The sequence below is a fragment of the Notamacropus eugenii genome, chromosome 1 (genome assembly GCF_028372415.1).
Source record: "Notamacropus eugenii isolate mMacEug1 chromosome 1, mMacEug1.pri_v2, whole genome shotgun sequence".
Lineage (NCBI taxonomy): Eukaryota > Metazoa > Chordata > Mammalia > Diprotodontia > Macropodidae > Notamacropus > Notamacropus eugenii.
The window spans coordinates 721,319,903-721,464,081 of record NC_092872.1 but is presented as its reverse complement, the minus strand read 5'-3'; the positions used below and the strand labels follow the sequence as shown (position 1 = coordinate 721,464,081).

General features: G+C 41.5%; 2 protein-coding genes, 1 long non-coding RNA gene and 1 pseudogene across 3 annotated transcripts; 3 read left to right on the top strand and 1 right to left on the bottom strand.

The window, feature by feature from the left end:
- Positions 1-24,376: 24,376 nt before the first annotated feature.
- Positions 24,377-42,915, bottom strand: LOC140521528 (uncharacterized). The gene is given in 6 exon segments (XM_072636640.1): positions 24,377-27,248; positions 27,251-29,986; positions 33,938-34,033; positions 35,385-35,511; positions 41,838-41,924; positions 42,808-42,915. Coding segments are annotated over 5 exon segments (3,090 nt in total). The 5' UTR covers positions 41,871-41,924; positions 42,808-42,915; the 3' UTR covers positions 24,377-27,150.
- An 8,481-nt stretch (positions 42,916-51,396) lies between these two features.
- On the top strand, positions 51,397-99,158 carry LOC140522079 (uncharacterized). The gene is given in 7 exon segments (XM_072637119.1): positions 51,397-51,816; positions 52,709-52,797; positions 59,063-59,189; positions 60,537-60,632; positions 64,497-66,040; positions 66,042-66,073; positions 90,129-99,158. Coding segments are annotated over 6 exon segments (3,747 nt in total). The 5' UTR covers positions 51,397-51,816; positions 52,709-52,764; the 3' UTR covers positions 92,044-99,158.
- LOC140522164 (uncharacterized) lies at positions 86,178-89,012 on the top strand. The gene is made up of 3 exons (XR_011973238.1): positions 86,178-86,617; positions 87,792-87,856; positions 87,934-89,012. It is a non-coding gene; the product is annotated as an uncharacterized lncRNA (long non-coding RNA).
- A 37,602-nt stretch (positions 99,159-136,760) lies between the features above and the next one.
- Positions 136,761-137,224, top strand: LOC140520135 (RNA guanine-N7 methyltransferase-activating subunit-like protein; annotated as a pseudogene).
- Positions 137,225-144,179: the final 6,955 nt, after the last annotated feature.

Here is a 144,179-nt window from a genome sequence, read left to right as displayed (position 1 = left end):
AGGCCAATTGGCATGTGCTGCAGGCTCAGAAGTGCTAAAGGTGGATGCCTGGGAAGGTTTTGAAGATGACTTAGGACACAGCCTGGGTAGGATCTTCCTAACTCTCTTTCCCAAATGTGCTATCTCCTTTCTGAAAAAGGAAATTTCCCCATTTGATTACTCCTAAGTCTTGCTTTCAGCACCTAGTGACCACAAAATTAGCTCTCAGATAATGCCTCATTCCTGGAATCCAACAGAGCTAAGGAAGTCCTTTCCTTCTGTTAAGACATATGTCACTGTCCCTCTTTTTCTTTTATAACAAACGTCTATAATCAAGAAGTTCTGTAAGTTCAAGGGTAAATATTTTAAATAAAAGATGGATACTGGAACATCTCTGATTTACTACAATGCGATGCAGAAATGAACTGACACAATTTTAACCTATATTCATGGCCAAATAAATACAACATAGAGTTAAACATCCTCCAGAGGAGGAAATGATTACACAAGATGTAATGTGATAGATGTCTAAATAAAAAGGATAGCAAATTTTGAAGAAAAGCAACAGGATCACACTGAGTCCTCTAAGAATTATACACAGATGTACATGCCTGGCTTCTAAGATATATCATGTTTTTGACAATAAGATCTCAAATTTGGATTTTTGCACAAAAATTTTATAAGACAGTAGTAAAAGTAAGTGAAATTAACTCTTCTTTGTGAAAATATCTGTCCAATAATTTTAAAGGGCAGATGAATTCATTTTATGGTTGAACCCTCACATTTTAAAAGATTCTTATTCCAGGTACAGGATTTAGATAAAGAAAGGACAAATAATAAAATTGAAATTCTATGAAGTTTCAAAAGTGGAGAACCAACCCAACGACCTCAACTTCAAGAAAAATTGCTGGGAAAACTGGATAACAGTGTGGCAGAAGGTAGGCATAGACCAAGGCCTGACACCATACACAAGAATAAAGTCCATATTGGTACATGATCTAGGCATAAAGACTGATACTATGGACAAATTTGTGCAGCAAGAAATAGTGTATTTATCAGATTTATGGAGAAGGGAAGAATTTTTGACTAAAGAAGAGACAGAAAGCATTATGAAGTACAAGATGGATAATTTTGATTGCATTAAACTGAAAAGTTTTTGCACAATCAAACCCAACCAACTAAAATTTGGAAGGATGCAAAAATCTGGGAAAGAATTTTTGCAGCTAGTGTCTGTGATAAAGGCCTCATTTCTAGAATATATAGAGAATTGAGTCAAATGTACAAAAATACAAGTCATTCCCCAATTGGTAAATGGTCAAAGGATATGAACACGCAGTTTTCAGAGGAAAAAATTACCGATATCTATAGTCATATGAAAAAATCCTCTAAATCACTATTGATTAGAGAGATGTAAATCAAAACAAGTCTGAGGTACCACATCACACCTATCAGATTGACTAACATGACAAAACAGGAAGATGATAAATGTTGGAGAGGATGTGGGAGAGTTGGAGCTCTAATTCCATGCTGGTGGAGCTGTAAGCTGATCCAACTATTCTGAAGGGTAGTTTGGAACTATGTTCAAAGAGCTACAAAAATATGCATACCCTTTGATCTAGCAATATCACTTCCAGGCCTGTATCTCAAAGAGATCATAAACATGGGAAAAGGTCCCATGTATACAAAAATATTTATAGCAAGACTCTGTGGTGGCCAAAAACTGGAAATCAAGGGGATGCCCTTCAATTGGGGAATGGCTGAAGAAATCATGGTATATGAATGTAATGGAATACTATTGCATTTTAAGGAATGATGAACAGGAAGACTTCAGAGAGGCCTGGAAAGACTTATGTGATCTGAAGCTGAGTGAAAGGAGCAGAACCAGAACTTTGTGCACAGCAATGACCACAGTGTGCCAGTTTTTTCTGGTAGACTTGGATCTTCCTTGCAATGCAAGGACTTAAAAAAATTCCCAATGGTCTTTTTTTTAAAATTTATTTAAATTTTAACATTCATTTTCACAAAATTTTGGGTTCCAAATTTTCTCCCCATTTCTCCCCTCCCCCCACCCTAAAACGCCAAGTATTTTAATTGCCCCTCTCACCAATCTGCCCTCTCTTCTAACATCCTTCCCTTCCCTTGTCCCCATCTTCTCTTTTGTCCTGTATGGCCAGATAACTTTCTATACCCCATTACCTGTATTTCTTATTTCCTAGTAGCAAGAACAATACTTGACAGTTCCTAAAACTTTGACTTCCAACTTCTTCTCATCCCGCCCTCCCCACCCATTCCCTTTGGGAAGGCAAGCAATTCAATATAGGCCATACATGTGTAGTTTTGAAAATGACTTCCATAATAATCATGTTGTGTAAGACTAACTATATTTCCCTCCATCCTATCCTGCCCCCCATTGCTTCTATTCTCTCTTTTGATCCTGTCCCTCCCCAAGAGTGTTGACTTCAAATTGCTCCCTCCTTCCACTGCCCTCCCTTCCATCATCCCCCACACCCTGCTTATCCCCTTCTTCCCCACTTTCCTATATTGTAAGATAGGTTTTCATACCAAAATGAGTGTGCATTTTATTCCTCCCTTTAGTCAAATGTGATGAGAGTAAGCTTCATGTTTTTCTCTCACCTCCCCTCTTTTTCCCTCCACTGAAAAGTCTTTTGCTTGCTCTATTATGAGTAATAATTTGCCCCATTCCATTTCTCCCTTTCTCCTCCCAATATATTTCTCTCTCACTGCTTAATTTCATTTTTTAAAGATGTGATCCCATCCTTTTCAGTTCACTCTGTGTTCTGTGTGTGTGTGTGTGTGTGTGTGTGTGTGTAATCCCACCAACTACCCAGATAATGAAAATTTTCAAGAGTTACAAATATTGTCTTTCCATGTAGAAATGTAAACAGTTCAACTTTAGTAAGTCCCTTATGACTTCTCTTTGCTCTTTACCTTTTCATGCTTCTCTTCATTCTTGTGTTTGAAAGTCAAATTTTCTTTTCAGCTCTGGTCTTTTCCTCAAGAATGCTTGAAAGTCCTCTATTTCATTGAAAGACCATTTTCTTTCTCCTGAAGTATTATACGCAGTTTTGCTGGGTAGGTGATTCTTAGTTTTAGTCCTAGTTCCTTTGACTTCTGGAATATAATATTCCAGATCCTTCGATCCCTTAATGTAGAAGCTGCTAGATCTTGTGTTATCCTGATTGTATTTCCACAATACTTGAATTGCTTCTTTTCAGCTGCTTCCAATATTTTCTCTTTGACCTGGGAACTCTGGAATTTGGCTAAAATGTTCTAGGAGTTTCTCTCTTTGGGTCTCTTTCAGGAGGTGATTGGTGGATTCTTTCAATATTTATTTTGCCCCCTGGTTCTAGAATATCAGGGCAGTTTTCCTTGATAATTTCATGAAAGATGATGTCTAGCCTCTTTTTTTGGTTATGGCTTTCAAGTAGTCCTATAATTTTTAAATTGTCTCTCCTGGATCTATTTTCCAGGTCAGTTGTTTTTCCCATGAGATATTTCACATTATTTTCCATTTTTTTCATTCTTTTGGTTTTGTTTTGTGATTTCTTGGTTTCTCAAAAAGTCACTAGTCTCCATCTGTTCCATTCTAATTTTTAAAGAACTATTTTTTCAGTGAGCTTTTGAACCTCCTTTTCCATTTGGCTAATTCTGCTTTTTAAAGCATTCTTCCCCTCCTGGCTTTTTGAACCTCTTTTGCCAATTGAATTAGCCTATTTTTCAAGGTGTTATTTTCTTCAGCATATTTGGGGGTCTCGTTTAGCAAGGTGTTGACCTGCTTTTCATGCTTTTCTTGCATCTCTCTTATTTCTCTTCCCAGTTTTTCCTCCACCTCTCTTACTTGATTTTCAAAATCCTTTTTGAGCTCTTCAATGGCCTGAGACCATTGAATATTTATTTTGGATGTTTGGGATACAGAAGCCTTGACTTTTATGCCTTTCCTTGATGGTAAGCATTGTTCTTCCTCATCTGAAAGGACGGGAGAAGATATCTGTTCACCAAGAAAGTAACCTTCTATAGTCCTATTTTTTTTCCCCTTTTTTGAGCATTTTCCAAACCACTTATTGACTTTTGGGTCCTTTGTCAAGACTAGGGTATACTCTGGGAATCTGTAATAGCACAGTTCCTCCAAGGTGGCACAATCCAGCGTGTACACTGATCTGGAAGCAGGGAGATATTTTTGTGTCCAGAACCTTAGCACTTACTTCTCCACAGCCACCTGGCCTCCAGTTCCACCAAGTCAGGGCTGGGGGCTGATTTTCAGATAAGCTGGAGGGGCAGGGCCTCCATTCAGTGTGAGACAAAGACCAGGTCCTCCACACAGGGCTGAGGCAAGACTCAGCTCCTCAGTGCCCCCAGGGGTTTTATGATCCAACAATGTATGCGGGCTGATGTAGGGGCTGCCTCTGAGAACTGCTGCTGCCTGCCAGATGTGGCCTCTGCAGGTTGCTGCCTGAGGTTGGAGCTATGGGAAGGCACTTCTCCCTTCCTGGCCAGCTGAGAAAACCCCGTCACTGACCTTTGGCACCTGTGGATTGAGGGATCTGAGGACCTGCTGCTGGGACTGGAGATTCTGCCTCCAAGGTGTCCTCCTCCCAGAGTGTCCTCGAGCTGTGCCACGGGGCCAATGCTGGGCTGGGCTCTGTGCTCTGGTACGCGTCAGGTGCAACTGACGTTTCCCGTGGGCCTTTCAATTCACCCTGGGCTGGAAATCTCCTCCATTTGTTGTTGTCCACTTCTGCTGCTCCAAAATTTGTTGAGAGTCCCTCTCTACAGGTATTTTATGGGCTGTGTGGTGAGACCCTGCGTATGTGTGTCTTTCTACTCCGCCATCTTCTGTGCATACCCTTTGACCCAGCAGTACAACTACTACGTCGGTATCCAATGGTGGCAAAACTTGGAAATTGAAGAGAAGTTCATTAACTGGGGAATGCTTTTACAAGTTGTGGTATATGACTGCAATGGAAAACTACTGTGTTATAGGAAATGACAAGCAAGATGATTTCAGAAATACCTAGAGAGACTTACACGAACAGATGCAGAGCGATGTAAGTATCAGAAAAGCATTGTACAACGTAACGGGAACATTGTATGATGAACAAGAGCAAATAACTTAGCTATTGTCAGTGATACCATTATCTAAGACAATCTCAAAGGACTCATGATGAAAAATGCTCTCCCCTTCCGTAGAAAGAATTGAGTCAGAAGACAGACCTAAAGCAAACCATTTTTCACTTTCTTTCCTTTTGCTTCAAGTTTTCTTTCACAAAATGACCAATATGGAAATGCTTTACATGACTACATATGTATAACCTCTGTCTGATTGCTTACCTTATGCAGGAGGTATAAGAGCAAAGAGACAGGTAGAGAATTGTGACTTCAAAATTTAGGAACAAAAAATATTTTCATATGTACTTGGAGGTAAAATGAAATATCAATTGAAAACACACTTGTAGCCAATGAGAGTTAGGTGTAGACAGAGCACCAAACCTGGAGTCAGGAGGATCTGAGTTCCAATGTACCCTCAGACACTTACTAGCAATGTGACCCTAGGCAAGTCACTTCCCCTTGTTTGCCTCAGTTCCTCCCCTGTAAGATGCACTGGAGAAAGAAATGGTGAAACTCTCCAGTATCTCTGCCAAGAAAACCCCATTAAATCACAAGGGGACAGATACTACTAAAACAACAAATAGAAGTTCCCCAATAAATGGTCAAAGGATATGAACAAAAAATTTTCAGAAAAACTGCCAAGTGCTCCCAACCGTATGAACAAAATGTCCCAAAGGACTAATAAGAGAAAAGTAAACCAGAACAACACTGAGGTTTTATCTCATACTCTGCAAAATAGACAAAAATGACAAAAAAATAGTACCAGTCAATGTTGGAGGAGTTGTGGGAAGATGGGCAGACTAATATAAGGTGGATGGAGCTATGAAATGATAGAAGACCATGAAGATCTGAGTTCAAATCCAGCCTCAGACACTGACTACTTATGTGACCCAGGATGGTGACTCATTGAATGTGTTGGCTTCAATTTCCTGAACTATGAAATAATGATAATAAGTACACCTGCCATATAGGGCTGTTGGAAACAGGGTCATAAGTGGATTTTGGGGAGAAAGCAAGTCACTCCACTGGGTCTTTGCCTTTTATCCTGATGTCTCTTTGACAAGACCTGAGTGTCTCCTTCAGTACCACCTCCTTTCCAACAAATGAAAAGAAAATTCCCAGAACTTTGAATAGTTTCCCAAACTCAGCACTTTCCCCATATCCTCCCAAATGAAGTACTGGGCCCTTAACAAATACTCATTAGTTAACAGCTAAAGAAAGTATTGTTTTATTTGTTCCAGTCCAAACAGCTTTGGTAAGGGCCTTTGGACAGGTGAATGTGACCCAGAAGCCAACTAAACCTGTGTTCTTGAACTGCCATATTTTCCAGAAACACAGGACCAGAGTGTGCAGGAGGCCAGGAACACCCCCAGCCCTTGCTCATTGTATTTGATCCTTTCACCCCTCACTGCCCCCTCAGTGTGCCCTTGAGGGTCAAACCAGCTACATGACAGGGGCCCAGGCAGTGTGAACCAGAAAGATTAACCACTTATGCAGATCAGATCATGGTAGATAAGCAGAAAATCCTGTCTTCCAGGTGTGGCAGGGAGAGCTTGGGCAAAACAATAAAAGAAGAAGGGGAGAGCACTTCCATGGATATGTGGGGGAGGGTTGTTAGGTATGGATAAAAGAGCAAAGACAAGACCCCTACAGAACAGAAAAGAATGAGTGAAGAGGAATTTCTTGTGACAGAGATCATGAAGGAAAACTCTAAAAAAATACACATAGGAGGGCTGCAATTGGGGGTGAGGGGTAATTAGTGGTTGTGATGCATGCCAATGTGCCAAGAAGTAATTCAAAAAACAGAGAACAGGATGCTGTCGTTACTACTGTTTTCAATTTCCTGCCTATTTTTGTAAAGAAACAATTCAAAGGCAGGGGATTGCCAGTCTTGTAGATGATGCTCTTTGTTTATTAGAAATGGCTTCTTTTGTTGATGTTGATCAAGTCTGCTAGAAAAGAGTTCACTCACCTGGGGTGGGGGTCTACAGCTCCCAGGGGCCATTTCCTCTAGCTCCATACTCCCTGTTCTGGGCCAGACCTTGGTCTTCTGCAGAATGAGTTCGGGAGGGAAAAGGATCCCAGGACAGGAGGTTGGCCTACAGGGATATGTAGGGGGTGAGGCCCTGACCTCAGGGCAGAGAATGAAAACTAGAGGTAGGTTCCTGCTGGGAAAAGAACTTTCACCTTCCATCTCACCATCCTCTTTAAGAGAACCCAGAGGCAGAAGAGGCTTGGGATCCCAGATGGGATGAGATCAGTCAGAGCCTCAATGGTTCCTGAAACACAGATCTTCCTCTGACTGTCTGTGGGACCTGGACCCCAAAAGAGCAACTCAGCTCCTGAACAATCCCCCACCTAGATGCTCAATAATCTTTTTAAATGTCTTTCATTGTGGTCCTTTACCCTTACATTTCAAGGTTCATTCAGGCTTCTCACTTGTCTTTCACTCAAGACAGAAATTCTGGGTGCCTGGGGGACCATGGAAAAAGATGACACAATCTTAAATCTGCAGGTGTGAACCAGGACTTTTGGGAAGTAATTGGGAGTCTGGAAAAGAGTTAGCAGCAAGTTTGTCCAGTAACCAGGGTAGGGACGGAGGATTGCTACAGGTGAACCTGGAGCTGGACTCACCACAGGGTCAGAAGAGGAGGATGAGATGCAATTATAGGAACAGTCCACAGAGGCCAGCAGGTCTATGAGGGATGGCTCAGACTTACCTGGGACCTGCACCCACAAAGCTGGCATCCTGGAGATAGAGATCTAAGGTCCAAGTGAAGACAATGTGATCTCAGCTTCTGGGAAAAAGGCAGAGAGAGCTCAACTCCAGGGAGGACACAAAAAATTCAGTTGCAAGAGGAGAAGGTAGAGCAATCTCAGCAGAACTTCCAGTTTTCAGCCAGCCCACTCTGAGAGAGTCCTCCCAGCCTCTGAGCCACCAAGAAGGGCTGTTTTCTCCAATCACACCAGGGTCAGGCACTCAGGACCCTTTTTCCTCTCCTCCCCAGCCCTACCCTCCATCACTTGGACAGCCTTGACCATTGGGATGGCCCCTCTTCTGCCCTAGGACTCTTTTAAGGTCTCCAAACTCTACCCCAGAGCACCTATTCCACCTGGGCCACCCTCCACCAGGCTGGTCATCTCTGAGAGCTCCTCCTCCCCATCATCCAGTATATCACCTAATTTCTTACTGGAGGAAAGATGCAGGACTTTAGGAGTTAGGAGGGGAGAACTAGAAAGAGGCAAGCTGAAGATTTCCAGGCAAGCTGGGGATTCACAGCCAAACAGAGCTTAGTTAGTGAATGGAGTTGCTCACCAAATGTTAGCAGTTTGATGAGCACATTTCTCCTTGTTTGAATTAGAATGTGGCTCATTTCAAGTCAGATCCCAGCAGGATAACTGGAATGTTTGAACAGCTAAGGGAAGATTAATCCTTAATGGAAAGTATGGTTAAAATTTAGCCATTAAGGGCATATGTACAGGAGCTGAAAGAATAAGAATTCAATGTTACTGGATCAGAATTATTCTTTGCTCCTCCCTGAATGCAATCAGCCTCGAGGGTCAAGAACATAAACGGATAAAATGGTTTTTATAGCTAAAATAATACTAACTCAGAAAATGAACAGAATTGATGTTATTTGATAGACAATTTTGTTCCATATGTTAACACTGTAACAATGTTTATGTTATTATGCTCCAAATTTGTCTCATTGGGTAAGTGGGGGAACCATTGTCTCTCTCTCTCTCTCTCTTTCTCTCTCTCTCTGCTTTTAATTTTAATAAAATATAATGATTTCTAAAAGGATATGCAATTGTACCCTTAGAAAATGAACTTTTCTTTTGATGTGAATGCTGTGAGGTTATGAATTAAATTGCAAGATGGTGGTTACAATCTTTCCAAACTGTTTTATGTTCAATTGTGTATATTTTCTTTAAAATGAATAATAATCATATATTCTTTGAGAAAAGTACAAAGGACCTGATAAATTCTCCATTCAAGCTTTTACCTTGATTAAAAAGTCAAAATTCAGAAAAAGAAGAATTAAAAGAAATCTATTATACCATATCAAGGTAGAAACACATTTAGGGGTTGATCACCTTAGATCATCAAGGAATTCAAGATGGAAACAGCTTTTTTTGAGAGTTCTTGTAATGAGATAAAGACAATCTGGCTAGGTCCATGGTAGTAAAATGCAGTAGGACATCACATCTCAGCACCTCCCCTATTGCCAGGACATGAGGGCCACCAGGTGAAAACAGGCAGGTGGTGAATGAACAGGTGATGATTTCGTTGAAGAGAGAGAGATGGGAGAGGTGGTTCAAATTTCAAAGAATTCTCTTAGACCTTCTCTTTAGCCAAAGGGAGCTTTATTGACACAAAAGCAGACAAAGGACTTGTAATTTACAGAGGGACAGGAGCTCATTTTTATAAGGACATTATAAGGGAGACAGGAGAATCTTATGACCCAGGATGGGGGAGGGGAGACAAGGAATTCCATGGATCAGGGTAAGGGGGAGGTTTTATGATATTCTAAGATAAGGGGAGATTTTAAGGCACCAGGAAAAGAACAATTCAACCCTTAAGGTACCTTCGTATCAAGAGACTTTAGGGAGCTTTAAGAGAATGACACAGGGAAAGGGCAGCTCAACTTCTAAGGCACCCTTGTATATGATGGGGTGCTTGGGTGCATATGCTTGGACCCCAATTCTAAAATCCCATTTCTTCTTAAAAATCCCATTTCTCTCTAGCCTCAAAATACTATCTCAGGCAGACACCCTCCAGATCAAGGACAGCCTGCCCCAGCAGGAACCATTATCTCCCTTTCTGCCACAGTAGCCAGCTGCACCTATAGAATTTATCACTCAAAGCCAGCTGCATACTGAGTGAACTGGCTGTGCATGAGGTCATAATGACATATACTACTCACTGATCCACAGTCACTTGTATCTTATACTGCTATCTATGGTTCCTCACTTTTTTCCTGGTTTGCATCCCTTTGATAATTCTATCTAGGATCCACAACCAGCACAGTTGTAGCTCCCAGAGGGTACCTGGTGGGTGTGGATACAGTCAGATTGTTCCCCAAACCTCTGAGCTAAATCTCAGATCCTCTTTTCTCCCCAGTGGTGCATCAAGTGGAGAGAATTATATTCACGTTTTCCCATGAAAATTCAACTTGGAGATGGATGGCTCTAAAGCTCTCTACAAACTTAGGAGGCTTTTCTGAGAAATGGCAAAGTTTTTCCTTAACCTGGGTGAGGTCAGCTACTGAAAAGGGAACATGCATCGCAATCATTCCTCCAGGGGAATCTGCTACTTCCCTTAATGGGAGTAGCTTGGGAGGGAACTGAGGAGTCAGGAGCTTGGGACAGGGCAAGGTAAGGTGTTCTGCCCCTTGTAAGAGAGGGACTAGGGAGTGAGTGATTCTGGGAAACCAAGTCTGGCTGCAGAGGCCCAGAAGACAAATGAGCACACAGATCTGGTAGTGTCAGGGGCTGCTAGCAAATGTAGTTTGAGAGTGATGCCCATGGTGAATGCCCTGAAAGTAAAGGTTTAGGGGACCAATGGGTAGACAGCCAGCACGTAAAGAGGAGGGATTTGTTGCAGGAGTCTGTTAGCTTCCTCATATAGTTTGGACCATCAGGAAGAGGGAGAAGGGGCTAATGGAGAGGCAAGTGGGGTGTGAGATTGTGTAGGTGCTCCAGGAAATGAGGCTTAGGAGCCTGAAAGAAGGGCATCGTCATGTATGTCAAGTTCATTCTGATTCCCCTTAGCTGGAGTAAATTTATTTAGGCACATCCAAACTGGCTTCTGCGGTTCTGGATTCTGGGACAGAGTCCTAAAAGCCTGAATGTGGGGACTTCTATAAATTTCCCTTCCCTGCGGCAAAATACATCTAGCTGTAAAATGGGGTTAAAATTTAGGGTTCCACCACCAGGCCATTTCTCCTGGTCTTCCAGAATGTACTGAGGCCAGGCAGTGTTGCAAAAGAAAACAAGATGCTTTTTATTGAGGTCTTGAAGACCAAATTTTTTCCACTTGTTCAAGAAATATTCTAGAATCAAATCTCTAGATACAGAAGGAGATTGGTCCAGCTTTTCTGCCTATAACATTTAGGGATTAGTCAAAAGGGGGAAAGGGCACCAGCAGAGCACCTATAGTTTACCACTTGCCTCAAGGCATCAGGAGAGGGAGCAAACACAGGTGGATTCCCACAAGGCATCCCTTGTCTCAGGGGATTGTGCCAGAGCCTGTAGAAGGCTCCACCCAAACCCCAGTAAGGCTTCCTAGGTTCTTAAGGGATGAACCTCAGCTACATGGCTAGGAGAGGAGAAAACTTAGAAAGTTTAAGGGAAAAGAAAGCATACCTTGACTTGGGGAAGGCTTGAGACCTCACACTGTAGGGAAAAGAAAGCTTACCGTGACTTGGAGAAGGCTTGAGACCTCAGACTGTTGCCCCACGTTGGGCACCAAAATATGATGAGGGTCAGGAGAGGTGCAGGAACTTCTGGAGATCCCTGGCAACTTAGTCTGGAAAGAATTCATTACACTCAAGCAATCTTAAGTCAATTAGGCAAAAAAGTTTATTATTACACCTTTCAGTGGGCAAGAGTTTTAGAGAGCCTTCAATTTAAATGAGCTATGGATAAAGTTTACATAGATTATTGCATAGTAAAATGTGTGCCAAGTATGCTAAATAGATGATTTGGGGTGGGATTAAGGAGTGGTCAGTTGTCAAAGGAACATGAACTTTTGGTATGTACTGCATAGGCATTTTACCCAAAATTCATCAGTAAATAGCCCAAGGAGGAGCTACATGGAGGTGTGGTTTTAGTCCTGAAACATCACTGAGTCATCCAATAGTCAGGGCTGACCTGGGAAAATCAGGCTTCTCTCATCAATATCTTAGTAGACAAGATTAATGCAAAGGGAATACACATAGATCTAAGTACAGGATACATATGATTGGTCAGTGAGTGGTCAATGTCATTATGACCCCATGCACAGACAGTTCACTCAGTATGCAGCTGGCTTTGAGTGATAAATTCTATAGGTGCAGCTGGCTACTGTGGCAGGAAGGAAGATAATGGTTCCAGCTGGGGCAAGCTGTCCTTGATCTGGAGGGAGACTGCCTGAGATAGTGTTTTGAGGCTAGAGAGAAATGGGATTTTTAAAGAGAAATGGGATTTTAGAATTGGGGTCCAAGCACATGCACCCAAGAACTCCATCGGTACCTTGAATGGTAAGAATTAATGAAAAAGATAGGTTTTCTCTAGAGAGAAGAATGAAAAGCCAGTGGATTCAGGGTCAGGGTGGATTGACAAGAAAAGAGTTGTTTGATGCTCTTTTGAGAGCAAGGGTAGATTTTGGAAGAATAGATGGCATTCCAACTAATGAACTATATAAAATGAATTGAGGAAAGAGGTTTGATTTTAGACTGAGCAAGGAGGTGGAAGCTGCCCCTGCAGATCCATCTGAAACATTGCATTCAGGTTCATCACACCTGCAGGGAGAATGGGGGGTTGTCCAGGCCCCAGCTCAGCTTAAAGAGGATATACCTCTTTCTAGAATGATAACCCCAGGACTGCAAATTGTAAAACAGCAAATAAAAGTGAATGAGGCTATGATAATGAGTTTATAGACTCCAGAAGTATGGCTGACCCTATATCTACCCTGCTTTTGGTGATTGTCTCCTTATTTCTTTTTGGCTTTTTGTCTGTTCACATTGTTTGTCAGATTTGTTTTCTTCAGGCTTAATACCCTCCACCTGTGGATGTCTGATGACTTAAGATGGATGTCACCCCTTGTCCATGACAGTCCTGTGCCATCTCTTGACTTGAAATCGACCAAACTCCAGAGGCCAGCTACAGAACTGATCTCCCAAATGGGAGCCCTTGGGTCAGGCCAATCTCAGCAGGAAGTAGCTATGGAAAAAGAACTTTGCCCCTTACCCCAAGATTTTGGGCCGTATTTGCTCCAGGGGGAATGATAGTATGCTTGTGCTCAAACCCCATCCTAAGATACTATTTCATATGATCACTTTGCGTGATCCCTGTTGTTGTAAAGCTCTATTGACACCAGTTGCCCCACTGACCTATGTAATGAATATGAAAGATCTTGAAGCCCAGTGTAATGGCAACTTGAATTGGAAAATCTTTCCTGTTCATTAATAGGCCCATTAAATCAGCTGGAAGCCTAAGTCACATGTGGTAGGAGGAGATTGCTGAACAGGCAGAATGGGAAGGGTGGAGCAGAACCAGGAGAGAGTGAGCTCAGTAGGGTCAGAGGGGAGAGGATTCAGACAGGTACAGGCAGCAAGGCTCAGCCATGTCAGTGCTTGCTTATGAGAAGTCTCAGACTGAGGTGAGGGGGGAGGCTTGGAAATGGCTTTGTCCCCATGGTTATCATGTTTATTAACTTCTTGGTCATTATGACAGATTCGGCTTTATGGTTCTGGGATTTGGGTTTCTGGTGTGTAAACAAATATTTTTCTTCTGCTTTCTATATGGAGAGTCTTTTATATTTGGCATATTCATAGTCATCATCAGTGTTGTGAATATTGCCTTGGTGATACATCATGTTGGCAAAGTACATTGAAATTGTATCTCCTTTTATCCTTAGAATTGCACTAAGAGAGAGGTGCTATTAAAAAATAGCACCAATGTGGGGTGCGGGCAGGAATAACCATTTTACAGAGGAGGAAACTGAGACAGTCAGAGTTGAAGTGACACAGTCAGGGTTTAACATCAAGTAAATATCTAAGGCAAGAATTGAACTTATTCTTCCTGAATCCAGGCCCTACTTTCCATGCACTGTACCACCTTGGTGTCTGCACTGTATCTACAGAGACATTGATATATCCAGATGTGATTCAGCATGAGAAGTCCCCATACACAAACATCACCCTGTGCGTCTTGCGGTCTTATCTACAAAGGAGAGTCCTGGGGAATTGTCTTTAGCACTCAGAGGTTAAGTAGGTGCTGAGGAGCACAGCCAGCATGGGTGAGAATCAGGACTGGATCTTGACTTTCCTGTCATCTCCCTGCCCATCAGTCCCTGTGGCCTCATGTTAGTGCTTGTGCTTATATCGTTAATATCTATACCTGTGTCATCTGTCTATATCACCTATCTGTCATCTCTACCTTCCATGTCTGTATCTGCCTATTCTGGGAGAGGAAATGAGGACAGAGAGAGAAGAGTGAGGGCTGAGGATCCTTCCAGCTATTTTGGGAAACACAGGCCTGAGACCACCAAGGATATTTGGGGAAAGAGTGTAAGCCTTAGGATGTGACCTTGCTAAGTGCCAGCTCTCCAACTGAGTAGCTGTGTGACTTTGATGAGATTCCTAAACCTCTCTGAGTTGGCAAAAGGATGGGAGAAAAAAGCCTTTGTAAGAGTCAAGGAATCTCCGAGCATGAAGGGTTTGTTGAAGTCACCTTGACTTGTGAAATCACATTACTCTCTCTAATGTATGAGTGATCACATGGGATTTCAGCAAAGAATAAATATACAGAACAGGAACTAAAGAATGACAGTTCAGCCTAGACAGAAAGGGAAGAGAAAAAAAACAAGGTTAAGGAATCTTTCTTAGAAGAAAAAAGGTAGAAAAAGAAAAGAAGCAAGTTGGAGAGGAGAAGGGATTGTGAATGAAAGACTTTAGATATAAAGCTAACACTATAAGCAAATTAGCAGAGCAAGGAATAATTTACCTGTCAGATTTGTGTAGAAGGGAGGAATTTATGACCAAACAAGAGATAGAGGACATTATAAAATGCAAAGTGGATAATTTTGATCATATTAAATGGAAAAGTTTTTGCACAAAGAAAGGCAATGCAACCAAGAATAGGAGGGAAGCAGGAAATTGGGAATTTTTATTTGTGTCTCTCACAAAGGCCTCATTTCTAAAATATATATAGAATTGAGTCAAATTTATAAGAACACAAGTCATTCCCCAATTAATGAATGGTCAGAGGATATGAATAGGCACTTTTCAGATGAAAAAATTAAAGCTATCTATAGTCATGTGAAAAAAATCACTATTCATTAGAGAAACGAAAATCTAAACAACTCTTACATACCACATAACACCTATCAGATTGGCTAACATGACAAAACAGAATATAAATGATGGAGAAGGTGTGGGATAAGTGGAACACTAATCCAGAGTTTGTGGACTTGTGAACTGATCCAATCATTTTGGAGAGTAATTAGTAATTATGCCCAAAGTGCCACAATAATGTGCATACCCCTTGACCCAGCAATACCACTTCAAGGGCTGTATAGCAAAGACATCATCAAAACAGGAAAAGGATCCATACGTACAAAATTATGTATAGCAGCTCTTTTTGTAGTGGCTGACAACTGGACATTGAGGGCATGTCCATCAATTGAGAAATGGCTGAACAAGGTGTGGCGTAAGACTGTAATGGAGTACTATTGTGCTATAAGAAATGATGAGCAGGCCATCTTCAGAAAAATTTGGAAAGATTTCTATGACCTGATGCTGAGTGAAATGAGCAGAACCAGGAGAACACTGTACACAGTAATAACCACATTGTGTGATGACTGAGTTTGGTACAGTTGGCTCTTGTCAGCAATGCAAGGACCTAAAAGAACTCCAAAAGACTGATAATGGAAGCTGTTTTCCTCATCCAAAGAAAGGAATATGGAGTCTGAAGGCACATTGAAGCATACTACTTGCTCCTTTTTTTGTTTTCTTTGCTTTTTCTTGTTCACGGAATATTGATGTGGTGTAAGAAACAACGAGCTAGCTGATTTAGAAAAACATGGAAGATGCTATTCACCCTCAGAGAAACAGATGATAGGAGGAAATGAGCATAATATGACCTTACATATATGGGTACGAGAATATATGTGAATATATATGTATATATATGTATGTTTATATACATCTAAGTACATACATATGTATATGTTATATCTACATATAGATATAGTTACATATCCACGTTCAAGTGCAGCATTGCAGCCTTCTTTGCAGTGTTGGGAGAGGGAAGGGGGAACACAAAGTAAAAAGTACACAGCACATAACAAAAGTATAGCAAGGAAGCAAAGCTGGGTAGCTTCAAAAAATTGTGTAGTATTTATCAACTAGGTTTTCTTGAAATGGAAATTTATTGTTTTATATTGAATCTTCTCTTATGGTCTACTGTGTACATGGCAATTCTCTTTCTTTTCTCATTTTCTATTTAAGTTTAAAATTAGAAAAAAAATAACCTACCCTAAAATAGAATAGGGACCACAGAAGTCAACTAAAAGGGTAAAGGTCTAGGCATTCATGGTCATGGTGGATGTCAGCGAGCCAGCTAGGGTGAGCAAAGTAGTAGAGCAAGGCCTCATAACTATACAGAAAAAGTATAATTTGCCAAATGCTCTGCATTAGGTCTTTTGACCCTCACAACAGCCCTGGAGATGTAGGGGCTCCTATTAGCCCCTCTTGGTGGTGGAGGAAACGTAGGCTCAGAAAACTTCTGGGGTTATTAAGGTTCAGGGGAAAGGTGGATTCAAATTCACTTCCTTGTGAACTGAAGCAAAGCATTCTATTAGTATCTTAGCAGATAAATATTAGAACTGATTCTGGAAAGGAACATCCCTGGGCTACACAGACTCTCCAGATCCATGCACTGTTAGCTCATAATCATAGGAGCACTCTTTTAAGACGTCTATATCATTCTTCTTCCCAATGCTTGCTTGAGAGGGACAAGATTCTAGCCACTCAGACACACACACAAACACATATGAACGCACACTTATGTGCACACACATGGCTTTACCTTTCTTCTCTGGGCCTGGGAGTGGGCTTTCCCCCAGTCCTTGTACTGTTCCCATACCTAACACACACATCTCAGGATCCAGGACTTTCTTTAAGATTCAACTCAAGTAGGGCTTCATCTGGATCCTTCACTCAGTTGCCCACAGCAATAAAATCCTCCATCATGAAAAAAGGAGGGATCATTGAAATTTAACAGCTATGTGCTGCTCACCAGCTCCCATTAATTGGTCATCCAAACAGCAGAGATGTGGAGGAACTATACCAACAGGGTTATTTCACGAGCCATCTTCAACCATCACTGAGTAAACTACGGAATGACTGCCTACCAATGTCTTCCCATCTCACAATGACTCCTGCAACCTGGACCATGTTTTACCCTTCTATAAAACAAGGGATCACTGTCAGTTCTGGTCACAGGTTCAGGCTCATGAGATCCTGACCCCCTCAGTAACAGAAATAGGCTCTTTCTTCTTTCTCTGGTTCAACACCACCACCCCCTTCCCCCCCCCCCCCCCCCACCACAGTCCCAGGGAAATCTACTTAAAACGTAGGTTACACTCATATCTTGGGTCTTCCCAATAGAGAATGTGGAAAGCTAGTCAAGGTACCAGGTAAATTAGTCCAAAGACCACAATCGAATTCCTTTACCTAAAAGACACACCCATTGCAAAAGGATCCCAAGTGTCCATTGAAAAAAGCCTTGAAGAAGGAACAGCAGTAACACATTTTGCACTATTGCACTCTCTGAAGGTGGGGGGAATTAAACATCAGAAAGTGAAGCAATTTGTAGGAAGAAGAAATGGACATTTCCTGTCAGCTTTGCACTGTGGAAACATATATCTAAATTTTGGGGCAAGCCTGATGGGGAATTGTGCTGGCTCTCCCACATATTGGCTATCTTCTCCAAGTGTAGACTTACAGAACTCTCCTCCTACCAGTCAGCACTGTGTGAGGTACCCAGTGACCCTGAACTTCTAAAATCCCAAGCAGGCCCTTAAGGTGCAGAAATCAACCTCAGGATCACATCTCAGTTTTCTAAGGAAAGAAAAAAACCCAGACTAAGACCCACCTAGGCATGATGTAGGTTTTCTGTACAAATACATAGATGCCATGGTGCCAGGGTGGGAGAAAGGCCTCCATTTTACCTCTGCTTCCCCCAAAGGAGGGCTCCATTAGGAACTCGTAGGCAGGTGACGAGCAGAGAGTGATCATCAGGAGAACAGCTATTTCATTACAAATTCCAGCATCTCTTCATCTCATTTTCATAGATTCCTCAATCAAATCTCAAGGAGCTTATTAAATGGTTCCCCTAGATCACAGAGCTACCATGTGACTCAGATGAGAATTTTCTGGATTCAATATGAGTAGCTTCTTGCTACCAAAACACAACTTTCTAAATGCTACAATCTCCCAGACATGCCAAGTGGCCATGGGTCATGGAACACAGTGGTCTCAAAAGAAGTCCAGTTGTACTTTACCCAAAGAGAAGGAAATATACCTCAGGAATCTGAGATTAGCAGACTTTAGTGGCCAACGGGTAAGGCTCCACTGAATTTGCAAAGTTACATTTACAAAATATCCCTCCTTGTCTACTGTCTGCTCCCATGTACTCCAACATAACTCACCTCAGTTCACAATATGCTGCCAAACTTGCAGACGGGAAGACTCATGGGAGTCAGGGATGGTCATTCTCAATTGGTTTTTTGTTTTGAGGGGACAAAATGAAGTTCCATCAAGAACGATAGACAGGAATGCAGTTTTATTGGAAGGCAGTGGGGGAGTCTCCAGAGAGGGTAACTGCTAGATGAGCCTTGAAGAATATGCTGTCCTGCTCTGTCGAGGCACTGGCTCCTTTTACACATGGCTGGGAGAGAAGGATATTAAACTGGGAAGCAGCATCCAGTGGTGTGAGCCCTGCCTGTTTGCCTTAAATTCTTAAAATCCTCATTCTTTTTTTTTTTTTAATTTTTTTAATGGTTTACAATCGCTTCCACAAAATTTAGATTTTATCCCCCCCACATCTACCCCCCACTACTCCCCTCCCTCCCCACGGCCGCATACAATTCTGTATAGGTTCTACATATGCTTTCCTATTGAGTACATTTTCACTATAGTCATGCTATGTAGTCGAACTAAAATAAATGGAAGAAATCATATAACAAATCAAACCATGATACACAAAAACATACACATACACACAAACATGATCTGCTACATTCTGCGAATGACTTCCATATTTCTTTCTCTGAGTGTGGAAGGCATTTTGCCTTAGGATTTTTTTTTCTTTAATAAGTTCTTGCATTATTTCGGAATTCCAAGTCTACCAGAAAAAACTCTCGCACACTGTGGTCGTTGCTGTGCACAAAGTTCTCCTGGTTCTGCTCCTTTCACTCAGTATCAGATCATAAAAGTCCTTCCAGGCCTCTCTGAAGTCTTCTTGTTCATCATTTCTTATGGCACAATAGTACTCCATTACATTCATATACCATAATTTATTCAGCCATTCCCCAATTGATGGGCATCCCCTTGACTTCCAGTTTTTGGCAACTACAAAGAGTGCTGCTATAAATATCTTTGTCCATGTGGGACCCTTTCCCATTTTTATGATCTCTTGGGGATACAGTCCTAGTAGTGATATTGCCAGGTCAAAGGGTATGCACATTTTTGTAGCCCTTTGGGCATAGTTCCAAATTGCTCTCCAGAATGGTTGGATGAGCTCACTGTTCCACCAACAATGAATTAGTGTTCCAACTCTCCCACATCCTCTCCAGCATTTATCATTTTCTTGTTCTGTCATGTTTGCCAGTCTTATAGGTGTGATGTGGTACTTCAGAGGTGTTTTGATTTGCATCTCTCTAATCAAAAGTGATTTAGAGCATTTTTTCATATGATTATAGATACCTTTATTTCTTCTTCCGAAAATTGCCTGTTCATATCCTTTGACCATTTATCAATTGGGGAATGACTTGTATAAAATCCTCATTCTTAAACCACTCCTTGGGGGTCTGTCATTGGGTCAACCCCACAGGAAGAGGATGCAGATGGGGAGACTTGTCAATGGAGCCAGGTTTACTGATGAGCATGTCCCGCAGGTTTATCATCTGAGGTTGGAATGAAAGTTCCAAAAAATTCCCCTTCTTTTTATTTTACAAATTCACTATCTGTCTGTCCCCCTAGAAATGTCATACAGTTGGCTAATACTAGATGAATAAGGCCCAACATCCTCTAAGAATATGGAATGTCTGAGGCTGTGGCCTGGGGAGAATCACCTCCTCCCTAGAGGTAAGGCACTGAGCAGGCTGGGGAAGCTTTTGTTTGTGGCTGCAGGATTGTGGGAAACAGGAATCATTGTATTTCCAAGAGTAGTTACTGGCAGCAAACACTGCCTCCACAGGACTGGGGGTGAAAGTGAAATCTGTCCCAGACCCACTGCCAGTGACCTGGGCCAGAACTCTGGAATACAGCTAAGAAGCTTCACAGATCAGCAGTTTGGGTGACCTTCCTGACTCCTGCTTGTACCAGGTCATCCACTTGCCAGTGCTGGAACCGGCCCTGTCACACGTTGTCACTCTGTCTCCTGGAGCCACAGACAGGGAGGATGGACAATTTTGTGGAAAACAATGAATCCCCAAATTTCTGGCAATATATTGGGTTTTTTTGTTTTTTTAAATCAGTTTTTGACATGAGCCATGTTTTCCCACAGATCTCTCAAGCATCTTTATATTTAGTTTTTATTGGATGGCCTGGTCCTGCTTGTCAGCCCATCTGCCTTCTGTACACAAGCTTCCTCACCCGCTGGATCCAGGGAACCTTAAGTTTCATTTTATTTGGTTTTCCAGTGATAACCTTTACACCAGAGGCTCATTCTCTGATCTGCTGTGTCTTACCCTGAGCCCAGAGCAACAACAGCCAGAGGAGCTGACAGGGGGAAGTCATCCTGTCCCTTGGAGATCTTAGACAGAGCACCCTAAGGCCTAAGACAGGCAGGATGAGGGGACTTTATATCCTGAGCAGAGCCTGTGAGAGCTCCCTTGGGTATGTAAAAGAGCCTCAGGTCGAGTATAAGCCTCATCTCAGGGCCCTGTCAGTCAGAGTAGGTCACATCCCCTGAGGTTGTTCCTGGGGGACATGGCTTCCTCTTTTATGTCCTTGAATTTATAAACTCAAGAACATAGAGAAGTTCATGTTTTGTGTGTGACACGACTAGTTGCTGATACTTGTGGATAAATGAAAGAAGCCTCCGTCTGTGCCTGTAACCAGGACAGAACTCCAAGCCCTGGACAGGTGGTAGAGACGGCAGGAGCTCAAGGTCCCTCCTCTCACTCTCCTCCTGCCCCTGTCCCTATACCTCTCCCAGCTAGAGAAGCTAGGAAGTCAAAGAAACAGTAAGGTAGGTCTAGCCAAGGCTGGACAGGCCTTGAGCCAGGGTGCCTGAGAAAAACCTGGATTAAGGGACCCAGACAGTACTGATATAACTATGTCTTAAACCCAAATCACTCTGACTCCCACTGACTGCCCTAGAATCAGTCCCAGTCCAAGCCTCAGGGGCCCTTGTTTGGGTTGTGATGGCTCAGAGTGAGTGTAAATGGCAATCATTTCTGCTCTGGTAAGAAACCCTGAGAGTCCTTCCCTCCCAGACTGATTTTTTTTTTTTTTTGAATAACAAACGACAGCATATTTTGCTTCATTTCTTACCAGAACTTAAATCACTAGATAGCCTTTACTCTGGACAAACTGTGACCTGGGCAAGCCCTTTATTTAAAGAGGACAAGGTATCCCACTGCTTCTGGAGCAATTCCAGTCATTCTGATCTGTATCTTGCCACTGGACCAGATGGCTCTGGAGGACAGAGTGAGGCTGGTGACTGTGCAGGGCCCTGCTCACTGAAATCCAATTCATTTTCAAGTCAAGACATCACCCTTATGATGTCACTGGTACTCCAGGAGAATGAAGGACAACCTGTCACTAGAAGAGCAATAGTGCCCTCTCCTGATTAGAGGGAGAAGGGACAGGAGGCCTTCTTCATGTTCCTCATCCTTTATCCAAGATCCTGCAACAAGCATTGTTAGAGATACAATGAGTAGATGTTTTCACTGCTGTCCTTAGGGCAACCCTTGTCATGGGAAAAGAGAGAGAGTAGACTCAGCACCTCAGTTACATACGTGCACGTTTTTTCTGAGGCCTGAAGCCCACGTTTTTAATGCATAAGCTCTGCATTGTGGGAAAGTGACAGCAGGAACCCACCACATGAACTCAGAGAAGAGCTATTTTTCTCCCATGTTGACTGAAACTTTGGTTGATGGAGAGGCAACAGGCCAAATGCATACATTTATTAATTCATTCCCCTTAAAGTAACGGTTACATAGTACTAAGGAGCCAGATATTATCTGACTGCTCATACAAAAACTGGCCAGGCTTAAATCTGTTTTAGGACAAAGAAGGTGGAATATGTCCTTCAGATTTATGGTCTCCATGAGTGACTAACTAGACCATTAGAATTTCTTAATTGCATAGGTTGTAAAAACAATAAGATAATAGAATTTGACAAAGTTTCCATTGAAATTATGAACCAGGATATGTTTTCTTTACCACTAACATGGCATAACATATTACATGTCCACAAAATATTAAGATAAGGAAACTATCCCATTATTCAGAAAACGTGTCTTAGGTTAAAGGTCTCTTAAGAGGTGTTAAGTGAGCCCTATCTGGCTTTTGGTGACATAGGAAGAGGCATTCTCTGAGTTTGCTTCAGAGAGAACAAAGAGATTATTGGAAAATTTATATTAAATATTATAACCTAACACTAGTTTTTTAGTTAGCACACACCTTTCTGGTCTCCATGTACTAAGGATCAGTGACATCAGCCTCCATGTTATTTGTCACACATGAATCTCCATCTCCTGATGCTGCATATTCACTAGCTTCCACCACTGCCCCACCCCCAACCCCCACCCATTCCTTGAGTGCTGTCTCTCCTTGTCTCAAAGTTTCCTGATTTCACCATATTCCTTCAAGAAGCCTTGCTTGGTCCATTTTCTGTTTATTTCTTCCAATTACCTTGTATATAGATTTTATGTAGGAAACAAGGAATCAAATGGCTTTTTAAGAGTCTGCTTAGTGCCAGGCACAAGAACTTTACAAATATTATCTCATCAGATCCTAACAACCCTGCTAGGTCCTCATGATGGGGAAAATTTGAAACCCTAAAAGGACAGATCCTTGAACTTCCTCACATATTTCAGGAACCCAGCATCTGGCCCACTCTAGCCTACCAGGATTACTGAAAACTCCTTCATCCCATCTAGGCTCCTTTCCCTAATTCCAGATCACCTCAGGATACTTGTCACTGCCAGAGCCCATCCACATCATCTCCTAGTCTTTCTGTATAAAAATATCAATCTCAAACTTATCAAATGCAAATTCTTCAAATCTCGCCCACTTGTGTTGGTGTCACAAATAGTGCAGACTCACCAGGCACCTGACTGGCTTCTATTGGTGACACAATAAACTTGCTGCTTGGACTGAAAGGTCTGAGTGGTTGAATTCTTTTGAGGACCACCCCCACCTGTGCCCTTGAATTTCAGGATTACTAGAACACCTAGACTGCAAGACTGTCAACTCCATTTTACAGTGGAGAAAAATGAGGCAAACTACTCAGTGGCTGAGGCAAGATTTGAATGATTCAAGGCCAATCAATCTATCCCAATATTTCCTAATGATTGTGCCTTCTCTGGTTGTGGGGGTCACTTGTTTGCAAATTGTCTATTTTCTTTCTCCATTCTGGGAATCATGAGAGCCTACCTCTTGCCTAGAAAAGATATGGTGTTTAACAAAAACTTGGTGACTTAAATACTTGACCAAATCCTTTAGAATGTGAGCTCCCTGTGGGGAGGGGTACCTTGATTGGTAACCCCAAATCCTAACACAGACCCTGGCATGCAATCTGGTCTTGTTGAATTGACATGATGGAGTACCTGGACAAGAAGGACTGGAGTCATTTTCTCATTTTCTGCATTCCAAGATCTGACTATCAATTGTATTCAAGGAAGGGGACCAAATTTGAACTTGTTGGAGTCTATTCAGACTGAATTTGTTCAAAGGTGTAGGAACTGTCATACATATTACTCTAGGGGGAAATTTCATAATTTTCACAATCAGTTGCCAAATTCTCATAAAACTTGGATATTATAAACAAACTTGCAAGATCCCCCTCCCCAAACCTTTCTTGACCTGTTAACAACTTAATTACTCAGTAAAACACTTCACTACTTTAGAATTAGAAAACCTCTACTTTAAGCAACTTCTGTCCCAGGGCTGATAACATCTTGTAACCTAAAGCATTCGGTCAGGCCCCAAAAAACTCCCTAGAAAAGGAGAATCTCTGTCTTCTCTGCTTTTCCCAAAAGCTAAGTTATTACTTTATCTTTTAAAATATATTCAATTAAATACTTAGCAGTTTGTGAACATTGTAATCACATTCTCCAGCAGTTTAATTCATCATATCACAGCATCTGGATCAAAAGAGAAGCTGATTTCCTAAGAATACAAGGGCATCACACGCTAGGTATGATTTTTAAAGTTAATATTACTTATCAAATATTTCCCAAAGCTACAATAAAATTTTGAAGCATAACAAAAGTTACATTACAGATTTAAAACAAATTTCACTGTTTTGGCAAGAATACCTTAAAAAAAGACTTGGTGACACTAAAATGACATCAATTTCATTGAATATATTTTCCAAATTATCACCTTACATAGAAAGCATTTGTCCAGATACGATTTTAACACTCTAGATGGACTGTTGTCTTTTAACAAAATATTTATAAGAGAACATTTTGTTCCAGCAAAGAACAACCTGAGTACCCATCAACTGGAGAATGGCAAATGAAATCATAGCATATGAATTCAAAGGATTATTATGGAAGAATAATGACAAACATCAGGATTTCACTAGAAACAGCTGTATTTTTAGGGAATTCATCACAGTAAGTAATTTTGGATGTTTAATGAGGTCTCTTAAACTGCAAAATCTAATTAGATCTTGGGCAAGAGACTTAACCTTGTTAATTAGATCGCTAAGTTTTATCTCCAGCAAGATTTTTCCAATGTATACGTAAGTACGGCTAAAATCCAAGGAAAACATTTTAATATCACAGTAACAATTCTGTCTTCCAACCACTGCCTCCAAAGAGGCCAAAGTTGCTCAGTTTTATGAAAGCAATAACTCCAAAATATTCTTATAGGGAAAAGATGTGGGAGGGTGACATTCTATACAATCAGTCCAAACATGATCTGGAGCTAACTGAGGCTCAGATCCTAAATTTCTTACAGCAAAATTCAGACTCAAATTTAAGAAATCAGGGAAAACCATTAGACCCTAAAGATATGATCAAAATAGCATGGCTTATGGATAGGAACTGGAAGTGATGCACACATTTAGGGGATTAGATGTGGTAGACAGAGTGCCTGAAGAGCCACTGGCAGTGATTCTTAATATTGCACAGGAGGCAACAACTAAATACATTTCAAAGTAAAAGAGCAACAAAACAAAATGTCTGTCTGACGAGGCCTTGCAAATAGCTGAGGAAAGAAGGGGAAAGCAAAGGGGAGATTTCCCCAAATGAATTCATAATTTATGAGAATAGCAAGGAGAGATAAGGTTTTCTTAACTGGGCATTGCAAAGAAATAGAAGAAAACAACTGAATGGGAAAGACAAGAGACCTTTGCAAGAAAATTTGAGCTATCATGGGAGTATTTCCTGAATATATGGGCATGGGGACTTCTATGGACAAGGTCAGGCACTCACTTGCTTGGCACCTCCAGATTCTCTTGAAAACAACCTTGAAATAAGGACTCAGAACGAATTTTGGAGCAGTGAACCACATTACCTGTCTAGGACAGCTTGAAAGGTAAACAGGAAAGGTGTCTCACTACAGTGGGAGAGTGCAGTTAAGTGAGGAAGCCAGTGACAGGTTTCACCCTAGGATGCCATAACACATGTTAGGGAAGACATGAGAAACCTTGCGGTTGCTGAGATAAATTCAATCTCTTTTTTGGGCTTCATGCACTATATGAAATATACTATGTCTAGTGAGGTCTGTGCTACAGGGAGAAAACATTACTCATTAATTAGATCCATATATTTTATGTCCAGCAAGATTTCTTCAACGTACACATTGGAATACACAAAAAATCATCAGATGATCACCATCCTACCATTATTGCTTTTATAAGACTTCCTTGCATTGTGAATATTGTGCAGTCTACTGACCTGCCTCTTCCAGGAAAAGGCTGGTCCTCATTGAACACATTCATAAGTCTTTTCTCCACTAGCAATCCTTGATGTAAAGGAAGAGATGATCTCTGGTTGCAGACCTTTCCAGAGTCCAGACAGGGCTAGATCATAAGGTGAAACTTCTGATGTCTACAAGCTCTGTAGTGCTTGTAGAATGTCTTTCCACATTCATTATGGAAATACTTTCTATCCCATGTGAATTCTGATAGGAAATATCAGAATAACATCAATAATGACTTTAGCTTGAACACTTTTCATATTGATTGACAAATTACATGTCTTCTAGAATGGATTCTCTCATGTGAGAGAAAAGAATGTTTCTCCCATAGAAATAAACAAGTATTCAATTAGGACAAAGCTTTTTTCCCCCATCTCCTCATTCAGAAATCGGCCAGTGTAGGTGATTCAGTCAGTCTTTGAAGGGCAGGGCTGATGATCAGATGAAATCTTTGGCAAGACCTGGGAAAATTTAGATCTGACCAAAATGTAAAAGGATTTTATTATAGGTGAATTCTGGCCCATTGTGTTTTAGTGAAACAGTTCTGAGGGGAATTGGAACCCTCTGGTCCACACTGCACTAAGTAATGGTGATCAGGCTAGAAATAAGTCTCTTTGTCCAAAACTGAGTCAAGATTCAGGCCCCTCCCCCTCATCCCTCATTAGAATAAGCCCAAATCTCATAATACTCATTCTCATTAAAATTTAATTAATCAGCATTGATTTATGCCTATAGGTAACTCCCACTTAGCTAAGGGAATATAAGTTTTGAGAGGTCTCCATGATTCCTATTTGGTTGGTAAGAGATAGCTAAATGACCATTGTTTTATAAATTATAAACAAGCCATAATTAAATAATTACCTAGAAACGATGTCTCCTCAAATTTGCTTTCATCAGATTTGTATAATAAGGTGAGAATGTATATAAAAGCATCAATCATATTATATATCTATCCAGTGTGAATTCTATTATGTGCAGCAAGTAGGAAGTCTGGTTCTGAGAGCCTTTCCACACTGATCACATTCAGGGTTTCTTTCCAGTGTGGATACTCTGATGTGCAGCAAGACTGGAGCTAGAACTGAAAGCCTTTCCACATTGATTACATTCATAAGGTTTCTCTCCAGTGTGGATTCTCTGGTGTAAAGTAAGGTGGGAGTTTCGTCTGAAACCTTTTCCACACTGATTACATTGATAAGGTTTCACATCAGTGTGGATTCTCTGATGTAGACTAAGTTTGGTGCTCTCTCTGAAAGTCTTTCCACATTCATTACATTTATAAGGTTTCTCTCCAGTGTGGATTCTCTGATGTGCACCAAGTAGACAGTTTAGTCTGAAAGCCTTTCCACATTGATCACATTCATATGGTTTCTCTCCAGTGTGGATTCTCTGATGCACAGTAAGTTTGGACCTCCTATTGAAAGCCTTTCCACATTCATTGCATTCATGAGGTTTCTCTCCAGTGTGGATTCTCCGATGCACAGCAAGACTGGGGCTAGAACTGAAAACCTTTCCACATTGATTACACTCATATGATTTTTCCCCAGTGTGAATTTTCTGATGTGCAGCAAGTAGGGAGTTTAGTCTGAAAGCCTTTCCACATTGATTACATTTATGTGGCTTCTCACCATTGTGGATTCTCTGATGTACATCAAGACTGGAGCTAGAACGGAAAGCTTTTGCACACTCATTACATTCAAAAAGTTTCTTTCCAGTGTGGATACTCTGATGTACAGTAAGTTGGTAGTTTTCTCTGAAAGCCTTTCCACATTGATCACATTCATAGGGTTTTTTTCCAGTGTGGATTGTCTGATGTGCACGAAGCACAGAGTTTAGTCTGAAAGCCTTTCCACATTGATTACATTGATAAGGTTTCTCTCCAGTGTGGATTCTCTGATGTACAGTAAGTTGGTAGTTTTCTCTGAAAGCCTTTCCACATTGATTACATTCATATGGTTTCTCTCCAGTGTGGACTCTCTGATGTACAGTAAGTTGGTAGTTTTGTCTGAAAGCCTTTCCACATTGATTACATTGATAAGGTGTCTCTCCAGTGTGGATTCTCTGGTGTACAGCAAGATGGTACTTTCTTCTGAAAGCCTTTCCACATTGATTACATTCATATGGTTTCTCTCCAGTGTGGATTCTCTCATGCACAATAAGTTTGGACCTCCTACTGAAAGCTTTTCCACATTGATTACATTCATAAGGTTTCTTTCCAGCGTGGATACTCTGATGTGCACCAAGACTGGAGCTAGAACTGAAAGCCTTTCCACATTGATTACATTTATGTGGCTTCTCACCATTGTGGATTCTCTGATGTACATCAAGTAGATCTTTTAGTCTGAAAGCCTTTCCACATTGATCACATTCATAGGGTTTCTTTCCAGTGTGGATACTCTGATGTACAGCAAGATTTGAGCTGTCTCTGAAAGCCTTTCCACATTGATTACATTGATAAGGTTTCTCTCCAGTGTGGATTCTCTGATGCAGAATAAGTTTGGACCTCCTTCTGAAAGCCTTTCCACATTCATTGCATTCATGAGGTTTCTCTCCGGTGTGGATTCTCTGATGTACAGTAAGTTGGAAGTTTTGTCTGAAGGCCTTTCCACATTCATTGCATTCATGAGGTTTCTCTCCAGTGTGGATTCTCTGATGTAGGATAAGATGGCAGCTGTATCTGAAAGTCTTTCCACATTCATTGCATTCATGAGGTTTCTCTCCAGTGTGGATTCTCTGATGGGCTGCAAGACTGGAGCTAGATCTGTAAGTCTTTCCACAATGATTACACTCATACGGTTTTTCCCCAGTGTGAATTCTCTGATGTGCAGCAAGTAGGGAGTTTAGTCTGAAAGCCTTTCCACATTGATTACATTTATGTGGCTTCTCACCATTGTGGATTCTCTGATGTACATCAAGACTGGAGCTAGAACGGAAAGCTTTTGCACACTCACTACATTCAAAAAGTTTCTTTCTATTGTGGATTCTCTGATGTGAAACAAGTAGATAGTTTTGTCTGAAAGCCTTTCCACACTGATTACATTCATAAGCTCTCGCTGCAGTGTGGATTCTCTGATGTACAGCAAGATTTGAGCTGTCTCTGAAAGCCTTTCCACATTGATTACATTGATAAGGTTTCTCTCCAGTGTGGATTCTCTGATGTGCAGCAAGATTGGAGCCGCTTGTGAATGCCTTTCCACATTGATTACATTCATAAAGTTTCTCCATATGGGTTTCCTGATGTAGAGTAACATGGCCTTTAAATCTGAATGCATTTCCACAAGGATTACATTCATAAGGTTTCGCACCATTGTGGATTTTCTGATGTTGAGTAAGATTGGAGCTCTGTAGCAATGCCTTTCCATGTTTATCATATTTATAAAGTTCCTCTCTAGTCTCCATGCTCTGATGTACAGCAAGACTACAGGTGCAGCTCCCATCCTTTCCACACTGACTGCATTCAGGAGACTGCCTCTCACTATCAATCATGTGATGAATACGGAAGGAGGAGAGTTCACTAAAATGTACATCACATTCATGAAGATCATGTGGGTTCTCTCCAGTATGAATTTTTTGACAGTAAATCGGGGAGGACTGTTGACTCATGCTTTTCCCACAGTGATGACAACCATAAAGTTTATCTCCAGGGTGAACTTTCTGAAATGCAGCACAGATTTGGCTCCTAATGAAGTCACAGTGACCAGCACTCATGAGGTTTTCTTGCTGTGCTTCTTCCACAGAAATACTTAGCTTTTCAGTAGTCTCTCTCTTTCCAGGTCCAATCATTCCTTCTGCAAAAAAACAAATCGTGAAACATATTTACAGAGACACAGGTACACACACACACAATTATAAACACTTCCCTCCACTGGAAGAAAGTAAACTGATCTATATGACACTTCTTCAGGTAAAGATAAAAGTATTCCAAGTTAAATTGACACAATCAAAATGTTTGAAAATGCCACTACTTCAGATCTGCAGAATAACTTGACTTGGAAAGACCTTCACAGACAATCACATTGGATCCTCAGAAACACCTGTGAAACTGGCAGACCCAGCATTCATGCTACAACCTCAAGTCAGGCCATGAACTCTGAATGGCTGAGTTACCAGAAAAGTGTCCCTGCAGATATCATTAGATCACCCACCCTGCAATTGGGCATGTTCTGTCCACAGAACTTGATGGCCCTTTTCCATGGCACTTTTGTTCAAATTTTTTTTTTAAGAAAAAATGTTTTCTTTTTGCATGCTTGACTTTTTTCTCCCTCTCTTTGGGTCTTCCTATTACCTGAGACACAGAAATATTGAAATTAGGCCAAATCACGAGCGTACTTTAAACTCCAGGGAAAAGAAGAGTCAGTCAATGGAGGTGGCAAACTTAACTGTTTCCTTATTTTAAGAAACTGCCATGGCAACTGCCAACCTTGAGCAATCACAACTCTGATGAGTCAAGCCAGCAACACTGGACCAGAGACCCCACCAGAAAGAAGATTAGGACTCACTGAAGGCTCAGGCATAGGTAGTTTTATTACCAACAAAATATTGTTAATTAAAATATGTACTTTGAAAAAACAAAATAGTATTGTGCATGTCATAGAAAACAGTATTTATAAACATAAATTTCATATGCACTGAAAAACCAAAAATTAAAGTGACTGACTTGATTTCAATATATGCTTTACTGCAGAGCTCTGGAACTGATTCTGCAATATCTCTGAGGTGGACCTGGATTTGTTCTCATTCTTGTCTTGATTTTTAAGTTTTTTTCCCCTAATTCTACTCTCCTTAATCTATTTTTATATTCACTCCTTGAGTTCCCCTTTATTCCACGGTATCCCAATGAACTAGATGTCTTTACACTCCCAAACACTCTCCTTTCCCTGGATTAGTTAAGACCAAGGTTCCTGATCTGCTGTTTCTTCTCCACCATTTCCATGTTCCTCTGGCAGACTGACAGCTCCTTGACCTCAGGGACTGCCTTTTCCCTTCCTAAAACTTGGTGAGTTGCCTAGAAAACTGAAGGTGTTTAATCCATACTTGTTCACTGACAGGACCCATGGTTGATACCAGGCCCCAGCTTCTGCCTCAATCCCTACATTCTGTTCTCTGCCTTACTTGGAAAATGCAGACCTGTTTCTCACTCTTTCATTTTATCTCCTTTTTGTGTGAACTTTGTCTGCTTCTAAACCTGATGGGACCTGAGCAAGCCCAGAGAGAACACTGCAGAAACTCTTTTTAGGCTCCTGAAGCATCCCATACTAAGGGACACCTAGGAATTTCTAATTAGCACTTGGCCAAACTGAGAGTGGCTATCAGCTCAATGAATGTGGCCAACAATTCTCCAAGAAGGGGCCAAAGACTGGGCCTTAGAGATCAAGTGAGGGACACAAGTTGATAATTTAGGTAAAGCATATCCTTGGATTAATTCTAAATGAGGCAACAACCTTTGCTTGTACTCACATGCTACTGAATGGAAAGAGAAAATCATAAAACCTGCTGCCTCAGTCAACTACAATTTTAGGGTATTTAAATTCAGGGTGGACCTCATGGTGCCAAGGGTATCCTTTGAGTCCCTTTCGGTAGTTAAGTGGTGCAGTAGCTACTGATTAGGGAGACTGATGTTCAAATCCAGCCTCAGACACACTTACTAGCTTTGCAACCCTTCCCAAGTCACTTAGGGCTCTTGCCCTTGATTTCCTTGTCTATAAAATGAGCCTGAAACACAAATGGGAAATCACTCCAGCATCTTAGCCAAGAAAACCCCAAAAGAGGTCATAGTGAAACAGAAATGACTGGAAAGACTGAAAACCACAACCTGACTCCCTATCTCCTTCACCACAGCATCTTTCCCAATTCTTTTAATTCTTTCCCAAATGTCCCTGATTACCTGCTCCCACTGTCCACCCCACTAATCACCTTCTCAGTGAAGAAATGTGCTTTCTATTTTTTCTTTGAAAAAACTGGATGCTTATCAAGAGCTATCTTATCCTCCTCATTTTCCATCCATGAAGTGACTTTTTCTCTTTGACGTCACTGTCAGATGAAATGATCCCCCTGCTAGCTAAAGCAAACTCCTTTCCATGAATAAATCATCCCATTCCAGGACATCATCTTCCTCAGTATGATGCCCCTCCAGCATTCCTTTTAATCACTACTTTCCAGTCTCTCCCACACTAATGACTATTTCCCTACTGCCAGAAACCATTTCTTGCTAATGCTCAAAACATGATCACTTGATCCATTCAATCCAAGAGATATGTTTCCATGATCTTTCTTCTATTTCTTGGCTAAACAGCTGGAAGTGCCCACTTACAAGTGGAGTCACCAAAGCTCTTCTCTATTCTCAGCAGTCTAGCGCCCAGTTTCATTGTTCAACTGAAATTCCTCTCTCCACAATTACCAAGAACATCCACGTTGTGAAATCCACTGGTCACTTCTTCATCCTCATCTTTCTTTCCTTCTCTACAGCTTTTCACAATCAATCACCCTTCTTTTTTTCTCTCACTCTATTAGCGACACTAATATCATTGTTGTCCAAAACAAACTTATTCTCTTTCTTCCGGCCCTCCCATCTTCCTACTTTCCTAATGCTGTCCAAGGAATCCTCCCATTAGAGCACATTCATAAATGAGGTATCATGCCTTCTTCATGGAGTTTCACAAACACTTCTGTCTCACATAGTCAATCTGCTCCTATGTCCTCTGATTCCACCCAGATAACATTTCTCCCATAACACCCCCTTCTCTCCCAACACTTCTATTGTCTTGCTTCAGGTCCTGAACACCACACAACAGAGCTATTTCAAGAACCTGATACTTGTTCCAGGTGCTCCAAGTCTCCCTCCACTCCAGTCATTCCACCACTCCCTTACAAAGATCATCTTCCTAAAGTTCTTGACTGACCATATCACCATATCCTCAACAATCTCCTGGGGCTCCCTAGGAAAAGGATCAAATACAAAATCTCTTCTAAGGCTATTAATCACCTACCCTCTCTCTTTACATACCCCTCCCTTATTCTTCTAAATTTTCTTTCCCTTCACATCCCCACCAAACTTGCTATAATCCACTGGTATGAGCCTCACTTTTATTTTGTGAAGGGGACACTCTGCCTTCCAAATGTTTTGGCTTTCCAAGCCATGTCCAGACATGGAATGCCATCCCTGAAGCCCCAGCTAGGGCCCACCTTCCACAATAGGCTTTCCAGTTCTCCTTCACTGTAGTACATTTCCTCTCTCAATGAGATCCAATCTGTCTTGTCCATAATAGATTTCTACATGGTTGTTAGCATGTCATCTGCCCACCCAGTCTGAGAACACCACTAAAGCAAGGAATGTTCCTTGCATCTCTTTATGTTGATTAAGAGCGGGTATGGAACTTAGCAGCAACTTTCTAAGTCTTCACTGATGAGAACAATGCCTAAGAAAGAAACCATATTTAAAAGCCTAACCCCCTTTTGCACTTTCAGGGAAGTTCCATGCCCCCAAATTCTAAACAATGCATTTTTTTTAGGATCATAGATTTATCAGTAGGGGATAGCTTAATTGCACGGTGTCTAACTTCCTAATTTTACAGAAGAGTCAACTGAAAATCAGTGGGGTTCAGTGACTTGTGCACAGACTCACTGCTAAAAGTCTCTGAAAAAGAATCCCAATTCAGGTGTTCCTGCCCCCACATCTAACACTTGCTTTGCTACAATACCAAGAGACACAGCTCTCATGTGCCTGCTTTTTCCTCACTCACCTGGACAGCAGGTCCTCAGGCCTTCTTGTTCCAGCATCATTGGCACCTCCCTTTCCTCCAAATAAAAAACCAAATATTCTCTGGGAACTGGAAGCCCTGATAATGTGGAAAAAGGAATGAACATGGAGACATACTTAGAATTTAGTTCTCTTTCAGGAAAACAGAGTACATACAAAGCCACTCCATTTTGAGAATCGCTCCTTCATGTTCGCAAACCTCTGGCTTCTTCTTCCATTAATGGTTGTAATGCAAGTAACCAAAAAAGGATATGCCAGATCAGCATTGAGCTCCAGCAGATTAGAGCTTGATGGATCAGCTCTGGATCTGCCTCCTCCTCAACTCCTCACCCCATGAAACCTATAAAAACCTGGTTACTGTTCATTCAGTGAGTCATTGCTCTTCTGGTGAGATTCTCCTTTTGGGGAACTGAATGAACCTTAGGTACTCAAATTTTAACACTTGGCCAGTCTCTGATTCCTGCCATTGACAGGGGCATGCAATCAAGGAGGAAAAGATGGTGGCCAAAAGTGTTTAAACATGATTTCCATAGCATTCATTTTTAAGAACTTTGGGGAAAGGTGGGGGAGAAGATCATGGAGCCAATGGAGAATCAGAAAATTTGATCATGGTGCACCTTCCTCAAAGGAGGCACTCATTGCAGAATTTCATTATCTAGAAATTAGAGGTGACTGGTAGTGAAGTAGGGCAAGGTCTGGGAATAGACTGAGAAATGCCAAAGATTAAATCCCCCCTCAGACAGTTTTTAACTGTGTGTCTGGAAAAGACACTTAACCTGTGTTTGCTTCAGTTTTCTTAAATGCCATTTGGGGATAATAGTATCAGCTAATAACATTATATTGTAAAGAAAGGACATAACACAACAGTTGATGAACAGCAGGTGAATGGAAAGGATTATTTCCTTCTGTCCTTTCCCACCATCTGTACAACATAGTGGAGGCAAATGAAAGAAAGATTAAGGACAAATTTGTGACACTTGACACAATCAGAAACTGAGAGTTACAAAGTGATGCTTCTCAGAAAGAAGGATATCCTAAATACTTGGCCCATCCCAAAGAGGAAGAGGTTACAGAGAAAAGCAGGCTGAGCACTTCTCAGGTACTTGGCAGACAAAATTAATATCCAGGGAGAGGTTGGGTTAAATAATCCATAGGATTAGTTCTACATCTGAGATACTTCAACACTGACCTACCTCAGGCTACCTAGAATTGCCATGAGACAGCTGCAGTAGCAACAACAGAACATACATGTTATCTTCATACCATGTACTGACCTTCTAGAGGAAAACCAGGCAGCAGAAGGACCCTGTCTCTTGGATACTGGAGACCAGCACATTTCCCTTTCTAGTAATAGATAAATGCTCCAAAGTCAGCACACAAGATATTGCTTTTGGTAGCAGACTCAGAGTGGCCAGGGAAAATGTCCTTACCCAAGGAGAGTAGGTTGTGGGCATTCTCCAGCATGACTGCCTTGAAAAACTTCTTCTGAGGATGGTCTAAGAGGTCCCATTCCTCTGGGGTGAAGTCCACAGACACATCCTGAAATGTCACCAGCTCCTAAAGCATCAAGAGCCACAAGATTTAGACCTGAAAAAGACTCCAGAATTCAGGCAGTCTAACCTCACCAAGTGAGAAGAGGAAACTGAAGCACAAAAAGGGGACTGAACTAAAAGTCTTAACCTAGTTCAGTGAGAATCAACATTCAAAACCATAGTCATTCAGCTCAATGAAAACTTGAGAAAAGTATTTCATGTGTCTTTTTTCTGTGAGATAGAAACACCAAAGGAGGGGAGAAAAGTGAAATGTCTTCCTTATCAGAACTGATAAAAATAATATTTTATCAACAATATTCTGTCAGGTTTGTGAGAAGTTGGCAAGTAGAATATATTCTGGGGTGTCAGGCGGAGAATGTTTGCTATAGAAAAGAGAGGGAAGAGAAAGAAAAAAATCTGGTTAATTTCCTGAGAGCCTGGAATAAAGTCTTCTCTAGATAAAAGATGAAAAGGATTCATAAGATATACTAATTACAATCGAGACTGAAGTGAAGGAGATGAGACTTTCCAGCCAAGTGAAGGAGAATTCTCTGTTATTACAGTGTGTCTGGGGCTGCCCTTTTTATAATCCGTCATGGCTAAAACATCTTATGCCTTTTATTTATGATAGCTTTCATTTGTCAATAAGTTATTATTTCCTTATTAAAGTATTTAGTTTTATAGTTCTTCATTTTTGTTGTTCTTTGTGTTCACAGCAGACCAAAACTGCATCACTATGTAAGGGTTCAAGTACAATGTGTCTGACCATGGATGATCAGACTAATAGAGGCCAGAAGGCTCTACCATAGGTTGGGAACAAATAGTCCACAGGAACATTTGGGGTGGAGATGCCTCTCAATTTGCACATCTCACTATTCTTTTGAAATACTGCAATTCTGCTTTGCTAGCATAGCACAGCATGCATGTTCTTTGATGTTCATAACCTATGCTGGGTGGTCCTTTCACAGTCTCCCATGTCTCACCACTGATTTCAAAATTCTTCAGAAAGACCTTGGAAATATGGCCTTGTACTATGTCTTCTGACCACACTGAGTGCCTTCTTTGCATGTGTTCTCCATGAAACAGTCCTTTAGGGAAACATCCTTTTGGCATTTGAACAACATGGCCAGTCCATCAGAGTTGTGCTCCCTGTTGTAGAATGTGAAGGACTGGCAATCTAACTGGAGAAAGGATCTCAGAGTTCAGTACTATGGCAGGAGACCTTCAGATTCTCCCTAAGACAATTTAAATGGGATTCAAAGATGATTCACAATTTCTCCACTTGCTGCAGTCAGTGGATGGCTCCATGCTGAATGGTGGACAATCTGTATTTTCTTTTTCTACATTTTCTGAAATATTATTTCCCTCTACTACATGTTATGTTTTTAATATTTGTTGTTTTTAAAATTTTAGAGTTCCAAATTCTGTCTCTCTTTCCCTCTATTCCTTCCCCCCCTAATTTAGATAATAAGCAATAAGATATAAGTTATACATATGCAATCATGTAAAACATTTCTGTATTAGTAATTTTGTACAAAAAGACTTGGAAAAAATAGAAAAAGAATGTAAGAAAAAAGGTGAAAAAATAGCATGCTCCAGTCTGTATGGCAAACAGTATCAGTCCTTTCTCTGGAGACAGACTTTGCCATTAGTCCTTTGGGCATTTTCTTGGATCACTGTATTGCTGAGAAGAGCTAAGTCACTCACAGTTCTTCACTGAACCACACACACTGCTGTTACTGTATACAATGTTCTCCTCGTTCTGTTCACTTCATGTTGCATCAGTTCAAGTAAGTCTTTCTAGGTTTTTCTGAAATCATCCTCCTGGTCATTTCTTATAGCATAATACTATCCCATTACAATCACATACTAGAGATTGTTTAGCCATTCTCAAACTGATGGGCATCTCTTCACTTTCCCACTCCTAAGCAATGCAAAAAAGAGCTACTGAAAATATTTTTGTACAAACAGGTCCTTTCCTCATTATTTTGATGGCTTTGGGCTATAAACATAACAGTGGTATGGTATTTATTGGATCAAAGATTATGCACACTTTCTTAATTCTTTAGGCACAGTTCCAAACTGCTCTCCACAATAGTTGGACCAATTCATAACTCCATCAACAGAACATTAGGGTCCCAGTTTTTCTACATCTCTTCAACCTCCATCATTTTCCATGTTTATCATATTAGCTGATCTGGTAAGTATGAGTTGGTGCCTCAGAGTTGTTTTAACATAGCACGTGTCTAATACAAGTTTAGAAGGTTTTTTTCATGAGCATAGATAGGTTTCATTGAATATTCCCAAAACTGCCTGTTCATATCCTTTAATTATTTATCAGTTGGAGAATGAAGTATATTTTTACAAATTAGAATCAGTTCTCTATTATTCATGAAATGAAGCCTTTATCAGAGATACTTACTGAAAAAAATTCCCCAATTCTCTCCTTTCCTTATAATTTTCATAGTATTGACTTCCTTTGTGCTAAAATTTTTTAATTTTATTTGGATTTAATTTAATTAAATTTTCTGTGAATTATGGATTGTACAGTTGCATTATTCTCTAGAACTTGTTTGGTCATAAATTCTTCCCTTATCCATGCACCCATGGAATTTTTGCAAAAAGTAACTGTGGACTAGGGCAGGAAGATATTACAAACGTGTAAAAAGGCAGAAACTATCAATATAGCCTTTCATTCTGTAATAAAATAAGAATGGAAATTGCCTCAAAGACAACAAAAGTGTCAAACCAAATGGAGACTTAACAACAATATTTATACATTGAATTCTATAGTAATGAAATGATGGGGACAACTGAGGGCGGTGTGGATAGAATGTTGGAACTGGAGTCAGGAAAAAGAGTTCAAATTCAGCTTCAGTCTCTTACTAGCTACGTGATCCTGGCCAGGGCTTTTCATTCTGTTTGGCTCAGTTCCCTCATCGGAAATATGAATTGGAGAAGTAAAAACCACTCCAACATCACTGCGAAGAAAACCGCAAATGGGGTCACAAGGACTGGGACACAGCTGAATAACATCAATAATAACAACAAAACTGTGGAGGTCACGTTTCACAGCAGAAGAAAATAACAAAATTCATTTGGAAAAAATAAAAGAACTACAATAATATCATGGGGGATGATGGAAACAAGTAAGAATAGGGGAGGAAGAGACATCGAACTATAGTAAACAGCACTGGTCATCAACACTGTGTAGTACTGGGGGAGAGAGGGAGTGAGAGAGAGAGAGAGAGAGAGAGAGAGAGAGAGAGAGAGAGAGAGAGAGAGAGGGAGGGAGAAATGAATGGAACAGATTAAACAAGGGAGACTCAGAATCATTAGAACTCAGTAACTCCGTGTTTGGTAAAGTGGACAAAAGCCTGATTAAGGAAAAAATCCATATTTGGCTAAAAAAAAACCACTGCTGAGAAAAGCAGAAAGCTGTCAGGAAGGAAATTAGGAATAGACCCGCACCTCATACAATACTCTACAATACATTCCAAATGGATGTTTTATTACTGTTCAGTTGCTTCAGTCTTATCTCACCCTCCATGGCCACATTTGACGTTTTCTTGGTACAGACCTGATACACTAAAAGGGTAAAATACAAATTGAAAGAATCCACCAATCATCTCCTAAAAGAGATCTAAAATTTAAACTGCCAGGAATATTAAACTCCAGTGCTCCCAGTTCAAGGAAAAAAAGAGTACAATCAGCCAGAAAGAAGTAATTCATATGTCAGGGAACTACAGTCAAGCTAACTCACAGGTGAGGAACTTATACATTAAAAATAATCGGAAGGTGTGGAATAGAATATTCACCAAGACAAAGGAACTAGGATGGTGACAGAGAATCATATACCCAGAAAAACTGAATATAATCCTTCAGGGGAAAAAAATGTTCATTCAATAAATAGAGGACATTCAAGCATTCCTAATGAAAAGACCAGACCTCAATAAAACTTGGGTCTTGAAATACAAGACCCAAGAGAAACATCAAAAGGTAACAGAGCAAACAAAAGAGATTCAATAAGGTTAAAATGTTTTTATTCCTACATTGGAAGATGATGCCTGTAACTCTGAAGACCTTTAGGACGATTAGGGCAATTAAGAGCATTAGAGTATTTGAAATTTTACTAAACTATATTTGGAATTACACTATAAAAGGGGTACAAAAATAGGGATGCCTTTGATCCAGGAATAACAATATGAAGCTGCTATCCACAAAAGGTTTTTTTCAAAAGATACAAAAGGACCTACTCAGACTCTTTCTGTGGGGGCAAAGTACGGGAGATTGAGGAGATGCCCACTGATTGCCTTTACAAGTTGTAGTATATGACTGCAGTGGAATACTACTGTGTTACAGAACATGACAAGCAGGATTTCAGAAAAACCTAGAAATGCTGAAATGAACTCATGCAGAAGGAACTTAGCAGAAAGTAATAGCAATGTTGTATGATGAATAGCAGTGAACAACTTAGCTCTTCTCAGCTATATAATAACCTAAGACAATCTGAAAGGATTCATGATGAAAAATGCTCTCCCTCCTCCATAGAAAGAATTGATTCAGAATATAGACCTAAGCACACTAGTTTTCACTTGCTTTCTTTTCAGCACAATTTTTTTCCCATGAACTAATATGAAAATGCTTTACATGACTGCATATGTAGAACCTATTTCTGATTACTTACCACATGGAGGAGGGGTAAGAAGAAGGAAGCAGGTAGAGAACTGTGACCTCAGAATTTTGGAATAAAAATGTTTTTACATGTAATTGAGGGAAAAGGAAGTATTGTTTTAAAAAAGACTAATAGCCAGTGGCAGCTGGGTGACACAGTAGACAGAGTACCAGACCTAGAGACAGGAGGATCTGAATTCAAATTTAGCCTCAGACACTTACTAGCAATGTGACCCTGGGCAAGTCACTTCCCCCTGTTTTCTCAGTTCCTCCTATGTAAAATGTGCTGGAGAAAAAAATGGAGAAACACTCCAGTATCTCTGCCAAGAAAACTCCAATGTGTCAAAAAGATTTAGACAAGACTCAAACAACTGAAAAACAACCAATAGCCATTCCCCAATAGATAAATGGTTAAAGGATCTGAACAAAATGTTATCAGTAACAACTGCCAAGAATTCCTACCCATATGAAAAAATGTCCCAAAATACTAAGAAAAGTAAACCATACCACAGAGAACTGATCTCACACTCGACAAAACTGACAATAGCACCAGTCAATGATGCAAGCGTTGTGAGAAGGTGGGCACACAAATATATTGTGGATGGAGCTATGGAAGTGGAGAAGATCATGCAGATCTGAGTTCAAATGCTATCTCAGACAATGACATATGTGACCCCGGTTGATAACTCATTGAATCTGTTGGCCTCAGTTTCCTGTGAAAAAAAGGTAAGAGCAACTACACTATAGGGTTGTTGTGAAGATGGTCAAAAGTAGATTTGGGGGAGAAAGGAAGACACTCCACTGGGTCTTTGCCTTTGAGCCCTACGCCTCTTTGATAAGAACTGAGTGTCTCCTTTAGGACCTCCTTTTTTCCCAGTATAAAAGAAAACTCCCAGAATTTTAAATAGTTCCCCAAACTCAGTCCCTTCTTATATCCTCTCTGACAAAAGAAGTACCAGGCCTTTCATAAATGCAAATAAAGTAATAGCTAAAGAAGGTATTCTTTTCTTTGCCCTGGTCCACACAGCTTGGGGAAGGGCCTTTGATCATGGGAATGTGACCCAAAAGACAACTTAACCGGTCTACTTGACTCTGCCAGATTTTCCAGAAACACAGGACCAGAGCATGCAGGAGGCCAGGAACACCTCAGCCCCTCCTCATGGTATTTACTCCTGTCACCCCTCACTGGCCCCTCAGTATATCCTTCATGATGCCCAGCTACAAGACAGTGTGCACCAGACAGATGAACCATTTGTGCACATCAGACCATGGGGAGTAAGCAGAGCATCCTGTCCTCCAGGTCTGCCAGGGAGAGCTTGGCCAAAGAGGCAAAGGGGGTGGAGGGTGGGGCAGTTCTAGGGACACATGGGTAGGGGTGGTAGCCATGCACACAGGAGCAAAGACAAGATCCCTACAGAACAGAGAGGAAGGAGTGAAGAGGTCTTAGGAAGGGAACAATTGGGGGTGAGGGATAGTTAGTGATTTTGATGCCAGTATGCCATGGATTAATTCAAAAGACACAGAACAGGATGGTGGTGTTAGTACGGTTTTCAATTTCCTGCCTATTTTTGTAAAGGAACAATCCACAGGGAGGGGACTGCCAGCCTTACAGACAATCATCTTTGTCTACAGAAATGTCCTCTGTGGGGGTCAAGTCTGTAGAGAGAGTGCACTCACCTGGGGTGGGGGTCTGCAGCTGCCAAGAGCCATTCCTTCTGGCTCCACACTCTCAGCTTGGGCCAGGCTTTGGTCTTCTACAGACAGCTGGGGAGAGAGAAGGATCCTGAAGCCTAGAAGTAGGGTCAGGTAGGACAAAGATAGTCCCACCTTGTCCTACTACTATTCTTTCCCCTTCCTTTCCCCCATTCTTATTCAGATAACAAGGGGCAGAAGGTACTTGGGATCCCACGTGGAACAAGAGCAGTCAGAGCCTCAAAGGCTCTGGCATCAGAGATTTCCCTCTGACTGGGTCCAGGACATGAGCACAAAAGAGCAGTCCAGCTCCTGACCTTTCCCCCACCCCCACCTAGACACTGAACAATCCTCTCAAATATCCTGTATTTGTGGCCCCCACCCAGAGCAACCCTTCTTAGTGGGTTACCCTGGAATCATCCCAGGCCCCTTCTCCTTCACCTCAGGATCACCACAGGCAGCCTGCCACCCCTCAAGCCCATCCCAAATCTTCCCACTGTCCTTTCTTTTTCTCTATAAAAGTCAATTTTAACCCAACCAAAGGGGCAGATTAAAAAACAATTTCACCCTCTAGTACTGGCAACACAATCAGCCTTGTGTCTGAATGAAAAATGGCCTGAGGGGCCCAGTTCTTGGAGGCAGATCCAGGCCTTCACGCGGGCGTTTCAGGGTCACTCAAGCCTTCCCCTTTTATTTCACTCAAGGCAGGATTCCTGGGTCCCTGACGGTGAGGTGTGAATTCTGTGAGAAGGTGACAGAGTCTTAAATCCGGGGGTTGAGGGGGCAGCCCCAGACTCTAAAGAAGTGGTCGGGAGTCGGCAAAAGAGAAGCTTGTCCAGGGACCAGGCTGGGGGGAGAGGACTGGTCCAGGGGGACCTGGAGCTAGACTCAGCACAGGGTCAGAGGGGGAGGATGAGACCCAATGCAGGTCTGTGAGGGGCTGGCTCACACCTACCTGGCACCTGCACCCACAGAGATGGCCTCCACAAGGCAGAGATCTCGGGTCCAAGAGAAGACACCGTGATCCGGGATCTGAGGAAAGAAGGCTGAGGGAAGCTCCAGTCCTAGGGTGGAAGGCAGAGAAATCTGAGCACAAGTTCCGGTTTTCAGCCAGCCCACTCTGGGAGGCTCCTCCCAGCCTCTGACGCCCCCTTTTCTCCAATCCCAACCAGGGTCTGGCACTCAGGACCCTTTCTCCCTCTCCTCCCCAAGTCCTGCCCTCCATCACCTGGGCAGCCGTGTCCACTGGGATGACCCCTCTTCCACCCTAGCCTCTCCCCAGGCCTCCAAACTCCACCCCAGAGCTCCTGTTCCACCTGGACCACCCCCCACCAGGCTGGTCATCTCTGAGGGCTCCTCCTCCCCCATCACCCTCCCACGTGTTTCTTATTGGAGGAAAGATTCAGGACTTTAGGAGCTGGGAGGGGGAGAACCAGGCAGAGGCGAGCTGGAGATTTCCAGGGAGCAAGGGATTCCCCGGCTACGGAGCTTAGTTTGAGGGTGGGGGTTGTTTACAAAATGCAGGCAGTCTGATGAGCACATTCTCCTAGTCTGAATTAGAATGGGGTTCATTTCAAGTCAGATCCCAGCAGGATAATTGGGATGTCCGACCAGCTCAGGACAGATCCACCCTTAAGGTGAAGTAGACTTAAAATTCAGCATTTAAGGTGCTGACCTGAACTATTTTCCCATTTGCTTTTCTGCCTCCTTTCACAGATGAGGAAATCAAAGCCAAGAGCCCTAAGTCACTTGCCCAGGGTTCCAAAGCTAGTAAGGGTCCGAGGCTGGGTTTGAACTTGAGTTTTCCTGACCAGTACTCTATCCCGTGCACCACCTGGCTACCCCAAGGGAGTCAGTTAGCTTAATGTCAAAGGATACCCTTGCCACTGTGAGGTCCACTCTGAAAATACATACCCTAAGTTTGTAGTGTACCCAGGCAGCCTAGTTTTATTATTTTCTCTCTTTCCATTCAGCAGCATCTAAGTACTAGTAAAGACTGTTGCCTCACTTAGAATTGTTTGAAATGTATGCTTTACATAACTCATCTACCTGTGTCCCTTCTTTGATCTCCAAGGCTCAACTTTGGCCCCTTCTTGGAGAATTGTTATGCAGATGTGTTGAATTTGACAGCCACTCTCAGTTTGTTGAAGTGGGAAGTAGAAATTTCCTGGTGTCCCATAGGATAAGATGCTTCAGGAGCCTTAAAAGAAGTCTCTGCAATCTTCAATATGGACCTGGTCTGGTCCCATCAGGGTGAGAACCAGACAAAGTTCACTCAAATAGGAGAAAAGGTGAAAGAGAGTAAAAGGGCTGACAGGGCTGAGGCCAGAACCTGCATTTGCCAAATAAGACAAAGACCAGGATACAGGAATTGAGGTCGAATCTGGGGCCTAGTGTCAGGAACAGGCCTGTTAGTCAGTTAACATGGATTAAGCACCTCCAATTTTCTAGGCACCTCACCCCGTTTTAGGAAAGGAAAAGGTGCAGTCCCTGCTGTCAAGGAGCTGCCAGTCTGTCATAGAAACATGGAAATGGTGGAGAAGAAGCAAGAGATCAGGAACCTTGGTCTTAGGTGATCCAGGGAAAGGAGAGTGTTTGGGAGTGGAAAGGCATCTAGTCCAATGGGATACAATGCAACAAAGGAGAATTCAAGGAGTGAAATTAATAATAGTATAAGGAGGGTAGAATTAGGGGAAGAAGATTCAAATCAGGACAAGAATGAGAAAAACTCCAGGCACACCTCAGAGATTTCAGAATCAGTTGCAGAGCTTGGCAGTAAAGCAAATATTCCAATCCAATGAGTCACCTGTACTTTTGTTTCTTCAGTACATATAAAAGTTATGTTTATAAATACTGGTGTCTGTTACACGCATAATACTATTTTGCTTTTTAAGAGTGCATATTTTAATTTGGAAATATTTTATTGGCAAAAAAAGCTGACTATACCTGAGCCTTCAGTGGGGCCCAAACTTCTTTCTGGTGGTGTCTCTGATCCAGTGCTGCTGGCTGCTGATTCACCAGCGTTGTGATTGCTCAGTTGCCATGGCAGTTTCTTCAAGTAAGACAACAGAGGTTACCATATTGATATTGGCTGACTCTTCTTTTCCCTAAAACCCCACTGTAGGCTTATACATTGGCCTAATTTCAGTATTTTTGTGTCTCAGAGAATAGGAAGACACAAAGGGAGAGAGAAAACAGTCAAGGATACAAAAAAAAAAACCCAAAACATTGTTTCTTAAAAAAAGGTAGAACAAAAGTAAGTGCCATGGAGAAGGGCCCTCTAGTGCCATGGACAGAACATGCCCACTTGCAGGGTTGGTGGTCTAGTCTCAGCTGCAGGGATACTTTTCAGGTCACTGAGCCGTTCTGAGCTCATGGCCTGACTTTATGTTGTAGTAAGAACGTTGAATCTGCCGTTTTCCCAGGTGTTCCTGAGGATCCAGTATGATTGTCTGTGAAGCTCTTTGTAAGTCAAGTTACCCTACAAATTTGAGCTAATGGCATTTTCACACAATTATGATTGTGTCTTTGTAGACTTTTATGTGCACCTGGGGAAGGATCATGTAGATGAGTTTATTTTCTTGCGATGCAGGGAAAGGTTTATAATTATATGTGTGTGTACATGTGTCTGTGTATACATATTTTACTATCTGTTTTTTTTTGCAGAAGGAAAGATTAGACCTAAAAGGAAAGACACTACTGAAAAGCTAAGGATTTCTGTGAAGGAAACATACCAAAAAAACCTCAGGAGTGATAGTTCCTGTGCCTTCACTGGGAGACAAATCTGTGCTATAAATGAGGGAATCTGCACAGGAGAGAAACCTCATGGTTGTCATCATTATGGGAAAACCATGAGTCAACAGCCAGCCCTGACTGACTGTCAAAAAATTCATACTGTAGAGAAACCACGAGTCTCAAGAATGTGCTGTATCTTTCAGTGAACACTCATCCCCCCTTTTTCATCACGGTATTGACAGTGAGAGGAAACCTCATAAATGTAATCAGTGTGGAAAGGCTGGGAGTTTGCAGCTGACGTCTTGCTGTACATCAGAGCATGGAGACCAGAGAGCAAACTTATGAATATGAGAAATTTGGAAAGGCATTCCCATAGAGCTCTAATCTTACTCAACATCAGAGAATCCACAATGGTGAGAAACCTTATGAATATAATGACTGTGGAAATGCATTCAGATTAAAATGCCATCTTACTGTACACCAGATAACCCACACTGGGGAGAAACCTTTTGAATGTAATCAATGTGGAAAAGCTTTCAAAGAGACATCCAGTCTTGCTGCACATCAGAGAATCCACACTGGAGAGAAACATTATGAATTGAATCAGTGCAGAAAGGCTTTCAACACTTACATGCTCTTAGATAAGTGGGAGTTACCTAGAGGCATAAATCAATTCTGATTTGTTAAAAATTAATGAGAATGGGTATTATAATGAGATCTGGACTTTTTCCAGTGAGGGACTGGGGTGGGGGGCCATGAATCTTGACTCATTTTTGGACAAAGAGACTTATTTCTATCCAGATCACTCTTACGTAGGGCAGTCTAGACCAGAGGAGTCCACTACCCCTCAGACCTGTTTAACTAAAACACAATGGGCCAGAATTCACCTAGAATGAAATCTCTTTAAATTTTGGTCAGATCTAAATTTTCACAGTTGTACAAGTCTTGCCCAAGATTTCATCCGATCATCAACCCTGCCCTTCAAAGACTGGATAAATCACTTACAGTGTCCAGTCTCTGAATGAGGAAATGGGGAAGAAGCTTAGTCCTAATTCAAAAATTGTTTATTTATACGGGAGAAATATTCATTCCTCTCACATCAGAGAATCTATTGTAGAGGACATATCTCATTAATGTAATAATGAAAAGTGTTCAAGCTAATGTTGTCTTTTGTTTCCTATCAGAATTCATATTAGATAACAACCATATTCCCCAAATAAATGTGCAACGGCATTCAGATGGACTCTGGAGCATATTACACACATTATGGTCCAGCCCTGTCTGGAGTCAGGGAAGGTCTGCAGTCAGAGATCATCTCTTCCTTTACATCAAGGATTCCTAGTGGAGAAAAGACTTAGGAATGTGCTTAATGAGGACCTGCCCTTTCCTGGAAGAGGCAGGTCATGAGACAGCATAATATTCACACTAGAAGGAAGCTTTGTAAAAGCCACAATTGTGGGAAGGTTGTCACCTGAATGTCATAAATTTTTATTTGTGTGCTCCAAACGTACATTGGAGAAATCTTCCTACAGATAAAACTTATGGATCTAATGAATGAGCTATGGTCTCTCCTTGTAACACACACCTCACTAGACATTGTATATTTCATATAATGCATGAAACCCTAAAAAGGGATTCAATGTATCTCAGAAACCCCAAGGTTTCTCAAGACTTCCCTAAAATATGCCATGGCCCCCTAGGGGGAAGCCTGCCACTGGCTTCTTCACTTTACTCTCCCACTGTAGTGAGACACCATTCCTGCTCACCCTTGAAGCTGTCCTAGGCTGGCAATCTGGTTCACTCCTCTACAAGTGATTCTAAGTCATTATTGCAAGGTCGTTTTCAAGGGAATCTGGAAGAGCCTAGACGAGTGAGTGCCTCATCTTACCGTCTTGGCTCCAGTAGTGCTTATGCCCACGTTTTCAAGCAATACTCCCTTGATAGGTCAAATTTTCTTGAAAAGGTCTTTTGTCTTTCCCATTCACTTGTTTTCTTCTATTCCTTTGCAATGCCCATTTAAGAAAACCTCAGGTCTCCTTGTTATTCCCACAAACTATGAATTCATATGGGGAAATCTCCCCTTTTATTTTCCCTTTCCTTCTTTCCTTAGCTATTTGTAAGGCCTCATCAAACAGGAATTTTTCTTTGTTGATCTTTTGCTTAGGAATATATTTAGTTGTTGCCTCCTGTGCAATGTTAGGAACCTCTGGTAATGGCTCCTCAGCCACTCTGTCTCCCAGATCTAGTCCCCTCAGTCTATGCATCACTGTCATTTCCTATCCATAAGCCATGCTATTTTATCATATCTTTAGGGTCTAATGGTTTTCCCTGTTTTCTTCCATTTGAGTCTGAATTTTGCAGTTAGAACCCCAGGACTTGGGCCTCAGTCAGCTGCTGATTCACATTTTGACTCATTGTATGGAATGCCTCCCCACTCTGCCTTTGCCCTAGAACATTTTTTTGCAGTTTTATGCTTTCATGTAACATATGCCTCTTTGGAGTCAGTGGTGGGAAGATAGAATTGTTGCTGTGGTAGTGAATGGTTTTCCTTGGATTGGAACAGTACTTAAGTATATGTTGGGAAAATCTTGCTGGAGATAAAAGTTAGGGATCTAATTAACAAGATTAAGTCTCTTGCTCAAGACCTCATTAGATTTCCCAGTGTAAGAGACCTCATTAAACATCCACATTTACTCACTCTGATTAAATCCCTAAAAATACAGCTTTTCCCCTTGAAATCCTGATGTTTCTCATTATTCTTCAATAATATTCCTTTGAATTAATACACTGTAATTTCTTTAGCTGTTCAACAGTTGATGGATACTCATTTTGTTCTTGGCTGGAACAAAATTTTCTGGAACAAATATTTTTATAATGGACAACAATCCATCTAGAGTGTTCAAATCATAGCTGGACAAAATGTTTTTCTATGTAAGTCAACAATTTGGAGAATATATTCAACTGAATTGATGTTTAAATGGCAACAAGTTTTTAAGTTTTTCTCATTAGAACAGTAAAATTTGTTTTCAATCTGTAATGTTACTTTTGTTATGCTTCAAACTTTTATTGTGTTTTTTGGGAAATTATTTGGTAAGTAATATTTAATTTAAAAAGCATGCCTAGAGGGTGATGGAATTATATTCTTCAGAAATTCAATTCTGTTTTGCTCTGGAGGCTGTGAAATGGTGAATTAAACTGTTAGAGAATGTAATTACAGTGTTGAATAACTGCTTGGTATGTGATTGGATGAATTGAATTTAAAAAAGAAAAATACTAACAGCTTTTGGGAAAAGTAGAGTAGACAGATTCTCCTTCTCTGGGGAGTTCTTTGGAGACTGACCAAATGCTTTGGGTTACCAAATCTAAGCCCTGGGGCAGAAGTTGCTTAAAATAGTTGATGAAATAGAAGCCCAAGTCAAGACCTTTTTCCCTTGGATCAGGAGGGCTTTTGCCCCATCTCTCCCAAGGGCCTGGGATAGTCTGGCCTTTGTGGGGGTGCGTGGTGGGGGCAGTGGCTCCTTGGATTCCCCTTCCATTTCTCTCAGCCCAGATACTCCCTATCTGATCACCATTTAGCATTCTCTTCCTTTAATCCTAGCTTCCTTCTCATTTTCCCCACTACTTATGTGTGTGTTGGTCCTTCCTTGCTGAAGAAGACCATACCATCAGAGAAACGATGACATGACTTGCACTTGACTTTGTTTTGAGTGAGGGAGGGCTGTGCAGGTCACCAGCCTTATTTCTCCTCCAGAGCCATCTGAATCCAGTGACCAGATATATTCATCAGGATGACTGGAGATGACCCAGGATGAGGCAATTGGGGTTAACTGACTAGCCCAAGGCCACACAGCTAGTGAGTGTCAAGTGCCTGAGGTGATATTTGAACTCAGGTCCTCCTGACTCCTGCACTGGTTCTCTATCCACTGCACCACCTAGCTGCCCCATTCCCAACTACTTAGCATTCTCTTGAAGTCCAAGTTGCCCAGTCTGGTTTGTGGTTTGTCTGGACTACCAGCTGCTCCCATCAGGATTCTCCCTGAGATTGATCTATGAAGACCATGTCTAGGACCCTGGGACTACCTGGAGACACCTGGATGCTTTTTCTGTATTTAAGGTCCATCTTGTCTCCATGAAGTCCTTCAGACTGTCTAGTAGAGATTCTCTCTGGCCTGCTTGTGAATACAAGCCTTACAAATGCTTAGGCTCCTTTAAGAGTCAACTCAGTATGGTGAATTTTTAATAAACTTTGTTGTTCTTTGGTTTAAGAGGGCTTGTGTTGAATTCATTCGAGCAGGACCCGGCATGTTGGTATTTTGGGGTCCCCAGAACCCCTAAACCTCATCAGTTCCATCTTGAATTCCTTGCTGACCCAAGGGGATCCACTGCTGAATGTGTTTCTACACTGACATAACAAACTCCTTTTAATTCTCCTTGTCCTGAGTTTTGCCTTTTTTATCCAGGTGAAAGCCTGAGTGGAGAATTTACCAGGTCCTCAGTACTTTTCTCAAAGAGTAAATAATCAGACATTTTAAAGCAAAATATACCCAATTAAATATAGAACAGTGTGGAAACATTACAACCACTCTCTTACAGCTTAAGTCATAAATTGATAGCATTCAGATCAAAAGAAAATTACGTTTTCTAATGGTACAAGTGCATGTCTCTTAAAAAAAAATTTCTTTTCAAATTAAAAACATACCACGGTTCTGGCAAATCCTCATTTGAGAAAATTTTGGAGCATAATAACAACATAAAAGATGTTACAGTGTTAATACATGGAACAAAATTGCCAGTCCAATAACATCAATTCAGCGGATTATCTAAATTAGAATTACCTTAGAAAAAGCACTTTGTCCATTTATGCCTCTGACCCTCTAGGCTGACTGCATTCAGGGAGGAGCAAAGGGTAATTCTGACCCAGTGACACCGAATTCTTATTCTTTCAGCTCCTAAACCCGTGTCCTTAAGTGCCAGATTTTAAGTCTGTTTCACAGTAAGGGTGGATCTGTCCTTAGCGGGTCAAACATCCCAATTATCCTGCTGGGATCGGACTTGAAATGAGCCACATTCTAATTCAAACTAGGAGAATGTGCTAATCACACTGCCTGCATTTGGTGAGCAACCCCCATCCTCAAACTAAGCTCCGTAGCCAGGGAATCCCTTGCTCCTTGGAAATCTCCAGCTGGCCTCTGCCTTCTCCCCCCCCCAACTCCTAAAGTCCTGAATCTTTCCTCCAATAAGAAACACGTGGGAGGGTGATGGAGGAGGAGGAGCTCTCAGAGATGACCAGCCTGGTGGGGGGTGTCCCAGGTGGAACAAGAGCTCTGGGGTGCAGTTTGGAGGCCTGCGGAGAGGCTAGGGTGAAAGAGGGGCCATCCCAGTGGCCAAGGCTGTGCAGGTGATGGAGGGCAGGGCTTGGGGAGGAGAGGGAGAAAGGGTCCTGAGTGCTTGACCCTGGGTGTGATTAGGGGAAAGGGCCCTTAAAGGGGCCTCAGAGGCTGGGAGGAGCCTCCCAGCGTAGGCAGGTTGAAAACTGGAACTGGTGAGATCTCTGCCTTCTTCCCTGGAGCTGAGATCTCTCTGCCTTCTGCCCTTGGACTGGAGCTCCCTCTGCCTTCTTTCCTCAGATCTCGGATCACGTAGTCTTTGAGTGGAATAGGTTTAGTGAAGACTTCTCAGATTGTAATTCTTCTCCCAGGGGTGAGGTCAGACCGAGAGGCTCAAGATTACAATATTTTTAATAATTCCATATAAGGGTATAAAACTGTAGCACATTAGGGTCTCGATGATTGGATAAAGCTTACATGACTCTTCGATGTCTTCATTTCAAAAGGGATTCGTTAGATTTCGCGTCTAGAATGTAAGATCGTATTCTCAGCTAATGAGGATAAGGGTCAGCGGGGGAGGGAGGGACTTGCGTTAGGGTCTGAATGTATCACTGCCTTTTCTTTGTCTTCGGCTTTTGCTGCTCCAGGTGAACTGGTACAGGAATTGCCCTGCTTCTCGAGAATCGAATAAATCAACTTTCTGTTATCACTTTGAGAGGCCTCTGAGTAATTAATTTAAGTAGGGATCTGAGCCATCCCACTCATCTTCCCTTGGACCTGAGATCTCTGCCTTCTGGAGGCCTTCTCTGTGGGTGCAGGTGCCAGGTGGGTCGGAGCCAGCCCCTCACAGACCTGCTGGCTGTTCATCCCATTGGGTCTCGTCCTACCCTTCTGACCCTGTGGTAAGTCTACCTTCAGGTGCCCCTGGAGCAATCCTCCCTCTCCTGCCTGGCTCCTGGACAAGCTTCCTCCTGCTAACTCTTTTCCAGACTCCAGATCACTTCTCAAAGGTCTGGGGTTACCCCTCCCTTAGATTTACGATTGAATTTTTGAATTTTCACAAAATTCAAACCTTCCCGGCAGGGACCCAGGAATCCTGTATTGAGTGAAATAAAAATGAAAGGCTCTAGTCACCCTGTAAATGCCTAAGTGAAGGCCTGGATCTGCCTCCAAGGAAATGGGCCCCTCAGGCCTTTGTTTTCATTCAGAGCCTAGGCCCATTGTGTTGCTTATAGAGGAGGGTGAGATGTTTTTTTTTAATCGGCCTCTTTGGTCTGGTCAAGACTGACTTTTATGGGGAAAAAGTAAAGATGGTATGAAGATTAGGGATGGGCTTGAGGGGTGGCAGGCTGCCTGTGGTGATCCTGAGGTAAAGAAGAAGGGGCCTGGGGTGATTCCAGGATAACCCACTCCGAAGGGTTGGGCTGGGTGGGGGCCACCACGACAGAGGATTGAAAGCATTATTCAGTATCTAGGTGTGGGGGGAAGTTCAGGCGGTGGGTGGCCCTTTAGGGGTCCTGGTCCCACACTCAGTCAGAGGGAAATCTCTGATTCAGGAGTCACTGAGGCTCTTATTGCTCTTATCCCATGTAGGATCCCAAGCACCTTCTGCCCCTTGTTATCTGAATAACAGGAGAAAGGAAGGGGAAAGAAGAGTGGTAGGAGATGGTGGGACCATCTTTTTCAAGCAGGACCCCTACCTCTAGGCTTCATTCTCTGTCCTGAGGGCAGGGCCTCACCCCCTGTAACTTCCGTAGGCCAGCCTCCGTTCTCATTATCCTTCTCTCTCCCAAGCTCAGTTTGTAGAAGACCAAAGCCTGGCCCAGGTTGGGAGTGTGGAGCCTGAAGGAATGGCCCTTGGCAGCTGCAGACCCCCACCCCAGGTGAGTGCACTCTGTCCACAGACTTGACCCCCAAAGAAGCTATTTCCATAAACAAAGAGGATTGTCTGTAGGCTGGTGATCCCCAACCTATGCATTGTTTCTTTACAAAAATAGGCAGGAAATTGGAAACAGTAGCAACAACACCATCCTGTTCTCTGTCCTTTGAATTAATCCATGGCATATTGGCATCACAATCACTAACTACTCATCCCCAGTGGCTGCCCTCCTAAGACCTCTTCACTCATTCCTCTCTGTTCTGTAGAGATCTTGTCTTTGTTCCTGTATCCATGACTACCACCCCTACCCCACATGTCCTTAGGACTGCTCCCCCTTCCCCTTTACCTCTTTGGCCAAGCTCTCCCAGTAGACCTGGAAAACAGGATGCTCTGCTTATCCTCCATGGTCTGATCTGCATAAATAGTTAATCTGTCAGTTGCACACTGTCTTGTAGTTGGGCATCATGAAGGGCACAGTCAGGGGGCAGTGAGGGGTGAAAGGAGTTAGTATCATGAGCCAGGGCTGAGGTGTTCCTGACCTCCTGCTTACTCTGGTCCTGTGTTTCTGGAAAATCTGGAAGCTCCAGAAGACAGGTTAAATTGACTTTGGGCTCACATGCCCACCATGTTCAAAGGCCATTAACAGAGCTGTTTGGACTAGGCCAAAGAAAAGAATGCCATCTTTAGCTGTTACTTAATTAGCATTCGTTAAGGGCCTAGTACGTCCCTTGTTAGAGAGGATATAGGAAAGAACTGAGTTTGGGGAACTACTCAAAATTCTGGGAGTTTTCTTTTCCTGTAGGGGAAAGGGCTGTCTTAAAGGAGATGCTCAGTTCTTATCAAAGAGGTATAGTGCTCGAAGGCAAAGACCCAGCACAGTGAATTACTTTCTTCCCCTAATCTACTTTTGACCATCTTCACAACCCCATACATAGCACAGGTCCTCTTCTTATCTTTATTTCACAGTTCAGGAAACTGAGGCCAATAGATTTCAAAGGCTTACCAGCCAGGGTCACATAACTAGTCAGTATCTGAGGCGGCATTTGAACTCCGATCTCCCTGATCTTCTCCCATTCCATAGCTCCATCCACAGTGTGTTTGTGTGCCCATCTTCCCACAGCTCCTCCAACATTGACTGGTGCTATTGTCCTTGCTGTCAGTTTTGCAGAGTGTGAGATGAATTCTCAGAGGTTTGGTTTGCTTTTCTCTTCTATGTGGGTTTGGAGCATTTTTTCATATGACTAGGAATACCTGGCAGTTGCTTCTGATAATTTTTTGTTCAGATCCTTTAACCATATATCTATTGGGAAATGCCTATTTGTTGTTTTTCAGTTGTTTTAGTCTTGTCTGGCTCTTTGTGACACACTGGGGTTTTCTTGGCAAAGATACTGGAGTGTTTCTCCATTTCTTTTTCCAGCACATTTTACATAGGAGGAACTGAAGCACACAGCGGGACATGATTTGCCCAGGATTACATTGCTGGTTAGTGTCTGAAGCTAAATTTGAACTCAGATCCTCCTGACTCCAGGCCTGGCACTCTGTCTACTGTGTCACCTAGTTGCCATTGACTACTAGTCTTTTTTAAAACAATACTTCATTTTTCCCCAATTACATGCAAAAACATTTTTATTTCTAAATGTTGAGGTTATAGTTCTCTACCTGCCTCCTTCCTCTTATCTCTCCTGCATGTGGTAAGCAATCAGAAATAGGTTCACATATGCAGTCATGTAAAACATTTCCATATTAGTTTATGGGAAAGAAATTGTACTAAAAAGAAAGCAAGTGAAAACTGGTATGCTTTAGGTGTATATTCTGAATCAGTTCTTTCTATGGAGGGGGGAAAAGGGCATTTTTCATCAAGAATCCTTTCAGATTGTCTTACTTTTTTATATAAGCTGTGAATAGCTAAGTTATTCACCATTGCTCCTCAAACAATATTGCCTCTGCTTTCTACAACGTTCCTCCTGCATCAGTTCATTTCAGCGTTTCTAGGTTTTTCTGAAATCCTGCTTGTCATGTTCTGTAACACACTAGTATTCCACTGCAATCATATACTACAACTTGTAAGGGTATTATGCAATCAATGGGCATCTCCTCAATTTCCCATAATTTGCCACCCCAGAAAGAGTGTGAGTAGGTCCTTTTGAAACAAACCTTTTGTGGATAGCAATTTCATATGGTTATTCCTGGGTCAAGGGGCATCCACATTTTTGTACCCCTTTTCTTATAGTTTCAAAAACTCTCATCATGGTTGAATCAGTTCACAAATCTAGCAACAGTGCATTATTCTCCCTGTTTTCCTACTTCCTTCCAATATTTATCATTTCCCTTTTCTGTTTTATTTGTCAATTTAATAGGTATGAGGTTTGTTTTAATTTGAGAGTTGTTTCAAGTTGCATTTTTCTAGTTAATAGTCATTTGGAGAATTTTTATATGACTCTAAATAGCTTTGATTTCCTTGTTTCAAAGCTGCCTATTCATATCTTTTGACCATTGATCAACTGGGTTGTGACTTGTAGTCGTATAAATTTGACTCGGTACTCCATACGTCTGAGAAATGAGATCTTTATGAGAGATACTTGGTGTAAAATTTTCCCAGGTGTCAGTTTTCCTTGTAATCTTGATTTTATTGATTTGGTTTCTGTAAAAAACAACTTTTGAATTTAGTACAATCAAAATTATCCATTTTGCATCTATTAATTCAATATAAGGGTGAGTTAATTCCATTCATATTTACAGTTTTGATACCTGTGTATATCCCTCCATCCTATTTCCCCTTCTCACTCTCTCTTTCTTCCACCTTTTACCCTCTTTCCTCAGCAGTGTTTTCCTTCTGATCAATGCCTCCCCCAATCTACCCTTCCTTCTATCAGTCTCTCCCCTCCCCCATTATCCAAGTCCCTTTTGACTGCCCTGTAGGATGAGTTAGATATCTGTACCCATCCAAGCATGGATAGTATTCCCTCTTTGTGCCAATTTGTTCAGAGTAAGGCTCAAGGCCTCCATTCCCACCTCCCCCATGTTCCCCTTCACTGTAATACCTCTTCTTTGTCTCTTTTATGTGAGATAATTCATCCACTTCTGCCTTTCCCTTCCTTCTTGTTGGAATGCAATTCTCTTTTTCAACCCTTAGTTTTGTTTTCTTGAATACCACCCCATCACAGTTAATGTATACTATCAGTGTATACTCCTTCTCATTGCCCTAATAGTCTTAAAGGTCTTTAGTTACAGGTATCATCTTCCAATGTAGGAATATAAGCAATTTAACCTTATTGAATCTCTTTTGTTTACTCTGTTTACCTTTTGATGTTTCTCTAGGTTCTTGTATTTCAAGATCCAATTTCTGTTCAGGTCTGGTCTTTTCATTAGGAATCTTTGAATGTCCTCTATTTATTGAATGAACATTTTTTTTCCCCTGAGGGATATATTCAGTTTTTCTGAGTATGTGATTTTTGTTCACCATCCTACTTCCTTTTTCTTGGTGAATATTCTATTCCACACCCTCCGATTGCTTTTAATGTATCCGTTCCTCACTTGTTGTGTTAGCCTGACTATAGTTCCATGCCATTTGAATTACTTCTTTCTGGCTGATTGTACTCTTTTTATGTCCTTGAACTGGGAGCACTGGAGTTTAGCTATAATATTCCTGGGAGTTTTCATTTTGGTTCTTTTTTAGGAGATGATTGGTAGAATCTTTCAATTTCCATTTTACCCTCTTAGTATATCAGGTCTGTACCAAGGAAACGTCAAATGTGACCATGGAGGGTCAGACATGACTGAAGCAACTGAACAGCAACAAAATATCCATTTAGAATGTGTTGTAGAGTATTGTATGAGATGTTGGTCTAATCTTAATTTCCTTCCTGACTGCTTTCTACTTTTCTCAGTAGTGTTTGGTTTTTTTTAGCCAAATATTGATTTTTTCCTAAATCAGTCTTTTGTCCACTTTACCAAACATGGAGTTACTGAGTTGTAATGATTCTGAAATTCCCTTCTTTCATCTGTTCCATTCATTTCTCTCTCTCCCTCCCCCCACTACCACACAGTGCTGATGACCAGCGCTGTTTGATATAGTTGCTCCCCTATTCTTACTTATTTCCATCATTCCCCATGATATTATTGTATTTCTGTTATTTTTCCAAATGAATTTGGTTATTTTCTTCTGCTGTGAAACGTCACCTCCATAATGTTGTTGTTGTTATCGACATTATTCAGCCGTGTCCAAGTCCTTGTGACCCCGTTTGGGGTTTTCTTGGCAACGATGCTGGAGTGGTTTTTATTTCTCCAGCTCATTTTTCAGATGAGGAAACTGAGTCAAACAGAGTTAAATTCCCTGCCTGGGATCACATAGCTAGTAAGAGTCTGAAGCTGGATTTGAACTCACATTTTCCTGACTCCAGTTCCAACATTATATCCCCTCTACACCCAGTTGTCCCCATCATTTCATTACTATAGAATTAAATGTATAAATATTGTTGTTAAGTCTCCATTTGGTTTGAATCTTTTGTTGTCTTTAAACCAATTTCCTTACTTATTTTATTACAGAATGAAAGGCTCTATTGACAATTTTTGCCTTCTTACATGTGTTTGCAGTTTCCTTCCGGCCTTAGTCCGCAGTTATTTTTTGCAAAATTTCCATGGGGTGCATGGATAAGGGAAGAATTGATGACCAAACAAGTTCTAGAGAATAATACAAAATGTACAATCCATAATTTTGATCATATAAAATTTAAATGTGTTAGCATAATCAAAACCAATGAAATGAAAATTATAAGAAATGGAGAGAATTGGAGAATTTTTTTCAACAAGTATCTCTGATAAAGGCTTCATTTCATAAATAATAGACAACTGATTCTAATTTGTAAATTATACATTTGTAAATTTGTAAAGTATACATCTTTCTCCAACTGATAAATAATGAAAGGATTTGAACAGGCAGTTTTGCAAACATTCAATGAAACCTGTCTATAATCATGAAAAAATGGTCTAAATTTGTATCATACATGTGCTAAGTTAAAACACCTCCAAGGCACCAACTCATACTTATCAGATCAGCTAATATGATGAACATGGAAAATGATGGAGGTTGAAGAGATGTGGAAAAACTGGAACCCTAACATTCTGTGGGTGTAGTTATGAACTGATCCAACTCTTGTGGAGAACAATTTGGAAGTCCTCAAAGAAGGCACTCAGTGTGGTCAGAAGACATAGTAGAAGGCCATATTCCCAAGGTCTCTCTGAAGAATTTTGGAATCAATGGTTAGACATGGGAGACAGTGGCTAAGGACCACCCACCATAGCTTATCAACATCAAAGAACATGGTGTGTTGTGCTAGAGAGGTAGCATTGCAGTATTTCAAAGAATAGTGAGATGAGCAAATTGAGAGGCATGTCCACCCCAAATGTTCATGTGCACTATTTGTTCCCAAACTGTGGTAGAGCCTTCTGGCCTCTATGAGTCTGATCATCCATGGTCACACACATTGTACTTGAAGCCTTACATAGCGATGCCCTTTTGGTCTGCTTTGAACACAAAGAACAACAAAAATGAACAACTGCATAAGTAAATACTTTAATAAGGAAGTAATAACTATTGACAAATGAAAGCTATCATAAATAAAAGGCATAAGATGTTTTGGCCATGACAGATTATACAAAGGGTAGCCCCAAGACACAGTGTAATAACAAAGAATTCTCCTTCACTTCACTGGAAAGTCTCATCTCCTTCAGTTCAGTCTAGGTTGTAATTAGTATATCTTATGAATCCTTTTCATCTTTTATCTAGAGAAGATTTTGTTTCAGGCTCTCAGGAAATTAACTAGATTTTTTTCTTCCCTCTCTTTTCTATAATCAAACATTCTCCCCCTTGAACCCCACAGTTGACTCTACTGGCCATCTTCTCCCAAACCTGACAGAATATTGTTGATAAAATTTTATTTTTATCCGTTGTGATAAGGAAGGAATTTCACTTTTCTCTCTCTTCCTTTGGTCTTTCTATCTCACAGACAAAACGTACATTTTTTCCCAGATTCCATAGTAAGATGTTCCTCCACTTTATTCCAATTGATCATGTCAAATACATCTCTCAAGTTTTCATTGAGGTCTTAATGATTGTGGTTTTAAAGATTGATTCTCAGTAAAGTAGGATAAGAATTTTAGGTAAATCCCCTTTTTGTGCTTCAGTTTCCTCTTCTCCCTTGATGAGAGTTAGACTGCTTGAATTCTGGAGTCTTTTCCAGGTCTAAATCTTGTGACTCTTGATGGTTTAGGAGCTGGTGACATTCCAGGATGTGTCTGTGGACTTCACCCCAGAGGAATGGGACCTCTTAGACCATCCTCAGAAGCAGTTATACAAGGCAGTCATGCTGGAAAATGCCCACAACCTACTCTCCCTGGGTAAGGACATTTCCCCCGGCCACTCTTACTTAGTGTGCTACCAAAGGCAATATCTTCATTCCTCAGTATGCTGACTTTGGAGCACTTATCTATTACCAGAATGGGAAATGTGCGGGTCTCCAGTGTCCAAGCGATACAGTCCTTCTGCTGCCTGGTGTGAAGATAATCTGTATGTTCTGTTGTTGCTACTGCAGCTGTCTAGTACCAATTTTAGGTAGCTTGAGGCCTAAGGTAATGTCAGTGTTGAAGCATCTCAGATGTAGAACTAATCCCATGGATTTTTTAGTCCAACCTCTGCCTGGACACGAATTTTCTCTGCCAAATATATGAAAAGTGCTCAGCCTGCTTTTCTCTGTTTCCTCTTCCTTTTTGTGATGGGCCAAGTATTTAGGATATCCTACTTTCTGAGAAGCATCAATTTGTAACTCACAATTTCTAGTTGTGCCTAGTGTTACACAATTGTCCTTAATCTTCCTTTACAGCGCCTCCACTACCCACTACAGGTGGTGGCAATGCAGAGGGGGCAATAAACCTTTCTCTTCACCTGCTGTTCATCAGCTGTTGTGTTATGTCCTTTCTTTACAATATTATCTTATTAGCTGATATTATTGTTCCCATCTGGTGTTTGAGAAAACTGAAGCAAACAGGGGCTAAGTGACTTTTGCAGACACACAGTTAATAACTGTCTGAGGGTGGATTTAATCCTTGGCATTCCTCAGTCTATTTCCAGGCCTCACCCCACTGCACTACCAGTCACCTCAAATTTCTAGATAATGGGAACTCTGCAATGAGTGCCTCCTTTGAGGAAGGTGCACCATGATCAAATTTTCTGATTCTCCATTGGCTCCATGGTCTTTTCCCCCACCTTTCCCCAAAGTTATCAAAAATTAAAGCTATGGAAATCATGCTTAAGCACTTCTGGCCGCCATCTTTTCCTCCTTCATTGCATGCCCCTGTCAATGGCAGGAATTAGAGACTGGCCAAGAGTTAAAATTTGAGTAACTAAGGTTCATTCAGTTCCCCAAAAGGAGAATCTCACCAGAAGAGCAATGACTCACTGAATGAACAGTAACCAGGTTTTTATAGGTTTCATGGAGTGAGGAGTTGAGGAGGAGGCAGAGCCAGAGCTGATCCATCAAGCTCTAATCTGCTGGAGTTCAATGCTGATCTGGCCCATCCTTTTTGGGTTACTTGCATTACAGTCATTAGTGGAAGAATAAGCCAGAGGTTTGTGAACATAAAGGAATGATTCTCAAAATGGAGTAGCTTTGTATGTACACTGTTTTCCCTAAAAAGGACTAAATTCTAAGTATTTCTCCATGTTCATTCCTTTTTCCATATTATCAGGGCTTCCAGTTCCCAGAGAATATTTGGTGTTTTATCTGGAGGAGAGGGAGGTGCCACTGATGCTGGAACAAGAAGGCCTGAGGAGCTGCTGTCCAGGTGAGTGAGGTAAAAGCAGGCACATGAGAGCTGTGTCTCCTGGTATTGTAGGAAAGCAAGTGTTAGATTTGGGGGCAGGAACACTTGAATTATGATTCTTTTTCAGAGACTTTTAGCAGTGAATCTGTGCACAAGTCACTGAACCCTACTGATTCTCAGTTTCCCCTTCTGTAAAATTAGGAGGTTAGATACCATACAATTAAGCTGTCTCCTACTGATAATCTATGATCCTAAAAAAAATGCATTGTTTAGAATTTGGGGGCATGGAACTTCCCTGAAAGTGCAAAACGGTGTTAGGCTTTTAAATATCGTTTCTTTCTTAGGCATTTTTCTCATCAGTGAAGACTTAGAAAGTTGCTGCTATGTGCCATACCATCTGTTAAGCAACATAAAGAGATGCAAGGAACATCCCTTGCTCTCCTGGTGTTCACTGACTGGATGGGCAGATGACATGCCAACAGTCATGTAGAAACCTGTTATGGACAAGACAGATTAGATCTCATTGAGAGAGGAAATGTACTACAGTGAAGGAGAACTGAAAAGCCTATTGTGGAACATGGGCCCTAGCTGGGGCTTCAGGGAAGCCAGGATGGCATTCTCTGTTTGGAGATAGCTTGGAAAGCCCAAACATTTGGAAGACAGTGTCCTCTTCACAGAATAGATGTGAAGCCCATACCACTGGATTATAACATGTTTGGTTAGGATGTGAAGGGAAAGAAAATTTAGAAGAACAGGAGAGCGGTATGTGAAGAGAGATGGTAGGTGATTAGCAGCCTTAGAAGAGATTTTATATTTGATCCTTTTCCTCGGGAGCCACAGGAGATTGTTGAGGATGTGATGATATGGTCAGTCAAGAACTTTAGGAAGATGATCTTTGTAAGAGAGGAGTGGAATGACTGGAGTGGAGGGAGACTTGGAGCAACTGGAACAAGTATCAGGTTCTTGAAATAGCTCTGTTGTGTGGTGTTTGGGACCTAAAGCAAGACAGCTGAAGTGTTGGGAGAGAAGGAAGTGTTATGGGAGAGATGTTATCTGGGTGCTATCAGAGGACTGAGGAGCAGATTGAGTATGTGGGACAGAAGTCTTTGTGAAAGTCAGTGAGCAAGACATGACACCTCATTTATGAAAGTTCTCTAATGGGAGAATGCCTTGGAGAACATTAGCAAAGTAGGAAGATAGGAGGGTTGGAGGAAAGAGAATGAGTTTGGTTTGGGGAACAATGAAATTAGTGTCACTAAATTGCAGAGAGAGTAGAGAGTGAGAGAGAAAAAGAAGGGTGATTGATTGTGAAAAGCTGTAGAGAAGGAAAGAAAGATGAAGATGAAGATATGAATAGTGGATTTAACAGAGTGGATGTTTTTGGTAATTTTGGAGAGGGGAATTTCAGTTGAACAATGATACTGGGAGCTAGACTGCTGAGAATTTCAGAGAAAAGAGTCAGCGACTCCACTTGTAAGTGGGCACTTCCAGCTGTTTAGGCAAGAAATGGAATAAAGATCATGAAAAAATATCTCTGGGTTTGAATGGATCAAGTGATCATGTTTTGAGCATTAGCAAGAAATGGTTTGTAGCAGTAGGGAAAGGAGTTTGCTTTAGCTAGCAGGGGGATCATTTCATCTGATAGTGACATCAAAGAGAAAAAAAAGTCACTTCATGGATGGCAAATGAGGAGGATAAAATAGCTCTTGATAAGTATCCAATTTTTTCAAAGCAAAAATGGAAGGCACATTTCTTCACTGAGCAGGTGAATACGGAGGTGGACAGTGGGAACAGGCAATCAGGGACATTCGGGAAAGAATTAAAAGAATTGGGAAAGATGCTGTGATGAAGGAGATAGGGAGTCAGGTTGTGGTTTTCAGTCCTTCCAGTCATTTCTGTTTCACTATGAGCTCATCTGGGGTTTTCTTGGCTAAGATGCTGGAATGATTTCCCATTTGCATTTCAGGCTCGTTTTATAGACAAGAAATCAAGGGTAAGAGCCCTAAGTGACTTGGGAAGGGTTCCAAAGCTAGTAAGTGTCTCTGAGGCTGGATTTGAACTTCAGTCCTCCTAATCAGTACCTACTGCACATTTAACTACCTAAAGGAACTCAAAAGATACCCTTGGCACCATGAGGTCCACCCTGAATTTAAATACCCTTAAATTGTAGTTGACCCAGGCAGCAGGTTTTATGATTTTCTCTTTCCATTCAGTAGCATGTGAGTACAAGCAAAGGTTGTTGCCTCATTTAGAATTAATCCAAGGATATGCTTTACCTAAATTATCAACTTGTGTCCCTCCCTTGATCTCTAAGGCCCAATCTTTGGCCCCTTCTTGGAGAATTGTTGGCCACATTCATTGAACTGACAGTCACTCTGAGTTTGGCCAAGTGCTAATTAGAAATTCCTAGGTGTCCCTTAGTATGGGATGCTTCAGGAGCCTAAAAAGAGTCTCTGCAGTGTTCTCTCTGGGCATGCTCAGGTCCCATCAGGTTTAGAAGCAGACAAAGTTCACACAAATAGGAGATAAAGTGAAAGAGTGAGAAACAGGTCTGCATTTGCCAAATAAGGCAGAGAACAGAATATAGGGATTGAGGCAGAAGCTGGGGCCTGGTGTCAGTCATGGGTCCTGTCAGTCAAAAAGCATGGATCAAGCACCTCCAGTTTTCTAGGTATCTCACCAAGTTTTAGGAAGAGAAAAGGCAGTCCCTGCGTTCAAGGAGCTGTCAGTCTGCCAGAGGAACATGGAAATGGTGGAGAAGAAACAGCAGATCAGGAACCTTGGTCTTAACTAATCCAGGGAAAGGAGAGTGTTTGGGAGTGTAAAGACATCTAGTTCATTGGGATACCGTGGAATAAAGGGGAACTCAAGGAGTGAATATAAAAATAGATTAAGGAGAGTAGAATTAGGGGAAAAAAACTTAAAAATCAAGACAAGAATGAGAACAAATCCAGGTCCACCTCAGAGATATTGCAGAATCAGTTCCAGAGCTCTGCAGTAAAGCACAATCAAGTGAGTCGCCTCAGTTTTTGGTTTTTCAGTGCATACGAAATTTATGTTTATAAATATTGTTTTCTGTGACATGCACAATACTATTTCGTTTTTTCAAAGTACATATTTTAATGAAAAATATTTTGTTGGTAATAAAAGCTGCCTGTGTCTGAGCCTTCAGTGAGTCCTAATCTCCTTTCTGGTGGGGTTTCTGGTCCAATGTTGCTGGCTTTTGACTCATCAGAGTTGTGATTGCTCAAGGCTGGCAGTTGCCATGGCAGTTTCTTACAATAAGGCAACAGTTAAGTGTGCCACCTGCATTGATTGACTCTTCTTTTCCCTTGAGTTTAAAGCCCCGTTGTACACTTATGACTTGGTCTAATTTCAATATTTCTGTGTCTCAGGTAATAGGAAGACCCAAAGAGAGGGAGAAAAAAGTGCAAAAATAAAACATATTTTCTTAAGAAAAAGTTAACAAAAGTAAGTGCCATGGAAAAGGGCCATCAAGTTCTGTGGACAGAACATGCCCAGTTGCAGGGTTGGTGATCCAATCTCACCTACAGGGATACTTTTCAGGTAACTCAGCCATTCAGAGTTCATGGGCTGACTTCAGATTGAGGCATGAATGCTGGGTCTGCCAGTTTCAGAGGTGTTTCTGAGGATCCAATGTGATTGTCTGTGAAGGTCTTTCCAAGTCAAGTTATTCTGCAGATCTGAAGTAGTGGCATTTTCAAACATTGTGATTGTGTCAATTTAACTTGGAAGACTTTTATCTTTACCTGAAGAAGTGTCATATAGATCAGTTTACTTTCTTCCAGTGGAGGGAAGTGTTTATAATTGTGTGTGTGTGTACATGTGTCTCTGTAAATATTTTCACCATTTGTTTTTTTGCAGAAGGAATGATTAGACCTGGAATGAAAGGGCCTACTGAAAAGCTAAGTATTTCTGTGAAAGAAACACACCAAGAAAACCTCATGAGTGATGGTCCCTGTGACTTCACTAGGAGACAAATCTGTGCTGTATTTCAGAAAGTTCACCCTGGAGGTAAACTTTATGGTTGTCATCATTGTGGGAAAAACATGAGTCAACAGTCCTCCCTGATTTACTGTCAAAAAATTTGTACTGCAGAGAACCCACATGAGATTCATGAATGTGGTGTACATTTTAGTGAACACTCATCCTTTCTTAATCATGATATGATTGATAGTGAGAAGCAATCTCCTGAATGCAGTCAGTGTGGAAAGGTTGGCAGTTGCAGCTGCAATCTTGCTGTACATCAGAGCATCGAGACTAGAGAGCAACTTTATGAATATGATAAACATGGAAAGGTATTCCTACAGGTCTCCAATCTTACTCAACATCAGAAAATCCACAATGGTGAGAATGCTTATGAATGTAATCCTTGTGGAAATGCATTCAGATTTAAAGGCCATCTTACTCTACATCAGAAAATCCATACAAAGAAACTTTATGAATGTAATCAATGTGGAAAGGCATTCGCAAAGGGCTACACTCTTGCTGTACATCAGAGAATCCACACTGGAGAGAAACCTTATGAATGTAATCAATGTGGAAAGACTTTCAGAGAGAGCTCCAAACTTAGTGTACATCACAGAATCCACACTGGAGAGAAACCTTATGAATGTAATCAATGTGGAAGGTCTTTCATTTCTAGCTCCAGTCTTGGAGAACATCAGATTATCCACAGTGGAAAGAAACGTTATGAATGTAATCAATGTGGAAAGACTTTCACACGAAACTACCTACTTGCTGTGCATCAGAGAATCCACACTGGGGAGAAACCATATGAGTGTAATCAATGTGGAAAGACTTTCAGGTCTAGCTCCAGTCTTGCAGCCCATCAGAAAATCCACACTGGAGAGAAACCTCATGAATGCAATGAATGTGGAAAGGCTTTCAGAGAGAACTCCAAACTTATTCTACATCAGAGAATCCACACTGGAGAGAAACCTTATGAATGTAATCAATGTGGAAAGGCCTTCAGAGACAGCTCAAATCTTGCTGTGCATCAGAGAATCCACAGTGGAGAGAGACCTTATGAATGCAATGAATGTGGAAAGGCTTTCATTAAGAGCTCCAAACTTATCCAACATCAGAGAATCCACACTGGAGAGAAACCTTATGAATGTAATCAATGTGGAAGGTCTTTCATTTCTAGCTCCAGTCTTGGAGAACATCAGATTATCCACACTGGAAAGAAACGTTATGAATGTAATCAATGTGGAAAGGCTTTCAGACTAAGCTCTCTACTTTGTGCACATCAGAGAATCCACATTGGAGAGAAGCCTTATGAATGTAATGAATGTGAGTCGGTCTTCAGTTCTAGCTCCTCTCTTGCTCTATATCAGAGAATCCACACTGGAGAGAAACCTTATGAATGTAATCAATGTGGAAAGGCTTTCGGAACTAGACTTTCTAGTTGCTGCACATAATAGAATTCACACTGGAGAGTACTATAATATAATTGAACCTTTTATACACACTCTCACCTTATACAAACCTGATGAAAGCAAATTTGAGGAGAGATCGTTTCTGGGTAATTATTTAATGATGGCTCCTTTATAATTTATAAAACAATGGTCATTTAGCTATCTCTTACCAACCAAATAGGAATCATGGAGACCTCTCAAAACTTATATTCCCTTAGCTAAGTGGGAGTTACCTATAGGCATAAATCAATGCTGATTAATTAAATTTTAATGAGAATGAGTATTATGAGATTTGGGCTTATTCTAATGAGGGATGAGGGGGAAGGGCCTGAATCTTGACTCAGTTTTGGACAAAGAGACTTATTTCTAGCCTGATCACCATTACTTAGTGCAGTGTGGACCAGAGGGGTCCAATTCCCCTCAGAACGGTTTCACTAAAACACAATGGGCCAGAATTTACCTGTAATAAAATCCCTTTACACTTTGGTCTGATCTAAATTTTCCCAGGTCTTGCCCAAGATTTCATCTGATCATCAGCCCTTCCCTTCAAGGACTGACTGAGTCACCTACACTGGCCAATTTCTGAATGAGGAGATGGGGAAAAAGCTTCGTCCTAGTTGAATAATTGTTTATTTATATGGGACAAACATTCTTTTCTCTCATATCAGAATCCATTCTAGAAGACATGTAATTAGTCAATCAATATGAAAAGTGTTCAAGCTAAAGTCATTATTTATGTTATTCTGATATTTCCTATCAGAATTCCCATGGGTAGAAACTATTCCCATAATGAATGTGGAAAGACATTCAGATGCACTATAGAGCTTGGAGACATCAGAAGTTTCACCTTATGATCTAGCCCTGTGTGGACTCTGGACAGGTCTGCAAGCAGAGATCATCTCTTCCTTTACATCAAGGATTCCTCGTGGAGAAAAGAGTTATGAATGTGCTCAATGAGGACCAGCCTTTTCCTGAAAGAGGCAGGTCAGTAGACTGCACAGTATTCACAATGCAAGGAATTCTTATAAAAGCTGTAATGGTAGGAAGGTCATCACCTGAATCTCAATTTTTTGTGTATTCCAATGTGTACTTTGAAGAAATCTTGCTGGAGATAAAACTTATGGATCTAATTAATGAGTAATGCTTTCTCCCTGCAGCACAGACCTCAGTAGACATAGTATATTTCATATAGTGCATGAAGCCCAAAAAAGAGATTGAATTTATCTCAGGAACCCCAAGGTTTATCATGAATTCCCTAACATGTGCTGTGGCATCCTAGGGTGAAACCTGTCTCTGGCTTCCTCACTTAACTGCACTCTCCCACTGTAGTGAGACACCTTTCCTGCTCACCTTGCAAGCCGTCCTAGACGGTTCACTGCTCCAGAACTGGTTCTGAGCCATTTTTGCAAGGTTGTTTTCAAGGGAATCTAGAAGAGCCTAGACAAGTGAGTGCCTCACTTTGGCCCCAGAAGTCCCCATGCCCACATATTCAGGAAATACTCCCTTGATAGCTCAAATTTTCTTGCAAAGGGCTTTTGTCTTTTCCATTCAATTGTTCTATTTTGTTGCAATGCTCATTCAAGAAAACCTCATCTCCCCTTGCTAATCTCATAAATTATGAATTCATTGGGGGGAAATCTCCCCTTTTCTTTTCCCTTTCCTTCTTTCCTTAGCTATTTGTAAGGCCTCATCAAACAGCCATTTTGATTTGTTGCTCTATTTCTTTGGAATATATTTAGTTGTTGCCTCCTGTGCAATGTTAGGAACCTCTGCTAAGGGCTCTTCAGCCACTCTGTCTCCCAGACCTAATCCCCTCACTCTGTGCATCACTGTCATTTCCTATCCATAAGTCATCCTATTTTATCATATCTTTAGGGTCTAATGGTTTTCCCTGTTTTCTTCCATTTGAGTCTGAAGTTTGCAGGTAGAAGCTCAGGACTTGGGCCTCAGTCATCTGCAGATTCACATTTTGACTGATTGTGTGGAATGTCTCCCCTCTCTGCCTTTTCCCTAGAGTATTTTTCTGCAGTTTTATGGTTTCATATAACATTGGCCTCTTTTGGAGTCAGTGGTTGGAAGATATGACTGTTGCTGTGGTATTGAATGGTTTTCCTTGGATTTTAACAGTACTTAAGTGTATGTGGGAAAAATCTTGCTGGAGATAAAAGGAATCTAATTAAGAGGATTACGGCTCTTGCTCAAGACCTCAATAGATTTCCCTACATAAGAAACCTCATTAAACATCTAAATTTACTTACTCTGATTAAATCTCTAAAAATACAGCTTTTCTCCTTGAAATCCTGATGTTTCTCATTATTCTTCAATAATATTCCTTTGAACGAATGCATTGTAATTTCTTTACCTATTCAACAGTTGATGGGAACTCATTTTGATCTTTGGTAGAATAAAACTTTTTGGTACAAAATTTTTATAAAGCACAACAATCGATGTAGAGTGTTCGCATCATAGCTGGACAAAAGGTTTTTCTGCGTAAGTCGACAATTTGGAGAATGTATTCAACTGAATTGATGTCATTTAAATGGCAACAAGTCTTGTTTTCAGTTTTCTGGTCAGAACAGTAAAATTGGTTTTCAATCTGTAATGTTACTTTTATTAAGCTTCAAAATTTCATTGTGGTTTCAGGAAATTATTTGGTAAGTAATGTGAACTTTAAAAATCATAGCTACAGGGTGATGCAATTATGTTCTTCGGAAATTCAATTCTCTTTTGATCTGGATGCTGTGAAATGGTGAGTTAAAATGTAGGAGAATTTGATTACAATGTTGAAAAACTGCTAAGTATTGAATTGGATGTATTTAATCTAAAGAAGAATAGCTTTTAGGAAACGTAGAACAGATGTAGATTCTCATTCTTTGGAGACTGACCAAATGCTTTGGGTTACCACATCTAAGCCCTGGGACAGAAGTTGCTTAAAGTAGTTGATGAGGTAGAAGCCCAAGCCCAGACCTTTTTCCCTTGGATCAGAAGGGCTTTTGTCCCATTTGTCTGAAGGGCCCCTCAGGTTGATAAAGTGGTGGAGCTGCCCTCAGTACCCTGTCCTCCAGTCTTCTGAGGATTTGGAACAATGGGAAAGCCTGGGTGGTGGCAGTGCTCACACTTTCTCCACCTCTCTCACCAAGCCCTGGGCAAAAACAAAGACTGAAGGTAAGGTTACCCACCTTAAGATGGTTAAGTTCTCTGCTTTAGCCAGTTACTCTGGCCCTAACCACCCCTTGACCCCCTGGGTCATAGACATTGAAGGGGAAACTCAAGAATGTCTCCAGACATACCCCCTCCCCAGCCTACTTGAGGATCTGTTGTTTAAACATTCCTTCCTTATGTCCTCCTGTTGCTCTGTCCCCTTGCTGGAAAGGAGGCTAATGGTGAAGTTGGGGGAGCCAATTTTCTCTAGTTAATCCTCCCATCTCCTTTTTCCCTCTGTTCACTAAATCTCCCCATGTTCTCTTGAGAGGGTGGGAGACAGTGGGCGACAGTGCTCCCAATTGCTTGGGATCTGGGAACTCCAGAGGGAGCTACTTCTTCCACCCCACCTGTTGTTAGCCTCTCAGACCCTAAAGTGCTCCTCCATCTCAGCCAGTATCTGATTAAACCTGAGGCCTGGGAAGAACTACAACCTTTCGTTGAAAAATTCCTTAAGTATAAAATCCTTGTCTCTTGTTCATCTCCATGCAACACTGCAATCCTTCCTGCAAAAAAGCCTCATGGACAATACTCACAATTTATTTTTGCCTTTCCATGTAACCCTCCTTTATTTGGCCAGGTTTCAGTAAGGGACGTAAAGGACCTGAAACTAACAGGTAGTAGCTTAATTCAGTGTGTGGGGGATATTCTTATCTGTAGCCCCACCCAGGCGGGTTCTTTGGCTGCTGCCACTGAAGCCCTTAATTTCTTGGGCATTGAAGGTTATAGGGTGTCTTTGAACAAAGTCCAGATAGCATGCCAGTCCATAAAGTATCTAGGCCCTGAACTCAGGCCCACCTCTCACTCCCCAACCTCTGAGCTAAAAAGGACCATCCTGTCTATCCCTGTTCCAGCCACTAAGAAACAAGTGTCAGTGTTTTTAGGCATGGCTGGATTTTGGAGACTCTGGATTGCTACTTTCAGTTTTTTGCTCAACCCCTTTATGACCCTCCTCAAGGCACTGAGTGGGATAGGTTTCGTGAAGACTTCTCAGATTGTAATTCTTCTCCCAGGGGTGAGGTAAGACTGAGAGGCTCAAGGTTACTATATTTTTAGAACAGAATAGTTCGATATAAGGATATAAAACTGTGTAGCACATTAGGGTCTCAATGATTGGATAAAGTTTACCTAATTCTTCAGTGTCTTCATTTCAAAAGGGATTGGTTAGATTTCGATCGTATTCTCAGCTAATGAGAATAATGGTCAGTGGGGGGGGAGGGCCTTGCATTAGGGTCTATATAAATCACTGCCTTTTCTTTGTCTTCTGCTTTCCTACTCCAGGTGAACTGGTGTAGGATTGTCCTGATTCTTGAGAATCTAGTAAATAAACTTTCTGTCATCACTTTGAGAGGCCTCTGAGTAATTGATTTAAGTAGGGATCTGAGCCAATCCACCGACTCAGACCAGGTTAAAGCTTTTGAGACTCTGAAAACTAATTTGACCACCACTTCAGCACTGGTTCTACCCAAGCTAGAAAAGCCTTTCACTCTGTATGTTGATGAAAGGAGAGGACAGGCTTTGGCAGTCTTAACCCATTCCTTAGGACCTGACCCCAGGCCAGCTGTTGTTTTTATTTACTCAAAATATGCTTTCCTTGTTCTCTATACCCATGGAGCAATCTGGAAAGAGAGGGGATATCTGCCAGCAAAAACCTCCCCTATCAAATATGCCCTTCTATGTTTTAGCCTTGCCATAGTCATCTTTAATTTTCTCCACAGACGTTATCTTTTGTGCCAGGGAGATTGTCTTTTCTTTATACTCCTTGTGTGCCTGTTTGGTCTAACCTCCTTGCGAGATTCGTCTTTTCCAGAGTGCAAGCCATCAACTTGCAGATGACAACCCAGGCTATATACCAACCTCTGACTGAATCCTAGGTCTCCAGCCCACTGGACCTGGCACTGCCCAGGTTCTGAAATCTGACCCCTTGAACAGGACCCATTGAGGCAGGGACAGTTCTACATCCCTTGCCAGCAGGAAGCAGTTTTAGAAGCTGAGACTTTCGCCCCTTACCACAAAAGAATTTGGGTCTAATCTGTTGGAGGGGGGAATGATGAGGTAGAAGCCGAAGGTAAGACTTTTTTCCCTTGGATCGGGAGGGCTTTTGTCCCTTTAGTCAGAAAGGCCCCCAGAAAATCTGGGCTTTGGGGGCTGGCTCCTTGGATTCCCCTTCCATTTGTGCCAGTGATGGTGTTCAGACTCTAGAAACCTCCCTGAACTCCCTTTGAAGCTCCCCACCTGGCCTTTGCAGATAGGTTCCCTGCTAATCTTGCCACTTAACCCGGCCTTTCATAGTCAAATTTGTAGCCAGTTCCTCCTGAACCTTTCATATTCAAATTGATTTCCCTTGGCCTAGCCAAGACTTCCTTTGTCTGTTACCTCTGGATTGCCCCACCTACATCCCACCCAACCACATCACTAGTCACCCCAATCTCCTCAAGACCCTCCCTAAAGCCCTCCTCCCATCACCCGAGACTACCAGACCACCCCCCCCAGATCCCTCCTACACTCTTTTCTGTATTTAAGGTCCATCTTGCCTCCATGAAGGCCCTCAGATTCAATCTATCTGGCCCCCTTGTGGAATACAAGCGTTCCAACTGCTTAGGTTCCTTAAGAGTCAACCTAAGGTGGCGAATCCTTAATAAACTTTGTTTTCTTTGGCTTTAATAAAGCTTGTGTGGAATTCATTTGAGGAAGACCCAGCATGTCGGTATTCTAGGGTCCCCAGCACCCCTCAACCTCATCACTAAACACGTGCCCTGAAGGAATATTTCATATCCCTTGAATAAAGTGGGTTCACTCTGTCCTTTTGGTGACCTCTCAAGGAACGTAACCTGCGTGAGGTGGCCATGTACCAATGTTCCGGGAACTAGCCACTCCCGGAACACATAGATAATACTTGGAAGATTTGGCTAATCCCCCCAGTAGATGATTCATTAACTTCTATCTTGTGGCCCCCGTATGGTATGTCCTTGATGGGTAAACATCTGCATTCCCATGGCCATGTGCCGGACCAGCTTGGAACAGCATACAGAGCCGTTGGCCAAAAGCCTTCTTTGTCTGGATCCCTAGAAATTCCCCTCTCTCAGGGTAAGTCCTCGGAATCTCACCCATGGAGAGGATGCTCTGCCTGGGACCTCCTGTTCCCAATGCAGACCCTGCAAGCTGTATCCCGGGATTCCCAGCTAAGAAAATTCAGGAGTTGGTGCTGCCCTGGATTCAGGTTCTCTCTTCCTTGTAACGCTTATTTGATTATCGTTCTGGTTATAGTAGTGTGATTAGTGTTTATTGCACGTTGCTGGATATGTTATTGTAAGAAGCCTTTATCCTGCTGTCTTGGAATATTAAAATCTATTTTTTCCCTGTTATTGTGACTGCACGCGTAGTTTGTGGGAGAGAATCGGAACCGAAAGTAAAATTCACCACACATGCCCTTAAATGCCGAATTAAGAACATCTGATTTTCAATGAGCCACATTCTCATTCAAACTAGGAGAATGCTAATCAAACTGCTTGCGTTTGGTGAATAACCTCCGTTCTCAAACTAAGCTCCCTTTGGCTGTGAAGCCCAGGCTTGCCTGGAAATCTCCAGCTGGCCTCTGCCTTGTTCTCCACCTCCCAACTCCTAAAGTCCTGAATCTTTCCTCCAATAAGAAATCAGGTGGAGGGTGATGGGGGAGGAGGAGCCCTCAGAGCTGACCAGCCTGGTGGGGGTGGTCCAGGTGGAACAGGAGCTCTGGGGTGGAGTTTGGAGGTCTGGGTGGAGTCTAGGGCAGAAGAGGGGTCATCCCAGTAGTCAAGGCTGTATCCAGTTGATGGAGGGCAGGTCTTGGGAAGGAGAGGGAAATAGGGTCCTGAGTGCCTGAATCTGGGTGTAATTGGAGGAAAGGGGGCCTCAGAGGCTGGGAGCAGCCTCTCAGAGTGTACTGGCTGAAAACTGGAACTTGTGCTGAGATCTCTCTGCATTCAACCCTTGGACTGGAGTTCCCTCTGCCTTCTTTCCTCAGATCTCGGATCACGCTGTCTTCTCTTGGACCTGAGATCTCTGCCTTCTGGAGGCCATCTCTGGGTTCAGGTGCCAGGTAGGTGTGAGCCAGCCCCTCACAGACCCGCTGGCTGTTCATCCCATTGGGTCTCGTCCTTCCCTTCTGACCATGTGGTGAGTCTAGCTCCAGGTCCCCCTGGAGCAATCCTTCCCCCACAACCTGGTTCCTGGAGAGGCTTCCTACTGCTATCTCTTTTCCAGACTCCCATTCACTTCTCAAGAATCTGGGGCTACCCCCATTTAAGATTTTGTCAGCTTTTCACAAAATTCCCCTCAGGGATCCAGGAATCCTCTCTTGAGTAAAACACAAGTGAAAGGCTTGAGTGACCCTGGAATTGCCCGTGTGAAGGCCTGGATCTGCCTCCAAGGAATTGGGCCCCTCAAGCCTTTTTTCATTCAGAGACTAGGCTAATTGTGTTGCCAGTAAATAAAGGAGGGTGAGATGGTTTTGTTTTTTTAATCTGCCCTTTTGGTCTGGTCAAGACTGACTTTTATAGGGAAAACGTAAAGATAGTATGAAGTTTAGGGATGGATTTGAGGGGTGGCAATTTGCCTATGGTGATCCTGAGGTAAAGGAGAAGGGGTCTGGATGAAGATTAATATCCTGGGGTGTTTCCAAGGTAACCCACAATGGAGGGCTGGGCTGAACGAGGGCCACCTCGAGATGCAATTGAACGGATTATTCAGTACGTAGGTGGCTGTGTGGGAGAAAGTTCTGGAGCTGGGTTGCCCTTTCGGGTTCCTGGTCCCCTACCCAATCAGAGGGAAATCTCTGATTCAGGAGCCACTGAGCCTCTGACTGCTGTTTTCACATGTGGGATTCCAAGCCCCTTCTGCTTCTTGGTGATCTGAGTGAAAACTGGGGAGGGGAAGAGGAAAGAAGAGGAATGGGAGAGAGTGGGACCATCTCTTTCCATCTTGACCTTGCCTCTGGGCTTCATTCTCTCTGCTGAGGGCAGGGCCTCACTCCCTGTAAATCCCCATAGCCCAGCCTCCTGCCCAGCAATCCTTCTGTCTCCCCAGCTCAGCCTGCAGAAGACCAAAGCCTGGCCCAGTCTGGGAGTGTGGAGCCAGAAGGAATGGCCCTGGACAGCTGCCGACCCCCACCCCAGGTGAGTGCACTCCATCTACAGATTTGACCCCCCCAAAGAGGCCATTTCCATAGACAAAGAGGATTGTCTGCAAGTCTGGCAATCCTCTATCGATTGTTTCTTTATGAAAGTAGGCAGGACGTTGAAAATGGTAGTAACAACACCGCTCTGTTCTCTGTCCTTTGAATTAATCCATGGCATATTGGTGTCACAATCACGAACTACTCCTCATCCCCAGTGGCTGCCCTCCTAAGACCTCTCCACTCTTTCCTCTGCTCTGTAGTGGTCTTGTCTTTGGTTCTGTATCCATGCCTGACACCCCTCCCCCACATATCCATAGGACTGCTTTCCCCCTTCCCCTTTGCCTCTTTGTCCAAGCTCTCCCTGGCAGACCTGGAAGACAGGATGCTCTGTTATGCTCCATGGTGTAATCTACACAAATAGTTAATCTGTCAGTTGCACCCTGTCTTGTAGTTGGGCATCATCAAGGGCACACTGAGGGGGCAGTGAGGGGTGACAGGAGTAAATGCTATGAGCAGATGCTGAGGTGCTCCTGGCCTCTTGCATACTGTGCTCCTGTGTTTTTGGAAAATATGGCAACTCTAGAGAACAGGTTAAGTTGGCTTCTGGTTCACATTCCCATGTTCAAAGTCCCTTCGCAGAGCTGTTTGGACCAGGCCAAAGAAAAGAATGCCTTCTTTAGCTGTTACTTAGTTAGCATTTGTTAAGGGCTTAGTACTTCCCTTGTTAAAGAGGATACTGGAAAGGACTGAGTTGGGGAACTATTCAAAATTCTGGGAGTTTTCTTTTCCAGTGGGGGAAAGAAAGGGCTGTCCTAAAGGAGACACTCAGTTCTTATCAAACAGGTATAGGGGTCAAAGGCAGAGACCCAGGAGAGTGAATTACTTTCTCCCTCCAATCTACTTTTAACCATCTTCACAACAGCCCTATAGAGTAGTTGCTCTTCTTATCTTTATTTCACAGTTCAGGAAACTGAGGCCAACAGATTCAGTGAGTTACCAACCAAGGTCACATAACTAGTCAGTGTCTGAGGCCTCATTTGAACTTAGATCTCCATGATCTTCTCCCATTCCATAGCTGCATCCACAGTGTGTTTGTGTGCCCAGCTTCCCACAGCTCCTCCAGCATTGGCTGGTGCTATTGTCATTGCTGTCCGTTTTGCAGAGTGTGAGATGAATTCTCAGTGCTGTGGTTTTCTTTTCTCTTCTTAGTGTTTTGGGGCATTTTTTCATATGGCTGGGGATTCTTGGCAGTTGCTTCTGAAAATGTTTTTGTTCAGATCTTTTAACCATTTATCTATTGGGGAATGGGTATTTGTTGTTTTCCAGTTGTTTTAGTCTTGTCTGACTCTTTGTGACACATTGGGGTTTTCTTGGCAGAGTTATTGGAGGGTTTCCCCATTTCTTTCTCCAGCACATTTTACATAGGCGAAACTGAGAAAACTGGGGGAAGTGACTTGCCCTAGGTCACATTGCTAGAAAAACGTCTGAGGCTAAATTTGAACTCAGATCCTCCTGACTCCAGGCCTGGCACAATCTACTATGTCTCCTAGCTGCCATTGGCTTTTAGTCTTTTTTGAAACAATGTTTCATTTTTCCCCAATTACATATAAAAATATTTTTATTCCTAAATTTTGAGGTCACAGTGTTGTACCTGTCTCCTTCCTCTTACCCCTCCTACATACAGTAAGCAATCCAAAACAGGTTCTACATATGCAATTACGTAAAGTATTTTCATATTTGTCATTTTCTTGAGGGAAAAGTGAACGAAAAAGAAAGCAAGCGAAAACTCGTGTGCTTTGGGTCTAGTATTCTGAAACAGTTCCTTCTATGGAGGGAGAGAGCATTTTTCATCATGAATCCTTCAGATAGTCTTAATTTATTATATAGCTGAGAATAGCTAAGTTGTCACTGTTGTTCATCATGCAATATCGCTGTTACTTTGTAAAATGTCATCCTGCATCAGTTTATGCTGCATCAGTTCATTTCAACGTTTCTAGGTTTTTCTGAAATCATCCTCCTTGTCATTTTCTGTAACACAATAGTATTCCATCGCCATCATATGCTACAACTTGTAAAGGCATTCCCCAATTCATGGGCATCTCCTCAATTTCAAATACTTTGCTACCACAGAAAGAGTTATTATAAATACTGTCGTATGAGTAGGTCTTTTCTACCTGTTTAAAAAAAGTATTTTGTGGATAGCGAGTTCATAATGTTATTGCTGGGTCAAAGGGCATCCACCTTATATAGCATTTTGAGTACAGTTCCACATTATTTTCCATGATGAGTGAATCAATTCACAAATCCAGCAACAATGCATTAGTGCCTCAATTTTCCTATTTCCCTGAAATATTTATCATTTCCCTTTTCTGTTGTATTAGTCAGTTTAATAGGTATGAGTTTGGTTTTAATTTGAGAGTTGTTTTAAGCTGCTTTTTTCTAATCAGTACTCCTTCAGAAAATTTTAATATGATTATAAATAGCTTTGATTTCTTTGTTTGTAAACTGCCTATTCATATCCTTTGACCATTTATCAATTGGTTTGTGACTTGCATTCTTGTAAATTTTGACTCAGTACTTTATCTAAATATTTGATATGTTTATCAATTTTTTCCCAGTTGTCAACTTTCCCTGTAATCTTCGTTGAATTGATTTTATTTCTGAACAAAAAAACCAACTCAAATTTAGTACAACCAAAATGACCTGTTTCACATATATTAATGCATTTTGTGATTGAGTCAACTGCATTCATATTGGCAGTTATGATACCTGTATATATCCCTCCATCCTATGTCCCCTTCTCACTCTCTCTTTCTTTGACCTTTTACCCTCCGCGTCAGTGTTTTGCCTCTGACCAGTACGTCCTCCAGTTTACCCTTCTATCAGTCTCTCCCCTCCCCCCTTATCCAAGTCCCTTTCTACTTCCCTGTTGGATGAGGTAGATATCTGTACCCATCTCAGCATGTATATTATTCCCTCTTTTTGATAAGAGAAAGACTCAAGCCCTCCATTCCCAGCTCCCCTGTGTTCCCCTTCACTGTAATAGCTCTTCTTTGCTTCTTTTCTGTGAGATAATTCACCCCCATGTACCTTTCCCTTCCTTCTTCTTGCAGTGTCATTCTCTTTCTCACTCCTTAGTTTTGTTTTCTTCAATATCACCCTATCACAATTAACGTATACTGTCAATGTATACTCTGTCTATTTGCCCTAATAGTCATAAAGTTCTTCAGAGTTCCAAGTATCCTCTTCCAATGTAAGAATATAAACAATTTAACCTCATGGGACCTTTTGTTTTCTCTTTCCTATTTACCTTTGGATGTTTCTCTTGGGTCTTGTATTTACAGACCCATTTGTTGTTCAGCTCTGGTCATTTCCTTAGGAATGCTTAAATATCCTCTATTTATTGAATGTTCATTTTTTCTTTCCCCTGAAGGATTTTATTCACTTTTTCTGGGTATGTGGTTCTTGGTCACCATCTTAGTTCCTCTGTCCTGCTGAATATCATATTCCATTCTCTCTGATTTTTTTTTTTTATGTAAAAGTTCCTAATTTTTTGTGTTAGCCTGACTGTGGCTCCATGACATGTGAATTGCTTCTTTCTGGCTGATTATGCTCTTTTTTTTTCCTTGACCTGGGAGCTCTGGAATTTGTCTATAATATTCCTGGGAGTTCTCATTTCACGTCTTTTTTAGGAGGTGATTGGTGGGTTCTTTCAATTTGTGTTTTGCCCTTTGGTTCTTAAGATATCAGGTCTGTGACAAGAAAATACCACATGGGGTCATGGAGGGTCAGACATGACTGAAGCAACTGACAGCAACAGTGACATCCATATAGAAGGTGTTGTAGAGTATTGTATGAGATGTTGGTCTAATGCTAATTTCCTTCCAGACTCCACAGTGTTTACTTTAACCAATAAGGAGTATTGCCTCAATCAGTCTATTTTCCATTTTACCAAACATGGTGTTTCTGAGTTCTAATGATTCTGAGTCTCCCTTGTTTGATCTGTTCCATTCATTTCTCTCTCTCTTTCTCTCTTCTCTCTCCCCTGCTCCCCATCCCACATAGTGCTGACCAATGCTGTCTACTTTAGTCTGATGTCTCTTCCTCCTACATTCTTACTTCTTTTCATCATTCCCCTTGATAATATTGTAGTGATTTTATTTTTCCCAATAATTGTTGTTATTTTCTTCAGCTGTGAAATATGTCAGTCATCATTTTGTTATTATTACTGATGTTTTTCAGCCATGTCCAAGTCTTTGCGACCCCATTTGGGGTTTTCTTGGCAATGAGGTTGGAGTGGTTGTTATTTCTCCAGTTCATTTTTCAGATGAGGAAACTGAAGCAGACAGAGTTAAATGCCCTGCCCAGGATCACATAGCTAGTAAGAGTCTGAAGCTGAATTTGAACTCAGATTTTCCTAACTCCAGGCCCAACATTCTATCCACTCTGCCCCCATTATTTCATGACTATAGAATTAAATGTCTATATATTGTCGTTAAGTCTTCATTTGAGTTTGAATCTTTTATCTTTGAACCAATATCCATTTTTATTTTATTGCAGAATAAAAGGCTTTATTCATAATTTCTGCCTTTTTATGTATGTTTGAGTATCTTTCTGCCCCAGACCACAATTACTTTTTTCAAAAATTCCATGGGGTACAAAGCAACAAACACTGTCTTCAATTCTGATTTGATTTCTAAAGACATTTGACTTTTTTAATCCTTGAACATCCCTTTTTATCCCTCATTGCTATATATATATTTTCAGGATAAATCTCCCTGTGCTGCATACTGAGCTTCACTGCTCTCTGGAACACATTGTTTCATTCTCTCCTCATATCTAGTAGGTTTGGAATAGTCTTAAATATTTCAGTTTCCTTTTCATTGCATTTGAAAGTTTTTCTCTTACTGGCTTTTAGAAACCTCTTAGCCTCAAGGACCTGACAGTCTAAAAGAAGAGGAAAACACACAAATGATAAACAGTTTGGAGTAAGCCCCTGTTCAGGGGCTCAGAGCTAAGCCCCAGAGGTGTTGAGCCATCTGAGAAATGAAATGTCTGAAATGGGCTTTCTACTTAAATGAAGGTTGGAGTTCATAACCCCATCCTGTAGGGAGGAGAGATGAACATGGAAGGCCTGCATAGGACAGAGGTCTTAAAGATCTTTTGTTGGGTGTTAGGCATTCATGGATCAGTTATTGATAAATAAGAGGGCTGTCTTCCTGAAGTCAAAGCCCCTGTGATGAATACTCCGCAATAAAGAAGAGTAACTCTAGAGACCCTAGTGAAAAACAAGGATTATAAACTCTTGGGAATCTCAATGTCCAATAAACACCTTAATTGTTTCAAAGAAAAATAACAAAGGAAGTGAAAATTTATATCTAGGTTAAAAAATAGACCATGTGTGAGGTATTTTTAAAGAAGAAATTACTATGATCAAATATAAAGTATAATGTGGATGGAGAATTATTCCCAAATGTCAGAATCTCTGATAACTTGAATCATATCCTTATATGGAAATTGAAGACCAACAAATTCGAGGCATATTGACCAAATATTCATTGTGCATGTAACAGATTGGAAATATCAACAACTGTTCCCAAGTGTCCAGGCATTATCAGATTTGGCTTGTCTTGCTTGTATATGACCTCTTCTTTTGACGTTTGTCCTCCCAAATTTCCAGAGTTCTAGAGGTATGTTTAGAGCCTTTACTTCTCTTGAGGAAACTGTCAATATCTTTCTGATGCATTAGTTGAAATACAACCTATAATAATTAAATGTTGCTCTTTTTTTAACATAAGAAAGAACCTTCCACCATTACTCTTATTTCTATGTAACCAAGGAACTGCATATGGCTCCATTCTCTGATGCGTGTGGTCATTTTGACCTGGTAGTAACAACAGGAAAATACAGGTTTACTAAATGGATGAGGTAATCAAAGGAATGAACAAAAAATATCATGGCAGATTTCAAACTGTGTTATAAAGCCATAATTATCAAAACATTGTGGTCCTGACTAAGAATTGAAGTGATGGATCAATGGAGTAGATTGATATAAAGTACCTTATATTAAATGACTGCAGTGATCTGGTATATGATTAACCCAAACCCAAGGGCCTTTCAGGAACTCTTAGTGTGTTGGCTAGAAATGGGAAATTGAATAGTTGCTCATCAGTGGGAGAATGGCTAAACAATCTCTGGTCTATAATTGTAATGGGATATTATTGTGTTATAAGAAATGACTAGGAGGACGATTTCAGAAAAAACCTAGAAAGACTTACTTGAATTGATGCAAAAGAAGTGAACAGAAGCAGCTGAACATTATATACAGTAACAGCAGTATGGATCAATGAAGAACTGTGAATAACTTCACTATTCTTTCTAATATAGTGACCCAAGAAAATGCTCAAAGGACCAATGCCAAAGTCTATTATCTGCCTCCAGAAAAAGGACTGATACTGTTTGCATACAGCCTGGAGCATGTTATTTTCCACCTTGTATCTTATATTCTTTTTCTCTTTTTTCCCCAAGTTTTTCTGTGCAAAGTTACTACTACAGAAATGTTTTACATTATTGCACATGTGTAACCCATGTCTTACTGTTTAGTTGGTTGTTGTCCGTTGTAGTCAAAGAGGACCAAAATGACATCACCATGATCAAGTGAAATTTCAGTGTGTCCAGCTGTGGCTGATCAAACCAATACCAGTTCAGAATGTTCTATCACAGGTTGGGGACAGGTTGTCTGTGTGAAGATTTGGGGTGGATATCCCAGATTTGTGCATCCTGCTTTACTTTGTGCTGTCTCAATTCTGCTTTGCTCAAAGAGCACAGCATCCTCTCTGATGTGGGCACACATGCTGAGCGGTCCTGCACCACTGTCTCCCATGTGGCATAGTCAAATCCAAAGTTCTTCAGAGACACCTTGAGAGTATCCTTCTATTGCTTCTTACCACCATGCGATCCCATACCCCATGCAACTTCTCAATAAAATAGTCTTTTTGACAAGCGTACATTTTGCTTTTGTTCAATGTGGCCAACCCATTGCAGTTGCACTCTCTAAAGCACAGTTTGAATACTTGAGTGTTCAGCTCCAACAAGGACTTCAGTTTCTGGTACCTAATCCTGCCAGGTGGTCATCAGAATCTTCCTAAGAGTTCAAATGGAAGCAATTCAGTTACTTTGCACAGAACTGGTAGGTTCTCCATGTTTCACAAGCATGTAACAATAAGGCTAGTACAAAGGCTCTGTAGACCTTCATTATGATACTCTAATACCTCTTCTCTCCCAAACTATTCTTTGGGGTCTCCCAAACATTGAGCTGGCTCTGGCAACGCATGCATCAACCTCATTGTCAGTGTGTACATCCCTGGAAAGTACATTGGTAAGGTAAGTGAACTTATCAATGGAATTCAAAATTTCTCCATTTGTTGTGACTGATGCTTCCACACATGGATGGTGTGATGGTGGCTGATGGAGCACCTGTCTTTTCTTGGTGTTAATTATGAGTCCAAAATTAGCACAGGAAGCAGAGAATTGATCCTTATGTTGTTGCATCTCAGCTTCAGAGGCTGCATTGAGTGCACAGTCTTGTGTAAAGAGAAAATCATGCACCAACACTCCCTCCACTTTGGTCTTCACTTGTAACCTTTTCAGATTGAAGAACTTGCCATCGGTACAGTCATTGACCTTGATGCTATGTTCATCCTCGTTGAAAGCATTTGTCAACATAGCTGTAAACCTCATGCTAAAAAACATAGGGGCAAGCTTCACAGCCCTGTTTCACTCCACTGCTGACTGGGAAGGCACGAGAGTATTGTCCATTATCCCGAACCTGGGCAAACATGCCATCATGAAATTGATGGACAATGTTGATGAACTTCTCTGGGCAACCAAATTTTGATGTAATTGTCCATTCACTATTAATAGTGTCAAAAGCCTTGATCAGATCTGCAAACATTGTGTACAGACCACTTTTCTGCTCCTGGCATTTCTCCTGGAATTGTGGGGCAGCAATCACCATATCAACTGTTCTTAACCCTAAATGCCCTTTCTGAAACCTCACTGGCTCTCAGATGTATGCCTGTCTTCCAGGTGAAGGATCAGTCCATTAAGGAGTACTCTTTCAAGAATTTTACCTGCAATGACTAAGAGAGAGTTCCCCCAGTGTTTGTCACAGGACAATCTATTCCCTTTACCCTTATAGAGATGGACAGTGGAGGCATCCTTGAACTCTAGAGGATAACCTCCTCTTGCCATATAACTTGAAAAATTTCAGTCAGCTTTTGTATGAGCAATGGTCACCCTACCTTTCAAATCTCAGCTGGAATAGACTCAGCACCAGGTGCTTTGCCACGTGAAATAAGCCTAATGGCCCTCTAAACTTGTTCTTCAGCTGGAAGTTCAGCTAAGGAGGGATTGACTTCAACCTGAGGTAAATGGTCAATGGCCTCAGCATTGATTGATGATGGTCTGTTGTTCCTAATCAATGTGGCTCCATCAGCACTGAGTAGTTGTGATGCACCATAGGTTTTCGGTCCATAAATATCTTTCAGGGAATCACAAAAGCACTTTAGATTGTTACTATCAGCACAAAACTGAATTTCATCTGCCTTCTCACTGAGCCAGGAATCCTGCATCTCTCTAAGCTTTGCTTATACTTTCCTTGTGATGGAATTAAATGCTGCTTTCTTAGAGGTGAATGAGCTATCCTGCTGGTACATCTTGTGGAATACTTCTTTTTCATTTAGCAGCTTCCAAGTTTCCTCATCATTTTCATCAAACCAGTCTTGGTGTTTGTGAGTGTTCTGACCCAGATGAGCAAATGCAGGGCTGTGCATCAAATCTCTGAAAGCTGCCCACCCTTTTTCTGCTCCACTGTTGCCAACTGTGTGTTGGCTCAACTTTCCCTCCAAGTCAGTAATAAACTGTTTATGTTCAGAGATGAGCTCTAGTTTGTTGAGATTAATTCTTCTGGTATTCATTTTGCCTTGGGGATGGTGCTTTTGATGAATGCACATATTTAGCTTGGAAAGGATAATTCTCCAATAAGTGCAACACTGCACCACACATTGCCTCTGTCACTCTCACATCTTGTCTGTCTCTTCTCCTTGCATTCACCTAGTCTATTAGATGCCAATGTTTGCTGCAAGGGTGCATCCATGAAGTTTCATTGCACTGAGGTAAACAGAAGACAGCGTTGGTGATGAGAAGGTCATACAATACACAAGTCTTCAGCAGGAAATGACCACCACTGTTGCTCTTTCCACCTCCATTCCTCCCTAGGACTCCCTGTCAAGTCTGCTTTGTGAGCCTACTCTAGCATTAAAGTCACCCAGAATTATAAGCTTGTCCTCTTTTGGCACAGTGATGATAAGGGTCTCTAGGTCTTCATAAAATTTCTCTTTGACTTCATCAGGGTTTGTCATGGTGGGAACATAGGCCCTGATGGTGGTTGCTTGGCATTTTCCTGCAAATGGCAATCACATTGTCATGAGCCTGCCATTCACTGTTTTTGGCAGGCATAGCAGCTTGTTGATTAGATTAGTTTTGATTGCAAAACGCCCGCCAGTTTCACGGCACTCCCCCTAACTGATCCCACTCCAGAAGAAGGTGTATCTAATTTCAGTAAGGCTGCCTTCTTTTGCCAACCTTGTTTCACTCAGGGCTGCTCTGTGGATGAGATACCTGTTCAGTTCTCTTGCAACAAGAGCAGTTCTTCCAGGTCTACTGGATTTTGTGTTATCTATTAGTGTGCACACATTCCATGTGCCCATGGTGAGTAAATGTTTTGTTGTTTGCAGATTTTCCATACATTTTATAATTTTTGTGTGTTTTGACTGCATAGTGGGATTCCTCAACTGCTACGGTAATCAGGATAGGGTGTTGGGTAAACAGACAGTGTTTAGGGCACTTTTTCTAGCCCCTGTCCTCACACCAGGAGTTGAGCAATGCAATCCTTAAAGGCTGCTCAGACACCCAGGGGGCTGAATTGTCCCACTGCTGCTTCCACTGAGAAACAATGCTGGGCCACCTGTGTGCAGGGTCATGACTATAGCTCCCAGTGTATCCACACCTGCTGCTTCATCACTTGCCTACTGCCAGAAGACTTTGAGGTATAATAGTCAAATGGTGTGGGTGATGTCTTTTGATTCATGTGTGAATTGGATTTAAGTGAGGCAGAGTTGTATGAAGTCATCAGCCTCACTCCCTCCAGAATCATCATAGTTCAGTGGCAGGACCAAGTGAAGATGGCGGGCACTGTCTCAGGAAGCAGTGATGTCTTGTCTAACTAAGCTCTAAGTACTCCATATCACCTGCTCCATCTGCCTTCATGGCCACTGCAAAAAATTATTCTCATCCACCCATTCCACCAGAGGAAGTTTTTGCATACTTGAGGTAGACACCCCCCTAACTCACCAATGGATTTGGAAACACTTAGCTACCCTCAACCTGGTTTACTAGAGTGTGACCAATGCACATGCTGCACCTTGTTGGAGCCACAGGTGAGAATTAGGTGGAACAGGTAGATACCAAAGTTGGAAAGAACCTCAAATAGGGCTCTGCAGTCATCACACCAAAGGTACTGGTCTTCCCTGAGCACACTCTACACCTACACTATGGAAATTAGTGGCAGAGGGAAGAGAGGGAAAGAGTGATCGAATCTGGAACTGAAAGGTATAGAAAAAAAAACATTAAAAAAAACCCTGTAGTAAGGGGAAATAATATTTCAGAAAATGTATACAAGGAAAATAGAGGTTCTCCACCATTCAGCATGGCACCATTCACCGACTGCAGCAAATGGAGAAATTGTGAATCTTCTTTGAATCCCATTACAATTATCTTAGGAAGATTTTGAAGGTCACCTGGAAAAGTACTGCACTCTGGCTTTCTCATGTTAGATTGCCAATCATTCATGTGCTATAGCAAAGAGCACAATTCTGATGGTCTGGCCACGTTGAAAAGCCAAAAGTATGTTTTCCTAAAAGACTTTTATGGAGAACACATGCAAAGTAGGCACTGACAATGTGGTCAGAAGACATAATACAAGGGCATTCCAAAGGTCTCTGAAGCATTTTGTAATCAGTGGTGAGTCATCAGAGACAGTGAGAAAGGACTACCCAGAATAGCTTATCAGCATCAAAGAACATGGTGCAGAATTGTAGCATGTCAAAAGAATAGTGAGATGGGCAAATGGAGAGGCCTCTCCACCCCAAATATTCATGTGGACTGTTTGTTCCCAGCCTGTGGTAAAGCCTTCTGGCCTCTTTTAGTCTGATCATCCATGGTCACAAACATTGTACGTTCAACCTTACGTAGTGATGTCTTTTTAGGCTGCTTTGAACACAAAAATCCAACAACAATGAACAACTACCTTACTAAATATTTTATTAATGAAATAGTAAGTTATCGACAAATGCAAGCAATCATAAAGAGAAGGTAGAGATGCTTTGGCCATGACAGTTTATATTTAGGGCATTCTCAAGACCCAATGTAATGACATAATTCTCCTTCACTTGGCTGAAAAGTCTCATCTCCCTTAGTTCAGTTCAGGTTATAATTAAATATCTCTTATGAATCGTTTTCATGTTTTATCTGGATAGAACTTTGATTCAGGCTCTGAGGTAATTAGCTAGATATTTTTCTTCCCTCTCCTTTAATCAAACATTCATTCTGCCCCTCACACCCCAGAATACACTCTACTTGCCAGCTTCTCACAAACCTGATATAATATTATTTAGAACATTGCTTTTATCAGTTCAAATAAGGAAGAAATTTCACATTTCTCTCGTTCCTCTTCCTGAGATCTTTCAGAATCACAGATAACAACACAAAATTTGTCCCACATTCCATAGTAAGACATTCTTCAGGTTTATTCCAACTGCTCATATCAAATACTTTTCTCAATTTTCAGTGACTTCTCAGTGACTATGGTTTTAAGTATTGACTCTCTTACTCAACAAGGATATGACTCTTAGGTCAGTCCCCTTTTTGCACTTCAGTTTCCTCTTCTCACTTGATATGGGTTAGACTGCCTGAATTCTGGAGTCTTTTTTAGGTCTCAGTCTTGTGACTCTTGATGTTTTAGGAGCTGGTGACATTCCAGGATGTGTCTGTGGACTTCACCCCAGAGGAATGGGACCTCTTAGACCATCCTCAGAAGAAATTTTACAAGGAGGTCATGCAGGAGATTGCCCAAAACCTACTCTCCTTGGGTAAGGACATTTCCCCTGGCCCCTCTGCTATCAAAGGCAGTATCTTCATCCCTTATTGTGCTGGCTTTGGATCATTTATCAATTACCAGGAAGGGAAATGGGGTGTTCTTCTGTCCTTCTGCTGCCTTCTACATCAGACTAGATGGTGTGAAGATAACATGTATGTTCCCTTGTTGCTCCTGTAAGCTGTCTCTTGGCAATTCTAGGTAGCTTGAAGTCAAAGATCAGATCAGTGGTGAAGCATCTCAGTTATAGCACTAATCCTCTGGATTATTTACCCCAAGCTCTCCCTGGACATTCATTGTTTTTGCCAGATCTCTGTAAAGTGCTCAGAAAGTATAGTTCTCTTTGTACCCTCTTCCTCTTTGGGATGGGCCAATTATTTAGGATATCTTTCTTTTTGACAAGCATCAGTTTGAAACTCTCAGCTTCTGGGTGTGCCAAGTGTCACATGTTTCTCCTTAGTCTTTCTTTAAATTGCCTCCACTATCCAGTACAGGTGGTGGAAAAGGATGGAGGGAAATGAATCTTTGTCTTCACCTGTTGTTCATCAGCTGTTGTGTAGAGTACTTCTTTACAATATTATGTTATTAGCTCATATTATTATCCCCATCTGGCATTTGGGAAAACTGAAGCAAACAGAGGTTAAGTGACTTTTCCAGAGACACACAGTTAGTAACTGTCTGAGGCTGGATTTAAACCTTGGCATTCCTCATTCTCATCCCAGGACTCTCTCCTCTGCACTACCAGCTGCCTCTTAATTTCTAGATTATGGAAAGTCTGCAATGCATCCCTCCTATGGTGAAGGTGCACCATGATTTAATTTTCTCATTCCCAGTTGGCTCCATGACCTTCTCCCCCACCTTTCCCCAAAGTTCTCAAAAATGAATGCTATGAAACCATGCTTAAGGGCTTCTGGGAACCATCCTTTGCTCCTTGCTCTCATGCCCCCTATACATGGTAGGAATCACAGACTGGCTAACAATTTGAATTTGAGTAAGCTTCATGGAGTTCCCCAAAAGGAGAATCTCGCCATGAAAGGCACTCCTTGAAGAAACAGTGAAAAGGTTTTATAGGTTTCTTGGGTGGATAGGAGACAAAGCCAAAACTGATTCATCAAGCTCTAGTTTTCTGGAGGTCAGTGCTGATATGGCACATCTTTTTTTGGTTACAGGCATTAATGGAAGAAGTCAGATGTGTGTGAGCATGTTGGAGTGATTCTCAAAATGGAGCAGCTTTGTATGTATACTATTTTCCCTAAAGAAAACTCAATTTTAAGTTTTTCTCCATGTTCATTCCTTATTCCACATCTTTAGGGCTTCTAGTTCCCAGAGAATGTTTGGCTTTTTATTTGGAGGAAAGGGAAGTACCACAAAAGCTGGAACAAGAAGGCCTGAGGAGCTGCTGTACAGGTTAGTGACATGAAAGCAGGTATATGAGAGCTGTGACTCTGGGTCTTGGGGCAGTGCAAGTGCTAGATTTGGGGGCAGGAACACCTGACTTGGAATTCTTTCTCAGAGATTTTTAGTTATCTGCCACTCACATAGAATTAATCCTAGGATATACTTTACGTAAATCATCAACCCATGTGCCCTCCTTGATCTCCAAGGCTCGATCTTTGGACCCTTCTTGGAGAACTGTTTGGCAGATTCATTGAATCTGACAGCCACTCTCAGTCTGATGAAGTGGGTAGTAGAAATTCCCAGGTGTTCCATAGTAAGAGATTCTTCAAGAACCTACAAAGAAGTCTCTGTAATCTTTACCATGCATCTGGTCAGGTCCCATCAGGTTTAGAACTAGAGAAAGTTCACTGAAATAGGAGATAAGGTGTAAAAAGGAGAGAAACAAGGCTGAGGCCAGAAGCTGCATTTGACAAATAAGACAGAGACCAGAATATAGGGATTGAGGTAGAAGCTGGGGCCTGGCATCAGTCATGGGTCCTGGCAATCCATCAATAAGCATGGATTAAGCACCTCCAGTTTTCTAGGCACCTCATCAAGTTTTAGGAAGGGAAAAGGCAGTTCCTGCTGTCAAGGAGCTGCCCATCTGTCATAGAAACATGGAAATGGTTGAGAAGAAACAACAGATCAGGAACCTTGGTCTTAATTGATCTAGGGAAAGGAGAATGTTTGGGAGCAGAAAGCTATCTAGTTCAGTGGGATACATTGGAATAAAGGGGAACTGTAGGTGTGAAATTAATAATTGTTTAAGGAGAATAGAATTGGGGAGGATTCAGAATCGAGACAAGAATGAGAAAAAATCCAGGTACACATCAGCCATATTGCAGAATCAGTTCCAGACTTTGGTGGTAAAGCAAATATTGCAAGTGAGTCACCTGACCTTTTTTTTCCGTGCATACAAAAGTTATGTTTCCAATATACTGTTGTCCATTACATGGACAATACTATTTAGCTTTTGAAAAGGGTGTATTTTAATTTGGAAATATGTGATTGGTAATAAAAGCTATCCCAGCCTTCAGTGAGTCCTAATCTTCTTTCTGGTGTGGTCTCTGGTCCAGTGTTGCTGGCTGTTGACTCATCACAGTTGTGATTGCTCAAGGCTGCCAGTTGCCATGGCAGTTTCTTACAACAAGGCAACAGCTAAGCTTGCCACCTACAATGATTGACTCTTCTTTTCCCTTCAACTTATAAACCATTCTTGGCTTATGAATTGGCCTGATTTCAATATTTTTGTGCCTCGGAGAATAAGAAGACCCAAAGGTAGGGAGAGAAAAGTCAAGCATACAAAAATAAAACGTTTTTTTTTTAAAAAATGTAGAACAAAAGTAAGTGCCATGGAGAAGGGCCATCTAGTTCCATGAACAGATGATGCCCACTTTCAGGGTTGCTCGTCCAGTGTCACCTGCAGGGATACTTTTCAGGTCACTCAGTAATTCTGAGCTCATGGCCTGACGAGACGTTGTAATAAGAATGCTAGGTCTGCCAGTTTCACAGATATTTCTGCAGACCCAATATGTTTGTCTCTGAAGCTCTTCATAAGTCAAGTTATCCTGCAAATTTGAGCTAATGGCATTTTAAGACAATCATGTTTCTGTCTTTTATGACTCTTTTCTTCACCTGGGGAAGGACCATGTAGATCAGTTTATTTTCTTGCAATGGAGGGAAAGGTTTCTAATTATATATCTGTGTACATGTGTCTCTGTGTATATGTTTTACTGTCTGTTTTTTGCAGAAGGAATGATTAGACCTGGAATGAAAGAGACTACTGAAAAGCTAAGGATTTCTGTGAAGGAAACACACCAAGAAAACCTCATGAGTGATAGTCCCTGTGACATCACTGGGAGAGAAATTTGTGCTACAAATGACAGAATCCACACAGGAGAAAAACCTTATGGTTATCATCATTATGGGAAAAATATGAGTCAACAGTCATTCCTGAAATACTGTCAAAAAATTCATACTGGAGAGAAACCACATGAGTCTCATGAATGTGGTGTACCTTTTAGTGAACACTCATCCTTCCTTTCTCCTCACAGTATTCACAGTGAGAGGAAACCCCACAAATGTAATCAGTGTGGAAAGACTGGGAGTTGCAGCTCTAGTCTTGCTGTACATCAGAGCATGGAGACTAGAGAGCAACCTTATGGGTATGCTAAACTTGGAAAGACATTCCCACAGAGCTCCAGTCTTACTCATCATCAGAGAATCCACAATGATGAGAAGTCTTGTGAATGTAATCATTGTGGAAATGGATTCAGATTTAAAGGTCACCTTACTGTACATCGGAAGATTCACACGAGGGAGAAACCATATGAATATAATCAATGTGGAAAGACTTTCACAAGGAGGTCCAGTCTTGCTGCACATCAGATTGTCCACACTGGAGAGAGACCTTATGAATGTAATCAATGTGGAAAGGCTTTCACAAGGAGCTCCAATCTTGCTGCACATCAGATTGTCCACAATGGAGACAAACCTTATGAATGTAATCAATGTGGAAAGGCTTTCACAAGGAGCTCCAATCTAGCTACACATCAGACTATCCACACTGGAGACAAACCTTATGAATGTAATCAATGTGGAAAGGCTTTCAGAGAAAGCTCCAGCCTTGCCGCACATCAGAGAATCCACACTGGAGAGAAACCCTATGAATGTAATCAATGTGGAAAGGCATTCACAAGGAGATCAAGTCTTGTTACACATCAGAGAATCCACACTGGAGAGAAACCTTATGAATGTAATCAATGTGGAAAGGCTTTCAGAGACAGCTCCAGTCTTGCCGCACATCAGAGAATCCACACTGGACAGAAACTTTATGAATGTAATCAATGTGGAAAGGCTTTCAGAAGAAACTGCGATCTTGCTGTACACCAGAGTATTCACACTGGAGAGAAACCTTATGAATGTAATCAATGTGGAAAGGCTTTCAGAAGAAACCGCTATCTTGCTACACATCATATTATCCACACTGGAGACAAACCTTATGAATGTAATCAATGTGGAAAGGCTTTCAGAGACAACTCCAGTCTTGCTATGCACCAGAGAATCCACAGTGGACAGAAACCTTATGAATGTAATCAATGTGGAAAGGCTTTCAGAAGAAACTGCCATCTTGTTGTACACCGGAGTATCCACACTGGAGAGAAACCTCATGAATGTAATCAATGTGGAAAGACTTTCAGACTAAACTTCCTACTTGCTGCACATCACAGAATCCACACTGGGGAGAAACCATATGAGTGTAATCAATGTGGAAAGGCTTTCAGAGAAAGCTCCGCTCTTGCTTCACATAAGAGAATCCACACTGGAGAGAAACTTTATGATTGTAATCAATGTGGAAAGGCTTTCAGAACAAAGCACCGTCTTATTGAACACCAAAGAATCCACACTGGAGAGAGACCTTATGAATGTAATCATTGTGGAAAGACTTTCACAAGGACCTCCAGTCTAGCTGCACATCAGATAATCCACAGTGGAGAGAAACCTTATGAATGTAATCAATGTGGAAAGGCTTTCAGAACAAAGCGCCGTCTTATTGAACACCAAAGAATCCACACTGGAGAGAAACCCTATGAATGTAATCAGTGTGGAAAGTCTTTCAGAGAAAGCTCCAGTCTTGCTTCACATCAGATAATCCACAGTGGAGAGAAACCTTATGAATGTAATCAATGTGGAAAGGCTTTCAGAAGAAAGTGCCATCTTGCTGTACACCAGAGAATCCACAGTGGAGAGAAACCTTATGAATGCAATCAATGTGGAAAAGCTTTCAGACAAAACTTCAGACTTATTCTACATCAGAGAATCCACACTTGAGAGAAACCTTATGAACGCAATGAATGTGGAAAGGCTTTCGGTTAAAGCTCCACTCTTGCTGTACATCGCAGAATCCACACTGGAGAGAAACCTTATGAATTTAGTCAGTGTGGAAAAGCTTTGAGAACTAAACTCCCTACTTGCTGCACATAACAGAATCCACAGTGGAGAGATATACGATGTCATAAAGCCTTTTATATGCATTATCACATTACCATACAATTCTGCTGAAAGCAAGTTGAAGAGACATAATTTCTGGGTAATCATTTAATTATGGCCAATTAATAATTCATAAAACAATGGTCTTTTAACTATCTCTTACAAACTAAAGATGAATCATGGAGACCTTTCAACTTTTATATGCCCTTAGATAAGTGAGAGTTAACCTACAGGCCTAAATCAATCCTGATTAGTTAAAACTTAATCAGAAGGAGTATTATAATGAGATTTTGACTTATTCTAATGAGGGACTCAGTGGAGAGACATGAATCTTCATTCAGTTTTGGACAGAGACTTGTTTCTATCCAGATCACCATTGCCTGGGGCAGTCTGGATCAGAGAGGTCCACTTCCCCTCAGACAAGGTTTACCAAAATACAATGGGCCAGAGTCCACCTAGAATAAAATCTCTTTAAATTTTGGTCATATCTAAATTTTCCCGGTTGAATAAATCTTGCCCAAGATTTCATCTGCTCATCAGCCCTGCCCTTCAAAGACTGGCTGAATCACTTACAGTGGCCAATTTCTGAATGAGGAAATAGGAGAAAAGTTTAGTTCTCCTTCAGTAATTGTTTCTTTATATGGGAGAAATCCTCTTTTCTCTCACATCAGAGAATCCATTCTAGAGGACATCTCATTAATATAATCAATATGAAAAGTATTAAGGGTAACATTCCTTATTTTCCATCAGAATTCACCTGAGATAGAAACCATATTCCTTTAATGAATGGGGAAAAACATTCAGATGGACTATTGAACTTGTTAGACACCAGAAATTTCACCTCATGAACAAACCCTGTCTGGACTCAGGGAAGGTCTGCAGTCAGAGATCATCTCTTCCTTTACATCAAGGATTCCTAGTGGAGAGAAAACTTAGGAATGTGCTCAGTGAAGACCAGCCTTTTCCTCGACGAGGCATGTCACTAGGCACCACATTCTTCACACTGCAGGGAAGTCTTATAAAAGCAGTAATGGTAGGAAAGTCATCACCTGAGTCTCATAAATATTTTTGTTTGTGTCCATTGGAGAAATCTTCCTGGAGATAAGACTTAAGAATTTAATGAATGGGTGTTGGTCTTTCCCTGGAGCACACACCTCACTAGATACTGTGTATTGCATATAGTGCATGAAGCCCTAGAAAGAAACTGAATTTATTTCAGAAACCCCAAAGTTGCTCATGATTTCCCTAAAATATGCCATGACCCCCTAGGATGAAGCCTGCCACTGGCTTCCTCACTTTACTGCACTCTCCCCACTGTAGTGAGGGACCTTTCCTGCTTACCCTTCCAGCTATCCTAGGCTGGTAATGTGGTTCACTGCTCCAAAATTGGTTCAGAGCCATTACTGCAGAGTTGTTTTAAAGGGAATTTGGAAGAGCATAGACATGTGATTGCCTCAGCTTGCCATCTCGACTCCAGAAATCCTTATGCCCATATTTTCAGGAAATACTCCCTTGATAGCTCAATTTTTCTTGAAAAGCACTCTTGTCTTTCCCATTCAATTGTTTTCTTCTGTTTCTTTGCCATGGTCATTTCAGAAAACCATAATTCTTCTTGATATTCTCACAAATTATGAATTCATTTGAGGAAATCTCCCCTTTTCATTTCCCTTTCCTTCATTCCTCAGCTATTTGTAAGGCCTCATCAAACAGCCCTTTTGCTTTGTTCTTTTTTTTCAGGATATATTTACTTGTTGCTTCCTGTACAATATTAGGAATTTTTTTAATATGACTGTAGATAGTTTTAATTCTTTGAAAATTTCCTGTTCATATCCTTTGACCCTTAATCAACTGGGGAATGACTTGAATTCTTGTAAATTTGACTCAGTTTTCTATACACTTTAGAAATGAGGCCTTTATCAGAGACACCAGTTGTAAAAATTCTTTCTCTGCTTCCCTCCTTAGCTTGGTTTCATTGGCTTTGTCTGTGCAAAAACTTTCCAGTTTAGTGTAATCTAAATTATCCACTTTGCATTTCATAATGTTCTCTGTCTCTTCTTTGGTCATAAATTCCTCCATTCACCATAGATCTGGCAGATAATCTACTCCTTGCTCCCTTGATTTGCTTACAGTATCAGCCTTTACACCTAAACTGTGTGCCCTTTTGGACTTTATTTCGGTATACAGTGTCAGACACTTCTCTGTTTCCAGTTTCTCCCATGCTGTTTTCTAGTTTTCCCATCAGTTTTTGTCAAGTGATGAATTCTTTTGTCAGACGGGTCTTTGGGTTTAGCAGACAGAAGTTGCTATAATCATTCAGTACCGGGTCTTGTGTACCTAATGTGCACAAGGTCTACCCCTCTATTTCTTAGCCAATACAGGTAGTCTTGATGATACCGCTTTATAATACCACTTATGGTCTTGCTTGGCTAGGCCACCTTTCCTAGCATTTTTTTTTTTTTATCGTATTCATTCTTGATATTCTGGAGCTTTTGTTCTTCCAGATGAATTTTGATGTTATTTTTTCCAGCTGTACAAAATAAGTTTTTGATAGTTTCATTGGTATGATGTTGAATAAGCAAATTAATTTAAGTAGAACTGTCATTTTTATTGTACTAATTCAGGCTATCCTCAAGCAACTGATGTGTTTTCCCAATATTTAGATCTGACTTTATTTGTGTGAAAAGTTGAGGTGGCCATTATCCCCACCCCCCCGCCCCAGAGCCCCTGGGTGGAGAAATGTCTTTTGAGTTTCTAGGCCACTTTCTGTTGTGCCCCTTCGCCTAGCAGCCACTCTCTGTTGTACCCCTTTGCCTGGCAGCTGCTCGGACCCACCTCTCTGTTCTACCCCTTTGCCTGGCAGCTGCTTGGGCCCCCCTCTCTGTTGTGCCCCCTTGCCTAGCAGCACCTAGGAACCCCTGTCAAAACTGTTCTGTGAAAAATGTGTGCTATTGGAACCACAAGGCTGTACCTGGAAGTGCTAAGATGCTTAAAAGGCACACACACTTTTGTTCAGGGCTGCCTCCTCGGAGGACAGCCGCTGGCTAACAAACACGCTCCCAAATTCTCTATTGACTCTTGCCTGTGCTTGTCTCGGTCCATCCATTTCAAAGTGTTTTGTAATTGTGTCCATATATTTCCTGGGTTTGTTTTGGCAGGTTCACTCTCAAATATTTTGCAGTGTCTACAGTAACTTTAAATGCAATTTTTCTTTCTATCACTTGCTCTTGGGCTTTGTTAATAATATATAGAAATGCTGATGATATATATGGGTTTATGTTATATCCTGCAACTCTGCTAAAGTTCCTTATTATTTCAAGTAGTTTTTTTACTAGATTCTGTAGGATTCTGCAAGTATACCATCACATCATCTACCAAGAGTGATAGATTAGTCTCTTCTTTGCCTATTTTAATTGTTTCAGTTCCTTTTTCTTCCCTTATTGCTAAACCTACCATTTCTGGCACCATATTGACAGCAGTGCTGATAATGCACATGCTTGTTTCACCCCCAGTCTTAATGGAAATGCTTGTAGCTTATCCCCATTCTACAAAAGGCTTGCTGATGGTTTCAGGTAGATTTAGCCAGAATGTCTTCATCTACTTCATTGGCTCCTGAGATGAGCCTCATATGAGTCCTGGTTCTCTTTTGCATTTGGAGCCTCAAGGGAGTTTTCACAGGCCCTGATTAGGAAATAAGAACTTCTCCCTCTCTGCAGTGAAAGCAGAGTGGAGAAGAGGAAGAGGGAGTGGGAGAGGATGAACTGAGTTACTCAAGTGGCTGGGTCCTTCTCTCCAAAGGAAGGTGAATTTTGATGACTGCAAGCTGACCAGTTAACTTGGGGTTTAGTGGCTAAATTCCTTTCCTTTTTCTTTCCCCTTCCCTTCCCTTCCCTTCCCTTCCCTTCCCTTCCCTTCCCTTCCCTTCCCTTCCCTTCCCTTCCCTTCCCTTCCCTTCCCTTCCCTGCCCTGCCCTGCCCTGCCCTGCCCTGCCCTGCCCTGCCCCGACCCCTGGCTCAGAGTGAATGTCAATAGTAACTGTTTCTCTTTTGCCCAGCGATTGTGAGCATTTCCTTCTTGAAGTCTGATTTTTTTTTCTTTTTCTAATTAAAGGGGCCATCCCTTGTCTCCCTTCTTCAAAAGACCTATTCAATGAATGGGCACTATCTCACTCAAAGTGAAGAACTTGAAAAGGCCTTGGCCTAAAAGGGCCAGGGTCTCCCACTGCATCCTGGGTCACTTGCAGTCATCTTGATGAATATCTGGCAACTTGTTCCAGATGGCTCTGGAGGGAGAAGTGAGGCTGGTGACCTTGCACAGCCCTCCCTCTCTCAAGTCAAAGTCAGTTGCAAGTCATGTCATCATTTCCCTAATGTCCCAATCCTCTTGAAAAACAAAGGACAAACACAAACAACAAGGCAGAGTGGACTCAGCATAAGATCCCTGGGAGAAGAAGTGGAATATGCTGGAGATTTGCTGACCTTTCAAATCCACATCAAATCTTTGCCTTGACATAGTTTCTCTTGTTGCAAACCCACTTTCCTTTGGTGGAATCTCCATTCCAGTTCTCTGCAGCAAGAACAAAGACTAAATTTCTTTTTCTCAAGAGCTGCCCCCATTCACCTCACAGAACTGGGCTTCCTATGACCTAGGCAGGGCCAAGGAACAAAGTTGAATGGCCCACCCCAGTCATTGCCTTTTCAGTCTCTGGTTCTGGGATTTAAAAGGCCTCGTTGGCTGCCTGAGGCTTCCTGTGTGTGCACCTGAGTGTGATGCAGTATGCCTCCTACCAGCCATGGGGGAGATTCTAGGACAGCAGGTAACAGAGAGGCTGGACATTTTTGTTTACTTGTAAGCAGGAGGGAAACAATCAGGAAGCAGGGAGAGGCTGAACATAAATGAGAGGATTCTGATGATAGGAGGTATCATCTGCTGAAAAAGAGAGAATGGAATGGGGTCACCTAGGAATGTTGACAGGTTGACTTTGACATGAGCAGGGCTTCCTCATTATGGGTCAGGCAGGGTGAAGGAGGAGACAGTGGCAGAAGGTGCCTGGAAATGGGAGATGAGGAGAAAAGAACAGGGAGCTCTCTGAGAATGACTTCCATTTTCTTCAGGAGAATATGAAGGCAGGTTCTCAACTGAGAAAGCATGGTTGACTGAGCTGCTGAAAGTCTGAAGGATGAAATCATCTTGAAGAACAAAGATACTAAGTGAGATAGTGAGTTAACGAAGGTGTAAAACATTGCCTCATAGCACTGTAGCCCCCAGTGAGTTTGTGGAGCATCAGTTTGGAGTGGACCCAGTCAGAGGGGTCTCAGGGATTTTCTTCACATTCATTAAGCATCATTTGTGTCTGCATTTTTTTTTCTGAATTCAGTGTTCTGGCTGTTTTCCTCTTCCACTCTTAGGCACTGCTTTATCCAGATAATTAGCTTTCTTCTATCTATTTTAACCCAACTCTCTTCCCACTGGCTCTTTTCACCTCAGCCTCCACCTTCTCTCCTAGTTGTCCACCATGTCCCTGTTTTTAGAGTTTTATTTTCTGATTTCTTTATCTCTTCCTTCTTTATTTAGTTATGTAATGCCCCCTTTGACTCCTTCTTTTCTCCCTTGAAGTCTTTCATTCACAATCCCTTTTCCTCTATGACTTTTGATTCTTTTCTTTTTCTACACTTTTTCTTCTAAGGAAAATTCCTTAAGCTCATTCTTATTTCTCTTCCCTTTCTTTCTAGGCTGAACCATCATCCTTCAGTTCCTCTTCCGTATATTTATTCATTACTTAAATCTTGTGTGAGCACTCATACCTCAGAGAGCGTTACATTAGATGCCTTCAACAAACCCTTCACACTCAGAGATTCTTTTACTCTTACAAATGTTTTTTTCTCCCATCATTTGGACTTCTCAGAGAGGCTTAGTCATCTCATCACAGTCACACAGCTGCTTAGGGGGAGAGCTGACACTCAGCCAGGTCACATCCCAAGGCTTACACTCTTTTCCCAAATATCCTTGGTGTTCTCAGGACTGTGTTCCCCAAAGTAAATGGAAGGATCCTCAGCCCTCCCTCTTCTCTTTCTGTCCTCACTTCCTCTCCCAGCATAGAGAGATATGGACATGGAAGGTGCAGAAGACAGATAGGTAATATAGACAGATGATACAAATACAGATATGAATGATATAAACACATGTGATAAAGATGAGGCCACAGTGAATGAGGGGTAGGGAGGTGACCTGAGAGTCAAGAAACCCAGCATCCAATCCTGATTCTCACCCATGCTGGCTGTGTTCTTCAACTTAACCTCTGAGTGCTAAACACAACTCCTCAGGACTCTGCTTTATAGAGAATATTCTAAGATGCACAGGTTGATGTTTGTGCATGGGAATTGCTCACACCAAATCACATCTGGATGAATCAGTACCTCTATAGATACATTGCAGACAGCAAGGTGGTGCAGTGCAAGGAAACCAGGGCCTGGATTCAGGAAGAACTAAGTTCGAATCTTGCCTCAGAAGTTTACTTGAAGTTAAACCCTGACCATGTCACTTCAACTCTGACTCTCAGTTTCCTCATCTGTAAAATGGTCAGTCCCCCCATTAGTGCTATCTTTTAGTAGCACCTCCCTTTTAGTGCAATTCTAAGGATAAAGGGAGATAAAATTTCAGTGTACTTTGCCAACATGAGGGCAATCAAAAATGTCACCCTTATAATAATAGTAATTAATATTATTATTATCACATCCTCCCTTAGATTATGAACCCCTCCGGAGCATGAAGCATTCCACTTTTTCATTTTTGTCCCAATCACTTAGCATTGGTTTTTTCCCCATCTTTTTTAAATGTCCTTTGACCTGATGAATTTCCAATGCAGGTCAAAGCAAACTTCTTTATTCTTTACTTTTCTTTGGGTATTTTGGTCTGTGTCTTCTTTTACAACACGACTAATCTGGAACTGGGTTTGCCTGACTGCACATGTATAACGTATGTCAGATTGCTTGGCTTCTCAAGAGAAAAGGAGTGGGAGGCAGAAAATTCGGAACTCAGAAATATAAAAAAAAAAAGTTTAAAATATCTGTTAGATACAATTGGAAAAAATAAAATATTTTTCAAAAGCAGAACTGCTTGTTACTGTGTTCATTCACTGTTGGTCCATGAAAGAAAGGAGAAGCTGGGGGCGGGGATGCCAAACAGGAGGCTCTTTTAATTCCCCCAGGACAGAAGTGATTATCCAGAAATCAATGACTCTCCAGTGTGTCTCTTACTCAGTCATTCTCACTTTCATGTCCTCACATTGGCACACAGATTGACACAGATCCACACCTCTGGAAAGAGTCACAAGCAGGGTATGGGATGGATTGCAGAAAGGGTCCTCACCTTCATGACAAGTCTAGAATGGGAAAATGGGGACAAGGGCAAATATAACCTTTGTTTCCTCAATGCTCAGAACAAATACAGTAATGTCATCTAGTGACTGGCGAAACCCGTTTCCCTAGGAAAGAGCCTCTGCTGGGCTTTTCCCAGGGGCCCAGGCTAGGATCTGTCCATGAGTCTCACCCTCCTCACTGCCTCCTTGAGTTCACACCTTCTCCAGCAGAGGGTGGTAGTGGGGCAGGTCCAGGAGCAGGGTCAGTGGAGGCACCTCCAAAGCCTACAAGCTGTGAGCTCCTGCTGTCTCTGCCACCTGCCCAGGGTTGGAGCTCTCTCATGGTTATGGGGAATCTAGTCCAGGGACACAGAGAGAAGCCTCTCCTCATTTACCCAAACAAGTAGTACCAGTACTTAACATGAGCTTGCCTTTGCTCTTGATGTAACAGAGTTGGGGACATAAAAGAGTGAGGCTCCTCCCCCAGAGCCAGTCTTAGCCAGTGTGACTCAGTGTGGATTACTGGGTCCTTTAGGTGAGGCTCTTACCAGCCCTGGGACAGTTTGGCATGTGGAGCCCCAAGGGATCGGTAGTGTGCTCTGCTCAGGATACCAAAGCTTCTTCCTTCCTGCCCTCCCAGGGTTCTGAGTGCTCTCTCTGCAGGTGTCTAAAGACCAGGATGGTCTCCCAATGGTAGCTCCTGTGGTTACTGGTGCTCTGGGCTCAGAGGGAGACCCAGCAGAGCAGTGAAGGGTTTAGAAGATCACAGGTTACAAGGGATTAAAGACTCGATGGCCCCTCAATCCAGTGGGTGAGCAAGCTTAGGCTCCACAGAAGCAGATGGGGGTAGACCAGCATGACCAGCACCAGGTTACAAACATTGGGAGGTCTATGGGAAAGACGGTTTCTGTCTCATGTTGACAGTCAATAAAACTACTTGCAAGTTGCTTACAATTTCATTTGTCTCCAGAAAATCTTCTTGTCCCTACACTTTGACTTGGACATTGACTTATTTCTGTCATCTACTTTTGTTCATTTCCTAGATTTCCAAGGAGCCATTATGATGACTGAGTCTCCAGGATCCTTGTCTACATTTCCAGGAGAGATAGTCACCATCAGCTGCAAGGCCAATAAGAGCCTAATAAGTTTGGTATTATCTATGTTAATTGGTACCAGCAGAAGCCTGGCCAACCCCCAGGTTCCTCATCTACTATGCTACACCATTGGCATCAATTGCTACCGGCAATTGGCATTACCTGCCCAGTTCAGTGGCAGTGGGTCTGACACAGATTTCACTGTCATCCGCAGCAGCTTGGACACTGAAGATGCTGCAGATTATTACTGTCTGCAGCTTAGGTTCTCCCCATTCCCGCAGTGCTTCAGCCCTGAACAAAAACCTTCCCAGGCTATTCAGGGGATTCAGCTCAGAGCAGCTTCCTCTGTACTCCCCAAGACAGAGAAGGCCCTGCCCTCTGTGCAGGCTCACATCTCCCAGGGCTTATAGGTCCCCTCCTTCTAAGGAAACCTTGTCAATCACAAACACTGTCTGCACAGCCAAGACAGAGTGAAGGTAGCCCAGGCCCTGGGAAACAAAGGGGAAAATCCAAATGGGGGAAATACTGACACTTCTAGTTCACTTGATCTCTTTGCCTGCACATAATGTTGTTTTTTTTTTCTTGTTTGGAGCCTAAGTTTATGGTGAGTAGGCTTTGCTCTAGCTCTCTGTAGCAAATGATAGAAAACTGTTGGTTGCCAGTGTTCAGTTGTGTCTGAGTGTTTATGACCCCACTTGGGATTTTCTTGGCAAATGTCCTAGAATGGTTTGCCATTTCCTCCTCCAGCTCATTTCAGAGATGAAGAAACTGAGGCAAATAGGGTTAAGTGATTTGTCCATGCTCACATAGCTAGCAAGTGTTGAAGGTAAGAACTGAACTCAGGAATATGAGTCTTTTGGATTCCAGGCCCAGCACTCCATCCACTGAGCCACCTGGCTGCCATGATATAGAGTACATGACTTTTTCTCCAGTCCTGGCCACACTGGGCTCACAGGGCAGGCTTCTTTATGATCTGGGCCTGACCAAATGCCAAGGTAAATGCTTTGGCTCATCCAGCCACTGGCCAGTGAAAGACTCATCATTTCCTTTTTCTGAAGATCAATAGCCTTATGGGCTAAGAGTAATGTGTGTACCAGGAGGTTTGGAGTGGACCTCCCAGCAGGCATGTTGAGAGTTCCTTAGAGAGCTGGTGGCAGGGTCACACCCATTCACTGGCTATCTCTGTGAAGTGTCTCTGATTCTCCTCTCTGCCCCAAGGTATCTCTTGGTGGTATGATGGCCCAAGGCCCTGTCCATTCCCTTTAGGACCAAGAACACACAAATGGGTTCAGTACTGCTCCAAGGCTTTCTAGCCAGGCTTTGTCACTGAAAAGAAGAGGAGATTGGCTCAACTCCTAGATTCATCGCAAGAGGGTCTTGAGTTCCCATCCTCCCCATCCTGTTCCCACACTCTTTCCTTCACTCTCATGGACCCAGTCCCAGGAATGGGCTTGCATGAAGTACAACCATTTGCTTACATTGAATTTCTTTGCATGAATTTCCTTACATGTAAGAGTTTTCTTATATGAAATAAGCATGGGAAGGCCTAGAGAAAGGCTCATATGGAAAATAGTTGACATGGAAAATGAGCCATAGGCAGCCAGGGAAAGTAGATTTCCTCTAAGAGGAGTGCCTTGAGCTCAGCTTTAAAGAACAATGTGCTTTCCCAGAGGCAGAGGTGCATACACTGCTTTTCAGGAATAAGGCACAGTCACAAAGGTGTGGAGATAGGAGATGAAATATCATTTGTGATGGAGAGCAAGAAAATTCATTAGTTTGGATTGTAGAAGAAATAAAGGAATGTATCACATAATTTGTCTGGAAAGGGATGCTGAGCTTGTTGGCAAAGTCTTTAAATGACAGAGTGCTTTGTATTTTATCCTAGGAACCCAAAGAAACCATTCTAATTTAATCAGTCAGCCTGTCCATAAGCTTTTATTAAGCACCTTCCATGTTCCAGGTACATGAGGAGTTCTATGGTTAGCTGTGGAAGGACTAGAGACACTCATTTGCTATAGAGATACTTTCAGAGGCCTGGGAGGAACTGCCATTTTGTGTACTGGTTTACTAAAATGAAAACCTTTTCTAAATTACCAAATAAGAATGACAGAATGAGGAAGAGTGAAGGAAGCAGCAAGAATTAGGAAGAAGGAGACTTAACTCTGAAGGTACCATCAGGTACTGTCAGCCGGAGGCTGAAAAGGGGGTAGAGGGCTGAGGCTTCAGCAGCCCAATCGTTTTCCACCAGGTGACCATCCATTAACCAGTCCAATATCCCATCATCTAGACCTAGACACCCCAAAGACTGGTACTACTTTATGGAAGAAAGCTTCCTTCCCTAGAAATGTGTTTCAGATAGCTCGTGTGTGTATAAGTGTCCCTTATATTCACTGGGACTGACATCTCATGCTCAGCCACAACCTCCACAGGCAGGGGAATTGCATTCTCTGTACCTGTATGTGATTCTTCATGGAAATTCCTTTCACTGACTTTGTAAATGCAAAAGAAGGGCAATATTTTGAGTCTCACCTTCAAACCTCAGATCATCAGGCTGTCAAGTGTGCCATTCAGTAAAACTTCTTCCATTGAGAAATCTTCCCATCTCCATCTTCCAGCTGTGAGGTAGACCCAATGGTAGAACCTCATGGACTGAGTTAAGAGGAAGAATGATGGGAAAGAGGCAGGACTGTTTCCCCTGGGTGCTGCTCCCTGCTTTAATACAGACATTGGCTCACTATGTCCTCTTCTAACCATCTGCTCAATAGGGGATTGGTGCCACGATATAGAGCCTTATACTTTACTGTTCATCCAACAGTTCCCTTACCTGGAGAGTTCCCTATAGGCTCACAATGAAGATTACATTGCTTTTTCTGTCATTCCTTAGGAAACTTGATTTAACCCCTCAGAGCATAGGACCATCACAATTGAGAATGACCTTCACTGACTCCAGTGAGACTTTCAATGCAGGAGTTTAGAAGAACACTGTGGAATGAGGTGAGTTGTGATGGAATATATCGAAGTAAGCAATAAACAGGGTGAAATATTTTTGAAAGACGAATTTGAAATTTCATGGAGTCTGACCCATTGGCTGTTGATGTCTGCTAATCTGAAGATCCCTAGGTTTCTCTCCATTGTTTTAGCTAAAGTATAATTTGCCTTTTTTTGAGACTACTGTGTTCCCTAACCCATGACCGTTTGAGATCCCTGGGTGATTATAGGTATTTTGAAAGATGGGTTTTAGTAGCAAAAATGTACCCTGCATGAAACTACTCACATTCAATCCAGAGAATCATCTTCTCAGTCCTGAGAGACACTTAAGAAGATCCTTGATTTTTAGTTGATTCTTCCATAAAAATGAGACTAAGAGATACTGTAATTTGTAAGTGAAATGGCTGTTCCTTTGGTGCAGAGTGAGGGATGGAGGGAGAAAGGTGGTAGAGCAATGGGGTAGAGGAGCTCTGAGAGATGATTGGGCTTGTATGTGGTAGCCCTAGGGGAATTCTGTCCCTGGGGTGAACACTGGAAGCCTAGGAAAAGGACAGGGAAAAAGAGAGTTCATTCTAGAAGGTGGAGGGTAGGGCAGGGCAGGGTGGGATTCTTGGGATCAGGAGGATCTACCCTGAGCTGGCTGACTGGAAGCAGAAGCACTAGAAGCTAAGAGAGCCTTGCCTTCTGGGAGCCATCTCTGCATAGGCAGGTGCCAGGTAGGTCTGAATTAGGACCCCTCCCCATTCCTCACTTCTACTGGCTACCACTTGTATAGGACTTCTTCTTCCCCCTCTGACTTCTTGGTGAGTCTCCTCCAGCTATGCCAGGACCAGGCTTTCTTCCTGGTCCTGGCTCCCAGGGCTGCCCCTGCTACTTGTCCAGGCACCCTGCCATATCTCAAATTTCCTCAGGTGCCATCTCTAGTTTTATCATTGGATCACAGTTGTCTGACCCCCATATCTACCCCACAGTATCTGATGGAGGCACAGCTCTCAGTCTGGAGTCACTGAGGTTCTGATTGGTCTCATCCCATCTGGGGTCTCAAGCCCCTTCTGCCTCTTGGGTCTCCGTGGGAGTATGGAGGAGGGGTATAAGGCCAAAGGGAAGGAATTAGAGTGGGTGGCAAATCCTTTTCCTGTCCAAGGAAAACTGTCTTCCAAGCCTGACCCTCCCTGCTGTCCTCAGATGTTGGTAGGGCTCTTTCCCCTGAGGGCAATACCAGGTGACTCCTGTGAGACTTCATTTTCTGTAATTTGGAGCAGGTCAGCATCCAGCCTAGGAAGAAAAGGCAAGAACAAAGCTCCCCACTCTGCCATCCTTGTCTTATCCCTCCCCAGCTCAGTCTGCAGAACACCAAAGTTTCGAGCCAGAGAGAATGGTCCTTAGGACCCAGAAATGCTCATCCCAGGGCAGGGCAGTCCATCCACAGAGCAGACCAGCATCATCAAAGATGGAATCTAAGAGAGCCAAGGGAGCGTGAACATGTTAGACCCAGGCTGGCCTTTGCAGTGCTGTCAGCAGAGCACAAATTGTCCTCTTGCTTCTGCTCCTTTCCTCCTGCCTCAGACCACACATCTCCCCAGGTCTCTCTGAATCCCCCTCATTTACCATCTTTTAGTTCAAGTCAATAATCACTTAGGAATTGACTGCTCCTTGCCAAGCACTGTGCTAACCCCCTGGGGATTCAGAGAAAGGTTAAAAAAATAACCTCCCCTGCCCCCCATGCGTTCACAGTCTAATTGGGAGAAAAACATCTCATCAGCTGTGTCCAAACCAGCTCTCTACAGTATGGATGGGAGGCACCTGAGAGGGAAGCCTCTGGCACTTTCCTGACCTGGAAAAGCTTGTTTTCTAAAGGTGAGATTTTAGCTGAGATGTGAAGGAAGCCAGGAGGCTCAGGTGAAGGGAGAGGATGAGAGACAGCCATTGGAAAGGCACAGACAAAGGAAGGTCAAGGATCAGCCAGGAGGCCAGTGCCCCTGATCAGAGAGGAGAAGAGGACCAAAGTGTAAGAGAATGGAAGTTTGAGGCTGCTTTTATGGTGTCTGCTGTCTGCCAGGCACCATATAATTATTATCTCATTAGATCCTGTTGGGAGGATTTCCTCAGGGTCCTTGCTAGGGACAGCCAGAATAAGGGAGCATAGGTTACAGACAGGCAGTAAACTGTGGTTTATTTATCCACTCAATAGTGTGACACTCTTTAGATAAAAGTATGTGTCTCAGAGTTCCACAGAGGACACAGAGACAGTCTCTCCTCCTGAGCTACATGACTCATACTTTGAAGTCTTGTAGGCAGGTTTACAAAGAAGTTTGGGGGGGAGTGGGCGGAGCCAAGATGGTGGAGTAGAAAGACACACATACGCTAGCTCCGAACCCGCAGCCCATAAAATATCTGTAAAAAATAACTCTCAACAAATTCTTGAGCAGCAGAAGCCACAGAACAATGGAGCAGATGAGATTTCTGTTCCAGAGAGCCTGAAAACCTCTCACAAAAGGTCCTTCCCGCTGCGGACCCAGAACCGAGCCCAGCCCTGCCTTGGCCATGCGGCACCGAGAGGAGCAGATACGACCAGGCTTCAGGGACAGAATCTCCAGCAGCTGCGTGGGTCCCTCTACTCCCAGGTGACAAGGGTCGGTGAGAGGGTCTCTTTGGTGGGTCGAGAGGGGAATGGGGTGCCCTCATAACTCAGGCCCCCTCGGGAGGCAGCAGCGGAGGCGGGAGCAGACCAGGGCTCCCCAAGCAGGCAGGAGCTGGGATCCATTGTTGAAGGTCTCTGCATAAATCCCCTGAGGGAACTGAGCCCATGGGGCGGCCCTGCCCCCACCTGAGCACCTGAACTTGATCTCACACTGAATAGCAGCCCTGCAACTGCCCAAAGCCCTGAGGCTAGGAAGCAGCATTTGAATCTCACACCCCAAGCTCTGGCTGGGTGGATCTGGAGGCAAAGTGGCTGTGAGGATAATATTTAGAAGTCAAGTCACTGGCTGGGAAAAATCCCAGAAAAGGGAAAAAAATAAGACTATAGAAGTTTACTTTCTTGGTGAACAGGTATTTCCTCCCTTCCTTTCTGATGACGGAAAACAATGCTTACCATCAGGGAAAGACACAGAAGTTAAGGCTTCTGTATCCCAGCCCACTCAATGGGCTCAGGCCATGGAAGAGCTCAAAAAGAATTTTGAAAATCAAGGTAGAGAGGTGGAGGAAAAACTGGGAAGAGAAATGAGAGGCATGCAAGTAAAACATGAAAAACAAGCAAACACCCTGCTAAAGGAGACCCAAAAAAATGCTGAAGAAAATAACACCTTGAAAAATAGTCTAACTCAATTGGCCAAAGAGGTTCAAAAAGCCAATGAGGGGAAGAATGCTTTCAAAAGCAGAATTAGCCAAATGGAAAAGGAGATTCAAAAGCTCACTGAAGAAAACAATTCTTTCAAAATTAGAATAGAACAGATGGAGACCAATGACACTATGAGAAACCAAGAAATCACAAAACAAAACCAAAAGAATGAAAAAAATGGAAAATAATGTGAAATATCTCATGGGAAAAACAACTGACCTGGAAAATAGATCCAGGAGAGAGAATTTAAAAATTATAGGACTATTTGAAAGCCATGATCTAAAAAAGAGCCTAGACATTATCTTTCATGATATTATCAAGGAAAACTGCCCTGAGATTCTAGAACCAGAGGGCAAAAAAAATATTCAAGGAATCCACAGATCACCGCCTAAACGAGATCCAAAAAGAGAAACTCCTAGGAACATTGTGGCCAAATTCCAGAGTTCCCAGGTCAAGGAGAAAACATTGCAAGCAGCTAGAAAGAAGCAATTCAAGTATTGTGGAAATACAATCCAGATACCACAAGATCTAGCAGCTTCTACATTAAGGGATTGAAGGGAGTGGAATAGGATATTCCAGAAGTCAAAGGAACTAGGACTAAAACCAAGAATCACCTACCCAGCAAAACTGAGTATAATACTTCAGGGGAAAAATTGGTCTTTCAATGAAATAGAGGACTTTCAAGCATTCTTGATGAAAAGACCAGAGCTGAAAAGAAAATTTGACTTTCAAACACAAGAATGAAGAGAAGCATGAAAAGACAAACAGCAAAGGGAAGTCATAAGGGACTTACTAAAGTTGAACTGTTTACATTCCTACATGGAAAGACAATATTTGTAACTCTTGAAACTTTTCAGTATCTGGGTAGCTGGTGGGATTACACACACACACACACATGCACACGCACATGCACACACACATAGAGACGGAGTGCACAGAGTGAATTGAAAAGGATGGGATCATATCTTAAAACAATTGAATCAAGTAGTGAGAGAGAAATATATTGGGAGGAGAAAGGGAGAAATGGAATGGGGCAAATTATCTCTCATAAAAGAGGCAAGCAAAAGACTTATTAGTGGAAGAAAAAGAGGGGAGGTGAGAGAAAAACATGAAGTTTACTCTCATCACATTCCACCAAAGGAAGGAATAAAATGCACACTCATTTTGGTATGAAAACCTATCTTACAATACAGGAAAGTGGGGGATAAGGGGATAAGCAGGGTGGGGGAGATGATGGAAGGGAGGTCATGGGGAGGAGGGAGCAATTTGAGGTGGACACTCATGGGGAGGGACAGGATCAAAAGAGAAAATAGAAGTAATGGGGGATAGGATAGGATGGAAGGAAATACAGTTAGTCTCATACAACACTACTATTATGGAAGTCATTTTCAAAACTACACAGATATAGCCTATATTGAATTGCTTGCCTTCCAAAGGGAAGGGGTGGGGAGGGAGGGAGGAAGAGAAGTTGGAACTCAAAGTTCTAGGAACAATTGTCGTGTACTGTTCTTGCTACTAGGAAATAAGCAATACAGGTAAAGGGGTATAGAAAGTTATCTGGCCCTACAGGACAAAAGAGAAGATGGAGACAAGGGCAGAGAGGGATGATAGAAGAGAGAGCAGATTGGTGATATGGGCAATTAGAATGCTCAGTGTTTTGGGGTTGGGGGAGGGGATAAAAGGTGAGAAAATTTGGAACCCAAGGTTTTGTGAAAATGAATGTTAAAAGTTAAATAAATAAATAAAATAAAATAAAATAAAAAAGAAATTTTGGGTAAGATCAGGCTGGAGAACAGAGGCAGAGAAAGGCATATTTGCATGTGTAGGTATGTGTATGTTTGTGTTTGTGTATATACACTCATACACATACACATTCGTATAGACAGATGTAGAGACAGATACATGTGTGTGTATATAAAATTATTTTACTATTAATATTATTATATTAATTTTAAACATATTAACAATTTAATAATATTTTTCACCAATTATACATCCAGACTATTTTCAGCATTTTGTTTTACCAGAATTTGAGTTCCACATTTCTCTTCCTCCTTCATGCCCTCCACTCTTCCTAAAATAGGAAGCCATTTGATATAGGTTGTATAAGTGCTATCATGTAAAACGTATTTCCATATTAATCACAGTTGTGAAAGAAAGAACAGATTAAAGGCCAAAAATACAAAAAAAAAAAAGAATAAAGTAAGTGCAAGAAGTATTCTTGGATCTGCACTCAGAGTCCATGAGTCCTTCATCTGCCTGTGGACAGATGAAGTCTGGAGTCCTTTGTAGTTGCCTTAGATCACTGCGTTGCTGAGAAGAGCTGATATTCATCGTTGGAAATCACACAATTTTGCTGACAGTGTGTACAGTGTTTTCCTGGTTCTGCTCATTTTGCTTTGCATCAGTTTATACAAATCTTTCCAGGTTTTTCTGAAAAAATGACTGTTCATCATATCTTATTGCATAAAAGTATTCCATTACATTTACATGCCACAGCATGTTCAGCCATTCCTCAGTTGATGGACATCTAAATTCCCAATATTTTGCCAACCACAAAAAGGGGTGCTCTAAAGATTTTGCCATATGCATGTCCTTTTCCTTTTTTTTGATCTCCTTCACTCCTCATCAGAAGTGATTTAGAGCATTTCTTCATGTGCCCATGGATGATTTTGAGTTCTTCACCTGAAAACTGCCTGTTCATATCCTTTGACCATTTACCAACATGGGAATGACTTCTTGTAAATTTGACTCACTTCTCTATGTATTTGAGAAATGAGGTCTTTTTCAAAGACACTTGCCATAAAGATTGTTTTGCACCTTTCTGCTATCGTTGAAAGGTATATTTTTAGCAAAATCAAAAAAAAAAAAAGAGGGAATTTAGAGTTATAGTTAGAAAAGTCTGTTACAAAGGCCTTAAGCACAGTTACTTATACTAGTCTGAAGAAAACTGTAGCTGCTTGATTAATTAGGTAGTTAAGCAGCATTTGCTAAGCCCTTTGTGCCTTCTTAGAATAACAGGACAGGAAGGGAATCCTATGGGTTTTCTCAAAGAGATTGAGAGGGTGTGGCATAAAAGTAACCAGGAAGTCGAAGCCAGGGGATAAGGGTTGGGCTGGTTGAGAGATCTCCCCAGTCAGGATAGTCAGTCCTCTGCGTCAGCACCAACTCAAAGCGTTACTTCTTTCAACCAGGAGGTCTAGCAGGAAGAGGAGTCCAAGGCAGAACTTGCCCAGAAAGGTACAGTATATGGAAAGCAGAAGAAGCCCCAAGAGCCTTAGTGGGTCAACCCTTTTCTGGGAAGGTTCAAGGACCACTCTCTGTCTCAGTCCTGGGACCCAAGGATCATTCTGTTTCTCCATTCAACTCTGATGGCCAGAAACTGAAAACCCTGATTTCCTCTTTGACCCTATTCCTGGTCTCCACCAACTGTAATGTCAGGGCCATGGGAGTCACCCTTCTTCTGCTTTGACCTTGTCCGGGTTTACCAACTTAAACCCCAGGGATCAAATTCTACCTGGGCTAAAATGGAAAATGTTGGTTTCCACTCAGAGCTCCTCCTCCCTCTTCTGTCTATCCACTTCCACTCCCCCTCTTTCATCCTACTGTGGGAGTGTATCCATAAAAGCTGGTTGCATCTTGAATTCCTTGCTGACCTAAGGTGATCAAGTGCTCAATGTGTTTCTACATTGACAAAGTATAAATAACTCCTTTTAATTCTCCTTGTCCTGAGTTTTGCCTTTTTAATCAAGGTGAAAGCCTGAATGGAAACTTTACCAGCTCCTAGGTACTTTTCTCAAAGAGTAAATTACCTTACATTTTAAAGCAAAATATACCCAGTTAAATAGAGAACATTGTGGAAACATCATATCCACCCTCTTACAGCTTGTCACAAATTCACAGCATTTAGATAAAAAGAAAATTACGTTTTCTAATGGTACAATTAATTGCATATCCCTTCAAAAAAATTTTTTTCAAATTAAAAGCATATATGCAATGGTTCCCCAACTGAGAAAATTTTGGAGCGTAATAACAATGTAAAAGATGTTAGAATGTTAATACACGAAACAAAATCGCCAGTCAAATAACGTCAGTTCATCTGATTATCTTAGTCAGAATTATCTTAAATAGGAAAACCACTTTGCCCAATTATGTGTTTGACCTCTAGGTTTGCTACATTCAGGGAGGAGCAAAGGGTCATTCTGATCCAGTTACACTGAATTCTTATTCTTTCAGCTCCCAAACACATTCCTTTAAATGCCAATTTTTTTTTATTTTTAGTGTTCTACAATCACTACCATAAAACTTCGATTTCTTTTCCCCTACCTACCCCACACCTCCCCTCTCCCTCCCCGAGATGGCATACAATTCTGACGTGGTTTGGAGGGTGATGGGGGACCCCAAAATACCGATGGTCGGTCCAGGTCATGCTCGAATGAATTCGACTCAAGCCTTCTTAAAGCCAAAGAAAACAAAGTTTATTAAGGATTCACCTAATTGGGTTGCCTCTTAAGGAGCCTAAGCATTTGTAATGCTTGTACTCACAAGCGGGCCAGACACAATCCCAGCTAGACAGAGTCTGAGCTGGAATGAATCTGAGCGCCTTCATGGAGGCAAGGTGGGACTTAAATACAGAAAAGAGTATAGGAGGGATCTGGGGGGGTGGGGGGGGATAGTCTGGTAGTCCAGGGTGATGGGAGGAGGGGTTTAGGAAGGGTCTTGAGGAGCAGTCCAAGGAGGGTCAAAGACTGGGAACACCTGCAGGCTATCAGGAGATAAGACAATGGAGGGTTTGGGTGGGAAGCAGGTAGGGCAATCAAGGGATAACAGACAATGTTCATAGATTTGTCTATGAAAGGCCAGATTCTGTGAGGAGAAGCAAAGAGAGCTCAATCTGAGTATGAAAAGCCAGGTTTAGTGAGGAAATTCCAGGGGAGCTCAAGGAAGTTCCCAGAGTCTGAACCTCATCAATTCTATATAGGATCTACACATACATTCCTATTAAATACATTTTCACTACAGTCATGCTGTGTAGAACAACTAAAATAAATGGGAGAAATCATATAACAAACCAAAACATAATACACACAAAAAAATGATCTGCCACATTCTGCGATTGACTTCCATAATTCTTTCTCTGGATGTGGAGGGCATTTTGCCTTAGAAGACCATTGGGAATTTTTTTAGATCCTTGCATTGCTGTGAAGTTCCAAGTCTACTAGAAAAAACTCTCGCACACTGTCGTCATTGCTGTGCACAAAGTTCTCCTGGTTCTACTCCTTTCACTCAGCATCAGATCATATAAGTCTTTTCAGGCTTTCCAGGGACAGCTCTACACCCCTAGCCAGCAGGAAAAAGTTTTAGAAACTGAGACCGTCGCCCCTTACCACAAAAGAATTTGGGTCTGCTCTGTTTGAGGGGGGAATGATGAGGTACAAGCCCAAGCCAAGACTTTTTTCCCTTGGATCGGGAGGGCTTTTGTCCCATTAATCTGAAAAAGGCCCCCAGAAAGTCTGGCCTTTGGCGGGGTGGCTCCTTGGATTCCCCTTCCGTTTATGCCAGAGATGGTGTTCAGACTCTGGAAACCTCTTTGAACTCCCTTTGAAGCTCCCCACCTGGCCTTTGCACATAGGTTCCCCCTGAATCTTGCCACTTAGCCTGGCCTTTCATACTCAGATTTGCAGATAGGATCCCCCCTAATTTTGCCACTTAACCTGGCCTTTCATACTCAAATTTGTAGACAGTTCCTCCTGAATCTTTCACATTCAAATCGATTTCCCTTGGCCTAGTCAGGCCTTCCATTGTCTGTTACCTCTGGATTGCCCCACCTACATCCCACCCAAGCATGTCACTAGTCACCCCAGTCTCCTCAAGACCCTCCCTAAAGCCCTCCTCCCATCACTCAAGACTACCAGACCACCCCCCAAATCCCTCCTACACTCTTTTCTGTATTTAAGGTCCATGTTGCCTCCATGAAGGCACTCAGATTCAATCCAGCTCAGGCTCTGCCTAGTTAAGATTCTATCTGGCTGGCTTGTATTCCTCAAGCTGTACAAATGCTTACATTCCTTAAGAGAAAACCAAAGGTGGGGAATCTTTAGTAAACTTTATTTTCTTTGGCTTTAAGAAGACTTGTGTGGAATTCATTCAAGCAGGACCCGGTGTACCCCTCCACCTCATCACTAACACATGCTCTTAAATGCCGAATTCTAAGTCTACTTCACATTAAGGGTGGATCTGCCCTTAGCTGGTCAAATATCCCAAATATCCTGCTGGGATCTGACTTGCAATGAGCCACATTCTAATTCAAACTAGGAGAAAGTACCAATCAAACTGCTGGCATTTGGTGAACAACCTCCATTCTCAAACTAAGCTCCCTTTGGCTGTGAAGCCCTTGCTCACCTGGAAATCTCCAGCTTGCCTCTACCTTGTTCTCCCACTCTCAACGCCTAAAGTCCCGAATCTTTCCTCCAAGAAGAAATAAGGTGTGAGGGTCATGGGGGAGGAGGAGCCCTCAGAGAAGACCAGCCTGGGGTGTGGTGGTCCAGTTGGAACAGGAGCTCTGGGGTGGAGTTTGGAGGCCTGGGGGGAGTCTAGGGCAGAAGAGGGGTCATCCCAGTGGTCTAGGCTGTCCAGGTGTCAGAGGGCAGGTCTTGGAGAGGAGAGTGAGAAAGGATCTTGAGTGCCTGACCTTGAATGTGATTGGAAGAAAGGGCCCTTCCTGGGGGCCTCAGAGGCTGGGAGAAGCCTCCCAAAGTGGGCTGGCTGAAAACCGGAACTTGTGCTGAGATTGTTCTGCATTCTACCCTTGGAATTGAGCTCCCTCTGCCTTATTTCTTCAGATCTTCGATCACACTGTCTTCTCTTGGACCTGAGATCTCTGCCTTGTGGAGGTGATCTCTTTGAGCATAGGTGCCAGGTAGGTCTGAGCCAGCCCCCCACAGACCTGCTGGTTCTTCCTCCCATTGGGTCTCATCCTCCCCCTCTGACCCTGTGGTGAGTCTAGCTGCAGGTCCCCCTGGAGCAATCCTTCCTCCCCAGCCAGGTTTCTGGACAAGCTTCCTCCTGCTATCTCTTTTCCAGACTCCCAATCACTTCTCAGGAATCTGGGGCTACCCCCTGAACACTGCATTTAAGATTTTGTCACCTTTTCACAAAATTCCCCTCAGGGATCCAGGAATCTTGTCCTGAGTAAAACACAAGTGAAAGGCTTGAGTCACCCTGGAAATGCCTCTGTGAAGGCCTGGATCTGCCTCCAAGGACTGGGGCCCCATCATGCCTTTTTTCATTCAGAGATGGAGTGATTGTGTTGCCAATAGAGGAAGGTGAGATTGTTTTGTTTTTTAATCTGCCTATTTGGTGGGGTCGAGATTGGCTTTTATAGGGAAAAAAGGTAAAGATGCTATGAAGATTAGGGATAGGTTTGAGGGGTGGCAAAATGCCTGTGGTGACCCTGAGGTATAGGAGAAGGGGTCTGGATGAAGGTTAATAGCCTGGGGTGATTCCAAAGTGACCCACTTTGAAGGGCTGGGCTGGGTGGGAACCACCATGACTTGCAACTGAAGCGATTATTTTGTATGTAGATGGTGGTGTGGAGGAAAGTTCCGGAGCTGGGTTGCCCTTTCAGGTTCCTAGTCCCATAGCTAGTGTTGACCTGAAAACTTGGTTAAAGAAAAGGCAACAGGCTAAATGCATACATTTTATGATTTATTTAATTAATTGATCAATTCCCTATTAAAGAAAACGGTAACATAATGCATTATGGAGCCAGAAATGTTCTGGCTACCAATACAAAGAATTGGGCAGCCTTAAATATGTTTTTAGGACAAAGAAGTGTTCTGTGTCCTTCAGATTTATGATCTCCATGAGTGATTAACTAGACCATTAGAAAGGAATTTCTTAATGGCGTAGGTTGTAAATACAATAAAATAACAGAGTTTAACAAAGTTTCACATAGAAATTAGGACCCAACGTGTCTATGTTTTCTTTACCATTAACATGCCATAACATAGTCTATGTCTACAAATATTAAGATATGGAAAACGTCCCATTATTCAAGATAGTGTCTTAGGTTAAAGGTCTCTTAAGGAATGTTAAGTCAGCCCTGGCTGGCTTTTGTTGACATAGGAAGAGGCATTCTCTGAGTTTGCTTCAGAGAGAACAAAGAGATTATTCCAAAATTTTATATTAAACATTATCACTAGTCAAAGGGAAGTCGTTGATTCAGGAGCCACTGAGGCTCTGACTGCTCTTATCCCATGTGGGATCCGAAGCCCCTTCTGCCTCTTGGTGATCTGAATGAGAACTGGGGAGAGGAAAAGGCATGGGAGAGGGTGGGACCATCTTTTTCAACCTGACCCTACCTCTTGGCTTTATTCTCTCTCCTGAGGGCAGGGCTTCATCCCAAGTAAATCCCCATAGCCCAGCCTCCTGCCCTGGAATCCTCTCTCCCCAGCTCACTCTCCAGAAGTCCAAAGCCAGGCCCAATCTGGGACTGTAGGTGGAGTCAGAAGGAATGGCCCTTGGCAGCTGCAGACCCTCGCTCCAGGTGAGTGCACTGTGTCCACGGATTTGACCCCCAAAGAATCAATTTCCATAGATAAAGAGGCTTGTCTGTGAGGCTGGCAATCTCCTTATGGATTGGTTCTTTACCCAAAAAAGCAGGACATTGAAAACAGTACTAATAACACCATCCTCTTCTCTGTCCTTTGAATTAATCCATGGCATATTGGCATCACAATCCCTCATCCCCAGTGGCTGCCCTTCTAAGACCTCTTCACTCATTCCTCTCTGTTCTGTAGGGGTCTTGTCTTTGCTCCTGTATCCATGGCTACCACCCCTATCCCACATGTCCATAGGACTGCTCCCCCCTCCTCACCTTTGCCTCTTTGGCTAAGTTCTCCCTTGCAGACCTGGAAAACAGGATGCTCTGCTTATCCTCCATGGTCTGATCTGCACAAATAGTTCATCTGTCAGTTCCACACTGTCCTGTAGTCAGCATCATCAAGGGCACTGTGAGGGGGCAGTCAGGGGTAACAGGAGTAAATGCTATGCACAGATGCTGAGGTGTTCCTGGCCTCCTGCATACTCTGGTCCTGTTTTTCTGGAAAATATGGAAGCCGAAGAAGACAGGTTAAGTTGACTTCGGGCTCACATTCCCATGTTCTAAGACCTTTGCCAGAACTATTTGGACCATGACAAAGAAAAGGAGGCCTTCTTTAGCTGTCACTTAATTAGCATTTGTTAAGGGTCTAGCACTTCCCTTGTTAGAGAGGATATAGGAAAGGACTGAGTTGGGGAACTATTCAAAGTTCTGGGAGTTTTCTTTTCCAAGGTCTGGGAAAGTAAGGGCTGTCCTAAAGGAGACATTCAGTTCTTATCAAACAGGTCTAGGGCTCAAAGGTAAAGACCCAGGAGAGTGAATTACTTTCTCCCTCAAATTTACTTTTAACCATCTTCACAACAGCCGTATAGAGTAGTTGCTCTTCTTATTTTTATTTCACAGTTCAGGAAACTGAGGCCAACAGATTCAGTGAGTTACCAGCCAGGGTCACATAACTAGTCAGTGTCTGAGGCTGTATTTGAACTCTGATTTCCCTGATCTTCTCTCTTTCCATAGCTCCATCCACAGTGTGTTTGTGTGCCCAGCTTCCCACAGCTCCTCCAACACTGACTGGTGCTGTTGTCATTGCTGTCAGTTTTGTAGAGTGTGAGATGAATTCTCAGTGCTGTGGTTTTCTTTTCTTAGTTTGGAGCATTTATTCATCTAGCTGGGAATACTTGGCAGTTGCTTCTGATAAATGGTTAAATGATCTGAACAAAAAATTATCTATTAGGGAATGGCTATTTGTTATTTTCCAGTTGTTTTAGTCTTGTCTGACTCTTTTTGATACATTGGGGTTTTCTTGGCAGAGATACTGGAGTGTTTCCTCATTTCTTTCTCCAGCACATTTTACATAGGAGTAACTGAGAAAACAGGGGGAAGTGACTTGCCCAGGGTCACATTGCTAGCAAATGTCTGAGGCTAAATTTGCACTCAGATCCTCCTGACTCCAGGCCTGGCTGGCACTCTATCTACTGTGTCTCCTAGCTGCCATTGGCTTTTTGTCCTTTTTGAAGCAATATTTCATTTTTCCCCAATTACATATAAAAATATTTTTATTCCTACATTTTGAGGTCACAGTTTTCTACCTGCCTCCTTCCTCTTACCCCTCCTACATACGGTAAGCAATCCAAAACAGGTTCTACAAATGCAGTCATGTAAAGCATTTTCATATTTGTCATTTCATGGGGGGGGGAAATGTACGAAAATGAAAGCAGGTGAAAACTAGTATGCTTTACATCTCTATTCTGAATCAGTTCTTTCTATGGAGGTGGGAGAGCATTTTTGATCATGAATCCTTCAGATTGTCTTAGTTTATTATACAGCTGAGAATAGCTAAGTTGTCACTGTTGTTCATCCTACATTATTGCTGTTACTTTATAAAATGTCATCCTGCATCAGTTTTTTCTGCATCAGTTCATTTCAGTCTTTCCAGGTTTTTCTGAAATGATCCTGCTTGTCATTTTCTGTAACACAATCGTATTCCATTGCAATCATATACTACCACTTGTAAAGGCATTCCTCAATTCCTGCGCATCTCCTCAATTTCGAATACTTTGCCACCACAGAAAGAATTATTATAAATAACCTCGTATGAGTAGGTCCTTTTCTATCTTTTTAAAAAAAGTATTTTGTGGATAGCGAGTTCATAATGTTATTGCTGGGTTAAAAGGCATCCACCTTATATAGCATTTTGACTATAGTTCCATGATGGGTGGATCAGTTCACAAATCCAGCAACAGTGCGTTAGTGCCTCAATTTTCTTATTTCCCTGCAATATTTATCATTTCCCTTTTCTGTTTTATTAGTCATTTTAATAGGTATGAGTTTGGTTTTAATTTGAGAGTTGTTTTAAGTTGCATTTTTCTAATCAATACTCCTTTAGAGAATTTTTATATATGATTATAAATAGCTTTGATTTCTTTGTTTGAAAACTGCCTATTGATATCCTTTGACCATTTATCACTTGGTTTGTGATTTGCATTCTTATAAATTTTGACTCAGTACCTTATCTAAATATTTGATATATTTATCAATTTTTTTCCCAGTTGTCAACTTTCCCTGTAATCTTGGTTGTATTGATTTTATTTCTGAAAAAAAACAACCCTTAAATTTAGCACAATCAAAATTATCTGTTTCACATCTATTAATGCATTTTATGATTGAGTTAATTGCATTCATATTTGCGGTTAAAATACCTGTATATATCCCTCCATCTTATTTCCCCTTCTCACTCTCTCTTTCTTTGACCTTTTCCCCTCTCTCCTCACCATTGTTTTGCCTCTGACCAGTGCCTTCTCCAGTTTACCCTTCTATCAGTCTCTCCCCTCCCCACTTATCCAAGTCCCTTTCTACATCCCTGTAGGATGAGTTAGATATCTGTACCCATCTCAGCATGTGTGTTATTTCCTCTTTGAGCCAATTTTGATAAGAGAAAGGCTCAAGCCCTCCATTCCCACCTCCCCTGTGTCCCCCTTCACTGTAATAGCTCTTCTTTGCTTCTTTTATGTGAGATAATTCAGCCCCATGTATCTTTCCCTTCCTTCTTCTTGGAGTGTCATTCTCTTTCTCACTCCTTAGTCTTGTTTTCTTGAATGCCACCCCATCACAATTAATGTGTACTGTCAACGTATACTCTGTCTAATTGCCCTAATAGTCATAAAGTTCTTCAGAGTTCCAGGTATCTTCTTCCAATGTCAGAATATAAACAATTTCACCTCATGGAGCCTTTTGTTTTCTCTTTCCTACTTACCTTTGGATGTTTCTCTTGGGTCTTGTATTTCCAGACACAATTTTTGTTCAGCTCTGGTCATTTCTTTAGGAATGCTCAAATATCCTCTATTTATTGAATGTTCATTTTTTCTTTCCCCTGAAGGATTTTATTCACTTTTTATGGGTATGTGATTCTTGGTCACCATCTTAGTTCTTTTGTCCTGCTGAATATCATATTCCATACTCTCTGATTTTTTTTATGTAAAAGTTCCTCATTTTTGTGTTACCCTGACTGTGGCTCCATGACATAATGAATTGCTTCTTTCTGGCTGATTCTGCTCTTTTTTTCCTTGACCTGGGAGCTCCGGAATTTGTCTATAATCTTCCTGGGAGTTCTCATTTCACGTCTTTTTTAGGAGGTGATTGGTGGATTCTTTCAATTTGTGTTTTGCCCTTTGGTTCTTAAGATATCAGGTCTGTGCCAAGAAAATACCACATGGGGTCATGGAGGGTCAGACATGACTGAAGCAACTGACAGCAACAGTGACATCCGTATAGAATGTATTGTAGAGTGTTATATGAGATGTTGGTCTAGTCCTAATATCCTTCCTGACTGCTTTCTACTTTTCTCAGCATTTTTTTTTTAACCAAATAAGGAGTTTTACCTTCATCAGTCTATTTTTCACTTTACCAAACATGGAGTTACTGAGTTCTAATGATTCTGAGTCTCCCTTGTTTAATCTGTTCCATTCCTCTCTTTTTGTCTCTTCTCTCAATACCACATGGTGTTGATGACTGGAGCTGTATAATATAGTTTGGTGTCTGGAAGTGCTCTTCCTTCCATATTTTTACTTCTTTTCATCACCCCCTTTGATATTATAGTAGTTCTTTTATTTTTCCAAATAAATGTTGTTATTTTATTCAGTCCTGTGAAATATGTCCTTCATAATTTTGTTGTTATCATTACTGATATTTTTCAGCCATGTCCAAGTCTTCGTGTCCCCATTTGAGGTTTTCCTGGGAATGAAGCTGCAGTGGTTTTTACTTCTTCAGCTCATTTTTCAGATGAGGAAACTGAGGCAAACAGAATTAAATGACCTGCCTGGATCACATAGCTAGTAAGAGCCTGAAGCTGAATTATTACAGAATGAAAGCCTATATTGGTAATTTCTTCCCTTTTATGTATATTTGCAGTGTCTTTCTTCTCTAGTCCACAGTTATTTTTTGCAAGAATTCTAATGGGTGCAAAGAAACAAATAATGTCTTCAGTTCTGATTTTCTTTTTAAAGATATTTGACAGCTTTTTTTATCATTGAACATCATTGTCCCTCATTGCTAAGTTGTTTGCAGAATAAATCTCCCTGGGCTGCATACTGAGCTTCACTGCTCTCTAGAACACATTGTTCCATTCCCTCCTCATATCTAATGGGTTTGGAATAGTCTTGCTTATTTCATTTTTGTTTTCATTGCATTTGAAAGTTTTTCTCCTGATGACTCTTAGGAGTCGCTTAGCCTCAAAGACCCAGCAGTATCACAGAAGATGACAACACACACACACACACACACACACACACACACACACACAAATGCACAAATGATAACCATTTTAGAGTGAGGTGAAGGTGCCCCAGTTCAGGGGCTCAGAGCTCAGTCCCAGAAATGTTGAGCTAGGTGAGAAATGAAATATCTGAATGGGGCTTTCTACTTCAATAGAGGTTTGGAGTTCATAATCCCCATCCTGTGGTAGGGAGAGATGAATGTGGAAGACTTGCAAAGGACAGAGGGTTTGAAGAGCTTTTGTTGGGTGTTAGTTAGACAATCAGGGATCAGTTATTGATAAATAAGAGGGCTGTCTTCCTGAAGGGAAAGCCATATGGTGAATACTCTGCAGTGAAGAAGAGTAACTCTAGAGACCCTAGTGAAAAACAAGGATTATAAACTCTTGGGAATCTCAAAGACCAATAAACACCTTAATTGTTCCAAAGAAAAATAATAAAGGAAGTAAAAGGTTATATCTAGGTTAAAAATAGACCATGAGTCAGGTGTTTTAAAGAAGAAAACACAATAATAAAATATAAAGGATAATTTTGATGGAGAACTATTCCCAAATGTCAGAATCTGTGATAAATTGAATCATATCTTTATATGGAAATTTAAGGCCAACAAATTCCAAACATGTTGACCAAGCATTCACTGTGCATGAATAAGATTGGAAATAAAAAGAACTGTTCCCAAGTATCTAGGCATTATCAGATTTGGCTCATCTCTTCTGTATATGGTCTGTCCTTTTGGCTTTTGTCCTCTCAAGTTTCCAGAGTTTTAGAGGTGTGTTTAAATCCTTTATTTCTTTTGAGAAATTCACAGGAAACTGAATATCTTTCTGATGAATTAGTTGAAATGCAAACTATAACAATTAAGTTTTGATTTTTTTACATGTATGATGGAACCCTCCTCAATTACTTTTAGTTCTATGCAAGTAAATAGCAGCATATGAGTCTATTCTTTGATGTTTGTGGTAATTTGTCCTGACAGTAAGAAGAAAATACGGGTTTACCAAATGGATGAGGTAATCAAGGGAATCAATAAAAAGAAAAATGAAGAAGGTGTTCTAATCATACCAGGTTTCATACTGTATTATAAAGCCATAATTATCAAAACAATGTGGTACTAGCTAAAAATAAGTGATGGATCGATGGAATACATTAAGTATAAAGCATCTTATATTACACGACCCCGCTAACCTGGTATATGATTAACCCAAACATCCAAGAGTTTGGGGAAAAAGAACCTCCATATTTCAAAAAACTGCTGGAAAAATGGGAAAACACCATAGAAGAAACTAGGTATAGACCCACATCGCACACTGTATACCAAAATAAGGATGCATGATTTACACGTGAAAGGTAATACCATAAGAAATTGGGAGACCATGGAATCATGTATCCCACATACAGGTAAGTGAAGAATTTATGACCATACAAGTTCTAGAGAATAATACAAAATATAAAATCCATGATTTTGTTCATATAAAATTAAAAAGTTTTAGCACAAATAAAACCGATGCAACAGAAATTATAAGGAAAGCACAGAACCATTTTTTTTCAGCAAGTATCCCTGATAAAGGCTTCATTTCATAAACATATAGATAACTGATCCTAATTCATAAAAATATAAGTCATTTCCCAATTGATAAATGCTTAAAGGAGATGAACAGGCAGTTTTGAGAATATTCAATCAAAGCTATCTGTAATCATGAAAACAATTCTCTGAATTTGTGTTAGAGACATGCTAAGTTAAAACAGCTCTAAGGTACCAACTCATACCTATCAGATTGGCTAATATGATGAAAATGGAAAATGAGGGAGGTTGGAGGAGACGTGGAAAAACTGGGACACTAATGCTCTGTTGGTGGAGTTATGAACTGATCCAGCTGTTGTGGAGAACAATTTGGAACTGTGCCCAAAGAATTATAAAACTGTGCATACCCTTTGATCCAATGACACCACTGTTAGGTTTATAGCTCAAAGACATCAAAATAATGAGGGAAGGACCCATATGTAACAAAAATATTTTCAGCAGCTCTTATTGTGTTGGCTAGGAATGGGAAAACTGAAGAGATGTCCATCAATTGGAGAATGGCTAAAAAATCTCTGGTATATGATTGTAATGGTGTATTATTGTGCTATAAGAAATGATAAGGAGGATGATTTCAGATAAACCTAGGCTTAAATGTACTGATGCAAAATGAAGTGAAGAGAAGCGGTAGAACATTATATACAGTAAGAGCAATATGGTTCAGTGAAGAACTGAATAACTTAACTATTCTCAGCAATACAATGATCCAAGAAAATGCTCAAAGGACCAATGCCAAAATCTACTATCTGCCTCCAGAGAAAGAACTGATATTATTCCATACAGGCTGGAGCATGCTATTTGTCACCTTTTTTTCTTACATTCTTTTTCTTTTTTTCCAAGTCTTTTTGTACAAAGTAACTAATACTTAAAGTTTCATATACTTGCACATGTATAACGTATATCTGGTTGCTTACTATCTAAATTATCGGGGAAGGAATAGAGGAAAAGAGGGATAGAATTTGGAACTCAAAACTTAAAAAAAAAACCAAACATTAAAAAAATGTAGGGGGAAATAATTTTTCAGAAAATGTAAAAAAACCCCCCAAAAACTAGAGGTTCTCCACCATTCAGCATGGCACAATCCACTGACTGCAGCAAATGGGGAAATTGTGGATCTTCTTTAAATCCCATTTGAGTTGTCTTAAGGAGACTCTGAAGGTCATCTGGCATAGTACTGAACACTGAGGTCCTTTCTTAAGTTAGATTGTCAGCCATTCACTTTCTACTGCAGAGAGCACAACTCTGTTGGACTGGCCATGTTGAAATGCCAAAAGTATTTGCCTAAAAGAATATTTATGGAGAACACATGCAAAGAAGGCCCTGACAGTGTGGTCAGAAGACATAATATAAGGACATTCCCAAGGTGTCTCTGAAGAATTTTGTAATCAATGGTGAGAAGTGGAAGACACTGAAAAAGGACCACCCAGCACAGCTTATCAACATCAAAGAACATGCTGTGCTGTGCAAGTAAAGCAGAATTGCAGTATTTCAAAACAGTGAGGCATGCAAATTAAGAGGCATCTCCACCCCAAATATTAACGTGGACTATTTGTTCCCAATCAGTGGTAGAGCCTTTCAGCTTCTATTAGTCTGATCTTCCATGGTCAAACACATTCTGCTTTAACCCTTACATACTGATGTCCTTTTGGTCTGCTTTGAATGCAAAGAACAACACAAATGAACAACTCTGTAACTAAATAGTTTAATAATGAAATGATATATTATTGACAGATGAAAGCAATCACAAACAGAAGGCATGAGATGTTTTGTCCATGAAAGGTTATACCCAGGGCAGCTTCAAGACTCAAAGTAATAACAGATAATTCTCCTTCACTTGGAAGTCTCATCTCAGTTGAGTCCAGATTGTCATTAGTATATCTTATCCTTTTCATGGTTTATCTAGATAACATGTTGTTTTGGGTTGTCAGGAAATTAACTAGATATTTTTTCTTCTCTTTTCTGTAATCAAACATTCTGCCCCTCACAGTCCAGAATTCATTGTAGTTGCCAGCTTCTCACAAATCTGACATGATATTATATATAACATTGCCTTTATCAGTTCAAATAAGGAAGAAATTTCACACATCTCTTTCTTCTCTTGAGATCCTTCAAAGTCACAGATAAAATGCACACATTGTCCCACATTCCCTAGAAACATTCCAGAGTAAAACATTCCTCAACTTTATTCCAACTGATCATATCAAATACTTTTCTCAATTTTTCAGTGAACTTTTAATGACTATGGATTTAAGTGTTGCCTCTAACTCAGAAGGATTTGACTTTTAGTCGGTCCCCTTTTTGGGCTTCAGTTTCCTCTTCTCACCTGATGAGGGTTAGACTGCCTGAATTCTGGAGTCTTTTTCAGGTCTAAATCTTGTGACTCTTGATGGTTTAGGAGCTGGTGACATTCCAGGATGTGTCTGTGGACTTCACCCCAGAGGAATGGGACCTCTTAGACAATCCTCAGAAGGAGTTTTACAAGGAGGTCATGCTGGAGAATGCCCACAACCTGATCTCCTTGGGTAAGGACATTTCCCCTGGCCACTCTCAGTCTGCTACCAAAGGGAATATCTTTCTTTGTTCTTCAGTGTACTGACTTTGGAGCATTTATCAATTACTAGAAAGGGAAATGGTCTGATGTTATGTTTCTGAGATACACTATCCTGCATGATTTTCCTCTAAGGTTCATAACTTGTGTGAAGATAACATATGTTTTCTTGCTCCTGTTGCTGTCTCATGCCAATTCTAGGTAGCTTGAGGTCAAAGATCAGATCAGCGTTGAAGCATCTCAGATGTAGAGCTTATCCTTTGGATTATTTAGCCCAACCTCTCTCTGGACTTTAATTTTGTCTGCCAAATATCAGAAAAGTGCTCAGTCTACTTTTCTTTGTACCCTCTTCCTCTTTGGGATGGGCCAATTATTTAGGATATCCTTCTCTTTGAGAAGCATCAATTTGTAACTCCCAGTTTCTGGTTGTGCCTAGTGTCACACATTTGTCCTTAATCTTCCTTTAAATTGCCTCCACTGCCCAGTATAGGTGGTGGGAAAGGACAGAGACCAATAAGCCTTCCTATTCACCTGCTGTTCCTCAGCTGAGGGGTTTAGTCCTTTCTTTACACTATTATATTATTGGCTGATACTGTTATCCACATCTGGCATTTGAGAAAACTGAAGCAAACAGAGATTAAGTGACTTTTCCAGAGACCCACAGTTAGTAACTGTCTGAGGCTGGATTTAAACCCTGATATTCCTCACTCTAGTCCCAGGCCTCTCTCCACTATACTACAACCTGCCTCTAATTTCTAGATAATGGAAATTCTGCAGTGGGTCCTTCCTCCTATGAGGAAGGTGCACAGTGATCAAATTTTCTGATTCCCCCTTGGCTCCATGATCTTCTCCCCCACCTTTCCCCAAAGTCCTCAAAAATAAATGCTATGAAACCATGCTTAAGGACTTCTGGGAACCATCCTGTGCTCTTTGCTCTCATGCCCCCTACACATGATAGGAATAAGAGACTGGCCAAGAACTTGAATTTCATTATCTAAGATTCATTGACTTCCCCAAAAGGAGAATCTCACCATGAAAGTCAATAACTCCTTGAAGGAACAGTAACAAGGTTTGTATAGGTTTCATGGTTGGGTAGGAGACAAAAACAAAGGTGATCCATGAAGCTCTAATTTGCTGGAGCTCAATGCTGATCTGGTGCATCCTTTTTTGGTTACTTGAATTACAGCCATTCATGGAAGACTTGTACAGGAAAACCATGGTGTGCACTTCTGTAGAAAAGAGAGAGAGCAGAAGGCTGTAATCTGCCCACTGTCTGGATCTTGGGGAAATCTGTTTAGCATTTTTGAGGATTTTGTTCCATCCTCTTCCATACAGCATCCCCTCACCATACCTCTACATTGAAAGATGATGTGCTGGGAATTGTGGTAAAATTAAACCTCTTTTTCTGTTTGGTCCCAATTCCCAATCTGGGAAAGGATTATACTGCCAGTTTCTCAGAGGGCAGAGCAATCAAGGACACATAGGTAGGTTAACAGAAGACCTGAAACATCCCCCATTGACTTAACTAATGGCCCTCTACAACCTTATCATCTCATAAGCACACCACAACAGCTGTGACATGGACAGAAAGGATGTTAGTACTGCACATCTGTATAACCGCTGGATGTATGACAAGCAAAACATTGATTTCCAGGATCTGATTGGATGTAGATTCTCTTAATGGTTCTCAGGGGCAGTTAATGGGACCAAGTGACTGGGACCATTTGGGTCATCCAACCAGAAAAAAAAAGATGGGTCATTTTTTAGGGTGGAAATGGGTACATCCAAGTACCCTCTTTCTAGAAAAATCCTCATAAAGACAAAAGTCCTCATAAAGACGTAAAGTGTGTAATTCCCATGTAACACTCCCATGGACTGTTGTGGGGATGATGGGAAGATTTCCTCTCTTCTCAATCTCAGCATTCTTGGGAGGGAGTCTTTTGGAAATGTTTTAGGTTCTTGCATTGCTGTGAAGGACTAAGTCTATCAGAAAGAGCTGATACTGTTACACACACACACACACACACACACCAGTTGAAGTAACAAGAAACTGGTGGCTGTTACTGTGTATAAAGTTCTCCTGGTTTGACTCATTTCAGTCAACATCAGTTCATACAAGTCTTTCCAGGTTTTTCAGAAGTCTGATTGTTCATCATTACTTATGGCACAATAATATACCATTACATTCATATACCAAACTTGCTCAGTCATTACCCAATTGATGGGTGTTCTCTCTATTTCTAGTTCTTGGCCACTACAAAAAGAGCTGCCATAAATATTTTTGCACATGTGGGACATTTTCCATTTTGATGATCTCTTTACGATACAGCCCTGGAAGAGATATTGCTGGGTGAAAGGGTGTGCACATTTTTGTAGCCCTTTGGACATGGTTCCAACTTGCTCTCCAGAATGGTTGGATCAGCTCACAGCTCCAGCAACAATGAACTGGTCTTCCAACTGTGCCACATCTTCATCATTTCTCCAACAACTTCCTGTTTTGTCATGTTAGCCAACCTGATAGTTGTGGTGTTGTACCTCAGAGTTGTTTTGATTTGCATCTCTCTAATCAATAGTGATTTAGAACATTTTTTTCATATGACTATAGATAGGTTTAATTTCTTCCTCTAAAAACTGCCAGTTCATATCCTTTGACCATTTGTCAATTGGAGAATGATTTGTATTGTTGTAAATTTAACTCAGTTCTCTATATATTTTAGAAATGAGGCCTTTGTCACACACACTAGTTGCAAAGGTTCTTTCCCAGTTTTCTGTTGCTCTCCTAATCTTGGTTGCATTGGCTTTGTTTGTGCAAAAACTTTTCAGTTTAATGTAATCAAAAATTACCCATTTTTGTTTGATAACGTTCACCATCTCTTGTTTGGTCATAAATTTCTCCATTCTCCTTAAATCTGACAAATAAACTATCCTTTGCTCACCTAATGTATTTATAGTGCCACCCTTTATACCCAGATCATATACCCATTTAGACTTTATTCTTGTATGTGGTATCAGGTGTTGATCTATGCCCAGTTTGCACCACACTGTTATCCAGTTTTCCCAGCAGATTTTGTCAGACAGTGAGTCCTTATCCCAGAAGCTGTGGTCCTTGGGTTTATCAAATAATAAACTGCTGTAGTCATTGTCTACTATGTCCTGTGTACCTCACCTATTCCATTGGTCTAGCCCCTCTACTTCTTAGCCAGTACCAAGTGGCTTTGATGATTGCTGTTTTATAATACAATTTGAAATCTGGTGTGACTAGGCCACCTGGGCTAGCATTTCTTTTCATCAATTCCCTTGATATTCTAGACCTTATATTGTTCCAGATGAATTTTGATATTATTATTTCTAGCTCTAGAAAATAATTTTCTGGTACTTTGATTGGTATGGCACTGAATAAATGAATGAATTTAGGTAGAATTGTCATTTTTATTACATTAGCTCAGCGTACCCATGAGCAACTGATGTTTTTTCAATTACTTAGATCTGATTTTATTTGTACAAAACCTGTTTTGTAATTGTGTTCATACAGTTCCTGGATTTCTTTTGGCAGTTGTTTTTAAAAAACAGTATAGACAGTCCCCACCCTCCTGGACCTTGTCTGGCAAGAGGCAGTGGTGGGCAGGGAGGGGTTTAAAGAGTGAAAAAGTTACTGTGTTGGAGGGTGGAGCTTGAGGCATAGACTGACCCTCATCCTCCAGGTACAAGAGCAGAGTAGGAAATCACCTTGTTTCCTGTTACTTCAACTGGTGTGTGTGTGTGTGTGTGTGTGTGTGTGTGTGTGTGTGCACGCACGCGTGTGTGTGTGCACGCACGCGTGTGTTTGTGCGTGTGCGTGTGTGCATGCGTGTGTGTGTCTGTGTGCGTGTGTGTGCGTGTGTGTGTGTGTGTGTGCGTGCTCATATATCTGCTTGGTTTGGTGGTAAAGCTTACTTCTAATCTGAGAATTAATAGCTTTTTAAGGAGCTTTTCAAGGGAACGCAGGGATTCTAAGAGGGGGATGGCATTCTTTTTTTTTTAATATGGATTTTATTTATTTTTAGTGTTCTACAATCACTACCATATAATTTAGATTTTTCCCCCTCCCTCCCCGCTCCTTCCCCAAGAAGGCATACAGTTTTGTGTAGGATCTACACATACAACTCTATTAAATACATCTTCACTATAGTCATGCTGTGTAGAAGAATTATAATGAATGAGAAAAATCATAAAACAAACCAAAATGTGATACATATACAAAAAAAATGATCTCCTATATTCTGTAATTGAATTCCATAGTTCTTTCCCTGGATGTGGAAAGCACTTTGCCTTAGAAGACCATTGGGAATTTTTTTAAGTCCTTGCATTGCTAATAATTTCCAAGTCTACCAGAAAAACTCACACACTGTGGTCATTGCTGTGCACAAAGTTCTCCTGGTTCTGCTCCTTTCACTCAACATCAGATCATATAAGTCTTTCCAGGCCTCTCTGAAGTCCTCCTGTTCATCAATTTTCATAGCACAATAGTATTCCATTACATTCATATACCATAATTTATTCAGCCATTCCCCAATTGATGGGCATCCTCTTGATTTCCAGTTTTTGACCACCACAAAGAGTGGTGCTATAAATATTTTTGTACATGTGAGACCCTTCCCCATTTTTATGATCTCTTGGGGATAGAGTCCTAGAAGTACTATTGCTGGGTCAAAGGGTATGCACATTTTTGTAGCCCTTTGGGCATACTTCCAAATTGCTCTCCAGAATGGTTGGATCAGCTCACAGCTCCACCAACAATGAATTAGTGTTCCAACTCTCCCACATTCTCTCCAGCATTGATCATTTTCCTGTTCTGTCATGCTTGCCCATCTGATAGGTGTGATGTGGTACCTCAGAGTTGTTTTCATTTGCATCTCTCTAATCAAAAGTGATTTAAAGCATTTTTTCATATGGTTATAAATATCTTTAGTTTCTTCCTCTGAAAATTGCCTGTTCATGTCTTTTCACCATTTATCACTTGACGAATGACTTGTATTTTTTTACCTTTGACTCAATTCTCTATATATTCTAGAAATGAGGCCTTTATCACATACATTAGCTGTAAAAATTCTTTCCCAATTTTCCACAGTCCTCCAAAATTTGGTTGTATTGGATTTGGTTGTGCAAAAACTTTTCAGTTTAATGTAATCAAAATTATCCATCTTGCACTTGATAATGCTTTCTATCTCTTCTTTAGTCAAAAATTCTTCCCTTCTCCATAAATCTGATCAACACACTATGTCTTGCTCCACCAATTTGTCCATAGTATCAATCTTTATACCTAGATCGTGTACCCATTTGGATTTGATTCTTGTGTATGGTGTCAGGCATGGGTCTATGCCTAGTTTCCACCACACTGTTATCCAATTTTCCCAGCAATTTTTGTTGAACAGTGAGTTCTTATCCCAGAAGCTGGGGTCCTGGGGTTTATCAAACAGTGGATTGCTATATTCACTGTCTACTGCATCTTGAGTATGTAGCCTATTCCACTTGTCTACCCTTCTGTTTCTTATCCAGTATCAAGTGGTTTTGATAATTGCTGCTTTATAATACAATTTGAGATCTGGTAATGCTAGACCACCTGAGGGATGGCATTCCAAGCATGGGAACAACCATGCAGGCCCTTCCTACCTCCACCAGGCAGAATCTCCAGCTTCCTTTGAAACCCAGCTGTTGGGGGTGTAAGCTCAGTTTCATGTGGACAGTCTGGGGCAGGTAAAAGTGAGGACTTTTAACCTCAGAGTTCTCATGAGGCCCCCCAGGGAATAGCTGGGAATTGAGGCATGAGACACAGGCTATCTCCTGCATCTCCGCCTCTTCTCCGTGGGATACGTGCTGGGGAGAGCATCCCACCCTTGAGATTGGCCCGGGCTCTGAGCACACCTATTGTTGACTAAGCTAAAGGCTGAGATCACGCACGGTTTTCACATGCAAACTATGCGGCCGGGACAGCTTAAGTAAGGTCAGGAAAGCCTGAAGGTGCTCTTTGCGCTGAAGGGCCCCTAGAGGGCAGAGGGTCCCTCCCCTCTCCCACTCCCATTCTCTTGCTGTACGATCTTTGCCTCCTTGGGAGGAGGAGGAGGATTCCTCTCTCCTGAGGAAGAATTCACCCTGCACATGTAACCAAGACCCTGAATAAAGCCTAACCCTTGTTCGATTCTGGGAAGTCTCTTCTCTCAATACGTTTATCCGGTTTGGCCAACAGAAGACCTGGACGACAGGTAAGGTAAGACTCGGGTAGCCCTTCGGCCTCTAGGCTGAACACCCAGCTCCAGCTCTATTGCATTGCTTACACCCCTGCTGCCCCTCCATCAGTACAGTGTGACTTCAAATGAGATAATATTTATATGGCTCCTGGCATATAACAGACACCATAAAACAAGCCCCTTAACCTCCATTCTCTTACACTTTGGTCCTCTTCTCCTCTCTGACCAGGGACACTGGCCTAGTGGCTGATCCTTGACTTTCCTTTGTCTGTGCCTTTCCAGTGGCTATCTCTCATCCTCTTCTTTCACCTGAGCATCCTGGCTTCCTTCACATCTCAGCTAAAATCTCATCTTCTGAAAACAAGCTTTTCCAGGTTAGGAAAGTATCAGAGCCTTCCTTCTCAGGTGCCACCCATCCATGCTGTAGAGAGCTGATTTGGACACAGCTGATGAGATGTTTTCCCCAATTAGACTGTGACCTCATGGAGGGCGGGGGCTGTTATTTTTTTAAACTTTCTCTGCATCTCCAGTAGGTTAGCACAATGCTTGGAACAGAGCAGCCACTTCCTAAATGCTTATTGACTTGAGCTAAGATGTGGTAAATGAGAGGAATTCAGAGAGACTTGGGAAGATATGTGTGATCTGAGGCAGGACAATTTCTGCTCTGCTGACAGCACTGCAAAAGTCAACCTGTGTCTAACAAGATGAATCTCTCTTGGCTGTCTTGGATTCCATCTTTGCTGATGCTGGTCTGCTCTGTGGATGAACTTCCCTGCCCTGGGAAGAGCATTTCTGGTTCCTAGAGGCCATTCTCTCTGGCTCCAAACTTTGGTCCTCTGCAGACTGAACTGGCAAGGTACAAGACAAGGAAGGCAGAGGATGGAGACTTATAATTTATACCTTTTTTTTCCTAGGGTGGATGCTGACCTGCTCCACATCATAGAAGGTGAGGTCTCACAGGAGTTACTTTGCCTTGCCCTCAGAGGAGAGACCCCTACTAACATCTGAGGACAGCAGGGAGGGTCAGGCTTGAAAGACACCTTGGGCTGGGCAGGAACAGCACTTGCCACACACTCTCACTCCTTCCCTTAGGCCTTAAACCCCTCCTCCATACTCCCACAGAGACCCAAGATACAGAAGGGGCTTGAGATGGGATGAGACTTATCAGAACCACTGTGACTGCAGACCAGGAGCTCTGCCTCCATCAGATACTGTGGGTTAGATATGTGGGTCAGGCTATTATGACCCAAAGACAAAACAAGAGATGGCACCCTAGGTAATTTGGGATATGGCAGGGAGCCTGGACAAGTAGCAGGGCCCACCTTGGGAGCCTGGAGGACCTGGAGGAAAGCCTGCTCCTGGCAAAGCTGGAGGACACACTCACCAAGAGGTCAGAGGGGGAAGAAAAGGTCCAATGCAAATGGTAGCCAGCAGAAGTGAGGGGTGGGGAGGAGGTCTTTGTTCAGACCTACCTTGCATCAGCCTCTGCTGAGATGGCTCCCAGAAGGCACAGATCTCTCAGTTTCTAGTGCTTCTGCTTCCAACCAACCTCCTCAGGGTAGGTCAGCTTAAACCCAATAATCTCATTCTACCCTTCCCTCTACCTACTAGAATGACCACTCTTCTTTGTTCTCCTCTGAGGCTTTCAATCTTCACCCCAGGGAAAGAATCAACCACCAACCTAATCATCTTAGAGAGATCCCCATAGCCATTGCTCTACCACCTCTCTTCCTCCATCCCTTACTCTGCTCTGAAACTCCTCACCAGAATCTCCTGGTCTTCCTGCTCTCCCCTGCCACACTCATCTTCTTCTCCACAATATGTTCATCCTATTTTTCTCCTGGTTCTCTCATCCATTTCCTTCCCTCTATCCCCTTTTCCTTCTGCCCCCACTTTCTTCTCTACAGCCTGATATCCAAACTTGCCCCCTCCCACTTAAATCTCCAAACTGAAGTCATTTACCACCTTGGCCCATCTCCATTCTTGACCTTCCAGACTCCAATCATAACAATGAGGGGGCATTTCCCTCTGTCCTGTTTTCATTTCTCAAGAGATGTTCTCTTTTTATGAGACAGCTGGATCTCAATGAGAGCTGAGGACACCTGAGTCCCAAGGCATATGTAATAGTACATGTTATAAACTTTCTCTACCCACTTCTATAAACCTTTGCATCTGCCTCCAAGTCTAGAGGTTTGGCTGTCACCTGATTAAGCAACAGAAATTCATCTACTCGGAGGTCCCACTGTTTCCCTCTTCACCCCTCAAACCCCAGGTTCTAATGGAAGGGGAGATGTGCAGAAAGCAGGACATGTTGGTTCTGGGGCAGAAGGAGAGCAGGAAATTAGAGAAGAGTCCAGAGAAGGACCAAATGTAGGTTGGGGGTGGGGGGAGCTCAGTACCTCAGCACAGAATCCTTAATGATCCTTCTGACTTAGTTTTGAGCAGAAGTAAAGACAGTCTCCACCCTCCTGTTCTTTATCTAGCCTGAGGCATAGGTACAGGAGCAGAGTAGGAAATCACCTTGGTTCTTGTTACCTCACCTGGGTGTGTGTGTGTGTGTGTGTGTGTGTTTATATATCTGCTTGTCTTGGGGGCAAAGCTTACTGTTCAGCTGAGAATTCAGAGTTTTTTAAGGGTTTTTCAAGGGAACTTGGGGCTTCTAAGAGAGGATGGCATTGTAACAATGGGAACAGTCATGCAGGCCCTCCCCAGCTTCACCAGGCAGAATCCCCAGTTTCCTTTGAAGCCCAGTTCAGGCTCCATCCCACTGGAGGCCTGTGCTGCTCCTCCCATAGTTGACTGACCTGGGGGAACCCTCTCCTCCCCAGAGCTTAGGGGCTGAGCAGCCTGGGGAGGCTTGTTTTCAGGGTTGCAGCACTGTGGGAGAACAATATCATTACATTTCCGGGAGAAGTAGTCAGCAGCATCTTCAGCACCCACTGCACTGATGGTGAGAGTGATATCTGTCCCAGCCCCACTGTCACTGAACCATGCAGGGACCCCAGAATAGAGGTAAGAAGCTTCAGAGATCAGAAGTTTGGGTGATTGCCATGGTTCCAGCTGGTATCACGTTTTTCACTTGTCAGTGTTGGAATTGGCTCTGCCCTAAAGGGGATTCTCTCCTGTCAACACAGACAGCAAGGCTGGAGGCTGAGTCATTACATTTAATACATGCTTTTTCCATCCATTCATAATAAAATCCACTTTACCACTATTCCTGGTGTCCATCTCTGCCCCAATACCCCCACTTACTATCTCAAAGTTTTCCAAACCAAAGTCCTCTTTGTGGGTCACTAGTCACCATAAGTGCTGCCTCCACATATCAGAGTGGAAGTTTGTTAAGGGCATGATCTGTCTGTGTATCTGAATTTCTATTTCTTAATCTTTGCAGTGTTTGGCACACAGTAAAGGCATTAATCAAGGCAGCTAGGTGGCACAGAGGATAGACCACTGGGCCTGGAATCAGGAAGAGCTCAGTTCAAACTTCACTTCAGTACTTACTAACTTTGGTGACTCTGGGCAAGTCACTTTACCTTGTTTGCCTCAGTTTCCTTATCTGTAAAATGAGCTGGAGAAAGATGTGACAAACCACTCCAGTCTCTTTGCCAGGAAGATTCAGAGATTAATTGACATGCCAAATTTCACAAGGGTAACATCTGAGTCTGGATTTGAATTCTGGTCTTCCTGACTCTGAGTCCAGTACACTTTCTTCTATGCTACCTGCCAGTTATGATAGCTATTTTCAGTGGGCTTTCAAGTGAAATAGGAACTAGACTTGTTCCTCTCCTGTAAGGCAGAACTAGGAACAGAGGATTTAAATGGATAAGAAGACAATTTAGGCTTCATTCCAGGAAAAAATTCCAGCAATTAGATCAAAAGTGGAATGGAATTGGAAGCACTGAGTTCTTCAATGCCTTTTTTAAGCTGAGTCTTGATGATCATTTATTTGACAATTATAAAAACAAAAAAGTTCATGTTTGAGAATGGATTCCAAAAAACTAGTCTTTGAGGTCCTTTTCCAATCTGAAACTCTTGCATTCTGTGAAATATTTGAAGACATCTATTATGTCCTCTGTTCTTACACCTCCTATTCGCTAGGCTAAAGTTACTCAATTACAAAAAAAAAGGCACTTAACCTCTCTATGCATCAGTTTCCGCATCTCCAAATAAGGGCACCCTGTGCTGTGGCCTCAAAGTTCCCTTCTAGCTCTATAACTAGGATCCTGTGGTCCTGTTCATATCATAATTGTTTTAATTGATTTTTGTCATTCAGTGTCTAGGATTCTCTAAGTAAGCTATCTTATCCTCAACAAAGAAAATTTTGCCTACATTTCCCCTGTTTTTTCCCTCAGTTTTCTTGTCTGATTGCTATAACTAGAGTTTCTAAAAGTATGTCAAGTTAAAGCCATGATAATGGACATCCTTGCTTTTCTTCAGTGTTTACTGGAAATGTTTTTAGTGTTTCTCCTTTACATACAATGTTAGCTCTTGATTTTGAGATAACCCATCATTTCAGCAAGTAGAACGAGAGTCCTTTGTGGTCCTGGACTGTTTCTATCATCTCATGTTGCTTCTTGAGCAATGGAGTAAATGATGGTAAGAGGTTCTACCAGGAGTCCTGTCTGGAACTTAGAACAGCAGCTGCAATGAGTTTAGGGCTCTGGTGAGAGTAGCTATTCCCCTGGACTCAGGGTTGAAGGATATGGGGAGATGTTTGTTCAGGGATGGAGTACTGTAGGGGAGACCAATGAGTTTCTTGCTGGCAGTAAGAGATAGCTAAATCCTTAGGCTCCAGCCTGCTGATTGTGTGGGTGAAATCTGTCTCAGGCCCACAGCTACTATTGAGAAGGAACCCCAGAGAATAGATTGGAGACTTCATAAATCAGTGACTTAACTGTGTGTCCTGGTTTCTGTTGGTACCACTATAAATGTGCCCATCACTGTGTAAGAGGTTTTGGCTGGCCTTGCAGTTGATGGTGACTCTCCCAGAGCCATCAACAGGGAGGCTAGGGACTGGGTCAGAACACCTTCCCCTTGTCAACCTAAAACTAATCAAGAAATATTTGAGGTTATAGAACCAAGATTTTTTTCTCTTCTTTCCCAAACTTTCCCTTCAATCTCTGTTAATTGTAATTGATTAACTCTTCTAAGCAAGGGATTTTTTTTTTTTATAACTCCTGTATCATCTCTCAAAGACTTCTTATTGAGACAGTGAATTCAGCTAAGCTCAGACTGAAAGGGCTCTCTCTCTCTCAGCTTCCTGTCCATTTCCATGATCTCCTCCCCAGGTGCTCTTGTCTCACCTGGGAGCCACAGGAGCAGGAGACAAAGGAGTTGAGCTGGGAACTCCATCTCCTCACTGAGCTCTGTCCAGTGCTGATCTCTTCCCCAGCAGAAAGACAAGCCCAATTATAGAAACTTTCAGCAGCAGGGAGCAGTGTGGGGGAAAGAATGAATGCAAAACACCTGGATGATGGGGGCCATCCTATCATCTCTACATCTCAGAACACATTAAGCAGTTCTTCCCTGTGTCAGCCCTGTCAGAAATCAGTCACATTGCAGCCCCCAAACACTGAGTCTTCCTCAAGGGATCAAATGAGACATTCACTACATGAGCAAGGCTGCTTTTGCCCTAGAACATTGCCCTCCTTCCCTCAGCCCCTTACATGGTTTCCCTCAAAAAGTCTCCCTTCTCTCTATGACCTAAAAACATAGATAATGGGATGTCACCATACCTTCTTTTATCTAAACAATCCATTTCAAAGCCATTGACTGGTAATGCAACATTGGGGAAATTCACTTAAGTGTTATAAAACTCAATTTCTGAATCTAAAAACTGGAAAGAAAAAATTATATACAATTCACATAAGATAATTTGAGTTTATGACTACTTTGGGTGGCTCACAGGTTGACCTGGGCCCTGAAGCTGAGCCATGCAGCAGATTCAGGGCTACCTGCAGAGATGCCATGATCCTGGACAGTTTGTGCATGAACTGGGGGAACAGGCACCCCTCATCACCCCTTCCTTTGCAATGAAGTCTAAAAAAAAATCTGAAAAACTTCTAGAGAGCTGGGGCTATGACTCCCAGACTTCACATTTCTTCACCAAAAGAAAAAGCCACCAAACTGCTTAACAGCCCTAAGCCACTGAGCTTTAAAAAAAAATGCCTATAAATTCTACTTCAATTTTTCAAGGATCAAGTGATCACACTTCTGTCTAGGTTTTCCCTCCATCAGGGGAAATCTTAACCCCTCTGCACCTTCTTACAATTTTCAGAATGCCTGACACTCCTGATGCTCTTCCAGATTTTGAAGAGATGTTTGCCAGTTGATTCACAGAAGATGATAGAGAGTATCAAGAGTACCTGAGACTTCCTGCAGATTCCCTTCCAATTATGGAAGAGTGGAATAGTAGATCTAGTGGTAATCAAAAAAGCAGAGGCAGTCAGCTGCAAGATAACAGACACTTTCAAGGAAGGCATGGCAGATGTGGTCAGCCAAGTGACAACAGATCTAATCAGTGGCATGGAAGACACTGGGGAAATAATTATCAGCAGCACAGACAAGAACCTTACTACCATCAGCAGTATGGACAATACGGTTATAATCAGTGACCTCTTCATGGCTGCTATTATTGTTGGCAGCCATCAAGTAAAACAAATCACATTCTCTTCTAACGTGTCAGAAATTTGCCTGTTTCCTGTTGGCTCATGTTTTTTATATATGATTTTGTGTGGATAATACTAGGCAACGTGAAACTACCCTATGCAAAAAAACTAGAAGAGTGATGATAAGTGGGAATGATAAATCCTGGAGAGAAGTTACGGACTACATTTTTCAACTTTTACCTTAAATTCATCTTTATTTCATATGTTGTTAGTGCATCGAATTTCATGTGTTGTCCATGTAAGGCTGCCACTAGTCATAAGTTTGTAACACAGGCATAATGAGGAATAAGAAAAATGATTTCTTTCTCACAAATTTGAAGGAATTTCTGTAAACCTGGGTGTGATTATTTCTGGAATTTTGCAGACTTCAATGAAGTAATTCATCAAGAGAGTTATAGTTGGCTTACAGAGTATCATATTAACAGCAGCTGAAAACATATTTGACATACCTTTCATTTGACTTTCATGATTTCAAAATAATAACTACTATGTGAATGTCTATTTTAAAGGTCTGAGTTCTATACTAATAACAAAAGAAAGACGAATAAACATGTACAATAAGCAAAAAAAAAAAAAGACTATTTTGTAAACTCTTAAGAACTACTAAAACATAAGGGATCCTGCCTGGCATTTATTACTCTCATTTTTCTCATCTTGTTCTAATGAGTTCAGATTCAAACTGTTCTGAGGTGTCCTGATATACCTCTTTAAATCCTTTTTATTTAATGTTCTGAAGATGGACAAAATCCTTTTTCACACAAACACCAACAACATTGTAACTAAAAATGGTGAACAGTTCTTGGGTCTTTTGTTAATGGGATTCATTCTTAGATCATGCAGCAATTCATCACTGAGTGGATATTGCTGCAGACAAACTGAGACCTGAGAAAAACCTTAGCTTATGGGCCCATCTCCAGTCGTCCTGATGTATGTCTTACCTACTGGACCCAGATGGCTCTGGAGGTGAGAGTGAGGCTGGTGACTTTGCCTAGCTCTCCCTCACTGAAATTCAATTCACCTGAAAGTCAAGACATCATCTTCCTGATGTCATTGGTTCTCTGAGAAGGAAGGATTAAAAAAAAAAAGTCTGTGGCTCTGAGAAAATCAGTGGTGCCATCTCCTGGTCAGAGCGAGGACAGAGAGGAGTTATTCATGTTCCACATCCTTTCTCCAAGTTCCATTAATGGGGATTCTTAAAGCTAAAATAGGGATCTGAAAAAAATCATTTAGGACATGGTTAAGATCCATTCATTCATTATTATGCTGGACACGAGCTAATCAAGTTTGGTGAGCAAAGGAGTAGAGCAAGAGTTCACATCCATACAGAAATGCTTAATTTGCAGACTGCTCCATATTAGATCTTTGGCCTTATGACAAACCTGGAAGGTGGGTGCTCCTATTAACTCATTTCATGGTGGAGGAAGTAGAGGATCAGAAACCTTTTGGAGAGTTTATATTTCAGGGGAAAGGAGGATTCAAGTCTTTGTCATCATGACCCAGGCCCATTACTTTATTACATTATTAACTGATACATATTTCAATGGATTCTGGAGAAGAGAATTCCAGTGCCACACAGATTCTCTAGATAGGGGCATATGGTGTTCATAACTATTGGAGTCAAATCTGTTCAGACATCTACATCACTATTCTTCATGATGCTTGACTGGTTGGGATGTGGCCACCTTCTAGAGAACCTCACAGGATACCACCTCCCATCTCCTGTGTGCAGGGACAAATCACCTATCTCGTGCAATGTTCCCCCTGCTAACTTCTTAGAATCCCTGACACTAAGCCATGTAGAGGTTTGGTGAGCCTGTTTCTGGGCACATGTAATGAAGTTGACCTTTGTCTCCCAGCCTTGTCAGAGTTGCAGCAAGTATCCTACAGTTTACACACTACTTGGTCTGAAAAGGGGATTTAGCAGGTTCCTGAACCAGAACTTAGATTGCATGCAAAAATTACATGGAAAGGATGTTTCATTGTTTTCTGTGGTGTCAAGAAAGATAAGCAATAATGCTATTTTAATGGCTGTATTCTTAGTACTTGGATCTCACACCTGTTTCCACTTCCTCACAAACTTCACTAGCATCTTATGATAGGAGGAAAGAGAAAATGTATCTAGGCAAAAATCAATGTCATTTGTAAGGGACAGCAAACTTTGTCACTTTGCTTAACCCTTAAATTACTTTTGCTCTTTAGTCATTTTATATAGTGCCCAACTTCTTGTGACCCCATTAGAAGTTTTCTTGGTAAATATACTAGAGAGGTGTGCCATTATCTTCTGCAGCTCATTTTACAGATGAGAGAACTGAGTAAAAGAGGGTTAAGTGACATTGGTTGGTCACCCAACCAGGAGGAGTCTGAGACCAGATTTGAATTCAGGAACACAAGTCTTCCTGATTCTAGGCCTAGCACTTTATGCACTTGACTACTTACCTGACCCATAAAAATTACTAAAGGAGAGCAAACTGCAATATCTTGTAAGATAAAATCAGAACAGCAGATAAAAATATTAAATGTCAAGCTGAGCAGTTTGCATTTTATCCTAAAAATAAAAGCAAGTTACTGGAACTTGATTAGAGGTACAGTGTCATGGTTATAACTGTGATTCAGAAATCTCACTGCGATAAGTGTGGCTGATGGCTGTGAAAGAGACAGACTGAAAGTAAAAGGCCAATTCATTTTGGGGAGGGGTTGATACAATCCAACAATGGGGTGATGAAGCCAGTAGGAAGAATTATTCTCCATACTCCATGCTTAAATCTCTATGAGAAATATTCACCCTCAGATGGAAATCCTCCAACTGAGCACAAGGATTTGCCCAAACTCAGAAATGGAGCCTTCTTCCAGATTTCACAGGATCTCTGCTGAGGCCAGCCCAGCATCAGCTTGATATTCATAGCTTTATCATACATTTCCTACCCTTTCTACTAGAGGCGTTAGTGGATCATGTGTAATAAAAAGCCATGGAAAGATAGACCAAAAATGAATTGGAAACTAAATAATCTAATCCTAAAGAAGGAGTGGGTTAAACAACAAATCATAGAAACAATCAATAACTTCATTCAAGAGAATGACAATAACGAGACAGCCTGCTAAAACTTGTGCGATGATGCAAAAGCAGATCATAGGGAAAGTTTTATAACATCGAAAGCTTCCATGAATAAAGTAGAGAAAGTGGAGGTCAATGAACAGGGTATGCAGCTGAGAAAGCTAGAAAAAGAACAAATGGAAAACCCCAAGTAAATACGAAATTAGAAATATTGAAAACCAAAAGAGAGATTAATAAAATTGAAATTAAGGAAACTATTGAACTAATAAATAAAACTAAGAGTTGGTTATATGAAAAGTAAGGAATATAATTGATAAATCTTTGGTCAATTTGATAAAAGAAAGAAGAAAACCAAATTACCAATATCAACAATGAAAAGGGTAAACTCACCTCCAATGAGAAGGACATCAAAACAATAATTAGAAATTACTTGGCCCAAGAGTCTGCCCATAACTTTGACAATCTAAGTGATATGGATGAATTTTTTAAAAAATATACAAATTGCCCAGATTAATGGAAGAGTCAGTTGAAAACTTAAATAACCCCATCTCAGGAAAAGAAATTGAACAAGAAATTAACGTAATCCTTAGAAAAAAAATTTCCAGGGCCAGGTGGTTTTTCAAGTGAATTCTATCAAACATTTAAAGAACAATTAATTCCAATACTATGTAGACTATTTGGAAAGATTGGTGAAGGAGTGCTACCAAAATGTTTTTTATGATAGAAATATGGTTCTGATTCCTTAACCAGGAAAAGTCAAAACAGAGGAAAAAATTACAGACCAATTTGTAATTGTTTAATGCATGTAGATGTAAAAATTCTAAATAAGATAATAGCAAAAAGAATACAGCAACTTATCACGAGAATAATACATTAGGATCATGTAGGCTTTACACCAGGAATGCATCAGTGGTTCAACATTCAAAAAACTATCTGCATTATTGATCTTCTCTACAACAAAACCAACAGAAACCATATGATTATCTCAGTAGATCCAGAAAAAGCTTTCAACAATACAATATCCTTTCCTATTAAAAACACTGGACAGCACATGGAAAAATGGAACTTTACATAAAATAATAAGCAGGTATATACCTAAGACCATTAGCAACCATTACATGCAACAGGGTAAGCTAGGTGCATGTCCAGTAAGATCAGAGGTGAAACAAGGATGTTCATCATCACCACTGCTGTTCAATATAGTATTAGAAATGTTAGCTTCAACAATAAGAGAAGAAAAAGAAATGGAAGGAATTAGAATAGGCAAAGAAGAAACTAAGTTATCACTCTTTGAAGATAATAGGATGATATACTTAAAGAATCCAGGAGAATCAAGTAAAGAAACTACTAGAAATAATAAAAACTTTGGCAAAGTTGCAGGTTACAAAATAAACTCACATAAATCCTCTGCATTTCTACATATTACTAACAAAGCCCAACAGCAAGAAAGAGAAAGAGATGTCCCATTTAAAGGTATAGTAGGCACTGTAAAATATTTGAGAGTCTACCAGTCAAAACAAACCCAGGGACTGTATGAACAAAATTATGAAACACTTTTCTCACAAATAAAGCCAGATCTACATAAATGGAAAAACATCATTTTCTCATGATTAGGATGAGGTAATATAATAAAAATGAAAATTTTACCTAAATTGATTGACTTATTCAGTGCCATACCAATCAAACTCCAGGAAAAGTATTTTCTAGAGCTAGAAAAAATAATATCACAACTCATCTGGAAGAACAAAAGGTCCAGAATATTAAGGGAATTAATGAAAAGAAATGCTAGGGAATCTGGCCTAGCCCAACCAGATCTCAAATTGTCCTATAAAGGAGCAATCATCAAAACTACTTGGTACTGGCTAAGAAACAGAAGGGTAGATCAGTGGAATAGGTTAGATACTCAAGACACAGTAGTCAGTGAATATAACAAAATCTGTTTGATAAACCCAAGGACCCCAGCTTCTGGGATAAGAACTCCCTGTTTGATAAAAATTGCTAGGAAAACTCAATAACAGTGTGGCAGTAACTGGGTATAGACTAATGTCTGACATCGTACACAAGAATCAAGTCCAAATAAAAACATGATCTATGTATAAGAATTGTAAACAATGTAAACAATGTAAAAAATGTAAACAATTTAGGGAAGCAAAGAATTGGGTATTTGTCAGAATTATGGAGAACGGAGAAATACATGACCAAATAAGAGATAGAGAATAAAGAAAAAAGTCCTAGAAATTTTTATAATTTACACTAGAATAAAATGTTATATTTTACTGTGGAATGAAAATATTATTTTGAAGCCTTTGGGGCAAGATATTTCTTGGTCATTCTCATAAGTACTTAATATATAAATTTAAGAGAATATTATGGTTAGCAGAATTATTAATTATAAGGCTTCACGACCACTTTATTTTACTTCTTGAAAGGAGTTCAAAGAGTTCAAGATTTGGGAAACTACTGCTCTGCAGTACTGGTTGTTCACTGTTCTGATTAGTGTTGTAATAGTACAAAGTTTTCTGGATCTGCTCATTTCTCTCTGCATCAGTTCAGAGGACTCCTCTCAACTTCTCTGAAACTGTGCCTTTCACCATTTCTCATGGCTCCATCAATTTCCATTATATTCTTAAATAATCGTTTGTTCAATCATTTCCTTGTTCACAAGCACCATCTTTGTATCCAGATCTTTGCAGCAACAAGAAACATCTGCTGCAATTTCATGTTGTTAGAGATGAACTTGACACACACAAAAAAGTATCAAGAAAAATTTATTAAAAATGGAGTTCAGAGGAGGGAAGGCCTTCTACATTTTTTCCCCTGAAAGAATGGGTAGCTTCCAGCATGGCCACTGGAAGGACTTCAACCAGGTCAGGATGAGGTAGGACTCTTACAGAATTCTGAACTTGGGGTCTCCTGTAATATCATCCCCCGACCATGTTACTTCATGTTCTCCTCTGCCAGACTATCCCTCAAACAACTTATTGAGCATGTGCAGTAGTTTTGTGACCTATACCTCACTAGGTCATACACACCCTGATCCTCCCATCAACCAGAAGTGTGGAAATAAAACTTACTTCCTGTTGCCCACAAACTCCCACCTTTTCTCTTTATTAAAATTTTTGTTTCCACACCAAAATCCAATCAGTCAATACCTCTTTACGTTTTTTTCCCCTATGAATTCTTCCCTTCATCTATCTTCCCTTTATAGTAATGTGGAAAGGGGGTAAATTTGACGGATGCATTGATAAATTACAAGGGGACAGTCCTGTTGTTATTAATACAGATAAAGAGATTCAAAAGAAAAAAGGAAATCAGTGAAGTGTTCTTTTAGAAGTTCCATCTCATACAACAGTCTGGGGAGGAACATCATCTGAGACACTTTTCTGGTCTGGACACTTGTTCAATCCATCTTCAGCACAGCTTCTCAGCATCATCTTCCTTTTACCTTCTTCTAAAAATCCAGATGTCCTCTCTCTTACAAAACTGACCTTGGTACAATTTTAGATTACTATCCCTAAGCTTTATATACTTATAACTTATACAAAATGAAAATCGGAACTTTAGCCCATTTTCACATTTAAGAAATTCACTTTAGAAGCCAGCTTTTACATTTTACATTAATTTACTATTCATTTCTCCCATCAGGAGGATGAAATTTTACTAAGAAAGTAATACTAAGCTCCAGTACTTACACAAATACAATAAACAATCATTTTTAACACAGTACATAACACATTATAAAACAATTTCAACTTCTGGTCATGTGATGTTTCTTTTAAAGCATTTACAATATACGCCACAAATCATTTTTCTTTTAACATTTACCAGCTGAGACAAAAATAATAATGACTATCTATGCTCACCTCATAGGTCCTCAATCTAACTGTTTCCATGCTATTACTAAGAATGAAA